This window comes from Cyprinodon tularosa, unplaced genomic scaffold, assembly GCF_016077235.1.
Source record: "Cyprinodon tularosa strain WSP-4 unplaced genomic scaffold, ASM1607723v1 ctg548, whole genome shotgun sequence".
In the NCBI taxonomy this organism is placed as follows: Eukaryota; Metazoa; Chordata; class Actinopteri; order Cyprinodontiformes; family Cyprinodontidae; genus Cyprinodon; species Cyprinodon tularosa.
The window spans coordinates 414,291-558,469 of NW_024039283.1; the positions used below are offsets into that span (position 1 = coordinate 414,291).

The 144,179-nt window shown below is 42.3% G+C and overlaps 1 protein-coding gene across 2 annotated transcripts; it reads right to left on the reverse strand.

The window, feature by feature from the left end:
• Nucleotides 1-7,478: 7,478 nt before the first annotated feature.
• On the reverse strand, nt 7,479-81,560 carry LOC119796414 (interphotoreceptor matrix proteoglycan 2-like). Of its 2 annotated transcripts, XM_038304932.1 has the most exons (17): nt 81,409-81,560; nt 81,117-81,315; nt 70,499-70,705; nt 65,349-65,515; nt 65,228-65,265; nt 50,923-50,966; nt 50,505-50,635; nt 34,261-34,410; nt 32,561-32,619; nt 26,859-27,052; nt 20,853-20,911; nt 17,275-20,707; nt 16,536-17,098; nt 12,876-13,095; nt 10,516-10,723; nt 8,474-8,554; nt 7,479-8,303 (listed from the first exon to the last, which is right to left on the reverse strand). In XM_038304932.1, exons 2-16 carry the CDS (start codon nt 81,202-81,204, stop codon nt 8,515-8,517), a joined length of 5,601 nt encoding a protein of 1,866 aa, XP_038160860.1. In that variant the 5' UTR covers nt 81,205-81,315; nt 81,409-81,560; the 3' UTR covers nt 7,479-8,303; nt 8,474-8,514. The 2 variants fall into 2 exon arrangements, with proteins under 2 accessions (XP_038160860.1, XP_038160861.1); XM_038304933.1 differs by lacking the exon at nt 81,409-81,560 and having other exon boundaries at nt 81,117-81,335.
• Nucleotides 81,561-144,179: the final 62,619 nt, after the last annotated feature.

Consider the following 144,179-nt stretch of genomic DNA (forward strand, 5'->3'; position numbering starts at 1 on the left):
ATGTGAGAGTTTTAGCTTTAGTCGCAGTATTGATCAAAATGTACTGCGTGATGAAGCTCTGCTCCCCAAGTGCTTTTTTAGTAAAACAATGTCCGTTTCTCAGTACGGACTCGTGTCCTCGCCAAGTACGTTCTTGAGAAGAACACAGGAAAGTCTGGACTTTCTAGTCCTAGGCTAGTGGTCTAGCCTAGGACTAGCCACTAGTCTAGGCTAGTGGGCACCCTGGACGGAATGAGATGTAAAGCTGTTTGGACTTTCCCTGATTTGGAAAGGAAGTGTACTCTGACTGACTGCCTGACCAACGAGGTAAGATTTGGAGAAACGACCAAAAAAACTGAGACAAAGGTGGAGAAACCGACCTACACCGAGGAGAAGCTGATGGAGTGTAGAGGAGCTGCAGGTGAACTGGTTCAGTATCAGAAATTTATGAGCCGATTCCCTCCCCTGTCTAAAGGCTGAATCAACCAATCAGCATTCAGTTTCCACTTCATTCATTTAAAATCCTCCTTATTCCTCCAAACAATTGCTCCCTTTAGCAGCTCTGAGGAGCTTTAAGAATAACTTTCATCTACTGAGAATCTGATGATTCTTTGAGAAAAAGGGCCCTGATCATTGGCATCTCGGTGAATAAGAACATTTGATTTTCATTTATTTTCTACTTCTGACCATAATTTCATATTTTTCCACAGAATAATAGTTTACTACATGTTCTGATGTCTTTGAAAGTTAAGTCAACAAAGAAAAAAGTCATTTTTTTTGCAGCAGATCCCCATTAAAGGTACCAGTACCTGCTGTAGTCACCATGGTAACACCAGAAGGCAGACAGACCCAAACCCTGCAAACTGCGCTATTGTCAGGCAGAAGATGAAAAACCAGAACCAACGATGCCCGTGAAGATTCTCAGTCATCCAGGTCCGAGTCATTCCCAAAAACCTAAAAAAAAAAAATCAATCCACTGGACTTTGTTTCCAAGTTTGAAGACGTTTCTCTTCTCATCCAGAAAGCTTTTTCAATTCAAAATGTCAGAAATGGCGTTTACTTTGAAATTCTAAAAAAAACCTCGAACTCAACGCAAAATCCAGTGGATTGTTTTTTTTTAACCGATGCAGCAGATGAGCTAAAGGAACTGGTGCTTCCATTGAACCTCTGCAGACCTGCAGAGGTTCAGATGTGGTCCTGATTGGATGTTGAACAGAACCCGTCTACCTGGATATTTTATAATATTGTTCTGACCAGCGGCGGCTGGTGGAGTTTTCTCCAGGTAGGGCTTTGAACACAAAATAGACTCCAATCAAACAAAAAACATTATAAAAACAAAACATAACTTCATCTACAGGTTTACTTTTTGCACATAAATCTTGCCTTTTTGAGGCTTTGTAAAGGTAAATGGTCCAATATTATGTCACAAACCTAAAAAAAATAATGTAGCAGTTCAGTAATGGAGAAGCTGTTAGCCGGCTTTAGGTTTTTTAATATAGAAAAACTATTTTCTGAGAATGTGTTTCAGAATCAAGTTTATTGCCAAGTAGGTTTGCACTTACAAGGAATTTGACTTGATGTTGTTGGTGCAGACAAAAACAAAATAACAACAAAACAAAATAACACTATACAAATTAACAAACATCTAAAAAAAGTAGACGTTTCTTGGCCATTTCTCTCACTGGCACCTCTTACTCCTGCGACTCGACCTGTCAATCACTCACAAAACGTCTGCGTTGTGGCGGGAGGCGGGAGAAAATTCACTTCCTGTCACCTCAGGTCGCACCAGCGCTGCGCCCAGAGCTCTGCTATACTTCTGTGTTGCAGACATGCTGCTGCGCATGTTCAACTTTTAACGAGCTTTTAACTTTTAATGGGCAAAGATTTTTGTTCCCTAGGGTGGAAATATGTTAACCTGACTCTGCCAGATGGATTTGCTCCGCATATCCATCTGGAAACCTTCCGTAGAAGTAATTTTGGGAAGGGGCGAAAATACTGGTTAGCTGATTGGCCTATGTTGGTGATAGACGGGCCAAATAAACCAATCAGATCAACGAAACATATGACGTACTAACAGAGCGACGACGAAGAGGAGCCAATTGATGGATCAAACTCTTGCCGAAACCAGTCGGGAGAAGAGCAAAAACATCTTTTCCTCTGAGAAAAGCCTCCAGAGCAGTGTTTTGCTCTTCTTTCAGTGAAGAAATACTCTGTAATTCCCATAAAACTTGCTCGATAGCCACGCTAACGCTAGTTTCATCGGCTGAAGCCGCCATGTTCTTTAGACTGAACTGTCGCGCTTCTCGTTGCGTCACACCTCAACCCGCCTCAAAGCCAACGCTGATTGGACGTTCGTTTGGTGAACAGCTCCGAATTGTCTTCAACGGAGAGTCTCCAGACTGATTAGCGAGTGAAAACTTGAAAACTCACGAGATCAGGATGGTCTCACGAGGCTAGAAATATGTCACCAATCTGACGAAAAATGGAATGACGCTTTACTCTTCATTAAAGATTAAATATGTATCCTGCAAATCTAAAAAATACATATTAATATATTTCAAAATATTTGAAATTGTCATTAGGTGGGTGGGGCAGCGCCCTCTATTGGCCAGCCGCCACTGGTTCTAACCAAAACCTTTAAAGAAACAAACGATGAAATCAACCAGACGTGTTATGATTTTTATTCATATCCATAATTTAAATACATCAGGAACTTTATCATTTGGTCCAGTTGGCTGTCCAGACGCTCCGGCGCCATCATCGGGTCAAAGTGTCATTGTAGAACACGAATGTTGGAACATCCAGATTTCAGCTTTATATCTCGGATCAAACTAAAGACTTCCAGTCATGGAACCGTCGGCCTTCCTCTACGGTCACCTGATGATGTCACTAAGAACAGGTCGGTCCGGTGGGATGGAACGTCAGGCTGAACTCTGAACTCCATTTCTGTTTCATCAGAGACCAACTGAATGGCTTTTATTTTGAAAAGCTGGGAGTTCCTTGAGGTTGTTGGTTCCCGCCCTGGTTGGGACTCAAAGTTCTGTAGAAAACATGTTGAAATATCCAGGATGCTCCAGATTCACATGGAGAAGTGAGCTCTTCTTAAACTAAGGTTTTACACGTTGAACATGATCTGGTCTCCATCAGGTCTTCAGCTGAGCTTAGTCTAAACACGCTGCATCAGGGGGAACCTGTTAGCAGATGGCCGTTAGCGCATCGACAAGAAGGAAAGACATCAGCCTGGGTGGGGGGGGTAATGCCGATATTTGGCCGGTTGAAATGAAACCAATGTTGTTTTTAAACAATTATAACTTTATTTTTAACATTATAATAAACAATTGTTAAACTAAAGATTGATAATTTTTTTCCACCAGTCTGATTACCTACCTGTAATCAGACCTATGAGAGCCATAATGTTCTGCTAATCTGTTAGTTGCAGCATTCACATGATTGGCAGAAATAGAGGGCCCCCAAAATCAAACGAGGGCCCCATGGATGCTTGGCTGGCCCTGGAGGTCACACAGTGACATCATCCCTGCTGTGTAACTAACAGCAGGAGGCCTGAAAGCGACATTTATAGGTTTCTGGTTACGAGGCGTTTTTTTTTTCTGCAAAAACCTGCAGCTCAATATTTGAAAAATAAAGGTTAGTTTAAAGCGTGCTGTTAATTTGATCAGAAAATAAAAACTATAAAGCTGCCAATATGGGAGAATTATCCTGCCATAATGCAAGAGCACATAATTTCAATTTGAGAAAAGAATTTCATCTTCTTGCACTCAAAACTTCTAATGCTCACAGTCGAAACATGCGCTCTCTCTCAAATATTTTCTCTTCTCTCTCAAATCTTTGTTTCTTCTCTCAGATTTAATGCTTCTTGCACAGATATTTTCTCCTCTCGCTTGCCAGAGATGGCAAAAGTACTCACTTTCCGTACTTGAGTAAAAGTACAGATACTTGTGTTAAAAAATACTCTGGTAAAAGTGGAAGTACTGATTAAACTTCTTTACTCAAGTAAAAGTAACAAAGTACAGGCTTGTAAATTTACTTAAAGTATAAAAGTAAAAGTAGAAACCACTTTTTTCATGCCGTTGCCTACATTTTAAATGGATGTCTGCCAATAGGACTAGATCTCCGTTGTGTTCATTTTCAATCATCTCGTCGTCCATGCTACTATGCTAACGCCACCGCCACCAAGCTGCAATGATTTGCCGCCAATGAATACCGCCGAATCTGTCGATTCATCTTGTAGTGGTGCGTCAAATGCAACGTAGAGTCCCATCCAATTAGATTGAATTTGGTATTGATGACGTGAAAAATAATAACGGTAACTCCATTGAAATGATTCAAAACTAAAGTAACAAGCCAATTTTTTAAAATGTAAGGAGTAGAAAGTACAGATATTTGTGTAAAAATGTAAGGAGTAGAAGTAAAAAGTCGCCATAAAAATAAGTAGTAAAGTAAAAATATCAGAAAAATTCTACTTGAGTACAGTAACAAAGTATTTGTACTTCGTTACTTCCCATCTCTGTCGCTTGCCTCCTTCTCTTCTCTGCTCGAGTCTCAGATACGCTCGCAAACCTGTAGGCTCTGCTTGCGTATTTTTTTTTTGCTCTCTCTCGGATTGCAGTCGGATCGTTGCCTAGCAACCTTTCCAGTCAATAGAATGACAGCTTCGGAAAGGGTGCGCTTGTTTAACTCTACTGAGTGTGCCTGTGCTACTATGCGTCAGCTGAAACTGCTATTTACAGTAGTTTTGTGGCTCATTTATAGGCAAAATTGATTTATGAACCATTTTAGTCTTGGGTAAAGTAGGCTACTTACTTAAAAGTCTTGCAGTCAATCAATTTTCAGACGTGACGTGATGTGAACAGAAAACTCCCGCCTCAAAGTTGCTCGTCAGGAAAAAAAAAAAAAAAGTTTGCTAGTCAGGGCAGATGCTAATTCTGCCTCCAGCAGAAATTAAGTGACTTTTTATTGGTGATTCTTGAATCCTTCCTTTTTTTATTTTCCTGATTGTTGTTTTTCAGCTTCTTATTATAATAGCTTTTAAATTAAAAAGCCATTTTATTGTTGGTAAGGTTTATCACAGCCACACTCAGTAGGGTTAAACAAGCGCACCCTTTCCGAGGCTGTCGTTCTATTGGCTGGAAAGGTTGCTAGGCGACGATCCGATCCAACTGCAATCCGAGATAGAGCAAAAAAAAAATCCGCAAGCAGAGCCTACGGGTTTGTGAGCGTATCTGAGACTCGAGCAGAGTGCGGTTTGTGCGCGAAGAGAAGGAGGCAAGCGAGAGCAGAAAATATCTGTGCAAGAAGCATTAAATCTGAGAGAAGAAACAAAGATTTGAGAGAGAGCGCATGTTTTGAGTGTGAGCATTAGAAGTTTTGAGTGCAAGAAGATGAAATTCTTTTCTCAAGTTGAAATGATGTGCTCTGGCATTATGGCAGGATAATTCTCCCATATGCCAAACTCTCCTAATTACGCTGAGATATGACTCCCATCAGTTAGTCAAGCTTCTTATTTTGTATAGGAATAACTTTATAACGTTATTGATCACACAGAAACATTTAGCCTCTAATCAATGTTGGTAAAACCTCAGTTGGATGGAAAATATTAGTTTCAGAAACATTTGGATCTAAATGCTGAGGATAAATAATTGGATCAGCAGATTATCCTAATTGGTCGCCTGTAATGATCCCTGATCCGTCCCGCGTGAACTGATATACATCCGGGTGTCTATAAATAATCTAATTATGATTCTAAAATTATTTATATTTACCCTCAACTTACTAAAGAATGCTAATATACATCTTTAACAATGTTTTATGACTTTTGTGAGACAATTTTGATGCTTTTTACTAGGGATGCACGATATTGGGATTTTGGCCGATATCCGATATGCCGATATTTTAAAACTCATGTAGCCGATAACCGATATCGATACCGATGTTAAAGCTGGACAAAAATAAGTAGTCATTGAAAATAGCAGTTTTGTTATCCATTTCTGACACTTTGAAAAATAATATACTCAAATATATTTTCATATGCTGATATCAAATTGATTTTTAAAAACGCGGTATGGATCTATTTTACTTTCAAAATCTCGTGAAATTTCATCGTTCTGTTACAAACTCTCGTGATATTTTACAAATTCTTGTGAGATTTTGTTAGTAAAATAGATCGATACCGCGTCAATATATCAACATATAAAAATATGGCAACATTTGGTGAATTTTCGGGGGATTTCGTAGCATAACGATGACATATAGCAATATTTCATTAGTAAAAGAGATTGATATGGTGTTTTTAAATGGCAATATATCAGCATATGAAGATATTGGGATATTTTAATGGATCAATATTTTTTCCTTCGTCTTTAGAAGTTTTTAAGTCTGTAAAAAAGAAGTTTTTGAGGAAGAAGAAGAAGTAGTATTTTTTTTTTTAGACTTTAGAAACTCAGAAGCTGATCAAATATCGGGTTAAATATCGGTGGGGTGGCTGATGTCCGATATTCAGTTTTAAGGCCGATACCGATAGGGGGCCGATTATATCGTGCATTCCTACTTTTTACATTTCCTTCGTTAAACTGCTCCTCTGACGTCATCATGGGACAGCAGTCCGGCAGAATAAGATTAAACCATGTTTATCTGCATTTTAGTTGCTTCTTTCTTTAGATTACGAACTATATACCATAATGTTAATTTGAAAGAAAGGCATAAAACTCAAAAAGAGCCGAAAAAGTTAGCTTCCGGAAGTAGCATAGGATCCCATTTCCTGTGCAGATCAGGCAGAGATGAGAGATAAAACAGGATTTTAAGGCATTTATTTTCCCAGGAAATACATTATTAACCTTTAACACATTATAGTTTAGTACGCTTACTATTTTTGGGGAGGGAAAAACTTTATTTACATTTATTATTTTTTTTAAACTAAATGAAATCAAGGGCCAGATGTATATTTGGATGCGCGAATGAGCTGATGGCGCATGAGCAGGACGGATCGGGCTTCCAGGACGGATCAGGCTTCCAGGACGGATCGAGCTTCCAGGACGGATCGAGCTTCCAGGACGGATCGAGCTTCCAGGACGGATCGAGCTTCCAGGACGGATCAGGCTTCCAGGACGGATCGAGCTTCCAGGACGGATCGTGCTTCCAGGACGGATCAGGCTTCCAGGACGGATCAGGCTTCCAGGACGGATCGAGCTTCCAGGACGGATCGTGCTTCCAGGACGGATCAGGCTTCCAGGACGGATCGAGCTTCCAGGACGGATCGTGCTTCCAGGACGGATCAGGCTTCCAGGACGGATCGAGCTTCCAGGACGGATCGTGCTTCCAGGACGGATCAGGCTTCCAGGACGGATCAGGCTTCCAGGACGGATCAGGCTTCCAGGACGGATCGTGCTTCCAGGACGGATCGGGCTTCCAGGACGGATCGTGCTTCCAGGACGGATCGGGCTTCCAGGACGGATCGTGCTTCCAGGACGGATCGGGCTTCCAGGACGGATCGGGCTTCCAGGACGGATCGTGCTTCCAGGACGGATCGTGCTTCCAGGACGGATCGTGCTTCCAGGACGGATCGGGTAGCGACAATCCTTCAGACAGACCAGAGGAAGGCGGTTCTCTGAGGACTGGTCATTCCTCAGCCATCCCAGCAACCAGGGCTGAACAAGGACCAGAACCGGGTTCCTCTGATCCGCTGCATTTTATCAGCGGTACCGAAGGGATGGAGCTGGATCAGATCAGATCAGATCCTCCTCTGAATCCGTTTGCTTCAGTTTTCAGGCCTCGGCTACCAGATCAAAGCTCATGATCAAATGATCAAAGCAGGAGGAAAACGTTTGTCCTTCTGGGCTTTTTTCTGATGTCTTTCCTCTTTGTGTTTTTTGTTGAAAAGAAGAACCTGTTGGCCATTAGAACCCTGAGACCAAAGGAGACACTGGGCCAGAGGAACCAGCAAAGGTTAGAATGGATGAACAGGAGGAGAATGAAGGTGATGCAGCGGTCTAGTCCAAGTCCAGAGCTGAGCTTCACCTCCAGGAATCTGAACCGAAGCGACGGCGCAGAGAGGAACCCTTAAAATCCGCGATCTGGAAGGCTTGATGCAGAGCAGATGAGTCTCAGCTCCTCCTATAGCTACATAGAAATCAAACTAATGGGAGAGTTCTGGTCAGATGGTTTCCTGGGATCGCATCGACCCGTCGGGTCGGTCCTGATCAGCTGGAGGGTCATCAGCTGAGCTCCTCTCTGCCAGCGGAGATCTTCCTCTCATGTGAAGCGGTGAAGAGTCACCAGTGAGGTTCTGCTGCTGAGTCGTGTCTCTGAGTCTGCAGGAAGATTAAAACCCGTTAGTTAAAACCTGCAGAGTTGATTCTGACTCTTCCGCTTCATTTGCAGTTAGAACTAGAACCATCAGATGCTCCGTTTGCTCTGATGATCAAAAACAAATTTAGCTGCATAGAGGAGGAAGGAGGAGCAGCTGAGCTCTCCTCAGTACCTTTAATCACGTTCCCTGGCGCCGTCCGATCCAATGTCTTCCTAACTGCTCGGGTCTCGCCGCAGAGATCCGCCTTTTCGTCTGAAGAAAAACGAAAGTGGAACCAGGTGAGAAATTCAAGCTGCAGAACCTTAAAAACAGGAAATCTATCTGAGATTATAACCCCATTTCCTCTACCCGCTGAAAACCGATCCGTGCCGAGTTCGGACCGACCTCCTTACGGCCATTTACGCACCAGGCTAGCATGGTTCCTCGCCTCCTAGTGACCATCTGCGGTACTACTTCTCTCTGCTAGGAAAACTTTGTGATCATGTTTTGTTCCATCCAGCAGCCCCTGGTTAGCATCCTCCACCCAAATAGCAATAAGAGGCTCGGTCTCGGTGTCATCGCAGGTCACAGCACGCTCTTTTGAAGCCATTCTTAAAAATGCACAATAAAAGCTATTAAAAATGTCTCCGCTTTCCTTGATGGGTCCTTGACTGGTCCCCTACAATTCCTTCATTCCCATCAATCTTTGTATTAAAATGTTCTTTCTATCATGATTTTAGGACATTAGGATCTAAAGAGCAGCTCCATCTCCTGGCCACACCCTGTAATTCACGCCCAGGAGATGACCAGCGGCTGGAAGTTGGAGGGGATTTTGCTGGGAGTCGTAGGGGAGTGGGCTGCCATTCGGGGGGAGTTTTACTGGGAAGCGCCATTTTGAATGGCTGCTACTGCAGTGTTAAAATTTCGATTGTTGTTTACGGTTCTTCTTCTTCTTCTGTTTTGTGGCCGTTGTGCATCACGGCTAACTACTGGAAGCTAACTGCTCTTCTATCTGAGAACTGAACCGCTCTGAGCCCTACTGATGAACTAGTACCAGTTTAGCGCGGTTCGGTTGTGTCTGGCGTGATTCGGTTAAGCTGTGCGTGCCATTTATGCTCAACAGTTATCTCGGTTACCGTGCTCGGACCGATCTCGGCACGGTTTGAAAACGGGAAATGTAAAACGGGCTAATGAGAAGAAAAGCCATAGAACAGCCCCATTCTCCAGATAGAGAAATGTTAATAGAATAGACATCCATTATCTGTTCTAGGATGTGTCCCTCTCTTCTTCTACCCCTACAAGATAGAGGAGAGCAGGAGGCGGGGTTACCAATCTACTCGCTCTGGAGAGCAGAGTTCGCTGCTTTTAGATGTTGTCTCCAAAGTCTCCAGTAGCAGAAAAAAGCCTCTAGATTTGGCGCTAGGAGCTTTTTAGAAATCAAAGTGCTAGAGGGGTCTGAAAAGTGGCTAAATATAGCGACTAAAGCGCTAAGTTGGCAACACTGCTCTTTGCATGGTTTGTTTTCAAATGGTTTGCTGCTGTCTGTTTGGACCTTTCTGAACATGTGCAGCAAATGGACTGATCCAATATGGTGGACACTGAAGGGGGGGGGGCTGAGACACACTTAATATTATCAGCGTTCTGATGGCATTTTAGCAAAAAACATAATGTGCAGAAATAAGGAATAGTTGTATTAACCATACATGGAAACAGAGTTTTATGGGGCCCCCAGGAACTCGGGGCCCTAAGCAGCTGCCTGGTATTGCCTAATGGTAAATCCCCCCCGATGATGAGAAGCGCAGAAACGTCTCTTTAATATGAGGAATAACTCATCAGAGCTTCAGGTCCTGATCTTTCCCTCCCTGCATTCAAACCTGCATCAGATCAATAATGAATTAGATCATATTTTCCATTCTTCACCCGTAGCTGCGGAGTTAATGAAGCAGATAAATCTACCTCAGTCATTTCTTTAGACTCGGTAACGGGTGGTTTGCACACAAACTGAAGCAGCAACTGCTCAGACATCTGCTCCAAGAGCTCCGCCTCCTTCCTTCATTATTCCAGAAGGAGCAGCAGGTCTGCAGCTCAAAGGTGGACGTTTAAAAGCTGACGTCCATAAATTAGTCTGGGTTCCATAGTTGGTTTAATCGTCTTTCCTCTGGTGAAGTTCTGCCTGATAATCAGGGAACCTCGCTGCAGTAACGACTGTTTCTATCTGCTGGTTGTTCCATTACCTGCACTCGGCTCCTCGTCCCGGAACGATGTGACATTCTCCGTCCGGACAATAATCTGGCTGCAGGACACAAACGCTCCGACAGGGCTGGTTGTCCTCGGACAGGAAGCCCGGCTCACACAAACACCGGGCCTCCTTAGTCCAGCTGTTCACCACACAGCTGGAAAAGTCTCCACAGGCCAAGAACCTGCAGGGATCCGCCTGATCAGCTGCAGAGAGAAGGAGCAGAGAATCAGGATCAGAACCCCAACAGCAGCTGCTCTGGTCAGATCCGTATCGCTGAGGAATCATTTACGGAGCTCCTCCCTCAGAGATACGGATAAAAAAACATCAGTTTCTAAAGTCCAGATTAGCCAGAGAGGAAGTCAGACACAGAAAGGTAGAACGGTTCCACGACGGATGAAGAGAGAGATGCAGAGGCTGAGCTGCAGCAGCTAAACGTCTGTAAAGTCGCTCAGAACATCATCCAGCTTCTGTTCCTGAGATCCGGATTTCCTAAAGCTGGATTCACGCCCAGAATGTTCTGTATGCGCCGATTTGAAATGAGCCAACAACCTAGAACAGGGTCTAGATTAAACCAGAACAGGGTCTAGATTAAACCAGAACAGGGTCTAGATTAAACCAGAACAGGGTCTAGATTAAACCAGAACATGGTCTAGATTAAACCAGAACAAGTTATAGCTTAAACTGGAACAGGTTCTAGATTAAACCAGAACAAGTTATAGTTTAAACTGGAACAGGTTCTAGATTATTTCACAACTTGTTCCAGATTTAAATCAGCACAGGTTCTAGATTGGATCAGAACAGGTTCTAGATTAGACTGTAACAGGTTCTAGATAAAACCAGAACAGGTTCTAGATTAGACCAGAACAGGTTCTAGATTAATCCAGAACAAGTTCCAGATTAAACCAGCACAGGTTCTAGATTGGACTGTAACAGGTTCTAGATTAAACCAGAACAGGTTCTAGATTAGACTGTAACAGGTTCTAGATTAAACCAGCACAGGTTCTAGATTAGATCAGAACAGGTTCTAGATTAAACCAGCACAGGTTCTAGATTAGATCAGAACAGGTTCTAGATTAAACCAGAACAAGTTCTAGATTAAACCAGCACATGTTCTAGATTAGACTGTAACAGGTTCTAGATTAAACCAGCAAAGGTTCTAGATTAGACTGTAACAGGTTCTAGATTAAACCAGCACAGGTTCTAGATTAGACTGTAACAGGTTCTAGATTAAACCAGAACAGGTTCTAGATTAAACCAGAACAGGTTTTAGATTAGACCGGAACATGTTCTAGATTAAACCAGAACAGGTTCTAGATTAGACCGGAACATGTTCTAGATGAAACCAGAACAGGTTCTAGATTAGACCAGCACAGGTTCCAGATTAAACCAGAACAGGTTTTAGATTAGACCGGAACAGGTTCTAGATTAAACCAGAACAGGTTCTAGATTAAACCAGAACAGGTTCCAGATTAGACCAGAACCGGTTCAAGCATAGACTAGAACAGTATCTATTGCTAATAGAGAGAAACGGCCTGGCTGATGAAGGAAAGGCTGCATCTCCACTCTGGTTCTGGACCTTCGGTCTTGGATCATTCAGGCGGATCAGAACTCCTGAATCCAATAGAAGAGCAAAGGTTCTGCTGACACAGAACCAATGACCCATTTGAACTGATTTCCTGCTTCTTTGCTCAGTATTTTTGAGGAAGACATGATGGCAGATTTTATTTGAACTGAAAAGTTGGAAGCTTCGCCTCAATAAAGTAGAAACTAGCAGAACTTACAGCTTCAACTTGACCCAGATCTGAAATGTTATAGATCCTGAAAGCTAGAAGATCATTTCATCAGAATCAACAGGTTGGTTCCTGAAACTGGTTTTGACATCAGAGTGGACCGGTCCTCCAGAACTGAGCCTCCATGATGATGTTGCTGATTTGCTGTTTTATTTTGGGTTCTATATATGAGCCTCCATCATTCCCAGTTCACCTCCCCGTTATTCCAGCCATGTTTAATGGAGGGTTGGAGGAAGTGACTGATGGAGCCAATTACGGCGGCCGTCTGAACGTGTCCATGATGGACGCTCAGCGCCTCGTCGGCAGGGATCATTACAGCACCGAGCAGAACCGGCGATACAACACCGCCTCTTATTATCGCAGGACTGTGAGTCTAATCTGCTGCACACCGAGAATGAGACGCATCATAAAACACGACTGCAGCTGCTGCAGAGAGAGGCTTTCATCCCCCACCTCAGGAAATTAAAAACCCCTCATTTTCTCCTGATTCAAGCAGAAACTTCAGAGACGACCTGAGCAGGAGGACCATCTCTGATGACCCGACAAGCTTGGAGGAAATGAGCACCTGGTTCCACGTCCAGCGAGCGGCGGTCGATCTGCATGTCCAGCTTCCTGGCAGCTGAGGAGCAGAACTCCTCCAGGATGCAGCGGACGGCCTCGGTGATGTTGTAAGGGACGGTCCTGGCGAACTTCATCTTGCTGTTGACCACGACGCTGCCCTTCCTGAAGTTGAGGATCTCCAGGTTCCTGAAGCCGGTCAGGTTGGCCTGCAGGTACGGCAGGAGCTGCAGCAGGAGCAGAGGAGCAGCTGTTAGAGGAAACCTCCACATAACAGGCTCAGAATCGGAGCTGTCAGACGTAATAAAACTACAGATACCTGGAAAAAAAAGCTTAAATTAATAAAGAAACTATTTAAAACACAGAAAATAATAAAATATCGCTGCTGTTCTCAGCATGTTTATTAGGAGGGGAACAGAAAAGATCCAAAGTTTGTTTGTTTTTGTTCTAAATTCAAATTTCAGACAGGCTAATATAGACTGAGCTGAACAAACGTCCCGGTTAAGCTGTTGAATCCTTTTAGAGCTCTGGGAATCACAGCATTAAACTGCAAATAATATTAAAATTGAAATGGAGCTGAAACATAATCAACATGTAAATTTAAAACGCAATAAAGATGGAACGGACTGGGGAGGTCTTATGTCCCAGATTTGGATTTCCCAGCCCCCTGTCTTCATCTGTGGGGTTCAATAACTGCCTCATTGTCTTCCTGTAACATCAGAAGTTTCATCTTTGACGACAAAAGTTTAGAAGTTATGAATAAAGATGAGAAAGTCGCAACTTTGCAACAATACAAGTAAATCACAACTTCTAAAAATAGAAATCTACAGCCCCTGATAAAGCCTGAAAGAAACTGCCTCTTTAAATTCTCTGCAGATGCGTTTCCATTAAAGATCTGCACAAAACATGTCTATATTACGCTAAATTCGAAAATGCTAAGTTTCCCAATTGCTTTATTTCCATTAAATAACAAATACAATCAAAATTGTACGTGTTTATTGACGTGATAACTCTGAAAACAACATGGCAGCGTTGATGTAAACACATGAGGTGTATCCGATTTCAGCTACGGCTCTAGGGGGCTAGCCTGACTCCGCCAGATGGATTTGCTCCGCATATCCATCTGGAAACCTTCCGTTGAAGTAATTTTGGGAAGGGGCGAAAATACTGGTTAGCTGATTGGCCTATGTTGGTGATAGACGGGCCAAATAAACCAATCAGATCAACGAAGCATATGACGTACTAACCGAGCGACGATGAAAACACAACCACAAGCCAGGCTACTTTTGCGGAAACCAGTCGGGAGAAGAGCAAAAACATCCTTTCCTCTGAGAAAAGCCTCCAGAGCAGTGTTTTGCTCTTCTTTCAGTGAAGAAATACTCTGTAATTCCGATAAAACTTGCTTGATAGCCACGCTAACGCTAGTTTCATCGGCTGAAGCCGCCATGTTCTTTAGGCTGAACTGTCGCGCTTCTCGTTGCGTCACACCTCAACCCGCCTCAAAGCCAACGCTGATTGGACGTTCGTTTGGTGAACGGCTCCAAATTTTCTTTAACGGAGAGTCTCCAGACTGATCTGCGAGTGAAACCTTGAAAGCTCGCGAGATCAGGATGGTCTCACGAGGCTAACTAGGGGGCGCCATTATCCTCCAACTACTTCCAGTCTTCTTCTCGTTTTTTTAAGAGGCACTAAGGTCTTAAAACAAACTCATCAAAACGTAAAAACGTTTTATTTGAAAACATGAGGTCTTAAAGTTCACGAGTTGAGACTTGCAAACTTTTTAGAACTAAAATTTGCACAGTGTGATGGTGAATGGAAACGCGCCTCATGATCCGATCACAGAACAAAACAGGCTTAAAGTCAGATGCAAACCAAAGAGCCATCCGTCATTCTCCTGGTTGTTAAAATCTTTTTTTTTTATGGCTAAAATTTTAGGCCTTTTGATGATTTGCTGATCTTACTTCTTTGAAACTAATTTCAGGACGAATTCCAGAAGCCTGGAAGCTAAAACATCAACCCCCCTTAGAAAAGACTAAAACAACTCAGGAGAAAGACAGGTGGGTCTTAGATTTGCATCTGACTTGAAAAGAGGTTAGGAGGATGGACCTCCATGTTGCTTCAATTCAATTTAATTCAGTTTATTTTTATAGCGCCAATTCGCCACACAAGTCATCTCAAGGCACTTTAAAGTTCAACCAGATCATCCAGTCAAATTGATTCAAAATCGTCAATCATCAGAGCCACGACTCCACAAAAACCTTTGTGTTAAAAGCTTTTTTCGTTTTTAACACAAAGGGGCTGGGGATTAGGCTTAAGACTAAGGGTTGAATCAGGGTTAGGTGAGGTATGAATCGGTAAAGCTTGATGCTTCACGCGTCCGTAGGCCTGTCACGATAACAAATTTTGCTGAATGTCTCAAAAATTGTTGTGATAAACGATAATATTGTTTGTTTACACTGATTTAATGGAAATGACGTAAAAATCGATGCAATTTTCAACAGAACACTTAACACTGGAACTGGTTAACAAAATAAAACGAGAAATAAAAATCAAATGGACTCTCAGTCTCTGTTAACTAAAAATACACTTGAATAAAAACTAAACACCAGATAAAACCACAGTGGAAATAAAAACGTTGTATGTAGACGTGTCACGTTTGTAATAAGTATGTTTTCCTGGGGAGTTTATGCCGTCTATCAAATGTCTGCAACATTTTTCGAAATGCCGGCTTTTCGAGCAATTAAATGAACTACGCTGTCTGTGAGCGCACGCCACTTTGCGTCGTCCTTTTTGTACGCTGCCTGTGGATGAATTGCTTCAGTGATGGTGGACTGTCGCGAACTTGAACACGCAGACGGACCACTGCTTGTACTTTTTGTCCGCAGCTGGAGAAACTTTGCTGGGTGGTTGTGCTTTAGGTGCATGGGTAGGTTGGTTGTATTGCTGCTCTTAGTTGCTACTGTTTTATGACAAATGCGACATACTGGCTCGCATAGGTCCAGCGGTTTGCCTCGGTCGTTTGGTTTGAATCCGAAATACTTCTACACTGCGGCTTTTGCGCTCGGCTTTGAAACCAGTTCCATGTCAAGCTTTTCCCCCAACGTAAGATATGTTTTTTTTTACCTCGCTAACCCCTCACGGGGCTCTAAAGCTGCAGAAGTACAAAATGATGCTCGCTGACTACCTGATGCGATAATCCACTCTTCGTCCCTCTTCAAAAATGAGGAAGGGGAGGGGTCAGTGGATAGCACCGGAGTTTCATCCAGCGTCATCAATAGAAAGAGGAAAAACACAGCCAGAGACGATATAGCCGATAAATGAAATGATGTGGATAGTTTTTATTTATCGTGCGATTAATTGAGTTATTGATTATTGCGACAGGCCTACGCGTCCGCAAGGTCCTCAAAATTAATGTCATTTTGGGCTTCCACGCCCCTCATTGTATGTAACTATGCGGAACCGTGCGGAAAATACGGTAAGCGAGCAACAGCTTTTGCTGGTGCAGTTTCACAAACGTCTAGAGACATACTGAAGGACGGTAACAGACGCCTCATTTTCTGCCCGGACTGTCCGTGCATCAAGAACAAGGAGCCATTAACAGTTAGGTTAGACTTTCAGAAATGCTGCGCTTAAAAGTTTGTGAAACAGGAATATTTATTCTACTCACCACGTCTAAAAGGGTATGCTCCAAAGATCTGTACTCTGGAGAGGTCTTGTTGAAGAGGTCTTCTGAGAAGTCCATGTTGGTAAGACGAAGGCTGAAGAACACTATGAGCTCCTGTCCGTGGCTGGCTGTGGTCATGGTGGGTGTGGTCACGTATCTCACAGGAGGCAAAACAGTAATACCAGCAGACAAGATATCACCGCCTGGCTTATTACGTTGGACGTTGATTTGGTCCAGTTCCTCAGAAACCTCCTTAACATCTGGAGAGGTGAGTGGGCCTCCAGTGTCTCCCCTCTCTGCCTCTTTCAAGATGGCGTCAACAGAAGGTTCGCTCAGCCCGGGTTCTGATCTGTCCTCTGCTAAATCAGTGAGTCCAGAGTCGACAGTCGGACCAGCTGAGGTGACCTCAACCAAATCGACGGCAGATGGCGGTGTAGGGAAAGCATCTGAAAATGGTCGAGCAGTCATAAACGTTTCCTGTTCCTGACTTTCCTTTGAAGAGTCGTCTGTGACTCTACTGTCCTTCGGTGGGACCTGCTCCTCCGCCGCCGTCACAGTTACGAAATCTAAAAAAAAACAGGAAACGAAAACTCTGCCAAATGTTTGTTCTACCATGTTCTACCTTTCTACCATATTTCTTTCACAACCAACACAAACTCACCTATTTGAGGCTTTTAATGACAAGAAATCTAAAAGTTTATCATGAATCTTAATAGACAAAGAAAACCTGATGTTTTGTTACCTGAGACAGATGGTGCTTCAGTGTTTAGGTCACTCTCTATAGGCTCTGGACGTCTGGAAGCAACTGCGTCTTTCTCCTCAAAGTAAAAGGCTTCTGTGATTGGATGGATGAGCTCAGGTGTGCTCAGGTCCTCCCCCGGGGTCTGGACGAGTCCTGGTACGATGGGTAAATTACCTTCTAGGGATGGACTGTGATGATCAAGATCAATGGGAGGACTATGTTTATCTTCTTCCACTACCTGAAGACCTTCCTCCTTATGGAAGACGTCGTCCAGCCTGTCTAAGGTGTGAAGGATTTTTATGGACTCTGCAGGGGGTTCTGTGATTTCCCTCCTAAGTTCTGACTCTGCTGTTTCAACAACCCCCTCCCCAGGAAGTATTTCTGAAATGATTGCACCTTCTTCTGGTTCCAACTCTGAACCTTTAGGCTGTTCTCTCTCTGTTGTGAGAAGGTCAGATTTATCTTTTTCTGATACCATCTGTTGTTCTGGAGGTTTAGATTCATCTTTAATCTTCTCTTCGGTTTGTGGAGGGGGTTCTAGTTCTGTAACGTCCATTGGCCTCTCCTCATGTATGGGAACTCCAACCTTTTCAGCCTCTGGTTTAATGACATCAGCTTCTTCTGCTTTTTTACCTTCAGGTAGCTTCTGCTCTGTAGGAGGCTTCGCATCACTATCTACCAATTCATCAGATGCGGACACCTCGGGAACTGGTTCCACTTCGGGAACTGGTTCCACTTCAGGAACAGGTTCCACTTCAGGAACAGGTTCCACTTCAGGAACAGGTTCCACCTCAGGAACTGGTTTCACCTCAGGAACTGGTACCACTTCAGGAACTGGTTCCACCTCAGGAACAGGTTCCACCTCAGGAACTGGTTCAAGTTCAGGAGTTGGTTCAACCCCAGGAACTGGTTCCACTTCAGGAACAGGTTCCTCCTCAGGAACTTGTTGCACTCCAGGAACTGGTTCCACCTCAGGAACTGGTTCCACTTCAGGAACAGGTTCCTCCTGAGGAACTGGTTCCACCGCAGAAACTGGTTCAACCCCAGGAACTTGTTCCACCTCAGGAACTTGTTGCACTCCAGGAACTGGTTCCACTTCAGGAACTTGTTGCACTCCAGGAACTGGTTCCACTTCAGGAACTTGTTGTACTCCAGAAACTGGTTCCACCTCAGGATCTGGTTTCACTTCAGGAACTGGTTCCACCCCAGAAACTGGTTCCACCTCAGGAACTTGTTGAACCCCAGGAACTTGTTCCACCTCAGGAACCGGTTTCTCCTGTTCAAAAACCTCATCCTTAACTCCATGCAGGTTGATGCCTTCATCTGTAACTTTGGACACTGTCTCCTTAGAGGCTTTGGAAAACTCATCCTCGATGACATGAGGAACACTATCTTCTGTGACTTTGGGAACCATATCTTCTGTGACTTTGGGAACCTTATCTTCTATGGCTTCAGGGACTCTTTCCTCTGTGGCTTTCGGACCTGCTTCCTCTGTCCGGTCAAGAACAATTTCTTTCAGATCCTTTGGAACCAATTCTTCCTCGCCGACTTCAAAACCTTCAAGTTCTTTTTGTTCCTCTGGGATTTCAGGAACTCCATCTTCTATGACTTCAGAAACCCCTTCTGTGATGTGAGTGATTTCTTGTCTGACTTCGGGAACCCTGTCTACTGTGGCTTCAGTAGCCAGCTCTTCTATAAGTTCAGGAACGTTTTCTACCACGTTTTTGGGAATCGTTCCTTCCTGAGTGACTTCAAAACCTGGTTCCATTGTAACCTCTGCAACTCTGTCCTCTATAACCTCAGAACCTGGCTCCTCTGTGACTATGGGAACCATTTCCTCAGTGATACCATGAACTCTTTCCTTGGTATCTCCAGGCTCTCTGTCGACCATAACTGTGGTTACCCTTTCTTCTGTTAAATCGGGAAACCTATCTTCAGGGACATCAGGTAATATTTGATTCTCAGGTGGCGTTTTTGTCGTCACGTCTGAAACATCGGCTGCCATTTCTTTTGAGATGTCATGAAAAGGCCCTTCTACAACTTTTTCATCTGTGGAGCCAACGAGCTCCACCTCTTCCTCTTTTTCTGAGACGTCCATCAAATGTTCCTCAGGTTGAGGAACTAAAAGAGACACCTGAATCATTTCCTCTCTCTTGTCTTCCTTTTGTTCTGTAGTTTCAACTATTGCCTCGTCTGGGTGGAAAATGTCACCTTGCTCTTTGACTTGATTTACGGAAACCTCTGGTGTGGTCTCCTCCTTGTTTGTCTCTGATAGGGATTCTTCTATTTGTACTGTTTCAACTGTTTCCACATTAAATATAACCTTTGCCTCATCCTTACTTCTTGACTCTGGCTCTGTAGCTTTAGTCGGTTCTTTTTCTTGCGTAGAATCATCTACTCCTGCTTTGTCTGCTTCTAGGTCTTGCTCTTGCACCTCACCAGCTTCTGTTCCTGAAGTGTCGACCGCTGTATCCAGATCGGAAACTCGACCTGCCTCTTCAGTTGACTCTTGAAGGCTCTCCACTTCTAAGTCTGGCACTGAGATTTCAACTGTTGCTTCGCCATTTGGCTCCGACATTTCTAACACTACTTCACCTGGTTCGGAGGCTTCGACTGGCTCGAGACTTGGCCTAATGGCCTCAAGCCCATCATCAGGTCGAACGTCCACAGCTTTGCCTGGCTCTAGCGGGACAACTTCAGTTTGCAAACCCTCAATATCCTGGGATCCTTTGTCCAGAATGTGACCTTGTTTGGGTTTGGAAATAGCCGAATCTACCAGCTCCTCATCTGGAAGAGTATTAATGTCTTCATCCTCTTGAAGGATTGGTCCCGGCGCTGTCGGTGGCAGGTCTGTGATGGCGGCAGGCTTGATGCTTGGAGTTGTAATTTCAGACAGCTCCTTATCACTAACAGCACCACTGAATAATATCTGAGCTGTTGGGGTAAAATGAACAACTTTCAAATGAGGAGTTTCTCCCTCCTTATTAACAGGAGTCAGGTCTTCCTCTGATATCAGGTTAGGAGACGGCGTGATGAATGCAGCCTCCGTCTCCCCCTGATTAAGCAGAGGCGGGGTTGGGATGAAGACACGCACAAGTTCCCCGGTTTCATCCTGATGAATGGTTTCAATCTCATGGGTAATGATGAGCAATTCCTCCTCCTCTTGTTCGTGGCTTGATGGCTCTGGTTCAATCACGTAAATTGCTTCTGATTCATCAATAACGTCCTGTGAAGCCGGGGAACGATCACTGATCACCATCATCCCATCAGTCACTGTGACCGTCTCGCCAGGTGAGACAGCGGTGGAATCCAGCAGGGTCACAAGGTCGTTTTCCTTCTCCTTGGGGGTGAGAGGAGCCACAGGCTGATGTTTATCGATCTCTGGCTCAGGGATGGAGACGTTAAAATCGTTATGCGACTCTGGTTCACTGGACTGTGGAAACATGGGGGCGCCGTATGACACACACATTTCAGATTTCTTTTCAACTACAGTTCCTGCTTACTAAACAATTTTTTAAAATTTAGATTGGTAATTTTTTGGTAATTTTTAGGGCTAGATGACCAGTTGGAGTTCTTACCTCATGCAGTACTTCAGCTGTAGGTGCTAACGTTGATTTTGGCAAGATGATTACTTCTCCTAGGAAAAAAACACAACATATTTTTTATGAATGTCATCCAGGAGTACTGCGCAAAAAATGAAATATAAGCATATTTCTTTGGAAATTGGTGCCTTCTATCTTAATTTGAGCAGCTAAGTTAGGCAATTTGCCTATAGAAGATGGCTGATGAGTGAAATAAGAATTGATGGATTGACTGACTTTATTAATACCACATTTTGCCAATTGAACAAGACAATTTACATATAAAATAAGAAAAAGCAACTGCATTGTCGTATTACAAGTGCATATTATCAAATTATCTTATTTTAAGAGTAAAAACACTAATTCCATTGGCAAATCATCCCATTAACCTACTAAAATTAAGGATAAATAATCCTAATTTAAGAGATTTTAACTACTTTTTTACGTCTTTTTTGCAGTGCATAACATCTTAGCATATTTTAATTAAAAACTTATTCCACTTGCAGATGATCTTTTATCAAATAAGGACAAATACAGTTATAAAAATTGACCTATGACCAAGACATCTGTGCAGATTTAGATATGTTGAAAACTGAACGACCTCGATGAAAACATTTAAACCTGAATATAATCATATTTTCACCAAGGCAGAGAAAACAGAGACATAAACCACATAGATGATACCAATTCAGGTTAAATGTTGAGCAGCAGGTATCAGTGTCATCATTACTCAGACAGACTTGGAGGCTGCAGCAGGTGTAGAAAGGTTACACTGGAAAAAATCAAAATCTAGATAAGTAATTTTTTCTTAAAATAAGTGCATTTCTTCTTAAATTGAGGAGATTAAAGAGATATTTTGCCAATGGAACAAGACAATTTAGATTTAAAATAAGAAAACACAATTGCGTTGTCTTATTCCAAGTGCATTTTATCTAATTATCTTATTTTATGGGTAAAAATACAAATTCCATTGGCAAATTATCAAATTTACCTATTCAAATCAAAGGTAAATACACTTAATTTAAGATATTTTTACTTATTTCTAGATCATTTTTGCAGTGTAACATCACAAAGATCTGACATTTCTGTCCAAGAACTGAAATCAACTCTGGCCTGTTTTTTATTTTTCTACAGTGCGACTTTCTAGCTGGAAAGTTTCACTATTTTTATATTTGTAGGCTTTCTTTTCACAAAATAATTTTTTATGGTTTTGGAATAAAAAAAAAATCAGCTTTATTTTAAAGAAACACGAGAAGAACAAAGTAAATGACCAAAGACTTTACAGATAGTTATTCAGTATAATCTCAACAACAAGCAGCTAAACCCATAAATGCTGGCATTTTAAAAAATTATTTCTGCTTATTCCGGGTGGTGGTGTCAGTGGCTCCTGCTTTTTAGAGTATTTTGGGTTTTTCATTAAATTTGATCGTATTCTGTGAACCCGTGTTTTAAAACTTCCTGAAATCATAGAGCCAACATGTAGATACCGGTATATTATTATGGTCTGTTCCTTTTAAACAATGAAGCAGCTACTAGCCGCAGCTAGCTGAGTTAAATCAGCAGTCAGGCCTTTGTTATTCTCATATTATATATATATATATATATATATATATATATATATATATATATATATATATATATATATATATATATATATATATATATATATATATATATATATCTATATATATATATATCAATGATTCAACTAACGTTGTTCAGAGTTAAATATGATAATGTACGCAGATGATGCTGTCCTGTTAGTTCAGGGGAAGGACGTTACACTGGAAATAATTGAAATCTCAAGTCATTCTTTTTTTTAATAAGTGCATTTTTTCTTGAATTGAGGTAAGCGTGAAACTTTGCCAATGGAACAAGACAAGAAAAAACTAATGCATTGTCTCATTTCAAGTGCATATTATCTAATTATCTGTTAAAATGAGGAAGTTATGACCCCTACACTGGAAAAACGCTCCGCAAATAACTAACAAATAACTAATTTTCTTAAATTAAGTGTATTCACCCTTAATTTGAGTAGGTAAATGAGATAGTTTGCCAATGGAATGAGTATTTTCACTCTTAAAATAATATAGTTAGATAATATGCACTTGAAATAAGACAATGCAATTGTGTTTTCTTATTTTAAGTATAAATTGTCTTGTTCTATTGGCAAAATGTGTCTTTTACCTCATCAATCCAAGCACAAATGCACTTATTTGAAGAAAAAATGACTTTTCTAGATGTCCATTTTGCGCCTCGGGGGCTTCCTCACGGTTCTTTTCCTGGGAGCAACTTATTTACTACTCTTAACTCAAACTGGGTAAAACCATATAAAAAGGACTATAAAACTGGAGTAAAAAGTAACAGAGTTTATTCCAGATCAGGTCGTTACAGGACAGAGAAAATGCTTGGAGCTTGCACAGCTGTGGGCTCAAAAATCACGTCCGCGAGCGTCCGACAAAGATTGAGCCACGAACAAGGTCATCTCCTGCTTCTTATAGCTCATGAGTCTATGTGTTGGATCATGTGGATGTTTAGCTGTCCGTATCAGAAACTGACACGTCATCCATGTCTTGAACTCCATGCAGCATGTTTCTACACTGGAAAAAACTGAAATCTAGATGAGTCATTTTTTCTTAAAATAAGCGCTTTTGTTGTTGGATTAAGGAGGTAAAACAGACATTTTGCCAATGGAACGAGACAATTTACACTTAAAATAAGAAAACACAATTGAATTGTCTTATTTCAAGTGCATGTTATCTAATTATCTTATTTTAAGAGTAGAAATACTAATTCCATTGGCAAACTATCTCATTTACCGACTCAAATGAAGGGTGCACTTAATTTTAGACATTATTACTGATTTCTTGATAGTTTTTCCAGTGTATGCTTCAGAGTTACAGATAGCTCTCTTCTATCAGTCCGGCTCCAAGATGTTCCCATATCCTGTGTATTCTTAAAGATACGAAGGCTGTCCTGATTAAATGACCTCCGTACACACAGTGACATCCACAATGAGAAGGAAGGCCTTCTACTCTGTCTAATCTGGCTAACAGAGTAACAACAGACATGATGTATAAATAATAAACCTAACATATCTTATTTTAAGAGTAAAATTAAGTGTTTTTATTCCTTATTTTTCTACTCAATTAGGAATAAAAACACTTAATTTAAGAAATGTTGACTTATTTTCTAGGTGGTTTTTGCAGTGTAGAGCTGTTGCTGCCAAGCTAATGCTACGTTCATGGTAACCATGCTTCTCTGTCCTCTAACTGTCCTCTAACCTTCACTCGCTGTGTTACCTGCATTGCTGGAAGCAATAAAACAATAGCCTAACTGTATGTAAATTGCAAACAGCTTTATCACCCCCGCTGCCCCTGGGGGCCTCACATCATTTCCTGGTTCAGCTCCAGCCTGTATATATGAACCACTTGTACAGAAAACCAGCAGCGTGCAAACACAGAGGAATGATCTGATGAAGCCCTGAGGGGCATTTTCTGCTCCACTGTGTGGGATGAACTCCACTGTCTTCACAGGGAGGACATTAATGTAATGACAGACTGCATCACAGACTAAAACAGCTCTATGTGAGGAAAACGCTGTGTCCTTCCTGACAGTACGGCGTTTCTCCATCAACAAACAACAGATCAATAACTATATTAGCAATATACATAAAACAATCACTATATGCAACACGTCGCTGTTATAACCATTAATCTGGGAGGCAAGTTATTAATTAACAAATTCATTTAAAGTTAATTGTTCTTAGCGATCCAGAGTTTTTCTCTTGGGGTAAATATTTCTTTACATTATGCAGAATTTAAAAAGTACATAATTATATTTTAACTTTCTATTGAGCCAACTGTATTAAATACTTACTGATTAACCCCCCCCCCCCAAAAAAAAAACGGGTATTAACAGTGGCAGTTCTAGACAAAAATGTACCAGGGGGCCAGGAGGGCCCCTGCCTGTTTCCATGGGGGCCCAGAAAAGCATGAAATAAAAAACAGAGCAAGTGATTCAAATATATTAAGAGAGCTGAAATGAAATTTCTATTCAATTAGGTTTAATTAAAATTCTATCTTATGTCAATATACATTCATAATTTTGGAATTGTACATATTTTTGGCTTAATTTAAGTTAGAATTACAGCTATAAAATCTGAATTAGAACTCAAGAAAAACTGATAAATTCAGCTGTAAAAATTTTTATTTTTTTTTTTATTTGAAAAAAACATCCTACCTCAATTCCACTGCAGCTATCACCTTATTGTTTTTAGATAATTAAACAGAATTTGTAAAGAAAAAAAATGAAATGGATCCAAAGGACCAATCAGTAACCATGTCTGTTGCAGCGCATCATCATTAGAATTTCTTTGAGTATTTTGTCTTCAGTAAAGGGGACATGATCTACAGGGGCACTGGCCCCCTTTGGCCCCCGTCTAGAACCGCCCATGGGTATTAAAGTAGACATATTTATATTAAAGATTAACAACAGGAAGCTATGAGTTTACTGAATAAATGAGATCTTTAAAAGATGTGAAGGATATATATATATATATATATATATATATATATATATATATATATATATATATATATATATATATATATATGTATATAAATTAATTAATTTAAATTGCCACTGAAGTTTAAATGTTGTATGTTTGTATTTACTGTTTCAGCGTTAAAATATATTCAGAACACATTTTTGACCTAAAAAGAAGTTCATTGTCATTATTTCTACACAGATGAAATTTCATTTATTTTCTCTTCAAGCTAAAAATTCACATTACTATTTCAAAGTGATTACATTTTCAATATTTATTTTTCTGTTTAATTTTTCAGTGTTAAAAAAAATCTGCATATAAAAAAATTCAACCTTTTAAAATTCAAACTCAATATTTTCAGCCTCCTGAGATTCAACTGGCTCTATTTCACCGTCTTAAATTCGGCGTCTAAATTGAGTGTAAAAAGGGAAGGGTTACTTCAGGTCACAGACATTAGCAATGGATTGTGGCGTCTAACACCCAGCCAATCCCGTTACGGTTTCTTAGTCACGTGATGTGACGCTGGTGGCGCTCATACTAAAGGAAAACCAGCATGACTACATGGGCTACAGCAGCAGAAGACCACACCGGGTGCCACTCCTTTCAGCTAAGAACAGGAAACTGAGGCTACAATTTGCACAAGCTCATCGAAATTGGACAATAGAAGATTGGAAAAACGTTGCCTGGTCTGATGAGTCTCGATTTCTGCTGCGACATTCGGATGGTAGGGTCAGAATTTGGCGTCTACAACATGAAAGCATGGATCCATCCTGCCTTGTATCAACGGTTCAGGCTGGTGGTGGTGGTGTCATGGTGTGGGGAATATTTTCTTGGCACTCTTTGGGCCCCTTGGTACCAATTGAGCATCGTTGCAACGCCACAGCCTACCTGAGTATTGATGCTGACCATGTCCATCCCTTTATGACCACAATGTACCCAACTTCTGATGGCTACTTTCAGCAGGATAATGCGCCATGTCATAAAGCTGGAATCATCTCAGACTGGTTTCTTGAACATGACAATGAGTTCACTGTACTCAAATGGCCTCCACAGTCACCAGATCTCAATCCAATAGAGCATCTTTGGGATGTGGTGGAACGGGAGATTCGCATCATGGATGTGCAGCCGACAAATCTGCAGCAACTGTGTGATGCCATCATGTCAATATGGACCAAACTCCCTGAGGAATGCTTCCAGCACCTTGTTGAATCTATGCCACCAAGAATTGAGGCAGTTCTGAAGGCAAAAGGGGGTCCAACCCGTTACTAGCATGGGGTACCTAATAAATTGGCCGGTGAGTGTATGTATATAATATAATGTGAACCCTCCTTCCTTCACCTCAGTTATAGGGATTTATTGTCTGTGTATAAATGAAATTTTGCTACAGCGACCTTTAAGGAACTCCCTAAACTCCATGAACTGTGCACCAACCTGCAGGGACCTTCGATCCGTACCTGGTTGGAAGTTCAGTGAGTCCAGGTCGACCGGCAGAGACGCTTTCTCCTGCAAAGCCTTGGTCACCATTCCTCTGAGACCAGCGTCCGCTGAGCTCCCCGGTTCTCTAGTTGCTGTGTCCGACTTCTCTGAGGTCGCTTGATGGACGTTGTTCTCAAAGACGATGGCGTAGTGGACGGAGATCCCTTCAGCCCTGAAATAACAAACAGGTTTCCTCAGACTGAGAGTGGAAGGTTCAGGTCCCGTCGTGATTCTGAGGGATCATATCACCTAAATGTTTTTTTTTTTCATTGATCAAATATAAACCAAACTGTGTTACTGCAAAAAACTCTGAATCATGTAAACATTGAACACTCTCCTCACTATTTGAGCAGCTGTTTCCACCTTATTAATATTCTACGGCGTCGGTGTCGCTGAGGATGATGGATCTGATTAGAAAGGTGACTTCGTCTGACTTAGTGGGAGCTGCTGTTTGCTCTTCAGGCTGCAGAGATGGATCTGCACTAAAAACCTAATTCTGCATTCAGGCTCAGTGTCGTCTGCTGCTGCCGTGTCCATGGATGTATTATCAGCAGACACCTAATCTAAGCATCTGGATGTTAACATCGGAGGAAACTTTAGCTGTTCTCAATTAGAGAAAAAAAGAGGCTGTAGAGAGACATAAATACTTAAATATTCTAGTTATTCTCCATCCTGATTATTTTCAGTAATTGTTGAGGTTTTCTGAAGGTCTGTTAGTTTCTATTTGGATGTTGTTTGCTGGAGTAATATTTTTGTTTTCACCCAGATCTAAAGACGAGGGTTTCAGAGGTGGCGAGACGTAGAATAAAAAATAATCCACCTAAACCTCCATCTTTCTGCTCTTTTACATCCTATTGAAAAGAAAGGAAAACCACTGCATCCCTACCCACAGAAAAGGTCGGGCTACAGCGCTCTCTCAAAGAAACCAAAGCAAATGCTAGTAAGACAAACAAGCTGTAGTTTTAGCTGCTAGCTAATTTAACTCTAATACCCCTTTCCAAAATGGCCGAAAAAACCCGTTTAAACCCGGGAACAATGGGTTTATAGTGGCAGAGGGAACAAACGACTCAGCATTCGACCCGTTAAAATCCCCTCGGCTCTGATCGGCATGGTACGGAAACACCAGGTTGACCGTCTAAATTACGTGATACCATTGAACGCAACGTACGGACGTCATCACGCCGCGTCAGTCGCTTCTGATCTAGCAAGCAGAATCAAGTCTGTTTCCATTGGACAAACATGGAGCAGCTCCTCTGAGAGATTTAGATAATAGAGAGAAACCGACTACGCCCTGGCTTCCTTCCTCGTTGCTCTCCATTGTTTACTTTCCTGATTTCTGTCGCACTGGTGACATCATCGACACTAACCCAGCGTGATGATGTCAGCAGACATAACCCATTTGTTTTGGCATTGCGCTTTTGTCTAAAATCTCTGGTCTGACATTTGTAAGTTTATTGCAGAAAAAATTGAGGAAAAATTTGATTTTGGAAGGATGTCCTTTTTGGACTTTATGACCTCAACAGTACTAAGACTAAACCAAATGGAACTTTCTTTATTAAACAGATTATTCTCTGGGCAAAATTCTACATTCATAAATGTAAGTTTACACATTCCGAAATATCTTTAATTGCTTTTAACAATGAGGTCAAGCAATATGTCAACACTGTGTCAAATGTGTTTAAACAATTTAATATCTTTTTATACATTTGTACGTTCCCTGGCAAAATGTGAAGATGTAAATTTTCATTTTTGTTTTATGTTAAAACACCAGCAATGTTGGATACTGCACAGTGTCTTATTTTCACAATGGAGAAGAATGTTCATGTATTTATGTAAACTGACATGCAGCTTTGAGTTGCCAGCGAGGGGTTTGACCAGCTTTTTATGGCAGTGGGGAGGGAGCCAAATGCCGATTGTTAGCAGGTCGACCCACGTTTGAAAAACACGTGTTAACTAGGGATGCACGATATTGGGATTTTGGCTGTAATCCTATATGCCGATATTTTAAAACTCATGTAGCCGATAACCGATATCGATACCGATGTTAAAGCTGGACAAAAATAAGTAGTCATTGAAAATAGCAGTTTTGTTATCCATTTCTGACACTTTGAAAAATAATAAACTCAAATATATTTTCATATGCTGATATCAAATAGATTTTTAAAAACGCGGTATCGATCTATTTTACTTTCAAAATCTCGTGAAATTTCATCGTTCTGTTACAAACTCTCGTGATATTTTGCAAATTCTTGTGAGATTTTGTTAGTAAAATAGATCGATACCGCGTCAATATATCAACATATAAAAATATGGCAACATTTGGTGAATTTTCGGGGGATTTCGTAGCATAACGATGACATATAGCAATATTTCATTAGTAAAAGAGATTGATATGGTGTTTTTAAATGGCAATATATCAGCATATGAAGATATTGGGATATTTTAATGGATCAATATTTTTTCCCTCATCTTTAGAAGTTTTTAAGTCTGTAAAAAAAAAAGTTTTTGAGGAATTAGCCTTAAAAGTCTCACATTACCCCTCTGTTCAATGAACTTCACTCGATTCACGTTAACCCCGCCCCCTAACTTTGATGGGTGAGTTTGACAGATTCTTTTAATGGTTTCGATGCACTGGACTATGAAATAATTAAATGCACACTGAAATAATTCGATATATTTTTTAATAAAATGAAGACGTATTTTATTAAATTAATGACACATCTATATATTTAATTCCTTACTTATTTAATGAATTCCAAATTTAATTAATTGTTTATCGCTGTATTTATTTATTTAATTGTGGCACTTTATATTAGTGACGTGGTTTTAATTAATGAATGACACGTTTATTTATTTAATTCCACATTTAATTAATTATTGACACATTTAATTATTTATTTAATGCTGTATTTATTTATTTAATTTTGGCACTTTTTATCCTCCATACCCGTCTAGTTGAACTCTCCTTAATGGAAGAGCAGAAGGTGATTAAAACAAGAGAGCTGGTCTCTAAAACAGACATGGCTACGGCTTGATGCTAACATGTTTGTTAGCCGTCAGAAAAAAATCAGAGTTCTGACTTTTTTTTCCATATTAAACTGAAATAATATTTAAAAATCATTTAACTTTTTTATTTCTTCGGTCAAAGTTAACCCTGATCTACTGATTGAAGCCCAAACGAGCTGATTGCTTCTAGATTCTAACACAAATATATCTTTTTTTCACATTAAAGGGACTTTAGAGTGTGCACAGAATGAATGTTTGCATTCAGCTTTTCTAGAGTTTTCTCCAACACCTATAAAAGTCTGAACAGTCGATGGTGATTTAAGAAATTACATCATTTCCTTTAGACTGAAATAAGCTGAGGGTTCCAGTTGGGCCTTGCTTCACAGCTGCTCCCCTCTGAGGTTAAGGTCAACCTCTCTGCGATTCTCCAGAAGATAAACACCTCAAGGATTATTGGCTAAATGAGTAAACTCTAAGAAGGACGCAGAATGTTCCTCTGACACCATTTTCTGCTGCGATTAGTCTTGCAGAGAAAAGCAGAGGAACTTGTGAATCCTTCTGACGTTAGAGGACGAGCTCCTGCTGAGTCCTCCACTCTGTCCTATTGGCCCTGAGAGCCGCAGACACCGTGGGCGGGACGGGATGGGGAGGGTAATTAGATGACGGAGCCTAAAACAACACAGTGTCATGTCTTTTGCTGAACTGTAACAAGAAGAGAGGATGTCGTCTTTGGATAAAGAGACACACAGGGAACAGGAGCAAACACAAAAGAAGCGCCACCTACGGGGGACATGGCACGTACCTGTCAGTGTCCAGGGTCTCGCTTGCATTATGAGTAGGAGAAGCAGAGCGTTAGAGTTGGGAGAGTCCCTTTGATATGAGACAGGGTTAGATATGATGTCAGAAGCTGATGTGAAAGCAGATTACTCCTCCAGTCCCTTCTGGGATCGTCTGTTTCAATATTGTATGCTAGCTGTCTGTGCTGCTGCAGATAAGTACTGACCCTCAACCATCCATTCATTTCACACATCCAGATCACAGCCCTGCTTCTGCTGCGTAATAACAGTCCTCTGCAGTCATACGATGCATCACAAGCTTACTCTGCTTGATTGAAAAATATCGTTTTATTTTCTCTGGGGGGGAAAAAAAATCAATATTCAGGAAGGAGTTCTTTCATTTAGCACAATAAAGCATGCTAGCAGAAATCAGCTGCATGTTTTTCACTGAGCATTTTAGAACTTTCTCATGGAAAATGTTATTTTGTAACATCTTTGTTAGAACATATATCTATAAATATGTCTATTTGGAAATGGCTTATTAGAACATACAGGGGTTGGACAAGGTGTAGGGCCTCCTTTTGCGGCCAATACAGCGTCAATTCATCTTGGGAATGACATATTCAAGTCCTGCACGGGTCAGAGGGATTTTAAGCCGTTCTTCTTGCAGGATAGTGGCAGGGTCACGACGTGATGCTGGTGGAGGAAAATGTTTCCTGACTCGCTCCTCCAAAACACCCCAAAGTGGCTCAATAATATTTAGATCTGGTGACTGTGCATCAAACCAATCGTTCACCAGTCTTGCTGTGTGTATTGATGCATTGTCATCCTGATATACAGCACCTCCTTCAGGATACAATGTAAACCATTGGATGTACATGGTCCTCCAGAATGGTTCGGCAGTCCTTGGCAGAGACGCGCCCATCTAGCACAAGTATGGGGTCATCACTGATCCACCCCCATGCTTCACTCTGGGCATGCAACAGTCTGGGTGCTACGCTTCTTTGGGGCTTCACACCGTAACTCTCCCAGATGTGGGGAAAACAGTAAAGGTGGACTCATCTGAGAACAATACATGATGATGGGGTATGTTGGTATGATGGGGTATGTTGGTCTGATGGGGTATGCTGGTCTGATGGGGTATGTTGGTATGATGGGGTATGTTGGTATGATGGGGTATGTTGGTCTGATGGGGTATGTTGGTATGATGGGGTATGTTGGTCTGATGGGGTATGCTGGTCTGATGGGGTATGCTGGTCTGATGGGGTATGCTGGTCTGATGGGGTATGCTGGTCTGATGGGGTATGCTGGTCTGATGGGGTATGTTGGTATGATGGGGTATGTTGGTCTGATGGGGTATGTTGGTCTGATGGGGTATGCTGGTCTGATGGGGTATGCTGGTCTGATGGGGTATGCTGGTCTGATGGGGTATGCTGGTATGATGGGGTATGTTGGTATGATGGGGTATGTTGGTCTGATGGGGTATGCTGGTCTGATAAGGTATGTTGGTCTGATGGGGTATTCTGGTCTGACAGAACACCGGACGGACGGGTCCGCCCTTCAGGAATGCGTGTCGTTTGGGTTCTGCGTTAGAATCTTTTAAACTTTTTTGGAATAACTTTGACCTGGATGACTGAGAATCTTCACCAACATAAATGGCTGAATATACTTCAGTAAAGTTTGTTAACCAATCAGGTTGGTTTCTAAAGCTCTGAAGCCTCCACTGGCCGTTTCCCATCAGTTCAAACAGCTTCTCATTCCAAACGATGTTAAAGTTTAATGTCTCTATTAAGCCTCAGTGGAAAAACTGGCTGTAGACACATCCGCTGCCTGATTAGCCTGTTGTTCTAGACCAACCTCCTCAATAAGTTTCGCCACACATCACCGTTCAGGCTTACCGGATTCCCACAACGCTGATGGCTTTGAATCCTGGAAGTTGGTCAAAAACGTGCTGCATCTGCAAAGGAAAACAGTTGAGTCAGTCAGGACGTCCATCTCTATTAGTCCTGACGGTGATTAGCTGTCAATGAGTCAGCCTTAGAAAAACCTGCATGAATGGGATTCCTCATTGACATCTATCTTTGGCAGTTAAGTACCATTATGACATAATGGTACAGGGCATGGAGCCTCTACAGCTGCTCGTTAGGGAGGAACTAACACGGAGGGATTTAATTTGCCGACGTGCCTTTCATTGAGGAAAAAAAAGGGAACTCCGTGCAGCGGGAGCAAAGCATCGGTAATCTTCTCCTTCTCTCTGGCCCTGACCTTTAACCCCTGCAGAGTAAGCTCCTTTTCTAGCAGCCTGGAGGCTGTTTTTAGATGCAGGGCTAAAATAAAGAAAACCGGATCACAGGAGATTATTTACCAGGAAAAAAAAAAACAAACTGACTCTGATTCAAAATAAAAAATCATCCAAATTATGCTCATTCTCCCGGGAAATAAAGACGACCCATGTGTTAACTCTCCTGTTCAACCAACTACCAGTTTACTTTTAAGGCTAGGCTTAAAACTTTCCTTTTTGATAAAGCTTCTAGTTAGAGTGGCTCAGGTTATCCTGAGCTATCTCTATAGTTCTGCTGCTATAGGCTTAGACTGCTGGAGGACATAGGGACCCCTTTTTCATCATTCTGCTTCATTCTATCTCTATTATCCCACTCTGCAGAATCTGTTAGTTCAATCTCTAACGTTCTTTTCTTTCACAGGGGAACAAAGTACCTCCGACTGACGACGACTGACCTTCAAAATCATAGATAGATTTCAGATATTACAGGCTAACGATGGAACCAAACGACACACTCGTCAGCTTCAATTTGCATGTTTCCAAGCCTTGTCTATATAAAGCCTCAAACTCAATGCGAATCCAGACATTTTGAATTGAGAAAGCTTCCTGGAGGGGAAGCGAAACGTCTTCAAACCTTGGAAACCAAGTCCAGTGGATTGTTTTCTAAACTTTTACGGAATGACCATGACCTGGACGACTTAGAATCTTCACCTGCATGTTCTTTTCTTTCTGCCATCAACACCTTTGTTTCTAGATGTTGGAGCTTGGCCTGTTTTCCAGTGTAGTCCTGTTTCTCTGACTGTGACTAACTGGATGTGCTCTCTTCATCCTCTGACATGGGAGCTGGCTCGGAGCTCGTCTGCCTGGCTGTGTGTTTCCTGGACGGGGCCGCCTGTGGAGCTGGTTGACAGTTGCCTTTTGTATCTATGCTTCTTTTTCTATGTCTGCTTCTGTCTCCTTGAACCCCAGTGGGCCTCAGCAGATGGCCGCTCATACTGAGCCTGGTTCTGCTGTTAAAAGGGACTTTTTTCTCTCCACTGTCGCTACAAGCATGCTTAGTGGGAGGGATTGCTGAAGAGTCAATGAGTCGATGCAATCAGCTGGTTTTCCTTAGATAGAAAACTTTGAATCAATCTGGCTAGATGATCTGGTGAACTGGAAAGTGACCTGAGATGACATGATGTGAATTGGAGCTATAGAAATAAACTGAATAGAATTGAATTAACTAAGTAACAGGTTATTTATCTGAATGTTTGTAGCTGAAGTCTCTCAGATCTTAGCACATGTGTGACCCAGGCGGGGGGTCTGAAGTCCCACCTGATCCTGCAGGTGCTTGGCCAGGTCGACGTACTGCGGTGAGTCCGGGAAGCCCAGCAGCTCCCTGTAGCCTGGATCCACCAGGTCGATGCTGAACTCCAGGGTCTGGACCATCAGACTCTCAGGGACGGCGTTGGGCAGCTCCGTTTCCTGGAGGCGAAACAGACAACGGTGGATTTAAATGCTGTGATCAGCTCAGGGAGGTCAAAGCTCCCGGCTGCTGCTGCCGGCGGCTCATAAAGCTTTATTTAAACAGTTCCTTAACAGCACGGTTTAAAGGTGTAAATCCACACAAACAGAGTTCACCTGAAGATCAAAGAGTCAAATCTGGGTAAATAGGTTTTTAAACCGCAGCATCCTGGAGGTGGACTTCTTAGAAACCTGTCTTCACAAGGTAAGACCGTGCTATGATGACTTTTTAAATAAAAAAACAGCGACGTGGGAATCTGAATCATTCTACAATAATTAACCACGTCTGTCACAATCCTGCTCTTTGTGGACTTATTGAGTTTTCATTTAAAGTTTAATTCTGTTTTCTTGGTAATTATTTATTCGATTCATTGTGTTTTTTTTCTAGTTATATTTAAGCAGTGTTTTTTGTGTTGCCCCCATGTGCCTTTCTCTATCCCCCCCGTTTTCTAGTCACTTCCATCCACACCTGCTCCATATCAGCTGATCAGCCCAGTCTTTGTTCTGTTTCCCATATATTGACTCCGAATTGAATTGAACTTTTAGGCTCCATGACACTCAGATGAGGTATATAAATACAGTGATGAGCAGTAGCGCTGCTACATGTAGCGAAGCTATTAGTTTAACTACATGTTCCAGTAGCTTGACCGTAGCGTCGCTGCTTTATTTATCAAGTAACTTTCCAGTAGTGACGTTATTGCTTTGATCAAGTAGCGACGTAGCGTCCACAAACGCTACAAAATCCAGGGCATAACTAAGTAATGAAAGCAGGTTTTCTATTTTGAAACAACAATCAGCCACAAAACTACTGTAAATAGCAGTTTCAGCTGACGCTCTTATAAGTAGGGGTGCACGGATTGCAGTTTTCTGGCCGATTTCCGATCTTTAAAAAGTCTGACCTGCCGATTCCGATTTTTTGGTTAATACCGATTTTATTATTTTTTTGCTATAACAAACACTGTGTTATGAGATCGCAATTCACTTTCAATGTTACAATCTTTTCTTGAAAAACATGCCCTTGGACATTAGCCTTGAACCATTATAAACTTGTTTTAACTGCCCATGAGGTAGAGCCTTGACATAGACATGAATTAAATAATAAATATTAATTAAATAAAACAAACTTAAGACTACAACATTGGTCTTTTGATTTTTTTTTACATTTCAAATAAAACTTCAACAAAAGATCAGAAAAAATATGGAATAGAAACTGATTTTAAGACACTCGCGGAGGTAAATAGATCGGTGGTTAAGATCGGTTTCATATGTAAATATCAGCCGATCACCAATCGCCCTAAATTAAGGAAATCGGGGCCGATCGATCGGCCGGCCGATTTATCGGTGCACCCCTACTTATAAGTGGTGTAGTAGCACAGGCACACTCAGTAGGGTTAAACAAGCGCACCCTTTCCCAGGCTGTCGTTCTATTGGCTGGAATAGTTGCTAGGCGACGATCCGACTGCAATCCGAGAGAGAGCAAAAAAAATCCACAAGCAGAGCCTACGGGTTTGTGAGCGTATCTGAGACTCGAGCAGAGAAGAGAAGGAGGCAAGCGAAGGGAGAAAATATCTGTGCAAGAAAGATTAAATCTGGGAGATGAAACAAAGATTTGAGAGAGAAGAGAAAATATTTGAGAGAGAGCGCATGTTTTGAGTGCAAGAAAATGAAATTCTTTTCTCAAATTGAAATGATGTGCTCTTGCTTTATGGCAGAATAATTCTCCCATATCTATGTGCCACTAAGATACTCTAATTATAGAGCAGTAGTGAAACTTCCATATTGTATTTTCATGGCCTAGTTTACCGGACAGGATGTTTACATAAATCTGTTTTTAGGCTTTGCACAGATAAGATTTTTAGGTATGGAGGAACAGCTCTACCGTATATAAAATAAATGCATAAATCAATAAATGCTCAATAAATAAAGTATTCAATTAATTGCCTCCAAAAATACAATGAATAAATATGTAGGTAGAAATTAAATTATACAGTGAGACATAAATATATGTATCACTTAATTAGCTTCTTTATTTTTTTCACCTTTTTTGTAAACAGTTTCATTTGTTACTTGAATCGACTGTTTAATTGAGGTCTGAAGAAGTTTTCTCTAAGGGAGACCCTAAAGAAATAAGATGCCTTTTGTAGGGTTTTGTTTCATAGCCATGTCTCCATGTGTAGAACACTACACCGTACCTTTAATTTTGTTCTAATAACAGCAGATTGTTTATTTTTTGTCTACTAGTAAATACTTCAGTTTCTATTTTAATATGCTGATCATATAATTTTTACACTGTGTTATGTCATTGGCTGATCTTTAATAAATATTTTAACCAGTGTATCAGACTCATTTTGAATTGATATTAGGTTGGTACAACGTTAAGTAGCTTCTGATGTAATTAAGCTACTGTTAACACATTAATGTAACTTAGCTTGCTATAATTCTTTAGGCGGTAGCTTTGGTGTAGTGAAGCTTAATTTATTGTTGAGTAACTGATAGCTTAGCTCACTACACTGGACAAGTAGCATGCCCAACACTGTATAAATATTATTAATTATATATTATTAGAAGTATATTGAGGCTCCCAACCTTAATGTAGATTCAGTGAATCACTTCTGATTATCCTAAGCAGCATAACACTGATTTATTTCAGTTAAACAGTTTTCAGAGCAGTAATCTTATAAATCTTATAAATAATCTTTTATTGGGTAAACCTGCTGCTGAAAATGTCTGCCAACAGGTGAGAGTTTGGCCTGCAGAAGATGTTCTCCTGGGAAACAATCAGGCCTATATTTTTGCGTAGCCATGTTCTTAAAAATGATGATGTTGTTCTCAGGTTTCTGTAATGAGGTTGGATTCATCCTCGGAGACGGGAGCAGGGCAGGATTTTTAGCTTTCTGGGGTTTAATTGTGTATTTTCCTCCTTCAGCCTGATTCTGTCTAACGCTTAACAAAGCAAAGCATCTCCTCTCTATATCTGGATTAACTCTTGCAGCAGCAGACCAACAGAATTACATTTGATTAACCAACGACCATCGCTGACTGATGTCATAGTGACATATTTTCTGTTTCTCCTTTTTCTGCCACACAATGACGACGTTCGCAGAGTCTTTCCTATGAATACCTTCTATAGAGCTGGCAGTGCGCAGAGCAGGCCGTGTTTTAACACCTCAAAAGCTATTTTTTTTCCAGCACAGCGTGTTCAAAGGAAGCCAGATTTAATGGAGTCTGTTGGAGCGTTTCTGTCTGCCTTCTTATATACTGTTAAAGACTCAAACATCTTCTTTGGACGAGTGGTAAGTTCCTGTGTGTCCAAACTAGAGAAAAGTTTGTCTTTTGCACTTATTGGAGTAAATACAACAAGGTGGGAGACATTTAGAGGCATAACCAGGGGCGGATGTGGGGAATTTGAGGCCCTCTGAATGGAGAAGCCATAAAACAACCCCATTCTCCAGATAGAGAAATGTTAATAGAATAGACATCCATTATCTGTTCTAGGTTGTGTCCCTCTCTTCTTGTCCCTTTTCTTCTTGTTTTCCTCTCTATGTTTTGTACTCATCTGACGTTAAAGGAATGAAAGATATTTTCCAAGCACTAAGCTCACTTAGTGCAAAAATAAGGAATAGTTGCATTAACCATAAACAGAGTTTTGTGGGGCCCCCAGGTACTTGGGGCCATAGGCAGCTCCCTAGAGGCGTAAGTATGGCCTTTTTAGTTACCGCCATGATGGTGGTTGTCTTATTGCTGCAACTTTGATTCCTTCCTGAGGAAGAAAAACCTTTAGAATAAAAAATAAAAGTTGAATACAATGGCTGACGGTGAGTTGGTGGAAACCTCTAACTGAAAAATGAGGAAAGGAAACTAATTGATTAACTAATGTTCTTTCTGGCTTATGAAACATAACGATATTCTACCCAGTGTTGGGAAAGTTCTCTTTCTACGTGAACTAGTTCAAAGTTCAGTTCACACATTTTAAAATGAACTAGTTCAGTTCATAGTTCATAATTCAAAATTTTGAACTAAGTTCACAGTTCCAAAAAATGAACTAGTTCAGTTCTTTTTTTTTTCATATATTGCTCAATTACACCATAGCCTACTGTAGAACCACAGACAACAATTATTTTATCAGTTGTAACTCTGAAACTGTGCGTCAGATTTCATCTTCATATCCAGTTTTGAATCCTTATCCAACCAGGGTTTACATTAGCATTGAGGGGACAGCATTTCCCCATTGTTGCTTTAACGCTTTGTTGCTGTCCATTCACTTCACACTAGTAGCAGCTGCAGCTTTCACTCCTACAGTATATTCTCAGAAACATCAGGAAAAATGTGCTGCTTGAATGGTCTTTTTTATGAGGAATTATTAAAAGAAAAACAGGAAAGTAGTCTTTAAGGTGCAAATGTTTTTTTTTTTTTTTTATTAATTTTTCCATTTGAAATTCCATTTCAGTACATACTAAAAAGGAATACTGGAATCCTGGAAAATTATACCAGGCAGGTTTAAGTGCGGATTTCTTTCCTGAAAGCCGGCGGGCAAAGTTTGCAGAGAAATGTCAGATTGTTGCCATCATCCTCACCGACCACCTGGTCATAAACCTGTTTTAAGTGATCATACTGCTGCTTTGTCGCCTCCACGGTCGCCTCCATGCTGCTGCGGCTTCCACGCTGCATTTTGTTTTGATGACGCACGCGGCTGTAGGCTACGACGCTGGTAGCTGGTGTTGCCAGATTGGGTGTTTTCCCCGCTACATATTAAGGCCTGTTTACGGTGTGATTTAGCCGGGGTTTCGCCTGGAGGGCTCTATAGAAATCTGGCAACCTATTAAACAGAGTTGAACTGAGAGAGCGTGCCGTTCACAGACACCAGAATGAACGAGTTCACAATAACGTTCATCAGGCAGTAATGCAGTACGTTCAGTTCACGTTCGCCCAAAATATGAACCTTAAAGCTGGATGAATGAGTTTTTGCCCTTTCGGGCCAAATTATTATGTTTTATTTATTTTTTTCTTTTTTTTTAGAATTCAACTTTATTGTCATTACATTGTTACAAGTAGCAACGTAGTTAACTCTCTGCATTTATCCCATCCCTCAGAGCCTCTGGGATCCAGGTGCAGTGCCTTAACTACTAGACCACCACTTCTCACAGATCTCCAGTCATGAGAGAATTTTTTTGGTATCTGGCCGAATTTTCAGTCCAAGGCGGGGCCCCGAGCAGATCTGGTTCCTTACTGCCTTGTTTTGTTTGTATGACCGCCATGGTGGAAAACGACTGGTGAAAGCGAGAACGCTGGGGCCCTTTTTCCACCTGAATCCCCGCTCTTTTTGGCCCTCATGTCCCTCCGTTGTCACACAAAGTTGCCACTTCCACCTCGGCCGTATCTAGACCCACACCTAGTTCCTGATTGGCCCTCTGGCGTTGTGGCGTGGAATAACATAGCGCAGACCACGCTTCAATATTGGGCATAAATCAAAAATGGAGCCTTGGAGGAAGTCATTCCCTTCCTATATCCGCCTGCTACACATCCAATCAGCTTTGAACCATACCTCCATGAAAGCCAATCAGCATCCAGCTCATCAAGGCCTCTGATTCCGCTCGTTGTACTTCATTCAGGTGACACCGTTTCCACCCCCCTCCAGCCCCTCCTCCACCATCGTAGCTAAAGCTTCATCAGAGCGTCATTCCTCCAGGACTCTTACTGCGATCCCTGTATCATCTTAATCGGTCCGAAAGAAGACCGCCATGCTGAGCCTGGTTCTGCCAGACGTTTCTTCCTAAAGGGGAGTTTTTCCTCTCCACTGTCGCTTCATGCTTGCTCATCATGGACAGGTTCTCTCAACCTGTGTTATCCAACTGGACTTCCATCTTCCAGGTCCCTGAATGAAGCTCTAATAACAGCTCATGCAGTCCACCAGCAGTCTACAGACTGACCAACTTCATCTATCTCCACTCCACCACCAGTTTCTTTACTCCTGTTCATGCATATGTATTAAAATTAAGCGCTATGTTTCCTGCCGAGGTCTGAGCGCCAAAGACAAAGTAATTGTATCCATGAATTTCTCCTAATTGTCTTTTCTCTTCGTGTGAGTTTTTCAGATTGAAATATCTGCGACAAGCTAACTGCGACACATTGCTGCTGGAGGATAACCAGCCTTTACTCTGAGAGCAGGAACCCTATCTAAAAGTCTTTCCCAGCACTAAAAAGAAATGAATACATCAATAAATAAATAAATGCTGGATTCCACTAAAACCAGAGCTAGATCGCCGTTAGCGTCCAGTTCATCAAAACCAAGTGGCAAAGAATCTGACGGTATGTCAGAGCGACACACTCTGTAAGTAACAGTTCTACAGTCAAAATAAGACGTTTTTATTCAGTAACCTAATAGGTTCTTGTTTTATTATATCTTACAAATAAGTTTAATAATGTGTAAGAAAACATTTTTATGTTTTGAGTCAGTATTGATTATAACAGGGAGAATAAACTGTTAAAATATAATATCTTAATTAAATTCTGCTTCTATTCTTTAAATATTGTAAAAAAGGAAATAAAAATAAAATAGATACTGTTTCATATTACAGAAAGATCCTCTTGATACAAGAGAAAACTCAGGTTTTTAAGAAAATGGCCGCTTATAGATGAATCCAGCATCAATCAACTTTAGACTAATTAGTTAATCAATAAACTTCTTCTCTACTTCAGAAGCATTTTTATTTTGATGTCTGCAGATATGAAGTCATCTTGATTTATGCTCTGGATAATCGACATCTTGTGATTTCCAAAATAGAATAAATCTCCATAACTGAGGCATGAATTATCTCTCAATAAACCCTCGAACTTCTGCTGACAGGAAAATGTTCTCGGAGAGACGCATTTATTATCTCACAGTCACTTTGTCTGGCATTTAACACCTCGGCTTGCTGAAGTTTCTTATCTCTTTTGCTCAATGTGTGTTTCTAGTTGCTTCACTGGATTCTGGGAAACGTTTTTTTCATTTTCTCTGCACTACCATTGTAAGCACAGCTAAAGACTATAAAGCTAGATTTAATTTGACATGGCTTCATTCCAGGTTCTTTCTCTCAGCAAAGGTTACATTTCTTACCCACGCTTTCTTAGTACTAGGGCGAGAAAACAAGCTGATATTTTATTTTTCCAGCATTTTATTGCCATTTCACTTTCACAAGGACAGAGCAACAATGAACTCTCTGCAATTAACCCACCCCCTTGAGGAGCAGTTGACTGCCATTGTGCGTTGCACAGGGAGCAGTGTGCTCAGGGAGCCAGAGTGGCAGGCCATGGGAGTGGGGCTCGAACTCAGAACCTCAGGATTCCAAGCGAAATGCCCTACCCACTAGGCCAACTCCCCAAAGCAGGCATTAGCGTGAAGGGTCTTGCCTAAGGACCAACACTGGCAGCTCATTCCCCCCAACTGGGATACGAACCCAGGCCTCCTGTTTGCAGGAAGGGCTGACTTACCACTAGCCAGCCGCTGAGGTAGCCAGCCGCTTAGCTAGCCAGGTGCTGATATAGCCAGCAGCTGAGCTAGCCAGCAGCTGAGCTAGCCAGCAGCTGAGCTAGCCAGCAGCTTAGGTAGCCAGCAGCTGAGCTAGCCAGCCGCTGAGCTAGCCAGCCGCTGAGCTAGCCAGCCGCTGAGGTAGCCAGCCGCTGAGCTAGCCAGCAGCTTAGGTAGCCAGCCGCTGAGCTAGCCAGCCACTGAGCTAGCCAGCCGCTTAGCTAGCCAGCCGCTGAGGTAGCCAGCAGCTGAGCTAGCTACCGCTGAGGTAGCCAGCCGCTGAGCTAGCCAGCCGCTGAGGTAGCCAGCAGCTGAGCTAGCCAGCCACTGAGCTAGCCAGCCGCTTAGTTAGCCAGCCGCTGAGGTAGCCAGCAGCTGAGCTAGCTACCGCTGAGGTAGCCAGCCGCTGAGCTAGCCAGCCGCTGAGCTAGCCAGCCTCTGGACATCACAGATTTTCTGAGGAGCAACCTTTTCCCAATGTTTTAAAGGTAATACCAAACTCCTGCCCTCTGTGCTGAGACAATGCGGTTTCTGTTGTCAGGTGAGTCCACCCCACCTCAACAGAATGAGTTTATCTGAACAGAACCCTCCTACTTGTAAATTGGGCAGTTTTGTGCAGCACTGTGATAAACTGGTTCACCTCTTCTATTGACGACCTTAAAGAAACATCTGACAGACAGAACTTCGGCTGTAATTACCTCAAACATACAGAACAATGTATCATAAGCCACGTGCAAACATTATGAATTTTCCGGCTTGGTCGCCTGTTGTTGGTCACTGGACATTTCCGCTCCCGGCTTGCTTCATGATGCTCTAAAGGAAGATTACCTCTTACCAGTTTTAAATAATATTCTGTTCCCAATGGGTTACAGAATACAGGGATTAAAGTATTCCGGCCCCAGGCCAGATTTCCGGCTCATAGCGATTGCCAGTGTGAAAAAAATCACTTGAAAATAAATTTACAGTAAATTAATTTTAAAAAGACAATGGAAATCCCTCTTGCGTGTTTCAGCCATTGGTAGCAAAGGAGTTCTATGAAATTAACAGTATTAGCCAATCAGAAGAAGAAGGGGGCGGGTCTTAGGAAAGCGTGTACCTCCTCCTCTCGTTTCTCGCTCAAGTCGCCAGATAGATTGTGGTTCAGTGCTGAAGTTCTACACGGAAGGTCACCTTGCGCCGCTTACGGCTCCATTCAACGGAGAGACGTGTAAAAAGTCAAAGAATAAATAAATTAAACTTTGTGTTTGGAGAGAAGGACGATAGAGAGAACGGAATGGCATGGAGTGGGCACCATGCAGTTCATGAACTACGGCGAAGATGTCATGACCATAGATAAAAGTCTCTGAGCGGAGGTCGAGAAGCAGCACTTGATAATTGGTGCTAGCGGTACCCTCCCTCTAGCCTCGTGAGACCATCCTGATCTCGCAAGCTTTCAAGGTTTCACTCGCTAATCAGTCTGGAGACTCTCGTTATAGAAAATTTGGAGCCGTTCACCAAACGAACGTCCAATCAGCGTTGGCTTTGAGGCGGGTTGAGGTGTGACACAACGAGAAGCGCGACAGTTCAGTCTAAAGAACATGGCGGCTTCAGCCGATGAGACTAGCGTTAGCGTGGCTATCGAGCAAGTTTTATCGGAATTACAGAGTATTTCTTCACTGAAAGAAGAGCAAAACACTGCTATGGAGGCTTTTCTCAGAGGAAAAGATGTTTTTGCTCTTCTCCCGACTGGTTTCGGCAAGAGTAGCCTGGCTTGTGGTTGTGTTTTCGTCGTTGCTCTGTTAGTACGTCATATGCTTCGTTGATCTGATTGGTTTATTTGGCCCGTCTATCACCAACATAGGCCAATCAGCTAACCAGTATTTTCGCCCCTTCCCAAAATTACTTCAACGGAAGGTTTCCAGATGGATATGCGGAGCAAATCCATCTGATGGAGTCAGGTTACCCTCCCTCTGCCCAGGACCCAGAATTAGGAGGTGCTGTGCCATTTCAGAGGTAATGGATCAGCTGAAAAACGACTATTAATCCTTCCCGAGGGTCTGTATCCTGCACTGTTTAGATACTCCCCCAGTCCAACCAATGGGATCTAATGACTACCTGCTCTGTTGAAGTCAACTTCAAATGACCTCATTGTTTGACTGGTCTGGACTCTGCCATCCCTGGTTCAGTCGTTCTTGAACTCGCCTTTACATACAGATAAGATGGAAATCACTCTGTCCAGTTGATATATTCATCAACTATGTAAAGTACCTTTAGTCCTTGAGGAGTATGAACCAAAATCAGTGGTGGCTGATAGAGGGCAAAGCCACACTCACCCAATGAAGACATAATAAAAACTAAGAAAAACAAATAATAGTGTAAATTTCGTTCAGCGTCGGATTGGTGACGTTTTTCCGCCCATAGACTCTGGTTCGAAGTTCCTCTTCAATGCTAAGATGGGAGCATCCTGGGGAGCGTCTCTCCTGCACTCAGAGTTGAAAGCAGCTTTATTTGCACACCACCTCCCTCTACCGCGCTGACGTCAGTCGCCTTATAGAAAGTGTGGCTGATTGACAGGTTTGTAGAAATATTTAGCTCCAAGGCTTGGCTAACTGCATGCAGCAAGGCTAATGCTTTATCCAGCATGGATCAAGACAGCTAGGACTGATTTAAAGCACTCTTTAGAACATTTCAGAATGTTTTTTTGTTTGTTGTAGGCATTTATGTAAATATACTGATGTGATATTTTAGTTTTGGTCTTAGTTTTACCTCTGATTTAAAGTTATAGCCCCCTCCTGACCAAAATAAAAACAAAAGTTGCACCACTTTAAAACACTGCAAACTGACCTTTTTATCTAAAGTAATTTTCTGTCCTTTATCATCTGAAACGTGTAACTTTTAGATGTAAATTGACTTTTTTCTCTTTTGTGGTCCAAATGCTGCTAATTAGTCTGTCAGAACAAGGAGTTCTCGCCTCTTGATTTAATTGGAGCAACATTTAAAGTTAACTTTACTCATTTTTTCTTTCTATTTGTTTATCATTCCTAAAGTGAAAACAATTTTAATCATTTCAGAGCAAACGAGAGCATTTTCACCCGAGATGCACCTGGAACATCTTTATAAAACGTGTCATCTGAATGAACTCCTTCACTCCATCATTAGTGTGGGAGAGCAGAAAGCAGCCATTATCTGCACGAAGCGCTGCTGCACAGCCGCCAAACACAAACACACCGATGAACTCTGCAGCGGGAGCAGAAGCTGCTGAGAGAGCGGTAAATAAGTGCAGCGGGTCAAACGTCTGTCGATGTTAGAAAGCCGTTTGTGAGGCAGAGGATAAACCAGAACATTTCTTCCAGGTTTCTGCACAGCCTGATTCCGGAGCTGCTTCCAGATACACTCCGATGGTTTCAAATGAATTCAGAGCAGCGCAGAAAATCCTTTCATGTCTAAAAGGTCAAAGAAATTGGATTATTTTCTCCGGAGGAATAGCTCTGATCTTGTGTGATAATGTAGAGTTGGGTCGGTGAGATTCAGTCAAGATAAGTCGTCTTTTTTCTTTCTTTTAGTAGTAAAATCTGTCTTTGTAGTTTCAGTGTAATTCATTCAGGAAATGAAAGAAAAATCAATATATAAATCACACAACCCCCCCTGCAGCATCTAGAGGTCATGACTCCAGTTTTGAAGACCTATGAGCTAGAATGTTTTGCTTATCTCATACAAACGATGATCACTGTCACTGTGCTGATTGGATGGTATGATGGTTTCTGTGCTTAAGGGACAGGGGACATTTTTTTGAGGACCAGAATGTTAACATTTTGGACAAAGAAAACAGGTGGTTTGAGAGGGGTGTTAAGGACGCCATTGATATTAAAAATCAAATTTAAATGTCAAATCATTCTGGCTTAAACATGTATATAAATGTACTCTTAAATAGACCATGTCGTCCCAAAATTTTGAAAATTTCTAATTTAAAAAAAAATCCTGTCTTAAAATCAGTTTTTTTTTTCCGTTATCTTCTGCAGGCCAGTTAGTTCTACGTTAGCCTGAACACCTAAATTCTGCCAATCATATATCAACGGTCATCTGTCAATCAAATGTCTTCGGTCATAGCATCTTGATTCATATGTCGCAGCTAATATACGCAACGGTTGAAACCAGAATCCTTTCCTTTCCCATTGAGTTGCGTCCCAGTGTTCACGGGGATGGACGTCTGTGTCTTCGGCAGGCGTAGAGCTAACAGAACTGGCAGCGTTGCGAGGCAAGGGCTCAAACATGTACGGCTGGAAGCCTTCTACACCAAACCAAGCTGCTGCCGCCCTGGCGTCCTCTTCCACAACATCTTCGTCCCCGCTTTCCTCCTCTAAATAAAAAATGGATGACGGAGGAGACTCATCCACGACCTCCGACACTAAACTCTCCTCCTCTTGCATGTTTCCGCTGTCCATAGCGTTCCTTGACAGCGTCGTTTCTAAGTCACCAACTTAGTGCTACTTGGTCCCAATGGAATTTCCCGTTGGGAACCTGCTAGCACTAAGTTGCTAACTGGTTAGCAAGATGCTTCCCGCAAACCGGCCACAACCAAACTTGCTTGGGAATCTGCCGCCAAAACAATCCCGCCCCCTTGATAAACGACCAATCACATTCACTTTATTCACTCGTGTAAAGTCGGGCACCACTCGGGAGAATTCGGGAGAAATGGTTGGAACGGCCGCTTCCCTACGACTTTAAACAGAGGGAGTGGAATCAGATTTGAGCTTTCAAAAACCTTGCCTGTTAAGCCTTTCAGAGACATAGACAGGTATGGAGCATTGCAGGCTAACAAAGAAGCCAAACGACCCCCATTCCAAAGGGGGGGACCCGTTCATCCGTTTCTATTTGCATGTTTTCTAAACAAAAACCAGGCTTTGTTGGGCTGCTGGATAAAACCTGGAACTAAACGCTATTTCTGACATTTTGAATTGAAAAATCTTCCTGGATGGAAGAGAAACGTCTTCAAGTCCAGTGGATTGTTTTTGTGGAAAGACAGAAAAGGCTTTAAATTTATACCTCTTAGCTGCAGCCCCCTCGGCATGTTAGCTAAGCCCCGCTGCTTGTTGCTGCTGAGAAATGCTGACATGAAGCAGCAGCTCGGTCCACTCGTCTTTTTATCGTCTCTGAATGACAATCCTTCATACTCTGCACGAGTCTGGGTTTAAAACAACACTTCAGTCGGTAAACATGAACGTTTCCCTGGAATCTGCAGAGGAGCCGCATTTTCTGACAGCTTCCATCCTTTAGGTGAACGCTTCATTTTAGGCCTAACATCAGCAGAATAAATGTATCCAGGATTAAGATTTAGATTTTTTAACAAAATACTTTCCTATTTGCTTTATTAGCAGCCTGTTGTAAATAACCAGTAAAATAATAATAATAAAAAAAAACACTTTAAAACCACTAAAGCTTATAGTTAGAGTGGCTCAGCTTACCCCGAGCTATCCCTAAAGGTATGCTGCTATAGGTTTAGACTGCTGGACGACCCTTTTTCATCATTCTGCTTCATTCTATCTCTATTCTCCCACTCTGCAGAATCTGTTAGTTCAATCTCTAACGTTCTGCTCTCTCTGCTTTTTCTCATAGTAGCTTCATCTGGTCTGTTCCTGTTTGGCTGTGACTCCATCCTGGAGAGAAATATCAGCTGTGCTGCTGCCATCAACACCTTTGTTTCTAGATGTTGGAGCTTGGCCTGTTTTCCAGTGTAGTCCTGTTTCTCTGACTGTGACTAACTGGATGTGCTCTCTTCATCCTCTGACATGGGAGCTGGCTCGGAGCTCGTCTGCCTGGCTGTGTGTTTCCTGGACGGGGCCGCCTGTGGAGCTGGTTGACAGTTGCCTTTTGTATCTATGCTTCTTTTTCTATGTCTGCTTCTGTCTCCTTGAACCCCAGTGGGCCTCAGCAGATGGCCGCTCACACTGAGCCTGGTTCTGCTGGAGGTTTCTTCCTGTTCAAAGGGAGTTTTTCCTCTCCACTGTCGCTACAAGCATGCTTAGTGTGAGGGATTGCTGAAGAGTCAATGAGTCGATGCAATCAGCTGGTTTTCCTTTGATAGAAAACTTTGAATCAATCTGACTGGATGATCTGGTGAACTGGAAAGTGACCTGAGATGACATGATGTGAATTGGAGCTATAGAAATAAACTGAATAGAGTTGAACCAGCCGTAGCTGATTTTAAATGAGCAGCTCTCCTCATCTATTAACACCTTCGGAGTAAAAATCAGCTTAGTAATGACACGAATCAGCCCTAGAAGGACCTCAGTCTCCTCCACAGGCTCCTCTTAACTGCAGACCGTGGGAATGTATTTAAGCACAGTGTGGAGGATGGAAAGCCAGCAGTTCAAGAAGGACAAGATGCCTGCAGGGGAACCAGTCAGGACAAAAACATCCTTCCATAAAAAGGTATTAAAACCTGCAGAGAGGAGGAACTTAATGCCTGAGCTGCCCTGTAGCATAAACAACTTTCTGAGTGAAACATCTTGTTCCTGATGTTTCCACAGCAGCTGAATCTGAGAAACTCTGCTCTGTGATTGGCTGAGAGCTGAAAGCTTTCATACCTTCATTTGCTTTTGGTTGTTGGACGTGAACCAAGCTTTCAGAGAGCGCACAGCCTCCTGCTGAGGTGACACAGATCCACAACCAGCATTTTACTTTCATGTCTGCAGACATCTCTGCCTCTCTGATAAAGAAACCAACTGGTTTTTTTAATTACAGAATAATGACAATAATAAATAGTGCAGGTTTTAGCTATTTTCGATATTTTGCTCAGAATTTGTAAAACCAAATGACACTAAAGGTATCAGCAATGTTTTTCTTCAATTTATTTCTATTGGAAAAGCCTGGAGCTTGTGAAAGAGTAGCGTTTACCTGGATGAATTCACGTTCCCAGGGTTTAGATCAGACATGGGCAATGTGGAGTCAACAAGTCATCTCCATGTCATGTATTTAATCTACCCAGCCAATTAACCAGGTGAGTCCAATCTGCACAGGTTAATTCACAGTGAAGATTGGACTCACCTGCTTCAGTGGCTGGGTAGAACAAATACATGACATGGAGATGACTTGTTGACTCCACATTGCCCATGTCTGGTTTAGATTCTACTACCGACCCGGTGCTGTCTGAGTTTTCAGGTTGTCGGGTTTTCTGCAGCTTCTGCAGAGGAACCCCAAGGCGCTCCCAGGCCAGCCAAGAAACATAGTCCCTCCAGCGTGTCCTGGGTCTCCCCCTGTGCCTCCTCTCGGTGGGACGTGCCCAGAACACCTCACCAGGGAGGCATCCAGGAGGCATCCTAACCAGATGCCGGAGCCACCTCAACTGGCTCCTCTCGATGTGGAGGAGCAGCGGCTCTACTCTGAGTCCCTCCCAGATGACCAAGCTTCTCACCCTATCTCTAAGGGAGAGCCCAGCCACCCTACGGAGGAAACCCATTTCGGCCGCTTGTATCCGCGATCTCGTTCTTTCGGTCATGACCATAGATGAGGGTAGGAACGTAGATCGACCGGTAAATCGAGAGCTTCGCTTTTTGACTCAGCTCTCTCTTCACCACGACGGACCGGTACAGTGCCCGCTTCACGGCAGACGCTGCGCCAATCCGCCTGTCGATCCCCCGCTCCCTTCTTCCCTCGTTCGTGAACAAGATCCCAAGATACTTAAACTCCTCCACTTGGGGCAGGACACCCCCCCTGACCCGGAGAAGGTACTCTACCCTTTTCCGGCTCAAGACCATGGCCTCGGATTTGGAGGCACTGATCCCCATCCCGGCCGCTTCACACTCGGTTGCGAACCGATCCAGCGAGAGCTGCAGATCACGACCTGTTGAAGCCAACAGGACCACATCATCTGCAAAAAGCAGAGACGCAATCCTAAGGCCACCAAAACGGATCCCCTCAACACCTTGGCTGCGCCTAGAAATTCTGTCCATGAAGGTAATGAACAGAATCGGTGACAAAGGGCAGCCCTGGCGGAGTCCAACTCTCACTGGAAACGAGCCCGACTTACTGCCGGCAATGCGGACCAGACGATGTGCAGACCATGGGAATGTATTTCCCATCCTCTTATGAAGAGATTTTCCCGAAGTATAATGCTGCCACTCCATCCAGTGCTCCGGTAGAGATTCTGTTTAGCCTGGGGAAACTGGTCTTACACCAAAAAGGATCAGACTCTCTGACATCAAGTTTGAGAAGCTGCTTCTCTTGCGATACAACCACTGGTTTAAGGGCTAAAATGTTGACATGACTGGAGAGAGGATTTAATTTAGTTGGATTTAACAAACCCACGAACAATTCCAGTTCAGTTTGCACTCTGTAATTTACTTTCTTTAAGAAAAAAAGCTGGAGCACTTTACTTCTGTTGTGTACTAGTTTTGTTAAGTTAGAGTTGCATGAAGGGAAAATTGGCGCAGTTGACTGTCTTTGCTGTTGGTGAGACAGCTAAGTTGGATGGGTGGCAGTCTAGTCTAGACGAAGTGGAGTAAATGAAGTGGACCGATCATCTGTGAGGTGAAAATGCCTTCTAGCTAAATCAGAGAAAGCTGGATGGTACCTCCTGGTCGGGTTCAGCAGGCTGACTGTGGTCCACAGCAGGACTGAGTGAGGAGGAGACGGGACTGAGCGGGACACCAGGGGTGACGGTGATGATCTGTGGAGACGATGTGCTGGGCTGAGCTTCAGGACCTGGAGACATCAGAACCAACTGTGAACATCACTGATGCAAGCTTGAGCGTTTGAGCTACAGAATAACAGTAGGAGAGACTTTGGACCTCAGCTATCAACTGAACTATAAAAAAAAACAAATCAGAAGCTTCTTCAGATCAGCTGTAAAGTAGGAGATTGCTTTAGGAGATTCATAACCACCGTTGGGTCCCTAGCTCACAAGATGTTAGTTCATTTCCAAGACATCAGAACAGAAACCTAATAATATAATCATGCCAGATAATAATAAATGGTTTAAATGTTGGTACCTGTGAGCTCAGGGATGGTGTGAGTCGGTGCAGGAGTCACAATCCTGAAAAACAACATCAGAAGGGAAATTAGGTCATTTTATCCGAGGTCTGTACCTTCAACATGACTGGATCAGGGCTACCACATGCATGCTATTCCATTGGTGTGTGCTTAGTTGGACCATCATTTATTTTTCAACAGGACAATGACCTCAAACACACCTCCAGGCTAGGTAAGGGCTGTTTGACTGAGGAGAGTGATAGGATGCTGCACCAGGTGACCTGGCCTCCACAATCACTGGACCAGAACCCAATAGAGATGGTTTGGAGTGAGCTGGAGCGCAGAATGAAGGAAAATGGGCCAACAAGCATCTCTGAGAACTTTAGGTGACTACCTCTGGAAGCTCATCAAGAGAATGCAAGAGTGTGTAAAGCAGTAATCAAAGCAGAAGGTGGCTACTTCGAAGAACCTAGAATATAAGACATATTTTCAGTTGTTTAACACTTTTTTAACTATATAATTCCACATGTTAATTTATAGTTTTGATGCCTTTAATGTGAATCTACCATTTTCATTATCATTAAAATAAAGAAACTCTTTGAATGAGAAGGTTTGTCCAAACTTTTGGTCTGTACTGTACTCCAGAGGAAGATGGGGCTATAGAGGACGAAGATGTGGCCACAGAGCTTTGGCTATAGAGGAGGAGGCTGTGGCTATAGAGGAGGAGGCTGTGGCTATAGAGGAGGAGGCTGTGGCTATAGAGGAGGAGGCTGTGGCTATAGAGGAGGAGGCTGTGGCTATAGAGGAGGAGGTTTTGGCTATAGAGGAGTTGGCTGCAGCTGTAAAGGAGTTGGGTGCGGCTTTTGAGGAGGAGGCTGCGGCTATAGAAGAGGAGCTTCTGGCTATAGAGGAGGAGGCTGTGGCTATAGAGGAGGTGGCTGCGGCTATAGAGGATGAGGCTGCGGCTATAGAGGAGGAGGCTGTGGCTATAGAGGAGGAGGCTGTGGCTATAGAGGAGGAGGTTTTGGCTATAGAGGAGTTGGCTGTGCCTATAGAGGAGGAGGCTGCGGCTATAGAGGAGGAGGCTGTGGCTATAGAGGAGGAGGCTGCGGCTATAGAGGAGGAGGCTGCGGCTATAGAGGAGGAGGCTGTGGCTATAGAGGAGGAGGCTGTGGCTATAGAGGAGGAGGCTGTGCCTATAGAGGAGGAGGCTGCGGCTATAGAGGAGGAGGCTGTGGCTATAGAGGAGGAGGCTGCGGCTATAGAGGAGGTGGCTGCGGCTATAGAGGACGAGGCTGCGGCTATAGAGGAGGAGGCTGCGGCTATAGAGGAGGAGGCTGCGGCTATAGAGGAGGAGGCTGCGGCTATAGAGGAGTTGGCTGTGGCTATAGAGGAGGAGGCTGCGGCTATAGAAGAGGAGCTTCTGGCTATAGAGGAGCTGGCTGTGGCTATAGAGGAGGTGGCTGCGGCTATAGAGGACGAGGCTGCGGCTATAGAGGAGGTGGCTGCGGCTATAGAGGAGGAGGCTGTGGCTATAGAGGAGGAGGCTGTGGCTATAGAGGAGGAGGCTGTGCCTATAGAGGAGGAGGCTGCGGCTATAGAGGAGGAGGCTGCGGCTATAGAGGAGGAGGCTGTGGCTATAGAGGAGGAGGCTGCGGCTATAGAGGAGGAGGCTGTGGCTATAGAGGAGGAGGCTGCGGCTATAGAAGAGGAGGCTGTGGCTATAGAGGAGGAGGCTGTGGCTATAGAGGAGGAAGCTGTGGCTATAGAGGAGGAGGCTGTGGCTATAGAAGAGGAGGCTGTGGCTATAGAGGAGGAGGCTGTGGCTATAGAGGAGGAGGCTGTGGCTATAGAGGAGGAGGCTGTGGCTATAGAGGAGGAGGTTTTGGCTATAGAGGAGGAGGCTGTGGCTATAGAGGAGGAGGCTGTGGCTATAGAGGAGGAGGTTTTGGCTATAGAGGAGGAGGCTGTGGCTATAGAGGAGTTGGCTGCAGCTGTAAAGGAGTTGGGTGCAGCTATTGAGGAGGAGGCTGCGGCTATAGAAGAGGAGCTTCTGGCTATAGAGGAGCTGGCTGTGGCTATAGAGGAGGTGGCTGCGGCTATAGAGGACGAGGCTGCGGCTATAGAGGAGGAGGCTGCGGCTATAGAGGACGAGGCTGCGGCTATAGAGGAGGAGGCTGCGGCTATAGAGGAGGAGGCTGTGGCTATAGAGGAGGAGGCTGTGCCTATAGAGGAGGAGGCTGTGGCTATAGAGGAGGAGGCTGTGCCTATAGAGGAGGAGGCTGTGGCTATAGAGGAGTTGGCTGCAGCTGTAAAGGAGTTGGGTGCGGCTATTGAGGAGGAGGCTGCGGCTATAGAGGAGGGGATTCTGGCTATAGAGGAGCTGGCTGTGGCTATAGAGGAGGTGGCTGCGGCTATAGAGGACGAGGCTGCGGCTATAGAGGAGGAGGCTGCGGCTATAGAGGACGAGGCTGCGGCTATAGAGGAGGAGGCTGTGGCTATAGAGGAGGAGGCTGTGGCTATAGAGGAGGAGGCTGTGCCTATAGAGGAGGAGGCTGTGGCTATAGAGGAGGAGGCTGTGGCTATAGAGGAGGAGGCTGCGGCTATAGAGGAGGAGGCTGTGGCTATAGAGGAGGTGGCTGTGCCTATAGAGGAGGAGGCTGTGCCTATAGAGGAGGAGGCTGTGGCTATAGAGGAGGAGGCTGTGCCTATAGAGGAGGAGGCTGTGGCTATAGAGGAGGAGGCTGTGGCTATAGAGGAGGAGGTTGTGGCTATAGAGGAGGAGGCTGCGGCTATAGAGGAGGAGGCTGTGGCTATAGAGGAGGTGGCTGTGCCTATAGAGGAGGAGGCTGTGCCTATAGAGGAGGAGGCTGTGGCTATAGAGGAGGAGGCTGTGCCTATAGAGGAGGAGGCTGTGGCTATAGAGGAGGAGGTTGTGGCTATAGAGGAGGAGGCTGCGGCTATAGAGGAGGAGGCTGTGGCTATAGAGGAGGAGGCTGTGCCTATAGAGGAGGTGGCTGTGCCTATAGAGGAGGAGGCTGTGCCTATAGAGGAGGAGGCTGCGGCTATAGAGGAGGTGGCTGTGCCTATAGAGGAGGAGGCTGTGCCTATAGAGGAGGAGGCTGCGGCTATAGAGGAGGAGGCTGCGGCTATAAAGGAGGAGGCTGTGCCTATAGAGGAGGAGGCTGTGGCTATAGAGGAGTTGGCTGTGGCTATAGAGGAGGAGGTTGTGGCTATAGAGGAGGAGGCTGTGGCTATAGAGGAGGAGGCTGCGGCTATAGAGGACGAGGCTGCGGCTATAGAGGAGGAGGCTGTGGCTATAGAGGAGGAGGCTGTGCCTATAGAGGAGGAGGCTGTGGCTATAGAGGAGTTGGCTGTGGCTATAGAGGAGGAGGCTGTGCCTATAGAGGAGGAGGCTGTGGCTATAGAGGAGGAGGCTGTGCCTATAGAGGAGGAGGCTGTGGCTATAGAGGAGGAGGCTGTGGCTATAGAGGAGGAGGCTGTGGCTATAGAGGAGGAGGCTGTGGCTATAGAGGAGGAGGCTGTGCCTATAGAGGAGGAGGCTGTGGCTATAGAGGAGGAGGCTGTGGCTATAGAGGAGGAGGCTGTGCCTATAGAGGAGGAGGCTGTGGCTATAGAGGAGTTGGCTGTGGCTATAGAGGAGGAGGTTGTGGCTATAGAGGAGGAGGCTGTGCGAATAGAGGAGGAGGCTGTGGCTATAGAGGAGGAGGCCGTGGCTATAGAGGAGGAGGCCGTGGCTATAGAGGAGGAGGCTGTGGCTATAGAGGAGGAGGCTGTGGCTATAGAGGAGGAGGCTGTGGCTATAGAGGAGGAGGCTGTGGCTATAGAGGAGTTGGCTGTGGCTATAGAGGAGGTGGCTGTGGCTATAGAGGAGGAGGCTGTGGCTATAGAGGAGTTGGCTGTGGCTATAGAGGAGTTGGCTGTGGCTATAGAGGAGGAGGCTGTGGCTATAGAGGAGGTGGCTGTGCCTATAGAGGAGGAGGCTGTGGTTATAGAGGAGGAGGCTGTGCCTATTGAGGAGGAGGCTGTGGCTATAAAGGAGGAGGCTGTGGCTATAGAGGAGGAAGCTGTGGCTATAGAGGAGGAGGCTGTGCCTATAGAGGAGGAGGCTGTGGCTATAAAGGAGGAGGCTGTGGCTATAGAGGAGGAGGCTGTGGCTATAGAGGAGGAGGCTGTGGCTATAGAGGAGGAGGCTGTGGCTATAGAGGAGGTGGCTGTGCCTATAGAGGAGGAGGATGTGGCTATAGAGGAGGAGGCTGTGGCTATAGAGGAGGAGGCTGTGGCTATAGAGGAGGAGGCTGTGGCTATAGAGGAGGTGGCTGTGGCTATAGAGGAGGAGGCTGTGGCTATAGAGGAGGAGGCTGTGGCTATAGAGGAGGAGGCTGTGCCTATAGAGGAGGAGGCTGCGGCTATAGAGGAGGAGGCTGCGGCTATAGAGGAGGAGGCTGTGGCTATAGAGGAGGTGGCCGTGCCTATAGAGGAGGAGGCTGTGCCTATAGAGGAGGAGGCTGTGGCTATAGAGGAGGAGGCTGTGGCTATAGAGGAGGAGGCTGTGGCTATAGAGGAGTTGGCTGTGGCTATAGAGGAGGAGGCTGTGGCTATAGAGGAGGAGGTTGTGGCTATAGAGGAGGAGGCTGTGCCTATAGAGGAGGAGGCTGTGGCTATAGAGGAGTTGGCTGTGGCTATAGAGGAGTTGGCTGTGGCTATAGAGGAGGAGGCTGTGGCTATAGAGGAGGTGGCTGTGCCTATAGAGGAGGAGGCTGTGGCTATAGAGGAGGAGGCTGTGGCTATAGAGGAGTTGGCTGTGGCTATAGAGGAGGAGGTTGTGGCTATAGAGGAGGAGGCTGTGGCTATAGAGGAGTTGGCTGTGGCTATAGAGGAGGAGGCTGTGGCTGTAGAGGAGGAGGCTGTGGCTATAGAGGAGGAGGCTGTGGCTATAGAGGAGGAGGCTGTGCCTATAGAGGAGGAGGCTGTGGCTATAGAGGAGTTGGCTGTGGCTATAGAGGAGGAGGCTGTGGCTATAGAGGAGGAGGTTGTGGCTATAGAGGAGGAGGCTGTGGCTATAGAGGAGTTGGCTGTGGCTATAGAGGAGTTGGCTGTGGCTATAGAGGAGGAGGCTGTGGCTATAGAGGAGGAGGCTGTGGCTATAGAGGAGGAGGCTGTGGCTATAGAGGAGTTGGCTGTGGCTATAGAGGAGGAGGCTGTGGCTATAGAGGAGTTGGCTGTGGCTATAGAGGAGTTGGCTGTGGCTATAGAGGAGGAGGCTGTGGCTATAGAGGAGGTGGCTGTACCTATAGAGGAGGAGGCTGTGGCTATAGAGGAGGTGGCTGTACCTATAGAGGAGGAGGCTGTGGCTATAGAGGAGGAGGCTGTGCCTATAGAGGAGGAGGCTGTGCCTATAGAGGAGGAGGCTGTGGCTATAAAGGAGGAGGCTGTGGCTATAGAGGAGGAGGCGCTATAGAGGAGGAGGCTGTGGCTATAGAGGAGGAGGCTGTGGCTATAGAGGAGGAGGCTGTGCCTATAGAGGAGGAGGCTGTGGCCATAGAGGAGGAGGCTGTGCCTATAGAGGAGGAGGCTGTGGCTATAGAGGAGGAGGCTGTGCCTATAGAGGAGGAGGCTCTGGCTATAGAGGAGGAGGCTGTGCCTATAGAGGAGGAGGCTGTGGCTATAGAGGAGGAGGCTGTGGCTATAGAGGAGGAGGCTGTGCCTATAGAGGAGGAGGCTGTGGCTATAGAGGAGTTTGCTGGGGCTATAGAGGAGGAGGCTGTGGCTATAGAGGAGGAGGCTGTGGCTATAGAGGAGGAGGCTGTGGCTATAGAGGAGGAGGCTGTGGCTATAGAGGAGGAGGCTGTGGCTATAGAGGAGTTGGCTGTGGCTATAGAGGAGTTGGCTGTGGCTATAGAGGAGGAGGCTGTGGCTATAGAGGAGGAGGCTGTGGCTATAGAGGAGTTGGCTGTGGCTATAGAGGAGTTGGCTGTGGCTATAGAGGAGGAGGCTGTGGCTATAGAGGAGTTGGCTGTGGCTATAGAGGAGTTGGCTGTGGCTATAGAGGAGGAGGCTGTGGCTATAGAGGAGGAGGCTGTGGCTATAGAGGAGGAGGCTGTGGCTATAGAGGAGGAGGCTGTGGCTATAGAGGAGGAGGCTGTGGCTATAGAGGAGGAGGCTGTGGCTATAGAGGAGGAGGCTGTGCCTATAGAGGAGGAGGCTGTGGCTATAGAGGAGGAGGCTGTGGCTATAGAGGAGGTGGCTGTGGCTATAGAGGAGGAGGCTGTGGCTATAGAGGAGGAGGCTGTGGCTATAGAGGAGGTGGCTGTGGCTATAAAGGAGGAGGCTGTGGCTATAGAGGAGGAGGCTGTGGCTATAAAGGAGGAGGCTATGGCTATAAAGGAGGAGGCTGTGGCTATAAAGGAGTTGGCTGTGGCTATAGAGGAGTTGGCTGTGGCTATAGAGGAGGAGGCTGTGGCTATAGAGGAGGAGGCTGTGGCTATAGAGGAGGAGGCTGTGGCTATAAAGGAGGAGGCTGTGGCTATAAAGGAGGAGGCTGTGGCTATAGAGGAGTTGACTGTGGCTATAGAGGAGGCTGTGGCTATAAAGGAGGAGGCTGTGGCTATAAAGGAGGAGGCTGTGGCTATAAAGGAGGAGGCTGTGGCTATAAAGGAGGAGGCTGTGGCTATAGAGGAGTTGGCTGTGGCTATAGAGGAGGAGGCTGTGCCTATTGAGGAGGAGGCTGTGGCTATAAAGGAGGAGGCTGTGGCTATAGAGGAGGAGGCTGTGGCTATAGAGGAGGAGGCTGTGCCTATAGAGGAGGAGGCTGTGGCTATAAAGGAGGAGGCTGTGGCTATAGAGGAGGAGGCTGTGGCTATAGAGGAGGAGGCTGTGGCTATAGAGGAGGAGGCTGTGGCTATAGAGGAGGTGGCTGTGCCTATAGAGGAGGAGGATGTGGCTATAGAGGAGGAGGCTGTGGCTATAGAGGAGGAGGCTGTGGCTATAGAGGAGGAGGCTGTGGCTATAGAGGAGGTGGCTGTGGCTATAGAGGAGGAGGCTGTGGCTATAGAGGAGGAGGCTGTGGCTATAGAGGAGGAGGCTGTGCCTATAGAGGAGGAGGCTGCGGCTATAGAGGAGGAGGCTGCGGCTATAGAGGAGGAGGCTGTGGCTATAGAGGAGGTGGCTGTGCCTATAGAGGAGGAGGCTGTGCCTATAGAGGAGGAGGCTGTGGCTATAGAGGAGGAGGCTGTGGCTATAGAGGAGGAGGCTGTGGCTATAGAGGAGGTGGCTGTGGCTATAGAGGAGGAGGCTGTGGCTATAGAGGAGGAGGCTGTGGCTATAGAGGAGGAGGCTGTGCCTATAGAGGAGGAGGCTGCGGCTATAGAGGAGGAGGCTGCGGCTATAGAGGAGGAGGCTGTGGCTATAGAGGAGGTGGCTGTGCCTATAGAGGAGGAGGCTGTGCCTATAGAGGAGGAGGCTGTGGCTATAGAGGAGGAGGCTGTGGCTATAGAGGAGGAGGCTGTGGCTATAGAGGAGGAGGCTGTGGCTATAGAGGAGGAGGTTGTGGCTATAGAGGAGGAGGCTGTGCCTATAGAGGAGGAGGCTGTGGCTATAGAGGAGTTGGCTGTGGCTATAGAGGAGTTGGCTGTGGCTTTAGAGGAGGAGGCTGTGGCTATAGAGGAGGTGGCTGTGCCTATAGAGGAGGAGGCTGTGGCTATAGAGGAGGAGGCTGTGGCTATAGAGGAGTTGGCTGTGGCTATAGAGGAGGAGGTTGTGGCTATAGAGGAGGAGGCTGTGGCTATAGAGGAGTTGGCTGTGGCTATAGAGGAGGAGGCTGTGGCTATAGAGGAGGAGGCTGTGGCTATAGAGGAGGAGGGCTGTGGCTATAGAGGAGGAGGCTGTGCCTATAGAGGAGGAGGCTGTGGCTATAGAGGAGTTGGCTGTGGCTATAGAGGAGGAGGCTGTGGCTATAGAGGAGGAGGTTGTGGCTATAGAGGAGGAGGCTGTGGCTATAGAGGAGTTGGCTGTGGCTATAGAGGAGTTGGCTGTGGCTATAGAGGAGGAGGCTGTGGCTATAGAGGAGGAGGCTGTGGCTATAGAGGAGGAGGCTGTGGCTATAGAGGAGTTGGCTGTGGCTATAGAGGAGGAGGCTGTGGCTATAGAGGAGTTGGCTGTGGCTATAGAGGAGTTGGCTGTGGCTATAGAGGAGGAGGCTGTGGCTATAGAGGAGGTGGCTGTACCTATAGAGGAGGAGGCTGTGGCTATAGAGGAGGAGGCTGTGCCTATAGAGGAGGAGGCTGTGCCTATAGAGGAGGAGGCTGTGGCTATAAAGGAGGAGGCTGTGGCTATAGAGGAGGAGGCGCTATAGAGGAGGAGGCTGTGGCTATAGAGGAGGAGGCTGTGGCTATAGAGGAGGAGGCTGTGCCTATAGAGGAGGAGGCTGTGGCCATAGAGGAGGAGGCTGTGCCTATAGAGGAGGAGGCTGTGGCTATAGAGGAGGAGGCTGTGCCTATAGAGGAGGAGGCTCTGGCTATAGAGGAGGAGGCTGTGCCTATAGAGGAGGAGGCTGTGGCTATAGAGGAGGAGGCTGTGGCTATAGAGGAGGAGGCTGTGCCTATAGAGGAGGAGGCTGTGGCTATAGAGGAGTTTGCTGTGGCTATAGAGGAGTTTGCTGTGACTATAGAGGAGGAGGCTGTGGCTATAGAGGAGGAGGCTGTGGCTATAGAGGAGGAGGCTGTGGCTATAGAGGAGGAGGCTGTGGCTATAGAGGAGGAGGCTGTGGCTATAGAGGAGTTGGCTGTGGCTATAGAGGAGTTGGCTGTGGCTATAGAGGAGGAGGCTGTGGCTATAGAGGAGTTGGCTGTGGCTATAGAGGAGTTGGCTGTGGCTATAGAGGAGTTGGCTGTGGCTATAGAGGAGGAGGCTGTGGCTATAGAGGAGTTGGCTGTGGCTATAGAGGAGTTGGCTGTGGCTATAGAGGAGGAGGCTGTGGCTATAGAGGAGGAGGCTGTGGCTATAGAGGAGGAGGCTGTGGCTATAGAGGAGGAGGCTGTGGCTATAGAGGAGGAGGCTGTGGCTATAGAGGAGGAGGCTGTGGCTATAGAGGAGGAGGCTGTGCCTATAGAGGAGGAGGCTGTGGCTATAGAGGAGGAGGCTGTGGCTATAGAGGAGGTGGCTGTGGCTATAGAGGAGGAGGCTGTGGCTATAGAGGAGGAGGCTGTGGCTATAGAGGAGGTGGCTGTGGCTATAAAGGAGGAGGCTGTGGCTATAGAGGAGGAGGCTGTGGCTATAAAGGAGGAGGCTGTGGCTATAAAGGAGGAGGCTGTGGCTATAAAGGAGTTGGCTGTGGCTATAGAGGAGTTGGCTGTGGCTATAGAGGAGGAGGCTGTGGCTATAGAGGAGGAGGCTGTGGCTATAGAGGAGGAGGCTGTGGCTATAGAGGAGGAGGCTGTGGCTATAGAGGAGGAGGCTGTGGCTATAAAGGAGGAGGCTGTGGCTATAAAAGAGGAGGCTGGGGCTATAGAGGAGTTGACTGTGGCTATAGAGGAGGCTGTGGCTATAAAGGAGGAGGCTGTGGCTATAAAGGAGGAGGCTGTGGCTATAAAGGAGGAGGCTGTGGCTATAGAGGAGTTGGCTGTGGCTATAGAGGAGGAGGCTGTGGCTATAGAGGAGTTGGCTGTGGCTATAGAGGAGGTGGCTGTGGCTATAGAGGAGTTGGGTGTGGCTATAGAGGAGGAGGCTGTGGCTATAGAGGAGGAGGCTGTGGCTATAGAGGAGGAGGCTGCGGCTATAGAGGAGGTGGCTGTGGCTATAGAGGAGGAGGCTGTGGCTATAGAGGAGGAGGCTGCAGCTATAGAGGAGGTGGCTGTGGCTATAGAGGAGTTGGCTGTGGCTATAGAGGAGGAGGCTGTGGCTATAGAGGAGGAGGCTGCGGCTATAGAGGAGGTGGCTGTGGCTATAGAGGAGGAGGCTGTGGCTATAGAGGAGGAGGCTGTGGCTATAGAGGAGGAGGCTGCGGCTATAGAGGAGGTGGCTGTGGCTATAGAGGAGTTGGCTGTGGCTATAGAAGAGGAGGCTGTGGCTATAGAGGAGGAGGCTGCGGCTATAGAGGAGGTGGCTGTGGCTATAGAGGAGGAGGCTGTGGCTATAGAGGAGGAGGCTGTGGCTATAGAGGAGGAGGCTGCGGCTATAAAGGAGGAGGCTGCGGCTATAAAGGAGGAGGCTGTGGCTATAAAGGAGGAGGCTGTGGCTATAGAGGAGGAGGCTGTGGCTATAGAGGAGTTGACTGTGGCTATAAAGGAGGAGGCTGCGGCTATAAAGGAGGAGGCTGTGGCTATAGAGGAGGAGGCTGTGGCTATAGAGGAGTTGACTGTGGCTATAAAGGAGGAGGCTGCGGCTATAAAGGAGGAGGCTGTGGCTATAGAGGAGGAGGCTGTGGCTATAGAGGAGTTGACTGTGGCTATAGAGGAGTTGGCTGTGGCTATAGAGGAGGAGGCTGTGGCTATAGAGGAGGAGGCTGCGGCTATAGAGGAGGTGGCTGTGGCTATAAAGGAGGAGGCTGTGGCTATAGAGGAGGAGGCTGTGGCTATAGAGGAGTTGGCTGTGGCTATAAAGGAGGAGGCTGCGGCTATAAAGGAGGAGGCTGTGGCTATAGAGGAGTTGACTGTGGCTATAGAGGAGGAGGCTGTGGCTGTACAGTGTGCCTCATTTGTTTCTTCAGCTGCTGCTAGCATAGCCCTTTGAATGACGCAGATGGTGTAAAAGAGACTGATCCTGGTGAGACTCCAGTTGATGCAGCAGCTTCAGTCAACATTTTAAACTTGTCTGCATGTTGCTTCTCTTTCCTTCCCAGCAGTCCGATCGGTCTACCATCAGACATCTTGTTCATCATAGAACAATAGTGCTGTCCAACACACAGCCTCTTGTCTAGTAAGTGCAATGCACATCCGTTTTCAAGATCTACTTAGCACTCAGTCAAGTCTGGCTTCAAACACCGCCTACAGCCCACATCTCAACACGCTGTAAAACACTAATGGTTTTAAAAGCTGCAGCCTCTTCAGAAATACCTGGAAAAGGAGAGTAAAACCGGCAGGAAAAAAAAAATACTATTCATCAAATCAATGCCTTCAGATATTAGCTGCCGCTACACACTAATGTAACTTAGTTGTAAATATGATTGTGATTCTGTATTATTTAAAAAACAAGCCAACCGCAACCTTAATAATAACATGATTATTACATGACGAGAAACCTCCAACATTGATGGTCTGTCATCAATGTTTTGTGTTCTGTGCACAGCAGTGGGATCCAGGCGGCCCGGTCTCTGGTTCTGGTCTTTCTGCTGCTCTTTAAGATGTTCTAATCTGTCTCCTCACCTCAGTGATTATTCATCTGCAGCAAAGACATCTTTTAATCACTGACATGCTGAATGGTAAACAGCCATTTTAGTAACTCTGGGAGACATTTTTTATATTAACTGTTGGATCTTTTACATTGCACTCTATGTAACATAATAGCAATAATAAAATAAACTTCACACGTTTTAAGATGAAGATAGAATAAGATAAGATAGATGCAGCCATCTATCTTCCTCTACAGGTATACTTGTGTAGAAGGTTCTCATATGTAGAGATGTATTCATTTTTTTAAACATTCGAGGTCTTTTCTGTGCAGAAATATCTCATCATCTAAGGTTGTAATTTATTGAACAGCAAAGCATTTCAAAAAGCCTTGAGTTGACCAGGGGTCTACTATATGACCTGTAGAAAAACCCAACATTATCGTGTTTTTTTAATATCTTCTTTTCCTCGCATGTTTGACACATACGTCTTTAACAGAGTCATCACCAGGAAATCAGACGTATTCATGTTAAAACGTGTGTGTTGGTGTTGGGCTCCAGTTAAAGCCTGTTGCACAATCTGGAGTGTGAAAGTGGCTTTTTTTTATGTGAGCTTGTTTTTCAAGCAAGAAAAGCCTACAAGAGTGTGCTCTGCACAGAATGATATTTTTCCTGCTTGATGAAGGTCAATCCTTGAGGAATGCTAGTTTATTTATTTATTTAAAAGGGACTTATTAATGAACATCTTAATGTAAATATGCCAGAACTAGCAGAAAAGGCTACTTTACGTCTGTAGTCCTTGGCAAGTCGATAAGAAACTGCAAGAAGATACCGAACAGTCACACACAAGACAGAAGACAAAAATGAGTCCCTGTCAGGGTCGCGTTGGGGCCGGTGCCTACCTCCGGCAGTACATGGGAGAGAGGCGGGGTCACCCTGGACAGGTCGCCAGTCTGTCGCAGGGCAACACAGAGACAAACAACCATGCACACACACTCACACCTAAGGACAATCTAGAAAGCCAACAGTCATGTTTTGGACTGTGGGAGGAAGCCGGAGTATCTGGAGAGAACCCACACATACACGGGGAGAACATGCAAACTCCAACAGAGAGACCCCAGGCCAGGAATCAAACCTAGAACCTTTCTGCAAGGCAGCAGTGCTACCCACTTTACAACCATGCAGCCCTGATGTCAATCAACTAATCTTCATTTGATTGATTGAGTGATTGGTTGATCAATTAGTGTTGGCACAGGATAGTACACCAGGGGGCATATTGCTAACCTGACTCCTCCAGATGGATTTGCTCCGCATATCCATCTGGAAACCTTCCATTTAAGTAATTTTGGGAAGGGGCGAAAATACTGGTTAGCTGATTGGCCTATGTTGGTGATAGACGGGCCAAATAAACCAATCAGATCAACGAAGCATATGACGTACTAACAGAGCGACAACCAAGAGGAGCCAATTGATAGATCAAACTCTTGCTGAAACCAGTCGGGAGAAGAGCAAAAACATCTTTTCCTCTCAGAAAAGCCTCCAGAGCAGTGTTTTGCTCTTCTTTCAGTGAAGAAATACAAAACTTGCTCGATAGCCACGCTAACGCTAGTTTCATCGGCTGAAGCCGCCATGTTCTTTAGACTGAACTGTCGCGCTTCTCGTTGCGTCACACCTCAACCCGCCTCAAAGCCAACTCTGATTGGACGTTCGTTTGGTGACGTTCGTTTCTTCAACGGAGAGTCTCCAGACTGATTAGCGAGTGAAATCTTGAAAGCTCGCGAGATCAGGATGGTCTCACCAGGCTAGCGTATTTCATTTTGAGTTCTAATTGTCTGATGGGGGATGGGGCAATTTAAGCCCAACCATGATTCTGTTCAGGTGTTTTTAACGAGTGTAAAGCAGTAAAACGACGGACAGTGTTCTGATAATAAATGACTTTATTATAAGTCAAACTAAAGATCGGTATAATTTTAATTGAGTGCATGAAACACCAACACCTTTCAGGAAGAGCAACCAGTAGCCTAAAATATAGGATTTTAGCCGCTGCACAAGAGAAAAGAAATAATTAAATCAGTCAATGAAAGGCATCAATTAATCTCTGTAGCAACTTACAGTGTTTCTGACCAAACCACATTCAGACATTTGCAGAACTTTAGAAAAGACCAAATCTTTTTACCTCATCCAAAATAACAGGACGAGTTTTTTTTATTATTACGATTAACCATTCTGAGGTAATCCTTTCTTATACAGTACATCAATAACCATGTAATAACATGGTAATAATACAGTAAGTCACACTATAGTACCTGGTAACAAGAAAAGCCTTTTTTTTGGGTAATAATCCAAAGATTAAGGTATATAATTTCAAAAATAATAACCGTCATGTAATTAATACAACCGTATGTGACTAACATTGGAGACTTTTGTTGGGTTATTACCATTAGCTTAACACATGACAGTTTCTATTATTGGCCACCACCTACTAATGGCTTACAAAGTATATTGGAACTTATTATCGGGTAAATAAAGCATTATAACTGAACTTAAGTTACATGCAAACAAGAGTTTAGTGAAGAAGATTGTCTTGCTGTATTCTAGGTTTGATTTTCTGTTATATACCAAGTAAGAAACTGCATTTTACCAGATAATAACCATTCATTTATTGCCGTCTTCTTAATTAATATAAGTTACCGAGTAATAATGGTTTGAAATCTAAGAAATCAGACTTTACCTTGTCTGCCTAAAATTTGAAGCACAGCATCGAACCAATTCTTTTTTTGTTACCTTGTAACATGGTGTAACTTTCTATGTTATTAACATGCTATTACATAGTTATTGATGTACTGTCAACGAAAGCGTTACCCATTCCGATTTCGACTTCATTTCTGCTGAGCTGTAGGACATCTAACCTAAACCAAGATCTGTGGCCATCTAAAGTCACCCAGCCTGGTTCTGTACTGTGAAAATTCTGCAGCCCTTACCGGGACGGAGGCCTTCTGTCTCTCAGGCGGCTCATTCTCTGAAACAGACCAAACCACTCAGTCAGTCACGGATCGTCACCAAACCGACTCTGGTTTGGTGTAAACGTTTGTGCTTCTTTACCCTGTTGATCATGCTGATGTGCTCCTCAGAGCTGCTGAAGTTCTTGGCGATGTCCGAGATGCAGAGGGACTCCTGCTGACAGGCGTGGACCCATGTCTGGTACTCTGAGGTCCCAGGGATTCTGTCCAGAAAGATCCGGAAGGCCTCCCACACCGCCTCCTGGCAAACTGACAAACAACAGCTGATATGAATGGAAAAATATTCCATAGTTTGTTCCAGAGACAAACAATCAGACCTAGATGTGTAGCTGCTGCAAGAAACTGAAATTTGAAATCTAAAACAAAAATTTGGACGGATTTCTAAAACTGATAGTTTCATAAAATGATAATTTTTTTTGACATGGATAAAACTTTAATCATGTAGAAAATGTATTGGTCTTGGGGCCCGACACAGGCAGGACCAACATAAACATCTTTGAGAAATAATTATCTCAGGAAAAGATTCTGATAATGATGACAGATCGATGGCTTCAAAGACTTCCAGACCTTCGATGCAGGCCCTATGAAGATTCGATGGAGTACCAATGGAGGCCCCATGAAGACTCAATGGAGGCCCCATGGAGAATGAGTGGAGGCCCCATGGAGACTCAATAGAGGCCCCATTAAGAACCAATGGAGGCCCCATGGAGACCCAATGCAGGCCCCATGGAGGCTCAATGCAGGCCCCATGGGGACCCAATGCAGGGCCCATGGAGACCCAATGCAGGCCCCATGGAAACCCAATGGAGGCTCCATGGAGACTCAATGGAGGCCCCATGGAGAATGAGTGGAGGCCCCATGGAGACTCAATGGAGGCCCCATTAAGAACCAATGGAGGCCCCATGGAGACCCAATGCAGGCCCCATGGAGGCTCAATGCAGGCCCCATGGGGACCCAATGCAGGACCCATGGAGACCCAATGCAGGCCCCATGGAAACCCAATGGAGGCCCCATGGAGGCTCAATGGAGGCCCCATGGAGAATGAGTGGAGGCCCCATTAAGAACCAATGGAAGCCCCATGGAGACCCAATGCAGGCCCCATGGAGACCCAATGGAGGCCCCATGGAGACCCGATGTAGGCCCCATGGAGACCCAATATAGGCCCCATGGAGGCTCAATGCAGGCCCCATGGATACCCAATGGAGGCCCCATGGAGACCTGATGTAGGCCCCATGGAGACCCGATGTAGGCCCCATGGGGACCCGATGCAGGCCCCATGGAGGCTCAATGCAGGCCCCATGGGGACCCGATGGAGGCCCCATGGAGGCTCAATGGAGGCCCCATGGAGAATGAGTGGAGGCCCCATTAAGAACCAATGGAAGCCCCATGGAGACCCAATGCAGGCCCCATGGAGACCCAATGGAGGCCCCATGGAGACCCGATGTAGGCCCCATGGAGACCCAATATAGGCCCCATGGAGGCTCAATGCAGGCCCCATGGATACCCAATGGAGGCCCCATGGAGACCTGATGTAGGCCCCATGGAGACCCGATGTAGGCCCCATGGGGACCCGATGCAGGCCCCATGGAGGCTCAATGCAGGCCCCATGGGGACCCAATGCAGGCCCCATGGGGACCCAATGCAGGCCCCATGGAGACTCAATGGAGGCCCCATGGAGACTCAATGGAGGCCCCATGGAGACCCGATGTAGGCCCCATGGAGACCCAATGCAGGCCCCATGGGGACCCAATGCAGGCCCCATGGAGGCTCAATGCAGGCCCCATGGGGACTCAATGCAGGCCCCATGGAGACACAATGGAGGCCCCATGGAGACACAATGGAGGCCCCATGGAGACCCGATGTAGGCCCCATGGAGACCCAATGCAGGCCCCATGGAGACCCAATGCAGGCTCCATGGAGACCCAATGGAGGCCCCATTAAGACCCAATGCAGGCCCCATGGAGACCCAATGCAGGCCCCATGGAGACCCAATGCAGGCCCCATGGAGACCCAATGCAGGCCCAACTGAGACTCAATAGAGGCCCCATGGAGGCTTCTGTGCTCAGTTTGCACCCTCCCACAGACTGAAGTTCAGTCAAAATAAAGTGCGGTGTGAATTATTTTTAAATGCACCTGTGCAGTAAGAGGGCTTCAGTGATTGCAAAGATTTTCCACAGATTAATTACACATAAAAAACAACTTAAAAGCTTTATGTCTAAATCAGTTTTTCAATGAACTATAACAATTAGCATGAATTAAACCAGCAGGCAACAAGCTGCTGGCTAACCCAGGCAATTAAAAATCAAGTTACATAAATGTTTTATGCTCCAGGCTGATATGACAAACAGATGAATCATTGGCGAAAAAAGTCTGCAGCGCGTCTCCTACTCCTGGTTCACCTCTGAAAGGAGATAAAAAAAGAGCTTTAATGTTGCAGAAGCTTCCATCCTGAAGGTAAAATCCTTCAGTGCAACGTGACTCCATCCTCAAATGGTGAGGAACATCAGAGCCCCCTGCCCTCCCTAAGACATCCAGACCTTCACAGAAAAAAAAGGAAAAGCATGACCCTGAAATGTATGAGTTCTGCTATTAGAAGTGAAAAGGCCTGATTGAATCATTTCACAGCAGCAGTTCGGGCATGTGTCAAACAGGATTATCTCAGATAGAGTTCAGGCTCCGGTGCTTCCCGGCTGAAGAATGATCTGGATCAATGTGATGCAGGGCGGCACCGCTGATGAGCTCAGAGATGAAGAACAAAGGCCTGCAGGGCAGAGGAGACGACTGATGGCAGCAAAACTCTGTCAGCTGATGTGATGAAGGACAAAAAGGAGGAAGGAGAGGTAAACCCAGACGGACGTCATGGGCAGGATTAATTTGCTCTCTAAGGGCATGCCACAGGGCACTGCATAAAGCCCCTTTATTTAGTAGTAATTTGAATTTATTTGCTCCATTGAACACATTTCATTATTAATTCACAAGCACAGTCTTACTAAACTAAAAAGAGAGAAAATGGAGCAAGAAAAACTTTAGAAACAATCTAGAAATAATAAAAAAAAATTCTATTAAGTGTATTTACCCTTAAAATTCTCCATGGTGTCTCCATTGGGCCTCTACTGGGCCTCAATGGTGTCTCTATTGGGCCTTCATTGGGTCTCTATGGTGTCTCTATTGGGCCTTCATTGGGTCTCTATGGTGTCTCTATTGGGTCTTCATTGGGCCTCAATGGTGTCTCTATTGGGTCTTCATTGGGTCTCTATGGTGTCTCTATTGGGTCTTCATTGGGTCTCTATGGTGTCTCTATTGGGCTTTCATTGGGCCTCAATGGTGTCTCTATTGGGCTTTCATTGGGTCTCTATGGTGTCTCTATTGGGCTTTCATTGGGCCTCAATGGTGTCTCTATTGGGCTTTCATTGGGTCTCTATGGTGTCTCTATTGGGTCTTCATTGGGCCTCAATGGTGTCTCTATTGGGCTTTCATTGGGTCTCTATGGTGTCTCTATTGGGTCTTCATTGGGTCTCTATGGTGTCTCCATTGGGTCTTCATTGGGTCTCTATGGTGTCTCCATTGGGTCTCCATGGGGCCTCCATGGTGTCTCCATTGGGTCTCCATGGGGCCTCTATGGTGTCTCTATTGGGCTTTCATTGGGTCTCTATGGTGTCTCTATTGGGCCTTCATTGGGTCTCTATGGTGTCTCTATTGGGTCTTCAATGGGTCTCTATGGTGTCTCTATTGGGTCTTCATTGGGTCTCTATGGTGTCTCCATTGGGTCTCCATGGGGCCTCTATGGCGTCTCTATCGGGCCTTCATTGGGTCTCTATGGTGTCTCTATTGGGTCTTCATTGGGTCTCTATGGTGTCTCCATTGGGTCTCCATGGGGCCTCCATGGTGTCTCCATTGGGTCTCCATGGGGCCTCTATGGTGTCTCTATTGGGCTTTCATTGGGTCTCTATGGTGTCTCTATTGGGCCTTCATTGGGTCTCTATGGTGTCTCTATTGGGTCTTCAATGGGTCTCTATGGTGTCTCTATTGGGTCTTCATTGGGTCTCTATGGTGTCTCCATTGGGTCTCCATGGGGCCTCTATGGCGTCTCTATCGGGCCTTCATTGGGTCTCTATGGTGTCTCTATTGGGCCTTCATTGGGTCTCCATGGTGTCTTTATTGGGTCTCCACTGGGCCTCCATTGTGTCTCCATGGTTACTCCACTGGGTCTCCACGGTGTCTCCACTGGGTCTCCATGGGGCCTCAATTGTGTCTCCATGGTGTCTCCATTGGGCCTTCATTGGCCTTCATTGGGTCTCCACTGGGTCTCCACTGGGTCTCCATGGGGCCTCAATTGTGTCTCCATGGTGTCTCCATTGGGCCTTCATTGGGTCTCCACTGGGTCTCCATGGTGTCTCCATTGGGCCTTCATTGGGTCTCCACTGGGTCTCCATGGTGTCTCCACTGGGTCTCCATGGTGTCTCCATTGGGCCTTCATTGGGTCTCCGCTGGGTCTCCATGGTGTCTCCATTGGGCCTTCATTGGGTCTCCACTGGGTCTCCATGGTGTCTCCACTGGGTCTCCATGGTGTCTCCATTGGGCCTTCATTGGGTCTCCACTGGGTCTCCATGGTGTCTCCATTGGGTCTCCATGGTGTCTCCATTGGGCCTTCATTGGGTCTCCACGGTGATCCAGCTGTGTTCCTGCAGCATGTTCAACACTGTTCGGCAGATGGGCGGCTGACCTAACAGGAAGTAGCTGCGCAGCTGTGTGATTACAGCCCGTTGATGCAGCTTAAACGTTTGAGCGACGACACGCTATTTTTTATTTAGTCTCGTTGAGTAAAACTCAAACCGATCACTCGTCATGTTTTATTAATCAAAGATCCATGTTTAGCTCATCAGTTTTCGTTATCGTCATGAAAAAAAGGAGCGTCAACAAAATAATTGCGTCAAAGTTGACTAAACCAACATTGCTTCCACGTGCAAACCATCCAGTTATCTCAACTGAAGGACAAAAATCTCCATTCCATTATTTCATTTATTAAAGACAAGCTAACTTTATGGAGCCTTTACACGTTTTTCGATCATTTTTGCAGTTTAAGGAGAGATCGGAGGGATGGAGACCAGCTGACCAACTGTTCATCTAATAATAGAATTGCAAACAACCTCAGGACAAATGTTGTTACCTGTTGTTAGCAGATTCACCAACATATCAAATCAGAACTCAATCATGGTATTTTAATGAATGTACCTCTGAGTTGGTAGTAGGCCTGGTGGCTGGCGAGGACGTCCTCAAAGCTCTCTTGGGAGCAGATTCTCACCCCGGGCTGTAAAAACACCGACCTCTTGGATCGACGTCTGCTGAGCTCCCAGCCTGAAGACGTTTTCAGCAGATCAGCCAGACGCGGCGGGGCCGCAGACTCTGCGTTCAGCTCCGAGCCGAGTCTGACGCTGCCATCTGAGGAGAAGAGGCGGTCAGTCGGCGTGGAAACACGAAGGAAGCAAACTGATGATGATCAGATTCATCCAACACCACGGCCGCGGGAAGTGGGGATGCTAGGGGTGCCACAGCACGCCCTAGTGGCGAGAGGGAGACTTTAAAAAAATTATTAAAATAGTTTCCACAGTTTATACACTTCTTATAAATATTTTAGGAAATAATTTTGACTTTTCTTTATTTTAATATTACATGTGTTCAGATTTTTATTTATTTATTTTGAGGCTTAATCATCACAAGTTCACTGAAGTTACGTTATCATGGCCAGGGGCAGATTTACCATTAGTCAAAAATAGGCACTCACCTGGGGCCCCAAGTTCTTTGGGGCCCCACAAAACTTTTTCTACATGTATGGTTAATACAGCTAGTCCTTATTTGTGCACATTAATTATGTTTTTGATAAAAGTCCTTTGATTTTAAAAAAGCTCCTAGCGCCAAATCTAGAGACTTTTTTCTGCTACTGGAGACTTTGGAGACAACATCTAAAAGCAGCGAACTCTGCTCTCCAGAGCGAGTAGATTGGTAACCCCGCCTCCTGCTCTCCTCTATCTTGTCTGCTGTCATGATTCATGCAGCTATTATTTCATCCAAATGAAAAATGGAGAACAGATAAGCAGATCATGGCTTGTCTACAGTGAAAAGAAGGACTGGGTTATTTACTTTGGCCTTTTTGGAAACACAGGAAGGAGCAATCAGCTAAGTGAGCTTAGTGCTTGGAAAAAATCTTTCATTCCTTTAGAGACAGCATGAAAAGTCAGCTGAGTACAAAACATAGAGAGGAAAACAAGAAGAAAAGGGACAAGAAGAGAGGGACACAACCTAGAACAGATAATGGATGTCTATTCTATTAACATTTCTCTATTTGGAGAATAAGTTTGTTTTTTGTGTTGTCTTCTTAATTCAGAGGGGCCTCTGCCTGTCTTTGCCTAGGGCCCCACATTTCCTAAACCCGCCTCTGGTCATGGCAACAGCAAGCTAGTTGTCGCTGAAGAGGTGTCCCGTTCGTGGCAGCAGAATAGTAAATGTACCAAGTCCAATAACAGAAACGAGGATGCAATACGCACAGAAACGTATTTCGGATTCGTCCGGTCATCAGAGACTTTATCTCCATGACCTCAGAGACCACCTGAACATTTTATACACCTGTAACCCGCAAGAGCCCCCTGTCTGTAGCTCACAGTAAGAGCATGGTGCCGCCACACACTTTCATATCTATTCATGCATTTTAATGTAACCATAGTAAGTTTTATTTTGCTTGGGTTCTTTGTCTAATGGAGAACTGTTCAATAACGTTTAAATAGTATAATAATGTAATTATTTTCTTTGTGGTTTTTGTAATAGAGTTAAGTCTGAAATGGAGCCTTTTGAATGTCGAGCAGAGATCTGCACACCACTCTGGAAAAACGATCTAGAAATAAGTAAAACTTTCCTAAATTAAGTATATTTATCATTAATTTGAGTAGGCCAATTAGATAGTTTGCCAGTAGAATGAGTATTTTTTACTTAAAATAAGATAATTAGATAAAATGCATTTGAAATTAGACAATGCAATTGTGTTTTCTTATTTTAAGTGTAAATTGTCTTGTTCCATTGGCAAAATGTCTCTTTTACCTCCTCAATCGAAGCACAAATGCACTTATTTTAAGAAAAAAAATACTTATCTAGATATCAATTTTTTTCCAGTGCACAGAAGACTTCTGATGAAATGAAAGTAACTTATTTTGATTTTATGCCCCATCGTATGACCTAACAAGGCCATAGAAAAAGCAGATCACTGCTCCACACTCAACAAAAAGATCTAGATAAATGATTTTTTCTTAAAAGAAGTGCAATTGTTCTTGGATTGAGGAGATAAAATAGACATTTTGCCAACGGAACAAGACAATTTACACTTAAAATAAGAAAACACAATTGCATTGTCTTATTTTGAGTGCATATTATCTAATTATCTTATTTTAAGCGTAAAAATATTAATTCCATTGGCAAACTATCTTATTTACCTGCTCAAATTAAGAGTAAATACACTTAATTTGGGACATTTTTAATTATTTCTAGATTGTTTTTCCAGTGCTTGCTCCATTTCTGACATGACTCAGTTCAAACAATGTAAACGAGAAACTATCAGTTTACACTGCAAAAAATTAAAATCTAAGTATGTTTATTTTTCTTAAAATAAGAGAATTTTTTCTTGAATTGAGCAGTTAAGTGATACACATTGCAAATGGAATAAGGCAACTTACATTTAAAATAAGAAAAAAACAACAACTGTAGTCTCTTCTTTTAAGTGCATAATATCTAATTATCTTTTATACTTTTAAGATTATAAAATGTTCTTTCCATTGGCAGGTCATCTTATTTACATCCTCAAATTAAAGGTAAATATACTTATTTTAAGAAAAAAAAAAAAAAAAAAAAAGAATAATAATGAATAATAAAAAAAAATAATAAAATAAAAATAAATAAATAAATAAAATAAAAAAAATAAAAATAAATTAAAAAAACACATATTTTTTTTTTTTTTTTTTTTTTTACAAATTTTTAAATGTTTTTGCAGTGCGCAACTGGACTTTGCCATTTAATTAAAAAAGATACCGAGATAAGTTAATTCTTCTTAAAATAAGTGCATTTGTTCTTGGATTGAAGAGGTAAAATAATAATCTTATTTAAGAGTAAAAATGCTCATTCCATTGGCAAACTATCTCATTTACCTACTGAAATTAAGGGTAAATACACTTAATTTAAGAAATGTTTTCTTATTTCTAGATCATTTTTCCAGTGTATAGATAATGAATAAATGCAGATGAAAAATATCAGCTGGATCAGACAACTAGAAGTTTGTCAGGTGCATTATTTATCCAACGCCCCTCATTAGTACAGAAACTAAGTATTTAAACCTGTTTATTGATGCTGTTGCTGTTCGGTAAATGACCTCACAGCACTACATTTACACTGGAAAAAATCTAAATCTGGATAAGTTTGAATTCTGAATATCCACTGCAAAAAATGTAAATTAAAGTAAGTCAATTTTTCTTAAACTAAGTAAATTTTTCTTAAATTGAGCCGATAAGGGAGTCACTTTGTCAATGAAACAAGATAATTTACATTTAAAATAAGAAAAAAACAACTGCTGTCTTTTCTTTCAAGTGCATAAAAACTATTTATCTTATTTTAATGGTAAAAATGCTCATTCTATTAGCATGTAATTTTATTTTCCTACTCAAATTAACGGTAAATACACTTATTTTAAGAAATTTTTGCTCATTTTCAGAACATTTTTGCAGTGTGACTGGACTTCTCCTTTAAAGGAAAACCCAGCTTCTTGGAAGGAAAATCTGGTTTCTATAATAGACCAAGTTATGGAGCCCCCTAGGGGACATGGGGGATTTGTTTTTCTTTTGCGTTCCCTCGCAAAAGTATTGCGTTACCTCACAAAATTTTGCGCAACCTCGCAAAACCTTACTTCGGTAAAGTTAGAAAGATATTCACAGATTCGGACTTCCGGGATCAATATCTCTCGTTGTTGAAACACAAATGGCGCATCTTTCATGTCCTGATAGCACAGACTACGTGTTACAAGAAAAGCGTTATTTTCGAGAAAAACGAGCCGTTCTCCAAGCTGGATGTATTACATTGATCGAGAGTTATTGATCCCGGAAGTCCGAATCTGTGAATATCTTTCTAACTTTACCGAAGTAAGGTTTTGCGAGGGAATGCAAAAGAAAAAAAAAATTCCCCATGTCCTCTAGGGGGCTCCGTACCAAGTCCAAACATGGGCTGATACAAGTTTTTTAAAGCCTATACCAATACAGATTACCGTATTTTCTTGATTATAAGCCACTACTTTTTTCGCAAACTTTGAACCATGCGGCATAAACTGTAAAAAATATAAATCTAAATAAGTTATTTTTTCTTAAAGTAAGTCTATTTCTTCTTGGATTGAGGAAGAGACATTTTGTCAATGAAACAAGACAATTTACGTTTAAAATAAGAAAAAAACAGTCTCTTGTTTCAAGTGTATAAAAACTATCTTATTTTAATGGTAAAAATGCTCATTCTATTAGCATGTAATCTTATTTTCCTACTCAAATTAACGGTAAATACACTTATTTTAAGAAATTTTTGCTCATTTTCAGAACATTTTTGCAGTGTGACCGGACTTCTCCTTTAAAGGAAGACCCAGCTTCTTGGAAGGAAAATCTGGTTTCTATAATAGACCAAGTTATGGAGCCCCCTAGGGGACATGGGGAATTTGTTTTTCTTTTGCCTTCCCTCGAAAAAGTATTGCGTTACCTCGCAAAATTTTGAGTAACCTCGCAAAACCTTTTGCGTTACCTCGCAAAACCTTACTTCGGTAAAGTTAGAAAGATATTCACAGATTCGGACTTCCGGGATCAATAACTCTCATTGTTGAAACACAAATGGCGCATCTTTCATGTCCTGATAACACAGATTACGTGTTACAAGAAAAGCGTTATTTTCGAGAAAAACGAGCCGTTCTCCAAGCTGGATGTATTACATTGATCGAGAGTTATTGATCCCGGAAGTCCGAATCTGTGAATATCTTTCTAACTTTACCGAAGTAAGGTTTTGTGTTCTCACGCAAAATTTTGCGAGGGAACGCAAAAGAAAAAAAAATTCCCCATGTCCTCTAGGGGGCTCCGTACCAAGTCCAAACATGGGCTGATACAAGTTTTTTAAAGCCTATACCAATACAGATTACCGTATTTTCTGGATTATAAGCCACTACTTTTTTCGCAGACCTTGAACCATGCGGCATAAACTGTAAAAATGTAACTCTAAATAAGTCATTTTTTCTTAAAGTACTGTAAGTCTATTTGTTCTTGGATTGAGGAAGTAAAAGAGACATTTTGTCAATGAAACAAGACAATTTACGCTTAAAATAAGAAAAAAACAGTCTCTTCTTTCAAGTGTATAAAAACTAATTATCTTATTTTAATGGTAAAAATGCTCATTCTATTAGCATATAATCTTATTTTACCTACTCAAATTAACGGTAAATACACTTATTTTAAGAAATTTTTGCTCATTTTCAGAAAGTTTTTGCAGTGTGACCGGACTTCTCCTTTAAAGGAAGACGCAGCTTCTTGGAGGGAAAATCTGGTTTCTATAATAGACAAAGTTACGGAGCCCCCTAGGGGACATGGGGAATTTGTTTTTCTTTTGCGTTCCCTCGCAAAAGTATTGCGTTACCTCACAAAATTTTGCACAACCTCGCAAAACCTTACTTCGGTAAAGTTAGAAAGATATTCACAGATTCGGACTTCCGGGATCAATAACTCTCGTTGTTGAAACACAAATGGCGCATCTTTCATGTCCTGATAGCACAGACTACGTGTTACAAGAAAAGCATTATTTTCGAGAAAAACGAGCCGTTCTCCAAGCTGGATGTATTACATTGATCGAGAGTTATTGATCCCGGAAGTCCGAATCTGTGAATATCTTTCTAACTTTACCGAAGTAAGGTTTTGTGTTCTCACGCAAAAGGTTTTGCGAGGTAACGCAAAATTTTGCGAGGGAACGCAAAAGAAAAAAAAAATTCCCCATGTCCCCTAGGGGGCTCCGTACCAAGTCCAAACATGGGCTGATACAAGTTTTTTAAAGCCTATACCAATACAGATTACCGTATTTTCTGGATTATAAGCCACTACTTTTTTCACAGACTTTGAACCATGCGGCATAAACTGTAAAAAATGTAAATCTAAATCAGTAATTTTTTCTTAAAATAAGTACATTTGTTCCAAGAGACATTTTGCCAATGGAACAAGACAATTTACATTTAAAATAAGAAAACACAATTGAATTGTCTTATTTCAAGTCCATATTATGTAATCATCTTATTTTAAGTGTAAAAATACTCATTTCATCTCATTTACCTGCTGAAATTAAGGATAAATGCACTTAATTATGACATTTTTACTTATTTGTAGATCATTTTTCCAATTTTTTAAAATGTAAGGAGTAGAAAGTACAGATATTTGTGTAAAAATGTAAGGAGTAGAAGTAAAAAGTCACCATAAAAATAAGTAGTAAAGTAAAGTAAAAATATCAGAAAAATCTACTTGAGTACAGTAACGAAGTATTTGTACTTCGTTACTTCCCATCTCTGCCTATGCACTAGAGGAGTCAGCGTTCACCTGAACTTCATAGATAATAAACATATTTCTATTGTTTATTTTCATTTTTAACTTGCTTTTAGATATTCTCATTATGAAATCCATATAAATCCTTTAATGTTCTAATATATTGATATGATAAAATGCTTCATAAATCCTTCAAAATAAGAGCTTCAGTAAAAAATAACATTTCAGATTTAGTCCGCTTACTGCAAAAAATCTGAATCTAGATAAATCATTTTTTCTTAAAATAAGTGCATTTGTTCTTGAATTGAGGAGGTAAAAGAGACATTTTGCCAATGGAACAAGACAATTTACATTTAAAATAAGAAAACACAATTGCATTGTCTTATTTCAAGTGCATATTATCTAATTATCTTATTTTAAGAGTAAAAATACTCATTCCATTGGCAAATTATCTCATTTACCTGCTCAAATTAAGGGTAAATACACTCAATTTAAGACATTTTTACTTATTTCTAGATCATTTTTCCAGTGTAAACATAAGGAAGTAAATTCCATACAATTTTAAGCAGGTAAGACAATTTTCCAGAGGATTCACATTTGTAATGAGAAATAAATAAGATTATCCAATTACAGGTAACTTATATCTTATTATCTTATTTTAAAGGCAAAAAGTCTGCTTCCTTTTGATCTTATTTGGCTTCTCACTTTAAAGTTAAACACATTTATGTGAAGAAATGTGTTCCTATTTTTAGATGCCTTATTGCAGAGATGGAGGTAATTCACTCATCGTCACACTGACTCTCCTTCTACCGTTTGACATGTTTCACATATTCTTCTCCTTTTAGATTGGAAGCAATAAAGCTCCCAGAAGAAGATGTTCCTTGGAATCAGAAATGATGTTCCCCCTAAAATCTAAGCGGATCAGAGCCACAAACCGCGGCACGCTCAATTGGATAGAAGTTCACCTTTTATCTCAGATGGGATTAGTTTGGCTCTCCGGCGGCGGGCAGCTTGCACAGCTCAATGCGAGATGCTGGAAACCCTGCAGATTGATGATAATCATGGCGCTGATGATGATATCAGGAGTGATATATTAGCCGCCGTTCTTCTCTCCTCCAAACGGCCCGTTAGGATGAATGCTGCTCCGACCGTTACTGTGATATTTTAGAGATTTATTGTGCGTCCTTGGTTAAAAGCAGCTTTCAGATCGTTGCAAGAATAAAAGGTAAAGTCGTGGATGTGAGCCTCAGGCTGCACCAAGTGTTATTATTCTCTAAATGTTTCTCTAAAGAGAAAATGCAATTTTATTCCTTTTTCTACTGCATGGAGTTAAAATCAGAGGCGTTTTATAAGGGGGGGCCAGGTAATAACCAACCTGCACTGAGGGGGGGGCTGAAAGCGGAAAGACGCCAGAACCTCAGGCTCAATCTAAACCGACAACATATTTTCTAAATAAAGACAAACTCTACTTTCCTTCAGCCTTTGCTAACGAGTAGACGCAGACATTTAAACATCCGTCTAGATCAGGGGTCACCAACTTTTTTAAGGCTGAGGGCTACTTTATGGCTACTGAGTCATAGGACGGGCTACCGAAACACTGGAAAAAAATCAAAATCTAGACGAAAAAATAAAATAAGTGCATTTGCCTTTGGATTAAGGTAGTAAAAGAGACATCTTGCCAATGGAACAAGGCAATTTACACTTAGAATAAGAAAACAGAATAGCATTGTCTTATTTCAAGTGCATATTATCTATTTATCTTATTTATCAGAGTAAAAATACTCATTCCATTGGCAAACTATCTCATTTACCTACTCAAATTAAGAGGAAATACACTTAATTTAAGACATTTTTACTTATTTCTAGATCGTTTTTCCAGTGTACTGACCTATGACCAGAGATGGCAAAAGTACCCACTTTCCATACTTGAGTAAAAGTACAGATACTTGTGTTAAAAAATACTCTGGTAAAAGTGGAAGTACTGATTAAACTTCTTTACTCAAGTAAAAGTAACAAAGTACATGCTTGTAAATGTACTTAAAGTATAAAAGTAAAAGTAGAAACCACTTTTTTCATGCCGTTGCCTACATTTTAAATGGATGTCTGCCAATAGGACTAGATCTCCGTTGTGTTCATTTTCAATCATCTCGTCGTCCATGCTACTATGCTAACGCCACCGCCACCAAGCTGCAATGATTTGCCGCCAATGAATACCGCCGAATCTGTCGATTCATCTTGTAGTGGTGCGTCAAATGCAACGTAGATTCCCATCCAATTAGATTGAATTTGGTATTGATGACGTGAAAAATAATAACGGTAACTCCATTGAAATGATTCAAAACTAAAGTAACGAGCCAATTTTTTAAAATGTAAGGAGTAGAAAGTACAGATATTTGTGTAAAAATGTAAGGAGTAGAAGTAAAAAGTCGCCATAAAAATAAGTAGTAAAGTAAAGTAAAAATATCAGAAAAATCTACTTGAGTACAGTAATGAAGTATTTGTACTTCGTTACTTCCCATCTCTGCCTATGCACTAGAGGAGTCAGCGTTCACCTGAACTTCATAGATAATAAACATATTTCTATTGTTTATTTTCATTTTTAACTTGCTTTTATATATTCTCATTATGAAATCCATATAAATCCTCAAATGTTCTAATTTATTGATATGATAAAATGTTTCATAAATGCTTCAAAATAAGAGCTTCAGTAAAAAATAACATTTCAGATTTAGTCCACTGGTGAATTGTTCTGTTTTCAAAAGATGCTGAGGGCACCCCATGTTGTCCTTGAGGGCCCCTTGGTGCCCACGGGCCCCACGTTGGTGACCCCTGGTCTAGATAAAAGGTACAGCGAACATCTTCTCCATCGTCACACTGGAAAAACAATCTAGAAATAAGTCAAAATTTTATAAATTACATGTATTTACCCTTAATTTGAGTAGGTAAGTGAGATAGTTTGCCAATGGAAGTAATGCTTTTACTCTTAAAATAAGATTTTTAGATAATATGCACTTGGAATAAGACAATTGTGTCTTTCTTATTTTAAATGTAATTTGTCTTGTTCCATTGGCAAAGTGGATCTTTTTCCTCCTCAATCCAAGAACAAATGCACTTATTTTAAGAAATAATGACTTATCTAGATTTATATTTTTTCCAGTGCATTACTTACCTAGTTGTATTAATTACTAATAATTATGCATAAAATATCAACTTTATGCAGAGACACATATTTTTCTCTTAACTCCATTTAACACAAAATCTAGTTCTGAAAAGATCATAAATTATGTACACTGCAAAAACGATCTAGAAATAAGTAAAAATTCTTAAATTAAGTGTATTTACCCTTAATTTGAGTAGGTAAATATGAGGATTTGCCAATGCAATTAGTATCTTTACTTCTAAAATAAGATAATTAGATAATATGAACTTGAAATAATATAATGCAATTGTTTTTTCTTATTTTAAATGTAAATTGACTTGTTTCATTGGCAAAGTGTCTCACTTTCGCCCTCAATTGGAGAAGAAATGCACTTACTTTAAGAAAAAATGACTTACTTAGATTTCCATTTTCTGCAGTGTACTTTTCATCCTTAAAGTTAGTATATTGATGTGCAAAATTGTTAATATATGAAACCTGCACCTGGTTAAAAGCATATCTCTGACAAGTTTCTCTCCATCTGCTCTATTTGAGCAGTAATACAAAAAAGAAAGAGAGAAAGTGTGGCCTGAAATGAAGCAGTGTGGTGTTTTAGTGTGAGCGTACGATCCGTTTCCATGAGTGGAGTGCACTGAGTGTTGTTCTGCATCATAGCTGCCTGAAAGGGTTCGGGTCTGACTCCTTGTTTCCACTCCAGCTAAAAATAAAAAGCACTGGTTTCATTTCAAGGGTGCTTGGAGCAAAAAAAAATCTGTTAAACAAGAAGCGTCGGCTTATGCAACCGCAGAGTCCTGCAGAAACCCACCAGCAGGTAAAGACCCAGGCCAGAGGGGGGGTCCAGATTCAGATCTCTGGTTTACAGCTGATAATCAGAGCAGAAATGAGTGAAGTCACTCAGCTTTGCTCTGGATTCGTTTCCCTTCAGCCCTGATTTGGAGGAAGACGAGTTTCTTCCTTTAGACTCCTGCTGTGAAGCTGTTTCCCATCAGCATCCTTATGTAACCCTAAGAGGCTTTTCTTCCCATTCTGACCAACTTTAGTCCACCTTCCTCCTCATCTAACTAGTTTTTTAACGATCAGATGATCGCTGCTCTGCAGAGGAAATGAGGCTTACCTTTGATTCCAGCTGCCTGTGAAACGGCGACCAGCAGCAGAAAAAGTCTAAAAGCCTGAAACATGGCGCAGGCCGGTCCCCGGACCATGGCGGTGGCGAATAAGTCCGATCGTCTCGGTCAGATGCAGTTCAGGGGAGCATGTCCACCTCTCGCGGACATGGATGGAGGACGAGCTGCAGATGAATCTGAAGGAGGGAGCTGGAGGTGTGGCAGGAGTGACGAGGTTAAAAAAGTGGGCACTGTTTCTGGAATAATCTGTTTATCTACTGCTCAGACATAATCCTGCTTTACCCTGTGGCCTCGCGGCGCAGACGTCATCCTGTTAGTAGCTTTCTGGGGGCATCTGTCACACCGACACACCCAGCCATCATGACCCTCTGTTAGTCTCCTCTATGGAAGGTCCTTACTGGTCTGACTGGTTTCTCCAATCCCTTTCCAGCAGGTAGAAACACTCAGCCTAGGCGGCTTTGGTTTCAATTATATTTTGCCTCAGATGGCGGCTCCGCCGTCAGGCTCAGCAGCAAAGAATGAAAACTTAAACCCTCGCTTCAGCGCACCTTCATGCTTTGGCAATAAATCCAATAAGTCCAAAAGCTGAAGCCACTTGAGCTTAAAGTGTGACAGAAGAACCGGAGACAAATCAAATGTTTGTTTCCAGATTAAACAACAATCTGTGTCTGACAGCAAACAAAGAACTAACAGAAATGTTTAGTTATTCATGGACTTTGCTGCTTGTAGAAACACAAAGCAGAGTTTAACTTTAGGATAGACCACTTTTCCTGTGATGTTAGTTCAGTTATATATGAGTTATTTTTGCTTTTGGGGCTTAGTTTGAACATAGGTTGGAGGGAAAACCGCAAAATGAATCAAATGTGCAGCTTTGACCTGGAATAATGTGCTAATTCTCAACTATCTCTACAGTAATGCTGCTTTAGGTTTAGGCTGCTGGAGTGCATGGGGACCACTTTTCCTTTCTTTAACTTATTCCATTGCTCTTTTCCACTATATAGTATTTGTTCGTATAACTTCCAACTTTATGTTCTCTCTTTTTTGAGCTGCTGCCATCAACACCTTTGATTATAGATGATAGAGTTGGGCATGTTTTTCAGTGTTTAGTCCAGTTTAATGCCTAGGCATAGCTATAGGCTCAGACAGAGTTGACTGTGTTATCGTCCAACAATGGGGAAATTCACTCTCTGCATTTGACCCCTCCCCTGTTAAAAGAAAGGTTGTCCTTTAGAAAGTCACTGCCTGCTTAATGATGGAATTTGGCACTAGAGAAAAAATTTAATTTAATTCATTATTTTAAAAGGACTTATTTTTTAGTTTAGGATCGATCAGAGTTGGCCTTTCTGTCTCTTTCACAGTTACAGGCCAATTGCATATTCCTGTAAAAACCGGACCTGAAGGTTTGATTTAACCCGTCATGATTTTAGTGCCGATTCCTGCTTGATTGCTCATTTCGAGAGATGGGAAGTAACGAAGTACAAATACTTAGCTCCTCAATTCAAGAACAAATGCACTTATTTTAAGAAAAAATGACTTATCTAGATTTAGATTTTTTGCAGTGAGTGGACTAAGTCTGAAATGTTATTTTTTACTGAAGCTCTTATTTTGAAGGATTTATGAAGCATTTTATCATATCAATAAATTAGAACATTAGAGGATTTATATGGATTTCATAATGAGAATATCTAAAAGCAAGTTAAAAATGAAAATAAACAATAGAAATATGTTTATTATCTATGAAGTTCAGGTGAACGCCGACTCCTCTAGTGCATAGGCAGAGATGGGAAGTAACGAAGTACAAATACTTCGTTACTATACTCAAGTAGATTTTTCTGATATTTTTACTTTACTACTTATTTTTATGGCGACTTTTTACTTCTACTCCTTACATTTTTACACAAATATCTGTACTTTATACTCCTTACATTTTAAAAAATTGGCTCGTTACTTTAGTTTTGAATCATTTCAATGGAGTTACCGTTATTATTTTTCCCGTCATCGATACCAAATTCAATCTAATTGGATGGGAATCTACGTTGCATTTGACGCACCACTACAAGATGAATCGACAGATTCGGCGGTATTCATTGGCGGCAAATCATTGCAGCTTGGTGGCGGTGGCGTTAGCATAGTAGCATGGACGACGAGATGATTGAAAATGAACACAACGGAGATCTAGTCCTATTGGCAGACATCCATTTAAAATGTAGGCAACGGCATGAAAAAAGTGGTTTCTACTTTTACTTTTATACTTTAAGTAAATTTACAAGCCTGTACTTTGTTACTTTTACTTGAGTAAAGAAGTTTAATCAGTACTTCCACTTTTACCAGAGTATTTTTTAACACAAGTATCTGTACTTTTACTCAAGTACGGAAAGTGAGTACTTTTGCCATCTCTGCTCATTTCTTTCACCCGTCTAGCTCTGGCCTGTTATTCATCAGATGCACCTGTTCTGGTTTTCCTATTTAATCTCCCTGTTTCTCAGATTTCTGTATTTGTTAAACTGATGCCAAAGTATCACATGATGCTCGATATTCCTCATTTTAGGGAAGAAAGTGATCTTGTAAGAGTTGCCACAAAATACAACTTTATTCTCGTAATTTTATTACTTTATTCTCCTAATATTACAATTGTATTCTCTAAAAAAATAAACAAATCTGTAGCCTGGCCCTAATACTCCATTGTACAACATAAAACATTTGTCTAAATCATTTAAAATAATCCATACGCATCAACTCTTTAGGTCCCAAAGTCAGCGGTGTGCCGCAGATTTTTGACAGAGTAACTTTTACTTGTATTTGAATAAGATTTAACCATCAGTATAAATACTTATACTCAAGTAATACGGTAAAGTACTCGGTCCATTACTATTTAAATGTGATGTCATGATGATATCAGTGAAAACACAATCTTTAAAGTCATGTTGAAGTTTAAACTCTTATTGTTAATCTGTACTAAGATGTACTTTATGGTGTCTGTATCTGTCTGTGTTCAGTTCGTGTTTTAAATGTCTTATCTGAATGCGACTTAAACCTGCTATTCACATTGTCTAATGTTCATTATTATGCATTTCCCTCTATTTTTTTATTCTAAATAATTAAATGAAATAAAGTTTGTCATGACTTAATGACTAAACACTTAAATCATGTTAGCAGCTGGTTAAAGGAAAAGTCCGGTCAGCAAGGAATAATCAATGGATCCTTATTTATGCCTAAAACTAATAATAAAAAACAATAATTTTCGTTGCGATCACCGAGTCTGGGAGCGGCCATTTTTCCCCAAATATAGTAACCCCTCCCTCCTGCCATCTTCCAGCAGTGACGTCACGGTGCGGTAAGCCTAGCGCCATTCTCCCCGCTTTACAAGCTAAATCAATGGGAACTACTAGACACATCTGCAATCAACAACAATTATTGAAGATTTCCAGAGGACTTCACCATTGAAATTCACCAGAGCTATAGTGAAACTGACAATGCCCACGTGCATGGCAGCTGGATGCTGGAATACATCGGGTAAAAGTGAAAAAAAGAGTTATTCCACCTTTCTGATTCCTGATCCTCCACGGACGGGTTGGTCGTTGGATCGCCAACTTGAAGAGGGAGGATTTGCCATCGAACTTCTGGCCAGAGAAAAAACCCGTAATATGTAGCCAACATTTGGAAGAAGAATGTTTTCAAGATGACTTGGATAATAGCGCGTTGTGACAAACACCAGATACAGCACTGGGACTTGATCAACAGCCGATACCGCACCGTGACGTCACTAACCAGTAGGTGGCAGTAGTGTTCTTTGACAAACATGGATGCCTCCAGTAAAGCACATTCAAATGAAAATGACTCTGAATTAAAAACACTGATCATTTATTGAACAGGATGGAATCATTTCAGATTTAAAGAACTTTCAGAAGTTTGAATTCTGAATATGAGCAGACTTTTCCTTTAACTAGCATTAGGTTAGCATGTGGTCGGCATTATCTTTTGCTGTTTAGATTTCAAATCACAGAAAATACGTCAAATTCAATTAAATAATTGAAAATAAAAAAATAGTTCACTTTCCTCATCACTGCCAGACCTTGGACCTCTATTAACTCTAATTTTGAAGCTTCCAGTAGTGCTTCGAGCTGCTGGTGACTCGACAGCCTTGCTTTTAGGCCAGCTGCGTCCTTGAGGCCTCATGGTTGATCTGATCTGTGGCTCCGAATCAAGAAAAATTGCAGAAAGCTTTTGTTCTGAAATTGGAGCAGAGTTTGAAGAATGTGGTCGTTCTGCTGCAGGGAAACCTTTCAGGTGGTTCCTTCCAAATGTGGCTCTGATCCACGGGAAAAGAGATGGAAACGTGGGAATACAGGGGAGGGGGTCTGAATACAGCAGTGGGTCTAGATCAGGGGTTGTTAACCTAAACTGCTCAAAGAACCATATTGGACCAAAAAAACTAAAAATAAATCTGTCTGGAGCCGCAAAAATTGACATTTTTTCTATCAGCCTCGTATAGCAACATGAGCTCTAAGTGTATCAGCCCACTATAACACTGGAATACCTGGGCTTAAATATCTTACAACAGAGTATTAGGGCTGGGCTTTCTTCTATACGAGAATAAAATCATAACATTACGAGAAAGTAGTCATAAAATTGCGAGAGAAAAATTGTAAAATTTTGAGAATAACTTTGTAAAATTCTGAGAATATAAAGTCGTAAAATTCCCAGAATAAAGTCGTAACATTATGAGAATAAAGTCGTAAAATTATGAGAATAAAGTCATAAAATTATTGAAATAAAGTCTTAAAATTCCTAGAATAACGTCGTAAAATTATGAGAATAAAGTCCTAAAATTAAGAGAATAAATTAATTAAATTATGAGAATAAAGTCGTAAAATTATGGAAATAAAGTCTTAAAATTCCCAGAATAACGTCGTAAAATTAAGAGAATAAATTTGTAAAATTATGAGAATAAAGTCGTAAAATTAAGAGAATAAAGTTGTAAAATTAAGAGAACAAATTCGTAAAATTATGAGAATAAAGTCGTAACATTTTTAGAAATTCATAACATTACGAGAATGTGGTCATAAAATCACGAGAGAAAAATTGTAAAATTTTGAGAATAACTTTGTAAAATTCTGAAAATAAAGTCGTAAAATTCCCAGAATAAAGTCGTAACATTATGAGAATAAAGTCGTAAAATTATGAGAATAAAGTCATAAAATTATTGAAATAAAGTCTTAAAATTCCCAGAATAACGTCGTAAAATTATGAGAATAAAGTCCTAAAATTAAGAGAATAAATTCATGAAATTATGAGAATAAAGTCGTAAAATTAAGAGAATAAATTCATGAAATTATGAGAATAAAGTCGTAAAATTCCCAGAATAATGTCAGAGGATGAAGAGCGCACATCCAGTTAGTCACAGTCAGAGAAACAGGACTACACTGGAAAACAGGCCAAGCTCCAACATCTAGAAACAAAGGTTTTGATGGCAGTAGCACAGCGGATATTTCTCTCCAGGATGGAGTCACAGCCAAACAGGAACAGACTAGATGAAGCTACTATGAGAAAAAGCAGAGAGAGCAGAAGGTTAGAGATTGAACTAACAGATTCTGCAGAGTGGGAGAATAGAGATAGAATGAAGCAGAATGATGAAAAAGGGGTCCCTATGTCCTCCAGCAGTCTAAGCCTATAGCAGCAGAACTATAGAGATAGCTCAGGATAACCTGAGCCACCCTAACTATAAGCTTTATCAAAAAGGAAAGTTTTAAGCCTAGCCTTGAAAGTAGACAGGGTGTCTGCCTCACGGACTAAAACTGGTAGTTGGTTCCACAGGAGAGGAGCCTGAGAACTAAAAGATCTGCCTCCCATTCTACTTTTAGAAACTCTAGAACATGCAAACAGAAAGCAGTGGAAATCAAACCCAGGACCATTTGGCTGCAAGGCAACAATGACTTGATCTTTGTATCTTGCAATTTTTGTACTAAAATATTCTTTCTGTCATGATTTGTGGAAATTAGGATCTAAAGAGAAGCGCCATCTACTGAAAGGTTGAAATCAGGGTAAAAAAAAAACTGAGAATAAGGGGGTCACTCCAGTGGCTGGAAGTTGGAGGGGATTTCGCTGGGAGTTGCAGGGAAGTTTGACTGCGAAAGGCCATTTTGAATGGCTGTTAGTGGTCAGTTTTTGAAGCTAAAGGGTCTGAAAAATGTTATGGACCCAGAACTTTAAGCAGGATTGTCTTTGTGTGAACTTCCTGCTTGAAGTCTTTTCTGAGAAGAAACAAAAGAGTTTTTTTTTTCTTCCCTTTTCTACTAAACGTCGTCCTCTTTACCGTGAGGTCAAAGCGAAAGCAGGAAGACTGCTTATGAAGGATCAGTCGTTTGTCCTCCAAACGTTTTCCATTGTGTTCGCTTTGTTCTCCATCTCCATTCTTCCTCCTTTATTTTCCAGTTTTTGATGCTAAACATTTATTCCATGAAATCCAAACAGACATTTTCCTCCATATTCCCCAAAAATCTCAGTGAGAAAAGTAAACAGACGTGGCTGCGGGGTTGGATCTGACATTATCATCTTAAAGCTCCCAACATCAAACCATCAGGAAGAGTGAGATGACCCCCACAGAGGTTTACCTTTTATCCCCCAAACCTTCAAACCAAACAGAGCGGATCTGTGATGTGACTGAGGGAGCGAACAGAGCCTCCTCCTCAGGTGTTTTTCAGCTGGCGTGCAGAAGTGGGGGAAAGTTAAAACCTGACTGCAGGTCGGCTCAGACTCAGACGTCCTAAAGTTTGACCATTTCAGAGGAGCTGTGCAAAAGCAGATTAGAAAACTCTTTAATCCTCTCTCTGTTTAACTGTCCAACTCTCCCCCTGCTGCCGGGAGGAGCGGCTGCTTTGTAGTAGTAGTAAGATTAGTAGTAGCTCCTGGGATTACTGTCTGTAGTAACTGTGGAAATAGAAGCGCTCTCAACTATCGCATGCAACAGAGCAAACGGGCAGATTCCTGAGAAGTTTTCAGGTTCTGGAGCTGGAGATGTTTCTGCAGAGCGGCTCGTCTCCTGGTGTTCCTGCTCCATGTGGTTTAAACATTAGGGAAAAGTTCTAATCACCAACAAACTGGAAGCAGATTTATAGGTTTCAGATTAGGATGAAACCAGTTAAACCTTTAATTAAATAGGATTAAACAGCAGCCAAAGCGACACAAACCACCATCAGAGGCTGGAATAACAGCCTTCCGTCTCCAATTAGATGAATGTCCACCTGAGGCTTTCCCAGTTCGACCCACCGGACGGCTGTTCCCTCGCAGATCCAATCCAGTTAATGTGCTCTGTCTAGAAACCTCTGTTTAACCCTTAACTGCTAAAATAATCCCTGCAGCCGTCTGTTCAAAACAAACAACAACAACAACAAGACATGTCTCTGGATCCATCTGCTCCCGGGCTCCTCCTGACGGGAATGTTGTTATTCCAACTCTGCCCTCTTGGTTCCTTTAATGTATTACAAGAATCCTGCAGGTTAATAAAGCAAGTTTGGAAAAAGTACCAAGTAGTGATGTTTCTACTGAAAGGATCTGGATTCCTGCAGCAGGAATGTCATCGATGAAGGACCGTACCAAGGATCTGCAGCAATTTACAGTAGCAGCCATTCAAAATGGTTCTTTCCAGTCAAACGCCAGCAGAATGGCGGCCCAGTTCCAGCCGCTGGAGCCCTTCCTCTCCCAGGTGAGTTTTATTTTTTTTACTCTGACTCCACACTGAATTACAGGGTCTGACCAGAAGACACTTATCTTTAGATCTTAATGTCCACAAATTATGACAGAAAGAACATTTTAGTACAAAAGCTGATGTTTAAAAAAGAATTATAGGGGACCAGCCAAGGACCAGCCAAGGATCAGCCAAGGACCAGCCAAGGACCAGCCAAGGACAAACCAAGGCCCAGCCAAGGACCAGCCAAGGACCAGCCAAGGACCAGCCAAGGATCAGCCAAGGACAAACCAAGGACCAGCCAAGGACCAGCCAAGGACCAACCAAGGACCAGCCAAGGACCAGCCAAGGCCCAGCCAAGGACCAGCCAAGGACCAGCCAAGGACCAGCCAAGGATCAGCCAAGGACAAACCAAGGACCAGCCAAGGACCAGCCAAGGACCAGCCAAGGACCAGCCAAGGCCCAGCCAAGGACCAGCCAAGGACCAGCCAAGGACAAACCAAGGACCAGCCAAGGATCAGCCAAGGACAAACCAAGGACCAGCCAAGGACCAGCCAAGGACCAACCAAGGACCAGCCAAGGACAAACCAAGGCCCAGCCAAGGACCAGCCAAGGCCCAGCCAAGGACAAACCAAGGACCAGCCAAGGATCAGCCAAGGACAAACCAAGGACCAGCCAAGGACCAGCCAAGGACAAACCAAGGACCAGCCAAGGACCAGCCAAGGACCAACCAAGGACCAGCCAAGGACCAGCCAAGGACAAACCAAGGCCCAGCCAAGGACCAGCCAAGGACCAGCCAAGGACCAGCCAAGGATCAGCCAAGGACCAGCCAAGGACAAACCAAGGACCAGCCAAGGATCAGCCAAGGACAAACCAAGGCCCAGCCAAGGACCAGCCAAGGACAAACCAAGGCCCAGCCAAGGACCAGCCAAGGACCAGCCAAGGACCAACCAAGGACCAACCAAGGACCAGCCAAGGACCAGCCAAGGGCCACAAGGACCAGCCAAGGACCAACCAAGGACCAGCCAATGACCAGCCAAGGACCAGCCAAGGACAAACCAAGGCCCAGCCAAGGACCAGCCAAGGACCAGCCAAGGACCAACCAAGGACCAGCCAAGGACCAGCCAAGGGCCAGCCAAGGACCAGCCAAGGGCCAACCAAGGACCAGCCACGGACCAGCCAAGGACCAGCCAAGGACCAACCAAGGACCAGCCAAGGGCCAACCAAGGACCAACCAAGAACCAGCCAAGGCCCAGCCAAGGACAAACCAAGGACCAGCCAAGGACCAACCAAGGACCAGCCAAGGACCAGCCAAGGACAAACCAAGGACCAGCCAAGGGCCACAAGGACCAGCCAAGGACCAACCAAGGACCAACCAAGGACCAGCCAAGGACCAGCCAAGGGCCACAAGGACCAGCCAAGGACCAACCAAGGACCAGCCAATGACCAGCCAAGGACCAGCCAAGGACAAACCAAGGCCCAGCCAAGGACCAGCCAAGGACCAGCCAAGGACCAACCAAGGACCAGCCAAGGACCAGCCAAGGGCCAGCCAAGGACCAGCCAAGGGCCAACCAAGGACCAGCCACGGACCAGCCAAGGACCAGCCAAGGACCAACCAAGGACCAGCCAAGGGCCAACCAAGGACCAACCAAGAACCAGCCAAGGCCCAGCCAAGGACAAACCAAGGACCAGCCAAGGACCAACCAAGGACCAGCCAAGGACCAGCCAAGGACAAACCAAGGACCAGCCAAGGGCCACAAGGACCAGCCAAGGACCAACCAAAGACCAACCAAGGGCCAACCAAGGACCAGCCAAGGACCAGCCAAGGACCAGCCAAGGACCAGCCAAGGACCAGCCAAGGACCAGCCAAGGACCAACCAAGGACCAGCCAAGGACCAGCCAAGGGCCAGCCAAGGACCAGCCAAGGACCAGCCAAGGACCAGCCAAGGGCCACAAGGACCAGCCAAGGACCAGCCAAGGACCAACCAAGGACCAGCCAAGGGCCACAAGGACCAGCCAAGGGCCAGCCAAGGACCAGCCAAGGGCCACAAGGACCAGCCAAGGGCCAGCCAAGGACCAGCCAAGGACCAGCCAAGGGCCACAAGGACCAGCCAAGGGCCAGCCAAGGACCAGCCAAGGACCAACCAAGGACCAGCCAAGGACCAGCCAAGGACCAGCCAAGGACCAACCAAGGACCAACCAAGGACCAGCCAAGGGCCACAAGGACCAGCCAAGGACCAACCAAGGACCAACCAAGGACCAGCCAAGGGCCACAAGGACCAGCCAAGGACCAACCAAGGACCAGCCAAGGGCCAACCAAGGACCAGCCAAGGACCAGCCAAGGACCAGCCAAGGACCAACCAAGGACCAACCAAGGACCAGCCAAGGACCAGCCAAGGACCAGCCAAGGACCAGCCAAGGACCAACCAAGGACCAGCCAAGGGCCAACCAAGGACCAGCCAAGGACCAGCCAAGGACCAGCCAAGGACCAACCAAGGGCCAACCAAGGACCAGCCAAGGACCAGCCAAGGACCAGCCAAGGGCCAACCAAGGACCAGCCAAGGGCCAACCAAGGACCAACCAAGGACCAGCCAAGGACCAGCCAAGGACCAGCCAAGGGCCAACCAAGGACCAGCCAAGGACCAACCAAGGACCAGCCAAGGACCAGCCAAGGACCAGCCAAGGACCCATCATGAAAACAGGGTACATTTTTAATGGCTACTACTGTAGATATTCTACTTATTCAATATTTAACATAAAGCTGAGGAATTTCTTTGTTTCCAGTCCCTGACTCTGACAGGAATCATCCTGTAAGAATCATCCAGGTTGTTCTAAATCAGAGGCCAAAGATGGCGGTGTTTGACCGAGTCATGTTAACGGGTCCCAAACGGCCGCTGACGCCCGCCTCAATTAGAAGAAATATCTGCAAAGACCCAGAAGACAAAGGTTCACAGCAGCCAGTGTCTGCAGTGGAAACGGTTATTAATGTGATAAATATGATAATTAGAGCAAAGGGCTTCCTTTGTTGATTCAAGTCGAGAAAAGCAGAGAATTCACAATGAGACCATTTTTCACAGCGTGGTCAAAGTGTTGGTCTGCATTAATATTCAGCGCCGCTTCCACTGTCAGCGCCTCAGATGGAGGCCTGAATTATTTCACGCCGAATCTTTCTATCTTGGTGCTTTTTTTTTTCGTCTGACAAATTTTTTTTCATGTCTAAACAAGTGCAGCATGCAGATCTCAGCTCTATCTTTAGGACGGAGCTGCAGAGGTGTCCTCCTTTTTGTTCTAAAGCAGTCAGACAGATACAACATGATTCTCCCCGGAGTTTTACATCCCCTGGGAACCGCTTCACGGCCACTTTTACTCCGTGAGCCAGAACTTTAAACCATCAGGTCTGGTATTTATTTCTCTCATAACCTGCACTGGTTTACTTAGACCAAGTCTAAGTCTCACAATGATTGAAAGCATCTTTTACTTAGACTTAGACAAACTTCTTTGTCATCTTGTATACACTGAATGTGTACAAAAACATGTCAATGCATGCTTAGCAGCTTAGCAGTGAAACGAACATTTCCATTTTTAAAGTGCAGCAGTGATCAAATGGAAACAGTGTAGAAGAGACATGGTGCAAAAGGCATTGATGTGGGAGGTTCAGAGCTGTGCAAAATAAATAAATATGGTGTAAAATGTTGTAAAAACACTGAGTTTATGTCTTTTTAAAGGGATGTGAAAATTCGCCATGTAGTGCAAGTATGATGTTTTGCAAGTGTGATGCAGAGACCTGATTTCAGGTACATCCCGATGCAGCCTGCGGGAAGGCGGGGCTTGACATCAAGCGACGAAAGGTTAATCAGCCTTTTTGCCAGCTCCATTAACACAACCTGTTCCTCTTCAATGTCTAGCAACCCTAGATCCATCTCTGTGATCTTGCAGATGTTGTCCATTGTTGTTTTGGAAGATAAAAACTCCCGCCGGTGCTGACGAAGTTCTTGTGACCATCCGCCGAAGTTCTGGTGAGTTCTGGAATAGGCTCCCCCTTGCGCTTTGGCAGGAAACTGCTGTGCGTACCTAGAAAATCCAGACAAACGGTGCAGAAGGGTACCAGCAAAACTGGTTCGCAATAAGACCAAAGCGCCATTTAATGTTTGCGGTTGCAGAAGTATAATCTTCCCTTAAGGCGATTAGGTATTAGCAATTTACTGCTACTTGGTCCCAATGTAATTTCCCATTGGGAACCTACTAGCACTAAGTTGCTAACTGGTGTTAAGGAAGAAAATATTCTAAAATAGTTAACTTTGGAAAAAGTTTGGCTCTCTCTCTTCCTCTGGATCCCAGGCCCTCCCGGCGAGCCGCGTGTGGCCACAAGGAAACCAACAATGCGTGTGGACGTCACAGAATCACAGAATTTAATCCAACAAGAAAAAGCTTATGAATTAACAACAAAACTGCAGAACAACAGAAACATACATTCAATTACCTGAGGTAAAGAAAATAGAAAAGAAAGGCAAAGACGCGTCTTTGGAGAGAGCTGGTGCAAAAAAAAAGCAAAATAGTGGCAGCTATCTGAATTATTACTCGTGTGTACGAACTTTTATAATGTAGGTGTGTCTTTCCTTTTAGTATATTCAGTGAAGGCGTCCCTCCGCTGGACCAATTGGAAGCTACCTTGGACACTCAGAAAAACTTAGAACTTCCCCTAATTTACGGCAAAAATCAAAGGCCATTTGCTCCTTTGTTTAACAAAAAGAGCGGAGAGTTTGTCCTGGCCTCCAGAATTCTAAGGTCATCTGGCTAAGGAAAACATAAGATAAGATTTCACAGATAGCTGTGGAATCCGGAGCCTCTCCTTACATAAATTCTCAGGAACAAACTTAAATTCAGTAATTTGGTTCAAGGAAAGGTTATCTTCACAAACCCAGTTTTGCTCTTCTGCACAAGATTGAATCCTGCCTTAAACCAAAAATAACACATAGAATCAACAGAACATGAGGTACAATTCCTTTTTCTAACCTATGAAACATAATATTCAATCCTAAGTATACAAGCTAACACATTTTCCAAAACCCCATTTAGCATAGATCCTGAGCAATTTTCTAATACTAAACAAAACATTTTCATTCAAACAATTTCCATTTGATTCTGATATTGTCACAGACAGTACAATTTTCAAATACGTTCATCATCTACTAAACTAGTTCATTCTAAAATTAGATAATACAATTTTCATTTAAAAAACATGCTATTAGTACTTAGAAAAATGTCTTAAAAACTAAATGTTAGTGTTTTAACATTCTACGTTGTATTCAGTTTCACACCATCCCGGATGTTATTTCTGGAAGACTTTTGATCTTCTGTGAACCAAGCAGACCTCTCTCCTCGAGGCTCAAATGATGCTGCCCCCCCAGGAGATACTCATTTTATGGCCTCCTGTCCTCTCTTATAAACAACAGGAGCCTCATTGCGAGATCCCCTTTGATCTACATTTTCCTTCCTGTACTTTGAATACTTACCCATCAATCGTTTAGTTTTAAATCATTAACACAAACTTGTTCAAAATTAAGAAATATGTTCAAAATGAGAGTGTTCAACATACCTTTTACACATGCCATAAGATTAACTGTATTAAAAACTAAAAATAATCATTTTTCCTTAACACTGGTTAGCAAGGTTCTTCCGACAAATTGGCCACAACCAAACATTATTGCGAACCTTCCGCCACAACAATCCCGCCCCCTTGATAAACAACCAATCACGTTCACTTTATTCACTGGTGTAAAGTCGGGCACTCTGGAGAATTCAGCAATGCAACCATTGGAACGGCCGCTTCCCTACGACTTTAAGACAGATCCAACATTTCATGCTGCTATCTTCCATTTGGATCATCACTAAGGTGTCCATGGAGTTTCTCTTGGAGGACGTGTTGGTCTCATAGCAGAGATCTTGGACAGACCGGTCCAGTCCCTTGAAAGGAGAAGGAACCCCAAGCTTGGACCTGATCAGAAAACCTCTCTGTTGAAAGCACACTGGACCGAGTTCAACTTTGTCCATCTCTGTTCTTCTTGCAGGACGTCCAGCCCTCATTCACAGTTTTCTTGAATCAAGGTCTTCCCTGCTCTTTAGGTGCTTCCTGGGTGGAAGAAGCTCTGCCCCGGCGGCGCCTTGAAACTCTCGGATATCCCTAAGCTTCCTTTCTGCAGCTGAAATAGTTCTTTCCTTATTTCTGGATAAAACTATTAATTTAATTAATGTTATTTAGGTTCAGAGAAAAAGAAATCAGAAATAAAACAAACAGAATAATAATAACTCATCATTTTTACATAACAACTAATTAATTTCATATAATGGCTCCTTCTTTTAAGCTGAGTCACATCAGAACAAAATTCTTAAGGGGATTAAATCCTCCAGGTCTGAGTTTCTCTATGGATAAATTGTGTCTTATTGTAAATTATTCCTACAGAGCTCAGGTTCAGCTGTAAATATGCATTAGACTGCAAAGCGAATTAAAAGAAAACATCAGCAGGAATTAAAGCTGTGCTTTCAGATGATAATGACTCTGCTGACAGTGACTGATTAATATGCAGCTGGAGCTGATGATGGCTGCAATTATCTCCTCTCTATTTGTGCCTTTCTTAGAAGAAATGCCGCATTTTAATGGACTTTAATCTGTTAAAAGTCCGGAGATGTTGTTTTGCTTGAGTGGGAAAAATGTAATAAGTTAAAGCTTGCAGGCTGCACAGGTTTACCCCAAAACTCTGTTTTTTTAGGGTTGCATCCACAGAGGTAGGGTTCGCTGCAAACAACGACTAAATTACAGACAAGTTCTAAAACATAACAATAAAAAATAAACGATTAGGTCCATAGTTAAAGAGAAACATCTACAGAGGGTCTCGAACAGCAGGAATAATCCTTTTAATGACATAAACTTTATTAGATATTAGCTTCATGCTAATCTTTAACCTTCAGCCAACAGGTTGATTGATTGATTGACTATATTGATCTCACAGAGGGGAAATTTAAGCCGGACAAACACTGTATGATTTTTTTCAATTATTGCAGGCAGTTACAGCTCATACCGTAGGATGACACCGCAGGGTTTAAAAGCAGCTCAGTGTATGATCTCACACTCTGATGCAACATACCTGCTCACACTGTACGTCTAAAAACCACATGGGACTCAGTTCTCAGTCTTTCAGGAAGCCAAACCAGTAGAAACGCGCTGCCTTGGCTATTTGGATATTTTGTGCTGAAAGCCCTAAAAATAAAAGGAGACGACAGATTTGGACAAAGACAAGGCTGAGCTAATGTGGCTACTACAGTCTGTCAGTTTTACAGAAAGAACCAAATTCACTCGCACCCCCGCCATGCTGCTGGGTTTTCATCTGAGAGGAGGAAGAAGAGGAATCCTTGTTTCTTGGGCCGACTGAATTTCAAACATGTTTGAATTTGTTTGTAACAAAATCGGTGAAAGGAAGTGTTCCCTGGATGGAGCCCTGAGGTCCATCGACTATGGATGGATCAGAGCCAAAGGACTTAAAGGTATTGTGGGGGATTTTTGTGAATTTTTTAAAAGACCCGCCCTCTCTACTTTAAAAAAAAATGCACATGCACAACCCTGTACCCGACTCCGAGAAGGACCGCCTATTAAACGCATGTTAGAGCGTGCATAAACCCATTTCCCACATCCGCCCTTACCCCTAAATCCCTGTCAGGGGCCTGGAGGGAGGAAACACAGGTTAGGGACCATGTAAACCTAACGGAGGAAGATTATCAACGTGAGTCACTAACCTGGTTTACAAGTTCAGTCCATCACCAGAGAACGAGGTAGGATCCGGCCGGAGGGCTGCCAACGAGATGTGGTAGGCTCCACCCAGAGTATCCCAGATGCTGCAGCCCCGGGGAACATGCAGGAGTCCGAAGACAGGTCAGGCAAACGGATCAGAACAGGAACAGGCAGGCTCAGAGATCCAGGAGTCCAAAGACAGCTCAGACAAAATGGAGCAAGCAGGCTCAGTGGTTGAGAAGCAGAACAGGTCAGGATCAGCTAATCAGAATCAGTAAGGAAATCTAAAAACCCTCTAGAGAGAACAAGTATAATTTGGCCATGTTGACTGGATGCAAGCATCTTAAATAAAGGCGGGAGCAGGTGAGCAGTGATGAGAAACGGGGCAGAGTTAGACAGGTGAAGGGAATGAGTAATTAAGTCAGTCATTAGCACCAAGATCATGACAAAACTGGCGGCTGATTGGGAAAAGGTAACACAGCCAGTTTTCACTTGAATCAAAGAGTTCGTTATTCAGGCGGGGACGAAGATGTTGTGGAAGAGGACGCCAGGGCGGCAGAAGCTTGGTTTGGTGTAGAAGGCTTCCAGCCGTACATGTTTGAGCCCTTGCCTCGCAACGCTGCCAGTTCTGTTAGCTCTACGCCTGCCGAAGACACAGACGTCCATCCCCGTGAACACTGGGACGCAACTCAATGGGAAAGGAAAGGATTCTGGTTTCAACCGTTGCGTATATTAGCTGCGACACATGAATCAAGATGTTATGACTGAAAAAAAAATGATTAACAGATGAATTTAGGTGTTCAGGCTTTTTAATAGAAATTTTCTTAATTTTGGGACAATATTGTCTGATAAAGTGTACATTTATATACATGATTTCCCTACGACTTTAAGAGAATATTTGTTCATGATGATCTTTCTTCTCCAACAAGCTGAGCTTGACAGGAACCAGGAGGGCCGAAGGAAGGAGGTCAGCATCAGCACAGGTCCTTCCAGCCACCTTGGCCTCCTTGCTTCCCTCCAGGATCTCCACAGAGTCACCGACTGACCTGATTAAAACAATCAGCGGTAACCTGCTGGAGAAGTCTCTGCTCCTGTCCTCTAATCTGAGTTTTCCCTCCAGCAGCTGCATTCCTGATGTTCAGGGACAAACTGAGCCTCCTCCTCCGTCTCCTCCACCCTGACTGTCAAAGAGACGGATTGCAGCTCCTCTGGGGATGAGCGGGAGGTAAATGTTGAGGTAACCTTCGCCGTTGTTCCAGCCCACTTTCCCATCACCCCAAACGACCCGCTGCCGTCGGCAACAGCTGGTTAACTCCTTCCTGCTGCGAGGAACACTGACAGCAGGACTCTCCTCCTGCAGGAGGCGATCCTGGAGAAGCTGAACAGCTCCTCTCCCCCTATGAGTTACGGTTCAGCCCATTGAAACTCCTGCTTCTTTGGTTTTATTTTAAATTTCAATAAATTTATAGAATTACTTTAAAAAGTTAGTTAAATAGTTAAAAAAGAGGAAGATTAACAGCCTTTCTTGACAGAAAGCCCACTTAGTAAGATCCACTGTTGCAGGATTACAACATTTTTTTGTCATCCCCCCAAAAAAAACTTATTTTTAAGTCTTATTGTTTGGTTTCACAATGCTTTTCTTTTCAAACTAAACTTTAAACTAAACTTTAAAATATAAATTGTAATGTGAAAAATCTAAATAAAACTTGGCAGGTTAAAAACTTACACTACTACTACTCACCAATCTAACATGTTTAGCGCTTTAACATTTAAATGCACCTCTCCAATGTCTAAGAGAAAAAAACATTTAATGAACATTTTTTAATGAATGACCTGCATCACTGTACAGAAGACTGCCACATGGTAGAAACATTTACACTGTGCGCATACAATTATTATTATTATTTTCCTAATCCCTGACTGATCATTTTCAAATCTGAAAGGGTTAGAAGTAGCGATGCACGATATTGGGATTTTGGCCGATATCCGATATGCCGATATTTTAAAACTCATGTAGCCGATAACCGATATCGATACCGATGTTAAAGCTGGACAAAAATAAGTAGTCATTGAAAATAGCAGTTTTGTTATCCATTTCTGACACTTTGAAAAATAATATACTCAAATATATTTTCATATGCTGATATCAAATAGATTTTAAAAACGCAGTATCGATCTATTTTACTTTCAAAATCTGGTGAAATTTCATCGTTCTGTTACAAACTCTCGTGATATTTTGCAAATTCTTGTGAGATTTTGTTAGTAAAATAGATCGATACCGCGTCAATATATCAACATATAAAAATATGGCAACATTTGGTGAATTTTCGGGGGATTTCGTAGCATAACGATGACATATAGCAATATTTCATTAGTAAAAGAGATTGATATGGTGTTTTTAAATGGCAATATATCAGCATATGAAGATATTGGGATATTTTAATGGATCAATATTTTTTCCCTCGTCTTTAGAAGTTTTTAAGTCTGTAAAAAATAAGTTTTTGAGGAAGAAGAAGAAGTAGTATTTTTTATTTTTTTTTAGACTTTAGAAACTCAGAAGCTGATCAAATATCGGGTTAAATATCGGTGGGGTGGCCGATGTCCGATATTCAGTTTTAAGGCCGATACCGATAGGGGGCCGATTATATCGTGCATCCCTAATTTGTAGGTGTTTTGCTACTGCATGTGCATTTCCTTCTCCTCAATAATCCTTACTTATGACCTGGTAAGGGTCGGCCTGCAGGGAAGGAGAGAATGCAAACACAGAAACAAACCACTTCATACATGTTTCAGACTTTGTTTGGATTAATGAAAATAAGGAAAAAAAGTCTAAATATGGGCAATAATACAGACAAAGTTGCTGCTACCTCACTGCAAAAAATCTAAATCTAGACTAGTCCGTTTTTTCTTTAAATAAGTGCATTTGTTCTTGAATTGAGGAGTTAAAAGATACATTCTGCCAATGGAACAAGACAATTTACGCTTAAAATAAGAAAACACAATTGCATTGTCTTATTTCAAGTGCATATTATCTAATTATCTTATTTTAAGAGTAAAATTATTCATTCCATTGGCAAAATATCTCATTTACCTTCTCAAATTAAGGGTGAATACACCTAATTTAGGAAATTTTTACTTCTTTCTAGATAGTTTTTGCAGTGCTTTAAGTGGCACATACACTGGAAAAATCTAAATCTAGATAAGTCATTATTTCTTAAAATAAGTGCATTTGTTCTTGAATTTAGAAGGTAAAAGACATATTTTGCCGATGGTACAAGAAGATTTACATTTAAAATAAGGAAACACAATTACATTGTCTTATTTCGAGTGCATTTTATATAAATACCTTATTCTAAGAGTAAAAATACTTATTCAATTGGTGAATCATCTGATTTACCTACTCAAATTAAGGGTAAATTCACTTAATTTGAGAAATTTTAACTTTTTTCTAGATCGTTTTTCCAGTGTAGAAATGAATTAATATGACCACACTGCAAAAAAATTCAATCTAAATAAGTAATTTTTTCTTAAAACAAGTGCATTTTTTCTTGAATTAAGGTGAGACACTTTGCCAATGGAACAAGACAATTTACACTTAAAAAAAGAAAAAACAATTGCATTATTATTGTTGTTCTTATTTCAAGTGCAAATAAATACCTTATTCTAAGAGTAAAAATACTAATTCCATTGGCAAATCATCTCATTTACCTGCTCAAATTAAGGGTAAATACTTTTAATTTAAGGCATTTTTACTCATTTTGAGGTCGTTTTTGCAGTGCAAATTAAAATAATAATGTTCAGTTAAATGTATTCATTTCAATGCTATGATGCCTTAGTATGGGATAAAAATTTTTTGTGCATACAATTTGTTAAAATTATGCTATATAATATCAGAAATGTGGGTGACTGCTGGAAGGTGGGTGAAATGGATGCTAGGTGTTTGGTGGGTGAAATGGGTGGTGGATGTGTTACTGTACTTACATTTTTTTGCCTTGTTGTTGTTTTTTTAGCCTGCCAAGTCAAAAAAAATGTGTCTGATTTGAGCCAATTCCCGGACAAAAATCACGCCATCTAGTGGAAAATTACGCGGCTTTTTCAAATCACGCGACAATGTGTACAAAACAACAAAAAAGGCGCCGGCAGCGCTTCTGGATCGTTTTCAGCGAAAAGTAAATTTGAGTGATAAATAAAATTGTTTTTTGCGATCATTGTACTTGCCCGGCGGGAAAATGCAATGAAATTTGTGCTCTGCTGACAATAAAAACTACTTGGCCTGGACAATCGAGCCCTGTGTAGTTATTGTGGAAAATGTGCCCTACATTTTATCTGGAGCTTGTTTTGTAATTGTTGCAATATTACGACGTTGGGTGGAAGTGGTAGACAAAACAAACCTGTTTTTATGCTGGTGAAGATTCTCAGTCATCCAGGTCAAGTTAAAATCATTCCTCTAGACTTTGTTTCCAAGTTTGAAGACGTTTCTCTTCCATCCAGGAAGCTTTTTCAATTCAAAATGTCAGAAATAGCGTTTAGTTCCAGGTTTTATCCAGCAGCCCAACAAATTCTGGTTTTAGTTTAGAAAACATGCAAATAGAAACGGATGAACGGGTCCCCCCCTTTGGAATGGGGGTCGTTTGGCTTCTTTGTTAGCCTGCAATGCCCCATACCTGCATTATGGATTCATTATAGTGTTTAGTTCTTATACGAGACCCAAATGGATCCGTGACAGTTGCTGACAGAAAAGTGACACCACTTGTCAGTCAGTTTGATTTGTTAGTTTGCGCTTATGTTAACTTAGATCATGATTTTACTACTTTTAATTTAAGTCTTTTCCAGGCTCCTATGTTGCTTGTTTGAGTTTTTTATTTTTGGGACTTTTTTTCTGACAGTCAATTGTGTCCTCTACTTAACTGTCTCTGTCCCTCACAGCAGCCATGAAGACAGAAGGCAAACAAACAGTGAAGATATATGAAACAAGCCGAAGAAGGAAGAGGGAGAAAAGAAAGAATCAGAAATATAGAATGGAGTAGTGGGGTCAGGCTAGAGATATTTTTTTTCTATTACGAGAATAAAGTCATAAAATTCTGAAAATAAAGTCGTAATATTCGTAATATAGCATAAACAGTAGTGTATAGGATTTCCTAAAAGCGCGTTCACGAGTCTACGGAAACCGCGGCAGACCAAACCAGATGAAAGTGCGCATTCAGCGTCTGCTCTGCCGATAATGCAAGCGTAGAAGAAGAAATGTGCTGTTTACCTGTGCAAAGAAAGAAACAACGAAAGAAAAATGTCTGAGGACTTCAGTGTTGAGGAAGAGCATGAGTTCTTTGCCGAGCTGAATGCGCACTTTCATCTGGTTTGGTCTGCCGCGGTTTCCGTAGACTCGTGAACGCGCTTTTAGGAAATCCTATACACTACTGTTTATGCTCTAAAAACATTCTAAATGACTTCGTTTCGAGTAAATTCTGGACGCTACCCACTCAGGACACTTGGAATACATTGGACGAGCAGTATGGAGGAATATTGACACGTTTTTTGTGGACTTTTATGGACCTTTCTGCCTCGGGCGCCATAGACCTCCATTATTTGAATGTCAGCAGACAGCAAGAAGCCTCCCAGATCTCCAGATGCATTTGAGATATCAAAAAAGTACTCCAGAGTGTTGTTCAGCATGGGGGTGAGTAGAAAATGAAGGCTAATCATGTTTTGGGTGTACTATTCCTTTAAACTCTGGTTTTTTTATTTTGTCCTCAGCTTTCTCTGTCTGCTTTCATCTCTGGGTCCATTTCTCTGCTGTCTCACTGCAGTCTGCAAACTTTCTGGATGGTTTCAGCTTCTTCTACGTTTTCTACTGGTTCCTCAGGAATTATTCTGCTGTGGCTAAACTTCCTCTTTTAAAAACAGAAACATATCAAACTTTGCTGAGGCTGACCCAGACAGATGGGAAAGAACCAGGACCAGGTGTGGTTGCTTCCAGCATCTGCTGTGAGATGTTTCACTCTGATGGCTTCGACTAGACCTCAATGATTCTGTTTAAACCATGAACGCATCATGGAGGGTCTCTGTGGACCCCTGCTGCTGCACAGCCTTCTGGTTCTGATTGGACTGGAACCGGTCCCATCAGAAACATCTCAGGGGGTCTGGACAACCAGCGTGATTAAAGCTGTGGTCTGTGTGGGGGGGCTGCAGAGCTGTTAACAGCGGCCCCGGCTCTTCACTTATCTCCTAATGGGATTTATTATGATTTCCAACGCTTGTTTTTCAAGAGGCTGCAACCTCTTAAAAAAAAAAAAAACTGAAAAACAGTTTGATAATTGAATTATAGAAAACAGATTAATCATTTATGTTTATGTCTTCACAGCAGCTTTATTGTTTTTTTACGGAGGAGAGACGGGAAATTAGTGGAGGATGACATACACTGGAAAAAAAAATCGAAATCTAGATAATTTGTTTTTTCTTAAAATAAGTGTATTTGTTCTTGGATTTAGTAGGTAAAAGGCAGATTTTGCCAATGGAACAAGACAATTAACACTTACAATAAGAAAACACAATTGCATTGTCTTATTTCAAGTGCATTTTATCTAATTTTCTTATTTTAAGAGCAGAAATACTGATTCCATTGGCAAACTATCTTATTTACCTACTCAAAATAACGTAAATACACTTAATTTAAGACATTTCTACTTATTTTTAGATATTTTTTCCAGTGTACACTGCATAAAAATGATATCTAAGTGAGTCAATTTTTCTTAAAATAAGCACATTTTTTCTTGAATTAACCAGGTAAGTTGGACTCTTTCCCAGGGAAGAAGGCAATTTACATTTAAACTAAGAAAAAAACAACTACAGCCTCTTATTTCAAGTGCATAATATCTAATTGTCTCATTTTACACTTATTTCAAGAGTAAAAGTGCTCATTCCATTGGCAGATTATCTTATTTACCTGCTCAAATTAAGGCAAAATACACTTAATTTAAGAAATTTTTACTCATTTTTAGATCATTTTTGCAGTGTAAAGGTCAGGGACACACACTGGAAAATCTATCAGAATCTATATAAGTCATTTTTTCTTAAAATAAGTGCATTTGTTCTTGGATTGAGGAGGTAAAAGAGAACAAATGGAACAAGACAATTTACACACTGCAAAAATGATCTAAAAATGAGTAAAAAAGTCTAAAAGTAAGTGTATTTACCCTTAATTTGAGTAGGTAAATAAGATGATTTGCCAATGGAATGAGTATTTTAACTCTTAAAATAAGATAAATAGATATTATACACTTGAAATAAGACAATGCAATAGTGTTTTTCTTATTTTAAATGTAAATTGTCTTGTTCCATTGGCAAAGTGTCTCACTTACCTCCTTAATTTAGGGAAAAATGCACTTAATTTAAGAAAAAATGACTTATTGAGATTTAAATTTTTTGCAGTGCATTTAAACTAAGAAAACATAATTGCATTCACTGCAAAAATTATCTAATAAGTCAAAATTTCTTAAATTAAGTGTATTACCCTTAATTTGAGTAGGTAAATAAGAATTAGTTGCCAATGGGATGAGGATATTTACCCTTAAAGTAAGATAATTAGATAATATGCACTTGAAATAAGACAATACATTTTTTTTTTCTTATTTTAAATGTAAATTGTCTTATTCCATTGGCAAAGTGTCTCACTAACCTCCTAAATGCAAGAAAAAAATGCACTTATTTTAAGAAAAAATGACTTATATAGATTTCAATTTTTTCCAGTGTTGCCTTACTTCAACGGGATATTATTAAATTATCTTATTTTAAGAGTAAAAATGCTCATTCCATTGGCAGATTATCTCATTTACCTGCTCAAATTAAGGCAAAATACACTTAATTTAGGAAATTTTTTACTCATTTTTAGATCATTTTTGCAGTGTAAAGGTCAGGGACACACACTGGAAAAAATCAGAAGCTAAATAAGTCATTTTTTCTTAAAATAAGTGCATTTGTTCTTGGATTGAGGAGGTAAAAGAGACATTTTGCCAATGGAACAAGACAATTTACTCTTTAAATAAGAAAACACAACTACATTGTCTTATTTTAAGTGCATTTTATCTAATAATCTCATTTTAAGAGTAAAAGTACTAATTCCATTGGCAAACTATCTAATTTACCTACTCAAATTAAGGGTAAATACACTTAATTTAAGATATTTTTACTTATTTCTACATCGTTTTTCCAGTGTGATGCTGCTTTAAGCTCAGAATGTTTCATCTGAAGCTGATAAAACCTTGGAGTAAAAGACGTGTGAGGTATTGCTGCTAATCAATAGACCGTTCTGTTCCAGAAACCTGCCTGAGGGGAGGAAATGTACCTGCAACGGATGTTTGTGTTCAGGAGAAAAAGACTGAACTGTGTTAATGAGTGATTGTGGTTCTGAAAGGTTGTAAAAGTTGAGATGAAAGCAGGCAGCGCGTGGATTCATCTGTGCAGTTCATCCCCTTGGCAACCGGCGGTCTGCAGAGCTTTGTGATGCATGCCAACGATGTTTGAGACATGCAGCCTTTTGTTTGCTCACTCTGTGTTAATCTCAGGTCAACTCGCACCAAATATCTAATAGCTTTGATGCGACTGCGGCTCGCAGTAAAGAGGAAAGGGTCGATTCTGATTATTCTGTGGAGAAAAGCGGAAATGGCGGTTTAATCGTTCCTGTTTAAAGGTGTGACTGCGGGGCTGGGGAACGTGGAGGATTTAAATTAGACTCGGATGAGGCTGGACTGCTGAGGTATTTCCACGATGAAAAGCGTAGAAAAAGGGGGAAGTGGTCCAACTTTGATGTGAAGTCTCCTGCATTAGACATGCAGGCTTCAACAGGCAGCTTCACATCGTTTCTCTCTGTCTCCTTCATGCCGTTTTACAGATACGGAAGTAAAAAAAAAACACCTTAGCAGCGGATCAGGCGGGAGACGGGCGGCCAAATAAAGGCGGGTCTGAATAACTTCAGGCCAACAGAAATGTAAAATAGATGTAATATGAATAATAATTGGCTCTTCGCTCCATCTGTGTTTTCTGGGTTAAATAAGACATGAAAGAGTCAAATCTTTGAACTTCAGCATAACTTCTTTAAAGGAAAAAAAATCAGTTTCCCGCCTTTATTTCCTAAGAAGAATCAGATGTTATCGTCATTTAGGGTTCATTCTATAGCCTAAAATGCTAAATGAAATAATAAAAAAAGAAAAAATGTTATAGCAACTAAAAATAAACACTTTGCATTCAAATTTTAAAATGGGTATTTATATAAAGACGTTTAAACCGAACTGCCTGGTAAAGTATCTCCAGAGATTAGCTGCAGCTACAAGAGATCTAGCACATATATAAACAGTTTTAAAACAGGAAATATTTGGTTTTGGACGCCTGCAGGTTGTCTCCATCTTGGTCCATAAGGAAAAGCACTGCAAAAACTATCTAGAAAGAAGTAAAAATTCCTTAAATTAAGTGTATTTACCCAGCTTCTTGGAGGATATTATCAGCGTTCTGATGGCATTTTAGCCAAAGGATTTTTATCAAAAACATAATTAATGTGCACAAATATTTATTTATAATTTATGGGGGGCCCCCAGGAACTTGGGGCCTAGGCACCTCACTGCAAAAACGATCTAAAAATAAGTAAAAATTTCTTAAATTACGTGTATTTACCCTTATTTTGAGTAGGTAAATGAGATAGTTTGCCAATGGAATGAGTATTTTTACTCTTAAAATAAGATAATTAGTTAAAATGCACTTGAAATAAGACAATGTAATTGTGTTTTCTTATTTTAAATATAAATTGTCTTTTGTCCATTGGCAAAATGTTTCTTTTACCTCCGCAATTCAAGAACAAATGCACCTATTTTAAGAAAAAAATGACTTAATCTAGATTTAGATTTTTTTGGAGTGAGTGTGTCGTATTGACAGTTTGTTTATTTTTATCTATTTATTCATTTTATTTATTTATCAAACTTAGAAAGACCTGCAGAACCGACCTGGGCCACTTCAATGTTTATATGCAGACCCAGCTTCTTGGAGGGCAAATATGGTTTTTATATTTGGTCCAAGTCGATACAGGGGCTGATATACACTTAATAATATCAGCGTTCTGATGGCATTTTAGCCAAAAATTTTTTATAAAACATAATTAATGTGCACAAATAAAGAATAGTTGTATTAACTATACATGTAAACAGAGTTTCATGGGGCCCCCAGGAACTTGGGGCCCTAGGCACCTCACTGCAAAAACGATCTAGAAATAAGTGAAAATTTCTTTAATTAAGTGTATTCACCCTTATTTTGAGCAGGTAAATGAGATAGTTTGCCAATGGAATGAGTAATTTTACTCTTAAAATAAGATAATTAGATAATTTGTACTTGAAATAAGACAATGCAATTGTGTTTTCGTATTTTAAATATAAATCATCTTGTTCCATTGGCAAAATGTTTCTTTTACCTCCTCAATTCAAGAACAAATGCACCTATTTTAAGAAAAAATGGCTTATCTAGATTTAGATTTTTTGGAGTGTGTCGTATTGACAGTTTGGCTCCCAAATACGACTCAATGCCATGTTTATTTTTATCTATTTATTCATTTTATTTATTTAATCAAACTCAGAAAGACATGCAGAACCGACCTGGGCCACTTCAATGTTTATATGCAGACCCAGCTTCTTGGAGGGCGAATATGGTTTTTATATTTGGTCCAAGTCGATACATGGGCTGATACACACTTAATATTATCAACGTTCTGATGCACTGCAAAAACAATCTAGAAATCAGTAAAAAAAATCTAAAATTAAGTGTATTTACCCTTAATTTCAGTAGGTAAATAAGACAATTTGCCAATGGAATCAGTATATTTACTCCTAAAGTAAGATAATTAGATATTATGCACTTAAAATAAGACACTGGAATAGTTTTTTCTTGTTTTAAATATAAATTATCTTGTTCTATTGGCAAAGTGTCTCACTTAACTGCTCAATTCAAGAAAAAAAAAACTTATTTTAAGCAAAAATTACTTAATTAGATTTCAGTTTTTTGCAGTGTGGCGTTTTAGCAAAAGGATTTTTATCAAAAACATAATTAATGTGCACAAATAAGGAATAGTTGTATTAACCATACATGGAAACAGAGTTTCATGGGGCCCCCAGGAACTTGGGGCCCTAGGCAGCTGCTTAGTATTGCCTAATGATAAATACCCCGCTGTTTGTGATGATTTAAAAACCTCTTTTGTTTTCCGCGCTCCCTAATTTAACTGGCAGTAAAATCTCTAAACGGCTGAAAGTGTGAAGAGATGATCATCATTCATGAGGCCACAGAAGAACGGCGCCTGCAGCTCTGATGGTGCGGTCAGTCCGATGTTCTAACAGCACCGTTCGTCGTCTCCCTGCAGAGACCAGCAGCCCAACCATTCATGCCCACAACTATAATAGACGGATATTAATTATCCTTCCACAGTCGATCCTTCAACGCACTGAACATTAAGGTCTGCTTGATGTGCAATTACCAAACTGATTGCAAATGAAGCCAGAAAATACAGTTAGATTCTGTCATGTGGCTGATTATTTACAGCCTTGCAGATCATTTCAGCTCATTTGGGACTATTTAAATGCACATCACTAAGCCTCCACGCTCTATACAAAGTATTTACATCCTCGTTTGCTTTTTGCTGCCTTCTGACAGTCGCCTTTAATGGCAAAGCTGCTTTACGGCCTTTATTTTCTCTGTAAATCTTTCAGATCTTTTCAAAGTGATCTTTCTTTTCAGCTGTTTGTTGGAGCCCTTAGGTTTTTCCCTGTTTCTTTTTTCTTCTGTCTGTTTTCATAATTTACTGGCATTAATGTGTAGGTTTACCAACTCCCTGAAAAAAAAGGACACCTCCAGTGCGTGCCAGCTGACCCGACGGCCGTCACTCCTGCTGGTGTGGTGATTTTGTTTTTAGCCCCCCTTTGTGTGTAAAATGATTTTTTTTACTATTTGACTCAAATCTGCATTGAATTAGATGCATATTTGTGAGCGACATGAACACATGGATAACAAATCATTATCCAGCAATTCACTTTAATACAAAATAACAAACTTTTCTGAATAAATTAAGTATCTTAAACATAAGCCAGTCCTGCTTAACTTCAAACTGCAAAAATGAATATATAGAAAAAAAAAAACACAATAAAAAGCACTGCTGCCTCGCAGCAAGAAGGTTCTGGGTTCGATTCCCTGTCAGGGGTCTTTCTGCATGGAGCCTGCATGTTCTCCCTGAGAATGCGTGGGTTCTCTCCGGGTACTCCGGCTTCCTCCCACAGTCCATAAACATGACTATTAGGTTAATTGGCTTCTCTTAATTACGGTGGCCCTGAAGTGCAAACTGCAACTACAAATCTAAAAGCGCAACTACATTAAGGAAATCGCAACTACATAAAGCAAAGCGCATCTACATTAAGGAAATCGCAACGACATAAAGCAAAGTGCAACTACATTGAGGAAATCGCAACTACATAAAGCAAAGCGCAACTACATTAAGGAAAACAAAACTACATAAAGCAAAGCGCAACTACATTAAGGAAAACAAAACTACATAAAGCAAAGCGCAACTACATTGAGGAAATCGCAACTACATAAAGCAAAGCGCAACTACATTAAGGAAATCGCAACTACATAAAGCAAAGTGCAACTACATTAAGGAAAACAAAACTACATAAAGCAAAGCGCAACTACATTAAGGAAATCGCAACTACATAAAGCAAGCGTAACTACATTAAGAAAATCGCAACTACATAAAGCAAAGCGCAACTACATTAAGAAAAACAAAACTACATAAAGCAAAGTGCAACTACGTTAAGAAAAACAAAACTACATAAAGCAAAGTGCAACTACGTTAAGGAAAACAAAACTACATAAAGCAAAGCGCAACTACATTAAGGAAATCGCAACTACATAAAGCAAAGCGCAACTACATTAAGAAAAACTACATAAAGCAAAGCGCAACTACATTAAGAAAAACAAAACTACATAAAGCAAAGTGCAACTACGTTAAGGAAAACAAAACTACATAAAGCAAAGCGCAACTACATTAAGGAAATCGCAACTACATAAAGCAAAGTGCAACTACGTTAAGGAAAACAAAACTACATAAAGCAAAGCGCAACTACATTAAGGAAATCACAGCTACATAAAGCAAAGCGCAACTACATTAAGAAAAACTACATAAAGCAAAGCGCAACTACATTAAGAAAAACAAAACTACATAAAGCAAAGTGCAACTACGTTAAGGAAAACAAAACTACATAAAGCAAAGCGCAACTACATTAAGGAAATCGCAACTACATAAAGCAAAGCGCAACTACATTAAGGAAATCGCAACTACATAAAGCAAAGTGCAACTACGTTAAGGAAAACAAAACTACATAAAGCAAAGCGCAACTACATTAAGTAAAACACAATTACATTAACCTACCGGAAAAGGTAGGTACCAGTGGGAAACATGAGACATCGCTGATTGGACGACGGCGCCGTTTGACCCTTGAACCGGAAGGCTCAAGCTTCTTTTAAGTGTGTCTTCAATGTACGCAAACTAACTGAAATTTCGTGATTAGTCTTGAGCATATCCAGTATCACCTCGTACGTATGTCCTGATTCAAAATATTCCTGGATAACGGCAGCTATGTTTGGGGCGCCGACAATATCCATGTTTTCAAAAGCCGCAGCAGGCAGAATGACTTCCGGTTCAAGGGTCAAACGGCGCTGTCGTCCAATCAGTGATGTCTCATGTTTCCCACTGGTACCTACCTTTTCCGGTAGGTTAATGTAATTGTGTTTTCCTTAATGTAGTTGCGCTTTGCTTTATGTAGTTTTGTTTTTCTTAATGTTGTTGCGCTTTGCTTCATGTAGTTGCGATTTCCTTAATGTAGTTGCGCTTTGTTTTATGTAGTTTTGTTTTACTTAATGTAGTTGCGCTTTGCTTTATGTAGTTTTGTTTTTCTTAATGTAGCTGCGCTTTGCTTTATGTAGTATTGTTTTTCTTAATGTAGCTGCGCTTTGCTTTATGTAGTTTTGTTTTACTTAATGTAGTTGCGCTTTGCTTTATGTAGTTTTGTTTTCCTTAATGTAGTTGCGCTTTGCTTTATGTAGTTTTGTTTTACTTAATGTAGTTGCGCTTTGCTTTATGTAGTTTTGTTTTACTTAATGTAGTTGCGCTTTGCTTTATGTAGTTTTGTTTTACTTAATGTAGTTGCGCTTTGCTTTATGTAGTTTTGTTTTACTTAATGTAGTTGCGCTTTGCTTTATGTAGTTTTGTTTTACTTAATGTAGTTGCGCTTTGCTTTATGTAGTTTTGTTTTACTTAATGTAGTTGCGCTTTGCTTTATGTAGTTTTGTTTTTCTTAATGTAGCTGCGCTTTGCTTTATGTAGTTTTGTTTTACTTAATGTAGTTGCGCTTTGCTTTATGTAGTTTTGTTTTACTTAATGTAGTTGCGCTTTGCTTTATGTAGTTTTGTTTTACTTAATGTAGTTGCGCTTTGCTTTATGTAGTTTTGTTTTTCTTAATGTAGCTGCGCTTTGCTTTATGTAGTTTTGTTTTACTTAATGTAGTTGCGCTTTGCTTTATGTAGTTTTGTTTTCCTTAATGTAGTTGCGCTTTGCTTTATGTAGTTTTGTTTTACTTAATGTAGTTGCGCTTTGCTTTATGTAGTTTTGTTTTACTTAATGTAGTTGCACTTTGCTTTATGTAGTTTTGTTTTTCTTAATGTAGTTGCGCTTTGCTTTATGTAGCTGCGATTTCCTTAATGTAGTTGCGCTTTGCTTTATGTAGATGCGATTTCCTAAATGTAGTTGCTCTTTGCTTTATGTAGTTGCGATTTCCTTAATGTAGTTGTGCTTTGCTTTATGTAGTTTTGTTTTTCTTAATGTAGTTGTGCTTTGCTTTATGTAGTTGCGATTTCCTTAATGTAGTTGAGCTTTGCTTTATGTAGTTGCGATTTCCTTAATGTAGTTGTGCTTTGCTTTATGTAGTTTTGTTTTTCTTAATGTAGTTGTGCTTTGCTTTATGTAGTTGCGATTTCCTTAATTTAGTTGCACTTTGCTTTATGTAGTTGCGATTTCCTTAATGTAGTTGCGCTTTGCTTTATGTAGTTGCGATTTCCTTAATGTAGTTGCGCTTTGCTTTATGTAGATGCGATTTCCTTAATGTAGTTGCGCTTTGCTTTATGTAGGTGCGATTTCCTTAATGCAGTTGCGCTTTGCTTTATGTAGTTGCGATTTCCTTAATGTAGTTGCGCTTTGCTTTATGTAGTTGAGATTTCCTTAATGTAGTTGCGCTTTGCTTTATGTAGTTGCGATTTCCTTAATGTAGTTGCGCTTTGCTTTATGTAGTTGCGATTTCCTTAATGTAGTTGCGCTTTGCTTTATGTAGTTTTGTTTTTTAGTTGCGCTTTTAGATTTGTAGTTGCAGTTTGCACTTCAGGGCCACCGTAGTTAATTCTCCTTAGGTGTGTGTGAATGGTTGTTTGTCCTCTGTGTCTCTGTGTTGCCCTGCACTAGACTGGTGACCTGTCCAGCTGAAGATAGACACCAGCACCCCTCGCGACTCCACTTGGGAGTAAGGGTGTTAGAAGATGGATGGATGGATGGATGGATGGATGGATGGATGGATGGATGGATGGATGGATGCAGTGACTATAGGCTACAGTTGTAAAATAGAAAAAACAACAATCATTAGCTCAGTGCCACATAATGTGACGATAGTCGACTTTTTTCCACTTGTATTTCCTCTGAGCAGCAGTAAGGAGCTGTTTGTCTTTGAGTGCTGCAGAGTAAAACTCTAAGTAAGATAATTGAGGCTGACAATGAGCTCAGCTTTAATTAATTCAGTGGAACATTTTGTTCCACACATCAGTCCATTTGTTCTTCATTAAGGAGAAAATCTTCCACAAACCCAGTGGAAGATGGGATGCTGAGGACAAAGGACAGCAGCTTAGATGTTGGGAAGGTGAGCTGCCTGAAGAACCTCCATCCACCTCTCTGCTGCTCCTTTGGACTGACAGGATTCCTTTTCCTTTAAATTCCTCAGTTCGTCCCCCATGCTGCTCTGTTATCTCCCGCCATCTTCTCCATGTGCAACACGCGACCAATGGGAGGAGAGGATTCTGGATGGTTACATATATGTTGTCAGCTCATTGGTCACAGCGGAGGACAACGGAACAAGTTTACCGTAAGTTCTGTATCTAACGTGCCCTTGTTCTTCATTTTCCATTAGCTTTTTACCAGGCACGTGCAGAGGGGGGGGCTAAGGGGGCTTGAGCACCTGCCCCTTTTGCTCCATGATCCCAATGTGCCCTTTTGGTCCCTTTTTTTTTTTTTTTTTTTTTTATTTGACACATGTACTGAAATTATTATTATTAGCTTTTTTTTCCGCAAGAAAAACAATACAATAAGCCCTCCGGTCACATTGTTACCTTTGACCTTTTGCCGGTGACGACGCACTTGCCTCTCGCACAGTCAGATAAGGCGGCTAACTGCGGAGCTAAAGGTAGCGAACATTCCACATTACACTGTGGCCGCTGCTCATTTGGCCCTAAGCAAGATCAACCATGATCGGACGGATGGCTATGTCTTCAGTCTGCACCGCCTCTCCAATGTCAACCTGAATAGACATGTAAGTGAAACCAAATGAGCCCCATGGATGATGCAGTATTGTTTGATCTAAAACACTGTTTGCTCTGTATTTTTAGTCTTTTACATTGAAAATTATGTTTTTTAATTCACAAAAAAACTGTTCTGTAATCATTACAGAACAGTTTTTTTGTGAATTAAAAACATAATTTTTGGTGAAAATACTGGAGTAGGCTTCCTACTTGTCAGACAACGGAAAACTTTGAACGTTGTATAATTTCTCTACTTTAGCAAAGAGTAGCGGTATAAACGGAGGAAAGTATAGGACGCGGCGCGCCTTTCTCTGAAGAACTACTGAGCGGGAGGAGACAGCCAGGTGAGGAAAAGCTGTTATCTATCAATTCAGTATTTTTATCATACAGACATTAGGCTGTTGTTCTTGTGCTATGAGCTAGCTGCTAGTTAATGACTTTGCTAGCAAAGCAAGATAACTAAAAAGCCTCCCTGTGTCGTTAATGATAGTAGGACATTCTTCAGTATTACTTATGCAATAGGGGCACATCGCCCGTCAAAAACCTATCATCTCCATTAAGGATATATGTCTGATTTTCTCATTTCCTTTGCTGCATGATGTACATTGCATTTATTCTAGCGTTAGGTAAATGTATCTTGAAGGAGAACTCATCCAGAACTACCATGATAGATATATGATAGATATAATGTATGAAGCTGGTGAAAACAAAACTGCGCAGCTTATGCAAGGAGGATCGGTTGTTAGACCTTCTTTTGTTGGCAATCGAGAAGAATGTGCCAATCATTCACAGTGAGGTTATTAACATTTTTAAAGACATGGCTAACAGAAAACTGCTGCTGTGAACAAAAGAGAACAAAAATAGCAAAAATGCTTAAAAGATGGAAATTTGTTTTTAAACAGTTAAATCACCATGACGGAAAATAAGTTTTTGCATCATAATCTTGGATTTAGTTTGGGGGAAAAAGAAAGGCAAGAGACTGAAATAAATAAGACATTGACCTTCACTCAACACAGAAAAGATGAGACAATGAGGAAAAAAAGAAAAGAGAAACTGACAAGAAAAAACGAAGAGGAAAGATTGAAGAAAATGTATATAGGTACTTACAAAATACACTAAGACACAAACAGAGTAGGCTTTTCTCATGGTGACATTCATTAATAAAATGTTTGCTTTTGTTCTTTTTTTTCTGCAGTTCCACGTTAAAGTTTGATGCAGCAGCTCTGCTTTTCTGAATGGACCGTCTCCATCTCCACTGTCAGTACAGCAAACCAGGCAGACATTCTTTTTTATAGATTACAGTACACTAAAAGGTTGCATTGTGCCCTTGTATGCATTTTTAACAGTTTAATTCTGTAAAGACAAAATATGTCTGGTGGTCCAGCTCTGATTTACATATTTGGCTAAATTGCAGGTTTGAATATTGTAATACTTTCCTATAACAAAATAGACCTGCAGAAAGAAATTACAAATAAAATATTTTACATATGCATAGTTCTATGTTCTATGTAGAGATTTCCCTTAGCTTTGATTGTATGTCTCACAATTTTGTAATTTATCATTGTTCATTAAACTCTGAAAGCTATGTGACTTTGTTAATATTCTGTCCTAAAATGCGATGTGCCCTTTTTTTTTTTGAGCACCTGCCCCTTTAGTGGTCTCTGCACGGCCCTGCTTTTTACTGACTATTTCTTTACTCTCACAGTAAAACGGGACAAAGTGCGTTCCTTTTCCACTAAATACGGGACAGGTCTATTTCTAAATACGCAACGATTCCCTTATTCAAGGGACGGTTGGCAACCCTATTAATGTGTTCATCATCGATTAATCTGTTTATTAATTCATTCACAGAGAGGTTTATTGTTTTTTCAATTAACTGATTAATAATCGGATAGCAAAAGGTTCCTAAAAGTAAACTTTTTAAAGTTATAAATCAGGTGAAACTGAAACGTTTCTGATGAACGAAAACGTGTTTTTATCTTAAATTCAAAATATTTAAATCTAAATTTTTTCTATAATTTTGTGTAATTACTACTCTAAGTGGGTCGCTCCGTCAGCTGAAGGCATGTTTTAGAATCTCTATAATCCAGTTAACGATTAAACAATTACTAAATTAGTTTACGATTATTTAAATAATCCATTAATTAATATGATTAATTGTTTCAGCCCCAATAGAAGTGATAAAAAATATTACAAAAGTCTCAATTCAAACATAGAAAAAAAGAACATTTATTAGCAAATTAGATAAAATATTATTAGTACTTAGAGCACTTCGCTCTCAATCTGCAGGTTTACTAGTGGTTCCTAGAATTTCTAAAAGTAGAATGGGAGGCAGATCTTTTAGTTATCAGGCGTCATGGTTTTTTGTACTATTCAAGTTTTATCTCAGATTTTTTTATTGGTCTTATTTCCATTTTGTGTTCTAGTTATTTTTTATTGTATTTGAGTTCTTAGGTGTTTCTTGTTTGCCCCCTGTTCGCTTGTCTCCTTTTCCCTTAGCTCCCATCTTGCCTCCTCTCTTCACACCTGCTCCCAATCTGCTGATTAGTCTTTGTTTGTCTCTCCCAGACACTCTCCTCCTGTATAGTCTCTCTTTTCTGGTTTGTTGTCATTTTTTCCCTTCTTGTGAGTATTCCTGGTTCTCAGTTTTTGTGTATTTTGTGGATTAATGTTTTGGAGTTTTGCTTCTGTTTTGGTTAATTAAATCTTTGAAAAAACACCTCAGCTTCAGTCTGCATTTGGGTCCTGTCAAACCTCCACTTGACATCAGGCTCCTCTCCTGTGGAAAAAAAATACCAGTTTTAGTCCGTGAGGCATTCACCCTGTCTACTTTTAAGGCTAGGCTTAAAACGTTCCTTTTTGATAAAGCTTCTAGTTAGAGTGGCTCAGGTTATCCTGAGCTATCTCTATAGTTCTGCTGCTATAGGCTTAGACTGCTGGAGGACATAGGGACCACAAGTTCAAACAATTGATTCTGGCCATAGATTTTTTCCCCTGTTGAATAACACTGATAATATGATATAATAATCCTAATATGACAGAATAGTCCTGCAAATATAGCTGAGCGTTTTAAAATTTAGACAGAATTACCTCAACCTTTATAACACCTGCCTGTAATAGAAAATCAGGTCTGCTTTTTTTTTCACTCCGAGGAGAAATTAGCTTTAGCTTCAACACAATCTTTGCTGCTCTGTATTTTCTCTTTGATTCAAAGTCTTCTCTGAGGGCCAAAGAAGAGATTATTACACAAATCAGACATACTGCAGTGGGAATTACAGCTAAAATGCATGAAATTACTGCCAACACTCTGACTGGAAGAAAACTACAGATTTGAACAAGAAGCTTTAAAGAAACCAATTAACATCTGTACAACCCAGAAAACCAAAGCAGGGAGACATGGGATTTCACTGCAACATAAAGTTAATTTAATCTGTTCTATTTTTGCATAGTGTTGGTCAGCCTCTGTGTCCAGATCACCAGAGCATCACAGGATCAGGACTAACCAGACTGGGTTAACCAACCATTTGACTGTGGAGGAAAGCCTGAAGTGTTTTCCTTCAGTTTGAATCACCCAGTTCACAGTTAGCTATTTAAGAACTTTAACTGCGTTTTCTGCTCCTTTACTCTTTGAAAAGGCAACAAGCTTAACTTAAGTTATATGAACTCTGCTAATCCTAGACCTTTGATTTTAGTTTTTTTCCCCTAAAAGCTAAAATATGTAATACGTATCAGACACACTTTTCAGGCTTTTCCTTTTAGAAGTTTTTGCAGTTAAGCAGTTAGTCGGTTTCAATGAAAGCAAGTAAAAAAAAAAAGCCTTGATCAGTTAGCCATGCAGAACTTTGTTCCTTATGACCGTTTACACATCATGCTAGCACTGTTCCTCGCCTCCTGGTGACAATTTACGGTACTACTGCTCTCTAGGATACTCTAGACACTTGAAGTCGGTTTATTTTAATTTCTTGTATCATATTCAGCTGATTTTGTTGGTGGCGTTGGATTAGAAACATTGAACTTTAGCTGCTGGATGCGTCACATTAACCAATCAGAGAAGCTGATCTGGGAGCTGGCAGGGAGTCGGACACAGCACTGCTGATGCAGAGTGTTGAGATCACTCCTCTGAAACAGTTTATTAATGCCTAAATTAACTTAAAATGTAGAAACCTGTGGGCAGAATATGTTCACTTTTATTATTCTGCTGCCTGCAGTTTGGATTATACAACGTATTAGGGCCAGGCTAGAGATTTTCCCCCCTCTGTTTTGAGAATAAAGTCGCAAAATTACGAGAATAAATTCATAACATTACGAGAATAAAGTTGTAAAGCTACAGATGCTAATAGCTGAAGTCACTAGCTTGTACAGAGGCTAATATCTACAGATGCTAATGGCTAAAATCACTAGCTTGTACAGAGGCTAATATCTACAGATGCTAATGGCTAAAATCACTAGCTTGTACAGAGGCTAATATCTACAGATGCTAATAGCTGAAGTCACTAGCTTATACAGAGGCTAATATCTACAGATGCTAATGGCTAAATTCACTAGCTTGTACAGAGGCTAATATCTACAGATGCTAATGGCTAAAATCACTAGCTTGTACAGAGGCTAATATCTACAGATGCTAATGGCTAAAATCACTAGCTTGTACAGAGGCTAATATCTACAGATGCTAATGGCTAAAATCACTAGCTTGTACAGAGGCTAATACCTACAGATGTGAATGGCTAAAATAACTAGCTTGTACAGAGGCTAATATCTACAGATGCTAATGGCTAAAATCACTAGCTTGTACAGAGGCTAATATCTACAGATGCTAATGGCTAAAATCACTAGCTTGTACAGAGGCCAATATCTACAGATGCTAATGGTGGATGATTATAGCGTTTTTTCTTACTGTTTTTCTTTCTTAGGTGTGTTTTTCTTTTATCCTGTGTAACTCAACGTTTTAAACAATGTTTTTTCAGTAACATTTTGTGTTGTGTGTCTCTTCTTTTAATTTTCAGACCCAAATGTTCCACTGTGGAACAATAAACATAGTACTAGCTGCTGCTTCTTATCATTATCAGCAGATTTAGTAACCATGAGACGAGATGGTCTGGCTAGGATGGTGAATGAAGCCAGAATAAGATTCTGAGCCTCGAGGCAAAAAGCAACAAGCAGCAGTAGATATTTTGTGAGAGGTTTGCATAAATAACCTGCTGCCTGGCATTTAACTGCTCTATATTAGAGTGAGAATTTTCAAATCTGAAAAAAGTTTGATGCAAGAGTCTGTATTCCTGAAATAATCATAACAGACAACTTAGGGCCTGGGAATTCAAATCAGAACTAAATTGCTGGGAAAAAACTCCCTGCATTATGTAATACCAATGCATTATGTTGTAATATAATGAATTTAAACTTTAAGATATAATAAGAGATGACTGTAACCAGATTGGTAATATTTGCCTTAAACCAACAATGAGTTACTTTTCCTGCTTCATAAAATATTGACTTAACTTTAGTGATTTGCATCGACTTCCATCTAGAATGACATCAGCAGTAAGATACTTTAAGGAAGGTGGCAGTAACTCATCCATCCATCCATCCATCCATCCGTCATCCATCCACCCATCCTTCCATCCTTCATCATCCATCCATCCATCCATCCATCCATCCATCCTTCATCATCCACCCACCCATCCGTCCATCCATCCATCCATCCATCATCCATCCATCCTTCATCATCCGACCATCCATCCGTCATCCATCCACCCATCCATCCATCCTTCATCATCCATCCATCCATCCTTTATCATCCATCCATCCATCCATCCATCCATCCTTCATCCATCCATCCATCCATCCATCTATCCTTCATCATCCATCCAGCCATCCGTCCATCCATCCATCCATCCATCCATCCATCATCCATCTATCCTTCATCATCCATCCATCCATCCATCCTTCATCATCCATCCATCCATCCATCCATCCATCCATCCATCCACCCATCCATCCATCCTTCATCATCCATCCATCCATCCTTTATCATCCATCCATCCATCCATCCATCCTTCATCCATCCATCCATCCATCTATCCTTCATCATCCATCCAGCCATCCATCCATCCATCCATCCATCCATCCATCATCCATCTATCCTTCATCATCCATCCATCCATCCTTCATCATCCATCCATCCTTCATCATCCATCCATCCATCCATCCTTCATCATCCATCCATCCATCCATCCATCCATCCATCCATCCATCCATCCATCCATCCATCCTTCATCATCCATCCATCCATCCATCCATCCATCCATCCTTTATCATCCATCCATCCATCCATCCTTCATCATCTATCCATCCAGCCATCCGTCTATCCATCCATCCATTGTCCGACCATCCATCCGTCATCCATCCACCCATCCATCCATCCTTCATCACCCATCCATTCTTCATCATCCATCCATCCTCCATCCATCCTTCATCATCCAGCCATCCGTCCATCCATCCATCCATCATCTTCCATCCGCCATCCATCCATCCATCCATCCATCATCTTCCATCCATCCATCCATCCATCCATCCATCCATCCATCCATCATCCATCCATCCATCATCTTCCATCCATCCATCCATCCATCCATCCATCCATCCATCCTTTATCATCCATCCATCCATCCATCCATCCATCCATCCTCCATCCATCCTTCATCATCCATCCATCCATCCATTATCCATCTATCCTTCATCATCCATCCATCCATCCGTCATCCACCCATCCATCCATCCTTCATCATCCATCCATCCATCCTTCATCATCCATCCATCCATCCATCCGTCATCATCCATCCATCCATCCATTGTCTGACCATCCATCCTTCATCATACATCCAGCCATCCGTCATCCATCCATCCATCCATCCATCCATCCATCCATCCATCCATCCATCCATCCATCCATCGATCCATCCATCCATCCATCCATCCATCCATCCATCCATCCATCCATCCATTTTTCATACATGTAAATGTGAGGTTTATACTCTTATATCTTCTGTTCTTACTCATACATTTGTGTACATCTAATTATATTGATGTTTTTTCTAGGTTTCATTCTACCTAAAACTCCAGCCAATTCTAGCCTGGTACCAAATGCAAAATAATTATTTAAAGCCGCCATTAATTGTCATCGCTGGTTCGTCTAATTAGCCGGAGGGCAGCCTGGCTGGACCTTAAAAACTCCAAAGGACGATGCAGGAAGCATTGTTTAAACTCCGCTCCTTCCTTTTATGAGCAGAACCCTCTAACCCCAGAAGGACAACATCAGGGCAACATCTCCATCCTTACTTCTGTCTTCAAACATGAGTGGAGGCGAGATTCTGTGTTTCCATTTAGCTCTCAGCTCGGCTGTAATCACACGCTTCATGTCGCGGGAGCAGCAGCCGCCGTTTTTTCTTCAGACTAATGATGTTTACACGACCCTCACGCACGTTTAAATTGTCTTTTTAATAAATTTCAAACCGGCCTGTTTATAATATTTAACAGTTTAGGAATCCTATTATGCTTTTTCGCCGTCTTGCAGCACTGCGGAGGGAATCGGCGCTCAGAGCAATCTCTTTCAAATAACAAAGGTTAGCTCTGCTGTTATTAAAGCAGCTGTCTGTCTACCATCAGCGTGAGATCCTGCTCATATGTTTTAGCTTGTGCATCTGTCAATCACAGCACAGGGTCGTTCATCAGGTATTCTGAGCAGATCTCCACTGTTGGACACTGCAGTCAGCTTCTTCCTTATCCTCGTTACACATCGAACGTTATCAGCTGATGTTATTAATCCCAGACCAACAGCAGATGTAACATCCAGACGTTTAGCTCTGCAGAACAGCTAGTCTAATCTGATGGCAGGCAGGTCATAATTAACCCTTCAAGAGTCTTTTAACTAATCAATACCAGAACTATTTGATGCTAAAAGGTCAGCTATGAACAGTTTCTCCAGTTCTTTATCTTAAAAGTCAAACCAACATGCGTTTGTTCAGAAAATATTAAAATCAGATAAAATGATGTCTCACTGTGAGGCGTGACGAGGCTCTGGAGCTCTTAAGCCTGAACTTAATCATTCGTGCTTTGAATAAACCCTGTAGTTTGTCTGCTGCAGACAAATGGTGAGATGCTTTAAAGTCGTACGGAAGTCATATTTACATTTCAAATCACTCTGGCTTAAACGTGTATATGAATTTACTCTTTATCAGATGATATTGTACCAAACGTTAGAAAATTTCTATTTTTAAATTAAAATATATATATATATTTTTAGATAGAAATTTTCTACATTTTAGTTATATGTCTATCTTACGTTAGATATGTTTCTTGCCCTACTCACTCAATGGTTAAGCTGCTTTCCATGCAGAGCTCTGCTTTTGAAGCAGACAGGCATATTAAAGTTGCAGGACAACAGCCTTCGAGGTGTGTAGGTCGAGACTAACGTTTAAACACAAATCCTATTAAGCTTTGAAGCTGAAAATGGATAAAAATGTTTTCTGTTGGTGGTTTGTGGTTTATTACTTTTTTTAAGCATACGTAGTCTAATTAATAGTCTACGGTATTAACTTGAAGCAATATGCATGGTCTGGTTACATGTGTTGTGGGAAAAAGTATTAAACTCTTTACCCACTGACGCCCTGTATAAAAAGGGCCAGAGCCGCCTCCACCTCCTGAGGAGGCTGAGGGCCTTTGGAGTCAGCAGGCCCCTCCTTAAAACCTTCTCTGACTCTGTGGTGGCCTCAGCCCTCCTCTACGCTGTCGTCTGCTGGGCCCCTGGCAGCTCAGAGCGGGACAGAAAGAGACTGAATAAGCTGGTTAGGAAGGCCACTTCTGTCCTGGGCTGCCCTCTGGACTCAGTGGAGGAAGTGGCTGAGAGGAGGGTGCTGTCCAAAACTCACATCCATCATGGACAACACCTCTCACCCCATGCACCAGACTGTAGAGGAGCTGAGCAGCTCCTTTAGTCAGAGACTTAGACACCCTGTCTGTAAGAAGGAGCGCTACCGCAGGTCATTCATCCCTGCTGCCACCAGACTCTATTATACTGCACTATATCCATAATAACTCCTGTAAAATCCACTGTGCAGCTATATTATAGTTTTTTATTTATTGACTGCGCAATATTCTGTGCAATATGCTGAATGTGCAATATATGTGAATAGAATAGTCATACCACTACCTCACCGTTGCTCCTTACCTACTACACTTTAACGTAAAAGTAAATCCACCTGTTTATAAGCCATCCGGATTGTACAAATGTCACCTCAAATCTCTGTGCTACTACCTTGTATTTTTTTATCTTTTAATTTTTTATTTCCTATTTTTATTTTATTTTGTTTTTCATTTGTTTTTTCATTGTGTGCGATACACCTTAACCCTTATTTATCTTGATATACTGTATATATATATATATATATAGTTTATTCTTCTTAATGCACCTTTTTCCTCCTTGTTTGCACCTTCTTTAATTACTATGCCAATATGTGACGAGTGAATTTCTCCGCTGTGAGATCAATAAAGCTCATCTAATCTAATCTAATCTACCCCAGTTAAATAAAAGGAGATCGATGGATTTTACTCAGTCGGCACTTTATTTTCATATCTTTGCAAAGAGAGAACAGTTCATCATACGGCCTTTATGGCACAGTAATCTGCCCTTGTCAGGATTTGGTGTTGGTTTGAGGACCCAAATGCAGACGCAAGTAGGCAGAGGTGAATTTAAGTGGGTTTAATAAGGTTCACAGGAACTGAGGCAGGAATCAAAAAATCCAACAAAAATAACAAACGAACCAGAGCCAAGGAGACATCAGGGGAAAACCCAACTCTAGGAACTAGGGAGAGACGAGGAAAGCAGACAGACGTTAGACGAGGATCCAGCAAACGGGAACTGAAGAGGGAGGCTTTTAAAGGGGACAGAGACAAAGAGAGGGCTAATGAGGGGATTGAAAACAGGTGAGGGCAGAGCAGAAAACAGAGCTAGGGAAAGAGGACACAAGAGGGCAGCAGAGGACAACAAATGGAAAACCAAGACTGTGACAGCCCTGTTCTGACTAGACAGAGTTTGTTACTTATGTTGATGAAAAAACTGAAGGTTGTGTCAGAGTAGAAACAAATTACTCAGAATTTGGCTTGTCGTGGGAATAAGTATGTTTTGTCTACAACCACCCCTCACTCAGACCTTTTTTCGGCCTTGCAGGTGAAACAAACTGAGTAAGAACATTTTTAACTGGATAAATAGCATAACTAGATATATAAAACAAGAGAAATCTAAATTTTCCAACCACACGTGTCAGGTACGCCGATCATCGACCTTGACCAATGCACCCTACGGTAGAACTGCAGTCAGTCCCTGAACTGGCATGGCTATCACTGCCCTTACATAGTTAGGGACAAATGCAGAGGATAAATTTCCCACTGGGATCAGCTTCATAGTCAAATGGCCACTTCTTTGATTTATTTTGCTCAGGCTGCTCGTGAGCCCACAGCCCACCAAATGTTAAAAGGACAATATTATGGCCATTACTGTTAACATATAGTAGAAATTTTACACATTAAGTAATAAAATGTCACAGGGGATGGTGTGGGGGATGGTCATATATGAAGAGGGATGATTTATCAGATTTTTTTAAGCTCAAGTACTGCTGTTACTAAACCTAAATTAACTACCTCTGGTCTTGACCTTAAGGTGTCCACCATTAAAAGGAGAGGGTGGTTACGTAGATTACGTGGTTGAGTTGAGGAGGCACTGGAGGACCATTAGGACATGTTGTCTGACCTCTTCTAAGAGAAGATTAGGATGTTCTCCACGTAGATTAGAACCAAAAAAAAAAATGAAATCCCTTAAAACTGCTTTAAAAGACTCTAAAAGACTGCAGAGGCATTAGCAAGCCAAAAGGGCATAACTAAATACTTTAAGAACCTCTCCTTAATCCAGACTAGGTGATGACCATTGCGATGTTCAATTATCAAGAAAATGGTTGTTCCATGTATTGATTTGAAAGCTGAGTTTTTCTTCCCCCTGTTCTCTGGTTTAGGCTCTGCTAATCAATGCAGGGTCTCAGGGTTTTATCCTTCTCCTCAACAACGGATGACCTTGCACCAACTGGAGTAAAATATAGCAGAAAAATGCCTGATTTTAGGGGATCATTCTTTATACTTCATGGGATTGCACTCAGAACTCAACAGAGATGTCTAAAAGGGAGCAGGGCTGCAGAGAGGAGGTTAGTTGCACAGTGAAAGGCAATGTTGCCTCGGCGATAAAGCTAGACTTTTACGGAGCTTAATTTGTCTAATAAAGGCTTGTAAAGTGTACAACAAGTGTTATAAATCTCCTATACCATTATTGTGCAATTAAATGCTGTTGTACACATATTATCTAAATATAAAACTTTGGGTCAGTCAACTATTAGGACAACAAATAGAAGTTTGATTTGAGCTTAAATTATGTTCAAACTGTTAACTCTGAAACAGTTCACAATAACTTCCATTCATAATATAAGAATTAAATAACAAAAACCATCTCATTTAAAGTAAAAACAACTTGTCGAAATGCTGCTGAAAAAAATCAACTGAACTGAGCCACTAAAACAAATCAATAAAATAATGCAATGATATCACAGTTCATCCTGGATTTTATGTTTGAGAACCAAAGTTTATATTGAAGGGTTTGGAATTATTTAAAATTGGCTTTACCCTCATTTAGAGCATTTGAAATGTCACCAAACCATTTTGTAATGAAGAAGTAAGCATAATAATATGTGTTAAAATAGGAGTGTCATTATTTGGTCTCGTGGTTCTGGATCCCAGTCTGGGACCTCAGAGTTACTTCTATATAGAAAATGTTTAAGGCAATCTGTTTTGGAACAAGGTGGTTTTGAAATAGCCAATAGTTCCACTTAACTTTTGAGTGTCTGACAATGTTCAGAGTTCACATCAATATTTATTGATGCTCCTTATAAGAACACAGAACCAGTTCTTCAGAGGTTGTTTAGGTATTATTTTAATTAACATGACAACAACACTCTTTAGTGGGGAAGTTGTTACTGGTACCCCCTTTCCCACTGATAGAAAAACCTGTTTAGACCTGGGAACAATGGGCTTTTAGTGGCAGTGGGAACTCTTACTGACGCGTGTCTACCCGGGTAGACTCTGCACTGATCGGCATGATGTGGGAACACTAGAGCCAGGTTGACCTGCTAATTTACCTGATACCATTGAACACAACATACAGACATCACACTGCGCCGGTAGCTTCTGATCTAACAAGCTGAAATAAGTCTGTTTACATTCGATAAACATGGAGCAGCTCTGGTGAGAGAGATTCAGACGGATAATAGAGCGAAACATTAAAGCACACTGATTACGCCCTGGCTCCCTTACATGTTGCTCTCCATTGTTCACTTTCCTGATTTCTGGTGCCCTTGTAAAATCATCAATGCTAACCCAGCATGATGGCGTCACCAGACACGCAGCTGCCAGTGAGGTTTTAGATCAGATTTTTATGCCAAATACTGATTAAGAGTCAGTCGACCCATGTTTGAAAAACATCTTAACCTGCTAATTTCAATGGGAAAGAGGCTAAAGAAGACTCAAAGGTGGTTATTTTGGTGTCCTTAAGGTGTGTTCAGGGAGATAAGAAGTGTCTGGAGAATGAAAACTATTTTTCTGAATGCACATAGACAATAGGGAGGGGCTCATGTTCTTTAGACTGAATTGTCGCGGTTCTCGTTGCGTCACACCTCAACCCGCCTCAAAGCCAACGCTGATTGGACGTTTGTTTGGTGAACGGCTCCAAATTTTCTTTAACGGAGAGTCTCCAGACTGATCTGCGAGTGAAACCTTGAAAGCTCGCGAGATCAGGATGGTCTCACCAGGCTAATTATACAGTAGCTGGAAGTTAGGCTGAGTAATGCTCAGAAAACCAGGTCATCTGCGTAAGTGTTGCAATTATTGCAGTTATACCCCTCCCCCCCTTCCGCAGACAATCTCCAAAATTGTAGGTGACCACAGACAGTGCCGCAGACAGGAGGCGTCTGATTGGTCAAATCTACATCCGTTGTACACTATGTTTATTTCCTGTTTGGTTCCTTACCGGAGTGTTTTGTTTGTATGACCGCCATTGTGGAAAACAACTGGTGAATATGGACCCGCTAGAAGAACGAGGTGCGCGAGAACGCTGGGACCCTTTTTCCACTCGGATCTCCGCTCTTTTTTGGCCCTCATGTCTCACAAAGTTACCCCTTGCGTTTTCCACTTCCTCACCACCTCCTCCATATCTAGACCCACAGATAGTTCTTGATTGACCCACTTGCGTTGTGTGGAGTAAAAAATGTAGAGGTATGTCTGTTCTTAGCCTCACAGGCTCCAAACGAAGGTCATGAGAGATAAGAATGAGTCACAGGGCTTCCTTTATGGCATGAAGGGGAGGACTGCTGTGAGAAGATCCATCCAGCCAGTGAAAGATGTATTAACCTGACAGGGAACGGCCTTGATGAATTCAAGTTATTTTGCTTCAATGTTATAGTGTAAGAAAGTTCTTTATGCAGGGGGTGGGTTGGTTCCCCTGGGGAGTGTGTGTGTGTGTGTGTGTGTGTGTGTGTGTTGGGATTTTTGCAAGGTATAAATCTATGTACTAAGCTTTGCCTAGACAGAGCTAAATCTCTCTGCAGGATAATAAAAGCGAACATATTCTGCCGGCAGATTTCTGCATTTTAAGTTAATTTATGCGTCAATAAACTGTTTCAGAGGAGTGATCACAGCGCTCTGTATCATCAGTGATGTGTCTGTCTCTCTGCCAGCTTCTCTGATTGGTTGATTGGTTGAAAGTTCAACTTTTCCATCTCGAGCAGCAGCGCGTTTGCGGCGCGTCACGCACGTCAGATGCTTAAACGCGCCCGACGCGCTGCTTCAGCTGCTCAAAACGCGATGTGGGACCTTTAGCTGCGCCTTGACGCGCATCAACCATTGACTCTGCATGTAACTCGCTGCTTCTGCCGCGCCTGCTGCGTCCGATGTGAACGTAGCATTACTTATCTGACATATTCCAGCGTGTTTGCCAGATTTTCCGTACGTTAGACATACGCTGGTCTAGATCATCAAGGTGTGACAGGGGCCTGAGTTCAGGAAGTAATTCTGTTTCTGTTCCGCCTTCCTGCCAGTAACCCTCCAAAGGGTCCTTAGATGTTCCCAAGCTGCCAAATGTTATCATAGAGGGATGGTTATTTCATTCTCTGATTGCTGCTGTTTGATGCACAGTCATGCTGAAGGTTCGACCACTTCTTCAATCATTTGAATCTGTGCGGTCGTCCACCTCCAGCTCTGTCAGATGGAACTCATTTTCAGGACGTCTGCGGCGTCCGGTTTGAACCTCTCCCTCTGATCTCCACACCTGAGAGACGTTTTGCAAACCCACTGTGTGCATCTCACTGCTACTTTTACTCCAATGTTTGCCATATTTTCCTGATTATTTATGGTCATTTCTGTCTCTCACACAAAACAAACTCATTTTTGTCATCTGAAAATGTGGGGAGAGAAGAAATAGTGGCATATTGCCTTCTCTCCTGAGCCATCACTCCTGAAATCATGCATTTTTTACAGCTTCAGAGAGCAATTTCCTCAGCTGTTTGAGGGGCAGATATCTCTCTGCAGTGATTCAGCTCAGCTCCACAAAGAGCAGCCGTCCGCTCCTTCACAGCTCTTAGCTGAGGATAAAGACCTGCTCAGGCGGAGCTGCGGCGCCTACTTATCAGCATGGCTCCCGCAGCATGATTGCAGCGCGCCTGAGATTCTGGACAGTAAATGTCAAGATACTGCAGGAAGCCTGTCTGGGGACATGCCTTGATGGGGTAACTTTTATCTCAGCGCTGAGTTATTTGATGTCCTAAATGGGTGTCCATGTTGAGCAGAGGACAAACAGATAAAGACGCAAAGCAGGGAGGAGAGGGAAAACATGGCAGCCAGGTAAACACTCCCGATTTTCATTAGCTTGGATCGCAAACATCAAATATTTATCTGAAACGTGAACTGAGATGTGGGATCACAGGAAATACGGCTGCAGAGGCAGGAAGCAGGTGGAGCATCTTCCGTGGGACAAACATGCAGAAGTTTATGACCAGCTGGAATAAGACGGCTGTTTTATTCAGATCAGCAGAGAGAGGCTGGAAAGGCTCCGAGCTGGCGGCCCACACGACGCCTCATTTAGAGCAGCAGGAGGGAAGCAGTTTATATTGAAGCTGCTGAACACAAATAGGCTCAATTGTAGGTTTCGGATAATCTTATTAAAAAATAAATGATGTATTATTCTTTTCTGGAAAGTAATAATTGTGTTGTCAGGATGATGAAAGACAGGCAGTAATTCAGCTGTCAGTCTGAGGGAGGCTAAAGCTGAGTGACTCAACACCCTTCAGGTTTTTACAGCAGGAGGCTTTAACCCAATGCAGCCTTTTCATCTCCAAACCCACTGCAATGGCAGCTAAGATCAGCCGATCCGGTCGGTTCAGGTTAGTCGAACCGCAACATTTGAGCTGAGGACAAAAGGGCCGATCAGTCATTCAGTAAGTTTTTAATGAATTATTACAAACATCACATTCAAAAGCTGGACCTTGGTCCTGGTCCTTGGCTGATCCTTGGCTGGCCCTCGGCTGGTCCTTGGCTGGACCTTGGTTGTTCCTTGGCTGGACCTTGGTTGTTCCTTGGCTGGACCTTGGTTGTTCCTTGGCTGGACCTTGGTTGTTCCTTGGCTGGACCTTGGTTGTTCCTTGGCTGGACCTTGGTTGTTCCTTGGCTGGACCTTGGTTGGCCCTCTGCTGGTCCTTGGTTGCCCTTGGCTGGCCCTCAGCTGGTCCTTGGCTTGTCCTTGGTTGGTCCTTGGTTGGCCTTTGGCTGCCCCTTGCCTGGTCCCTGGCTGGTCCTCGGCTGGTCCTTGGTTGGCCCTCAGCTGGCCTCGGCTGGTCCTTGGTTGGCCCTTGGCTGGTCCTTGGTTGGACCTTAGTTGGTCTTCTTTGGTCTTTGGTTGGCCCTCGGCTGGTCTTTGGTTGGCCCTCGGCTGGTCCTTGGTTGGCCCTCGGCTGGTCCTTAGTTGGTCCTTGGTTGGGCCTCGGCTGGTCCTTGGTTGGCCCTCGGCTGGTCCTTAGTTGGTCCTTGGTTGGGCCTCGGCTGGTCCTTGGTTGGCCCTCGGCTGGTCCTTGGTTGGCCCTTGGCTGGTCCTTAGTTGGTCCTTGGTTGGCCCTCGGCTGGTCCGTGGTTGGTCGCTGGTTGGTCCTCGGCTGGTCCTTGGCTGGACGTTGGTTGGTCCTCGGCTTGTCATTGGTTGGCCCTTGGCTGGTCCTTGGTTGGTCCTTAGTTGGTCTTCTTTGGTCTTTGGTTGGCCCTTGGCTGGTCTTTGGTTGGCCCTCGGCTGGTCTTTGGTTGGCCCTCGGCTGGTCCTTGGTTGGCCCTCGGCTGGTCCTTAGTTGGTCCTTGGTTGGCCCTCGGCTGGTCCGTGGTTGGTCCCTGGTTGGTCCTCGGCTGGTCCTTGGCTGGACGTTGGTTGGTCCTCGGCTTGTCATTGGTTGGCCCTTGGCTGGTCCTTGGTTGGTCCTTAGTTGGTCTTCTTTGGTCTTTGGTTGGCCCTCGGCTGGTCTTTGGTTGGCCCTCGGCTGGTCCTTGGTTGGCCCTCGGCTGGTCCTTGGTTGGCCCTCGGCTGGTCCTTGGTTGGCCCTCGGCTGGTCCGTGGTTGGTCCCTGGTTGGTCCTCGGCTGGTCCTTGGCTGGACGTTGGTTGGTCCTCGGCTGGTCCTTGGCTGGACGTTGGTTGGTCCTCGGCTTGTCATTGGTTGGCCCTTGGCTGGTCCTTGGTTGGTCTTCGATGGTCTTTGGTTGGCCCTTGGCTGGTCCTTGTTTGGTCCTCGGCTGGTTACTGCCTCTTCCTTGATTGGTCCTCGGCTGGTCCTTGGCTGGTCCTCTGTCCTAACCCTAATTTGAGCAGATAAATGAGATAGTTTGCCAATGGAATGAGTATTTTTACTCTTAAAATAAGATAATCAGATAATATGCACTTGAAATAAGACAATTCAATTGTGTTTTCTTATTTTAAATGTAAATTGTCTTCTTCCTTTGGCAAAATGTCTCTTTTACCTCCTTAATCCAAGAACTAATGCACTTATTTTAAGGAAAATTATTTTTTCCCAGTGCAGTTCAGATGTGCAGAGGAAGAGACGTCTGTATTTTCCTCTCCCTCCTCCTCCTGTTGCTGTTTGCAGAGACGGAGCTTCCAGGGGGCGTTTCCATCTGACAGCCGCTGACAGGAAGTCAAAGATCCTTTAGAGGGTTCCCACAGAGCGCCGTAACGGTTAATGATGACCTTTCAGAGGTGAATGAGTCCCTTACCCAGAGGGAGACAAAGCTCCTCAGATCATTACAAACCCTCTGATAAATATTTACCCTGATCCTGTTCTGCTCTTTAACGTGTGAGGATGGATTTCTGCCGGCTAGAATCGGAACCAAACATCCCATTAGATTAATGGAGGGACATTTCAGAGCCTAATTACTGGCTGGACATGATCCTCTCTTTTCTGCTCCCCTTTTTACTATCGTTGTAGTCGCCGGTGGAGATTCTCATTCATCCAGGTCAGAGTCATTCCAAGAAAACAGTTAAAAACAATCCACTGGACTTTGTTTCCAAGTTTAAAGACGTTTCTCTTCCATCCAGGAAGCCTTTTAAATAAAAAATGTCAGAAATAGTGTTGAGTTCCAGGCTTTATAGAGTGGACCAAACAAAGTGTGGTAGTAGGATTGAGTCTTCAGCTCGTTAATAATATGAATGAAGTTTAAAGAGCATTTATGTTCTTATAATTTAACTAGTCCATATTCTCCAGATTTTTTATATATTCAACCAATTATATAAACAATAGTTCATCTTTATAATAAAAATATAATAACATTTTCAGAAAACTGTAGAACTATAAAAAAAAGATTCTGTCCTCCAATTTTACAATCATAATTAATCACATTTTAAACTGATATTAGCAGTTAGCATGGCTAGCTCAGCTAGCATGATTAGCTCAGTTAGGATGGATAGCTTACTTAGAATTGTTAGCTCAGCGAGCATGGTTAGCTCAGCTAGCATGGATAGCTCAGTTAGGATTAATAGCTGACTTAGCATGGTTAACTCCATTAGCATGGTTAGCTCAGCTAGCTTGTAAGCTTCATTAGCATAGTTAGCTCAGCTAGCATGTTAGCTCTGTTAGGAATGGTAGCTCAATAAGCATGGTTAGTTCAGTTAGGATTTTAGTTCACTTGGTATGGTTAGCTCACTTAGCATGGTTAGCTCAGTTAGGATGGTTAGCTTATTTATCATGGTTAGCTCAGCCAGCAAGGTTAGCTCAGCTAACATGTTTAGCTCAGTTAGGATTAATAGCTGACTTAGAATGGTTAGCTCCATTAGCATGGTTAGCTCAGCTAGCATGTAAGCTCCATTGGCATGGTTAGCTCAGTTAGCATTGTTAGCTCCATTAGCATGTTTAGCTCAGTTAGGATAGTTTATTCAGTAAGCATAGTTAGCTCAGTTAACATGGTTAGCTCCATTAGCATGATTAGCTCGGCTAGCACGGTTACCTCAGCTAACATGGTTAGCTCCATTAGTATGGTTAGCTCCGCTAGCATGGTTAGCTCGGCTAGCATGGTTACCTCAGCTAACATGGTTAGCTCTGCTAGCCTTTTTAGCTCAGCTAGCACAGTTACCTCAGCTAACATGGTTAGCTCCATTAGCATGATTAGCTCGGCTAGCATGGTTAGCTCAGCTAGCATGGTTAGCTCCATTAGCATGTTTAGCTCAGTTAGAATAGTTTATTCAGTTAGTACAGTTAGCTCAGCTAACATGGTTAGCTCTATTAGCATGGTTAGCTTCATTAGCATGTTTAGCTCAGTTAGGATGGTTTATTTAATTAACCCAGTTAGGTCCGCTAACATGGTTATATCCATTAGCATGTTTAGCTCAGCTAGGATGGTTTATTTAGTTAGTGCGGTTATTCAGTTAACATGGTTAGCTCCATTAGCATGATTAGCTCGGCTAGCACGGTTACCTCAGCTAACATGGTTAGCTCGATTAGTATGGTTAGCTCCGCTAGCATGGTTAGCTCGGCTAGCATGGTTAGCTCAGCTAGCATGGTTAGTACTATCACCCACAGCTGGTGAATGTTTTCCTCAGTCAGATATCTGCTGTGAATAACTGGATCGGCTCCACAGCCACTCGGTTCCAGCAAGTCTTACTTTGGACCTGGTCTTGGTAAATGAGATGTGTCCAGGTCCAAGGAGGACGCCTCTAAACTAGTGGTTCTGTTCAGAGCGTGTTCTTCAGTAAGAAGGTCGACTAATGGTTCCATAAGAGCTTTACGAGCCTTGGAAACATCCTCCTCATCATCGGTGATCAGAAAGATCTGAAACTGAGGCTCTCTGCTGAACCCAGACAGAAGCTCCTACTTTCAGTTGGTGATTATGTGTGGAGGATCTGGAAGCTTATCTCGTCTTCGTCTCAGAAGACCTTTCATCCAGAGGACGCACCTTTCAATGCCTGTCCATCAGCTGAACAGAAAAAGCACAGTGAGCGATCGATGAGAGCTTTATTGACACAAAGTGATGAGAAGAGACAGCAAGTCGATAATTCCTCATCAGCTCAAAGTAACAAAGATCCTGTTCATCCAAACTGTTTCCTTTCAATTACAAATGAGCCGACGTTGGAAAAAGGCCGAGCAATAATAAAGCCTGCAATAAACTTTACCGTTAATTTCTTAGTCCGGAGGTCGCCTAAAGACTCATAAAACATCTCAGCCCAACATCAACAGAATCTAAACTGCACCAACCTGTCAACAACCCAGGGGGATTTACCGTTAGGCAACAATAGGCTAATTTTTTGTATTTGTTTAATAATTTTGTCTTTTGCAGGTTTTTAATAAGTGTTTTTTTATTTCTATTTTTCAGTTTGAGATTTGCGAATTGCAGAGGTCACTTTCTCTTCAAGCCCAAAACAAACGCGCTCTGTTAACGTGAACTTTGACCTCTAGAATGTCTGTTCTGACCAATGGGAATCCATCTTCCCTCCTCACTCCTGTTGTCCAATTTTACCAGCAGATTATAAATACATTATTAATTAACTAGAACTGGAAGAAAAACCTTTAATGGATGTTTTTCTTTGTCCGATCTACTGATTCGATCATCAATGCAGGATGTAGAGTCCAACTGGGACACAGAACTCAGGTATGTGCCTTCAATACAGAACCAGAGCACAGGATAACCCACTGACTCCCCAGGAACCGGAGGAACTGCCAATAACATGACAGTTTGGGGTTTTTCATTCTACTTCAGTTTTAATGAATTTGGTCGTCTATATTGGATCACGTTATTTTAGGAATGCTTTGTCTTAGTTTAGTTTTCCTCTTTTCTAATACTAGTTTTAGGTGTTTTCATACATTCTTACCCTTTAGAGGTTAAATAGTGAGATCTAAAGGGACAAGATTTATATCCAGCCATTCAGCAGCTACATGGCCAAGAATGATTTATAAGCTACTGTAAAATAAGTTGGAAAAAAGTTTCAGAGCGAAGTAAAAAAAGTAAAAAAACTTTTGTCTGTATTAAAGCTCTAAGGTTATGTTGTAACAAAAAAAGTGTTTCTTTCATTCTGTGTTTTTCATAGATTGTTTTATTTTATAAATAGATTTATATTGTTTTATATATATCTTATCTTTCGGCCTCAGCAGATGGCCGCTCACACTGAGCCTGGTTCTGCTGGAGGTTTCTTCCTGTTTAAAGGGAGTTTTTCCTCTCCACTGTCGCTACAAGCATGCTTAGTGTGAGGGATTGCTGAAGAGTCAATGAGTCGATGCAATCAGCTGGTTTTCCTTAGATAGAAAACTTCAATCAATCTTTGAATGTTACAAAACTAATAAGGTTTTGCCGTCAAATAAAACTTTTTATTTTTATTTTCAAAGTATTTCAATTAGTGGCTTATAAAGGGTTAACAGATATGTGATCATAAAATGTAAGAAATACACAAACAAACATTTATTCTTCTCTAAACTTTTAGGTCAATTTGTCCTGTGGAAAAAAAGAAAAACAATTTTCAGATCAGTTTTGCAAAATGAAGAGTATTTATATTAATATTAAGTTTTACTATATAATATAGATTTTTTTCCCTTTTTAATTACAGTTCTTCTTTATTTCAGTATATACATTTTTCCTACATTTCAGTTTTGTTTTATTGTTAATTTTATTGAGCTATAATAACCTGAGCTGGATCAAAACCTCCTGATCCCTCATGGCTGAACCGGCTTTCTGGGATGCAGGAAATCGAACATTTTAGCATCATTATTCTCGACACACGACCTCCTGCTCCATAAAGTTTGTACAACCTGGATTTTCGCTAAATATTTGAGGATCACATGATGCTCTGACCGGAATGGGAAACATTTCCCACAGGCATGTTCTAAATGATGCAAACTCTGAAATCATTCATTTTAATTCCAGGTTTTGAGGCAGAACATGGGAAAGATGTAAAGGAGATGGAAACTTTTCAGGCTCCTGATGCTGACGTCATGCTGTTCTGTTGGGGAATCAATCCTCCAGGTATGGGAGCGACACGTCCAGCTGATCCTCAGATATCTGCAGGGTCTTTGCCCCATCGACGGGTCGGTTCTGAAGGATAAACCTGCAGGGAGATCCGCCTCCTTCGGTCAGAGCTCTGCAAGAATTAGACCTTTGAACTTTAAAAACATTTGATGCCCTTTGAAATTAGATGATATTCTGGGCTTTTTCAATTAAATTCTTATTTTTATAAAGGTTGTATGGAAGCTCATTGGTAGAATTCCCTTATGACAGAAAGAAGGCCACGATTCACACCATTTTATCATCCGGAGGGGGGAAACATTTAAATACAAAACCGAATTCATACAGCTGTCTTAAACACTTCATACATCCAGCAACGCATCGTCACATTTCAGTTATTATTCCCCCACCTTCAGTCCATTCTAGGCGGCGTTTATAGTTTCCACATCGCACTGTGTGGATGCACGCGAACGACTGGACGCTCTTCCTGGAAATCTCTTAGCTCATGACCTGATTGCGTGCGAGTCAGCCAGTAAGAACCCTGTTTTTGCCAAGATTCGTACGTGACTTCCAGTATGTAGACACCCTGTCTACATGCTGCATTCTCTGTGTTGCTAAGTGAGTATTAGGTCAGAAACGGGATTAAATAACGCAGAACAACTGCTTCTATGTTTGGCAAGCCAGCCAGATATTTACATTCTACACTTGTTAGTTCTTATTTGTTTTTTTTAGATTTTACGGCACTAGTGGCTCGTTCTTTGGACAGTAGGCTGACAGGGGGAGGGGGTAAGATAGAGGGGGAGAGATATGAGACAAAGGACCAGAGGCCGGAATCGAACCCGGGTCGCCGCGTCGAGGACTAAAGGACTGAATAAGGCTGATTTATACTCAGAAACCACATGGTCTGCGTTTATGTCTACAGACCCTCTGGTGCACCTTGTTCCTACGCGATCCGTCCTGGAAGCACGATTCGTCCTTCGCATCCAGATATACATCCGGGTCGCCATCAATTTAATTTAGTTAAAAGGACCTAAATTACGTATTTCCCTCCTCAAAAATAGTAAACGTACTAAAATATAATGTGTTAAAGGTTAATTATGTTTTTCCTGAGAAAATAAAAGCCTTAATATCCTTTTTGTTTTATCACTCCTCTCTGTCCGCACTAGAAAAACAATGTAGAAATAAGAAAAAATGTCTTAAATTAAGTGTATTTATCCTTAATTTGAGTAGGTTAAGGAGATAGTTTGATATTTCATTTGTAAACTATCTGTTATTGTAAGAGTTTCACTCTTAAACTGAAAGTCCTTAGGAAAAGCAAGGAGACGTCTCAGATTGTATTTATCAACATATTTGCTGTAAAAGCAGCACGTTAGAAGTAAAGTAGCTGAAGCTGTTTGGTCCAGAAATAGTTGATCCTGGTTGCAGATGGAGCTGATTTCACGGCTGGACTTCTTCTGCCTTTGATCATAATATTTATGTTTTATACCACTGATCGTGTTCGGAGCAGTTCGTAAAGGTAACTGTGCATAAAGCTGCAGTAAGAACAACTACTGTAATAACCACTGTTGTATACTTACGAAGTCAGGGCTCGATGTTAACCATTACCCGGTCTCCTGGGGCAAGTAGTTTTTATTGTCGGGAGAGTACAAATTCACAAAAAAAATAAATAATTATCACTCAAAATGACTTTAAAATCACAGACATTCGATGAAAACGACCCAGAAGTGTTGCCGGCGCCATTTTTGTTGTTTTGTACACATTGTCGCGTGATTTTTCCGCCAGATGGCGCGATTTTTGTCCACCTAGCGGTAATTTTGATGCAGTTACCAAAACGACAAACGGCTGCATTTATTTTGTCAGAGAAAACTAATCCTGAGTCCGTTAAAAGTCAGGGAATTCTGAAATGATGTCAGACTGTGGAAACCCTGAATAAAATAACTATGTATTATGATTCTCTAGAAAAATCACATTATATTAATAGTATTATCTTCTATAAACATACTGTGACTTTAAAATAAAAGTTATTCATTGACCTCTGTCTTGTGATTTATCTTAAGTTTTTAACTTTTTAGATTTTTAACATTACAATTTATATTTTTCCAAGCACACAACAGTTTAAAGCAAAGTTTAGTTTGAAAAGAATGTGCAGGAAGGATTGAAAAGCATGTTAACACGGTAATGTAGGCTGGAGTTCATTATCTGACGCATGCAGATACACACCAGGAACCTGGAAACTTAGAAAATACTGAATTACAAAAAACATTTAAAAAACAAACATGTTTCATTGATATATATACAAAAATGAATATTAGGAACTATATTTATCAAACATTATACTGGGCAAGTAAAAATTGTTTCTGGGCAAATGAAATGTGAAAGTCGGGCAAGTGGTAAAAATCCTTAACGTCAACCCCTGGAAGTAGAAATACTTTATTCCAAAATGAGTTTGACTTGCGTTGAGTTTCAGGCTTTATACTAGGGGTCACCAATGCGGTGCCCACGGGCACCAAGGGGCCCTCAAGGACCCCATGGGGGGCCCTCAGAGTCTTCTAAATAAAGAACAACCCACCAGTGGGCTAAGTTTTAAATTTTATTTTATTCTGTTGCTCTTCTTTTTAATCATTTATAGAGATTTCAAAAATGACAATGTCTAAATAAACTCAGAAATTAACAGAAACAATGAAAATATGTTGATAATGGACAAAGTTTAGGCTAACGTTAACCCCTGCAGCTCATGGGTCAGTAATGGTCGCCCTTCCTACGTCTCGGTACCCTTGAAGTGGCCCTCAGCCTTAAAAAGGTTGGTGACCCCTGATTTATACAGTAGCCCAACAAAGCCTTTAGCTGCAAAATAAATATTTTGTTTTTTAAATAAATATTTAGCTCCAAAATAAAATATTTAGTTTGCAAAATAAAATATTTAGTTTGTTAAATAAATATTTAACTCCAAATAAAATATTTATTTAACAAACTAATTATTTAGCAAGCTAAATATTAAGCGAATATGCAAATTCACTTGGGTGTGAATATTATTTTTAGTGAATTTGACCTTTAAAGTTTACCAAAATATTAAAAATATCTTTCAAATTGCATTTGCCTTGTTTTACTTTTTTTTATATACTTTTCATCACATTACTTGAGTACAGCTACTTTTACAGTAATTTTTATACTTAACTTTTAGACTTTAGACATATTTTATTTGTCATTTTGTTTACATAAGTGTCAAACAAAAAGAAATTTCGTTTAGAAACAGCTCACTGGACAATTTCATCTTTTAAAAGTGCAGCCTTGAAAAAGACATTTCAGATACTTTCAGACTTTAGTAACATTTCAGTGACCTGGACTTTTACCAAAGTCATATTGTGGAGAGAAATCTATACTTTTACTTGACTCTGAGATTTCAGTACTTTATACAACACTGTTAATAACCTTGTCATAGAAATTACCACAACTGACAACATCCAAAAAAGTTGTTTGACACGTTGGAAACGTATACTGCTACTTTGCAAGGTTTGCTGGATGTGAGCTGCAACGTTTTTATTGTTCAACGGACGAGGATTCAGTTTATAAAACTCAAACTGAAAGACAGAAATTGTTGGGATCTGGAGGCTTGCCCACCAGAGGGCGCCGAGGATCCCTTCCTGAGGGCTCGTGCTCACCTGTGCTCACCTGCAACACCTGTCTTCCATCTGCTCATCAAGAGGACTCCTACTTAAGAAGGAGGAGACTGATACTCCGGCGCCAGAGTGTTAGCCAGTAATGGTACAGCTAGACCTAAACCTGCCTGATCATATCTCTGTATTTTTCTTGTGAACCTGTCTGACCCAGTTTTTCTCCCTGTCTCTCAGAACCTGACTTGCCTGGAAACCTGTAACACTGAAGAGAGAGACCTCAACTTGGAATCTGCCTGCCAGCCCTCAGTCTCAGCCTCAGACCTAAGTCCTCTGCCAGTCAACCAGCCTCTGGACTCACAAGGTTCCCCCTCTGCAGATCTGAATCCCTTCTCTCAGCCAGAGACCTGCCAGCCTGCACTCAGCCTCAGCCCTCTCCCTGCCGACAAGCCTCTGGACTTACAAGGTTCCCTTCCCCCCTGCAGATCTGAATCCCTTCTCTCAGCCTGAAACCTGCCTGCCTGCACTCAGTCTCCATCTCCGTCTCAGCCTAGCCCTCAGTCCTCAGCCCTCTGCCTGCCGTTTAGCCTCTGGACTCACAAGGTTCCCCCCTGCATATCTGAATCCCTTCTCTCAGCCTGAAACCTGCCTGCCTGCACTCAGTCTCCGTCTCAACCTAGCCCTCAGCCCTCAGCGCTCTGCCTGCCGTTTAGCCTCTGGACTCACAAGGTTCCCCCCTGCAGATCTGAATCCCTTCTCTCAGCCTGAAACCTGCCTGCCTGCACTCAGTCTCCGTCTCAACCTAGCCCTCAGCCCTCTGCCTGCCGTTTAGCCTCTGGACTCACAAGGTTCCCCCCTGCAGATCTGAATCCCTTCTCTCAGCCTGAAACCTGCCTGCCTGCACACAGTCTCCGTCTCAACCTAGCCCTCAGCGCTCTGCCTGCCGTTTAGCCTCTGGACTCACAAGGTTCCCCCCTGCAGATCTGAATCCCTTCTCTCAGCCTGAAACCTGCCTGCCTGCACTCAGTCTCCGTCTCAACCTAGCCCTCAGCGCTCTGCCTGCCTTTTAGCCTCTGGACTCACAAGGTTCCCCCCTGCAGATCTGAATCCCTTCTCTCAGCCTGAAACCTGCCTGCCTGCACTCAGTCTCCGTCTCAACCTAGCCCTCAGCCCTCAGCCCTCTGCCTGCCGTTTAGCCTCTGGACTCACAGGTTTCCCCCCAAGATCCAGCCGTGACCAGTCTGACCACCCCAGTTCCCGTTCACATTTTATTTACACTAATTTCAATAAACCTTCTGAACTTTCTCCATTCCTCCGTGTGTTTCTGCATATGGGTTAGACATCTTTATCCCATCATGACAGAAATGCGGAAACCTGAAAATATAAAAACCAGTAAAAGAAAATAATGAAAGAATAAAGTTTGAAAACCATTTCTGATTAAGATGTTTTCAAATTTTCCTTCCTGAATTACATTTTTTTTTTACATTACATTTAAACATATATTTTGTTTAAGCCAATAATGGAACAGAATTCACTCCATATGTATTTAATTACTTAAAGAAGCCACATGTGTGGAGATCTAACGAGGAAAACCTATAACCTGACTGCTGTATTTTTCTACCTGTCCCAAACCTGATATTGTCTCTTGCTGCCTGCATCATTCATCAGCCGCTCGGAGCTCCAGGCTGCTGCTGAACAACAACCTCAGCTTTGCTCGCTGGAGGACTGACACGTTTTCCTGAGAGGAGGGTATCAGTACACCCACGCGGCACCCTCTCTGTGAACAGGAGGTTCCGGAGAGCCAGAAATGATCCGGTCACCTCCTCCTCCTCCTCCATCCAGGCTGAGTGGTGTTATACAAACAGGTCTGCTCCTGGTTGTCACTGAATCATCTGCGGCTGAAGCGATGAGATCCACGGCATAGATCACTGTGGAGGAACCTCAGCAGCAGAGTGGAGCTGAGGTTAGATCGATGCACGGATAAGGCATCACTCTGGGGTTTATCTACCTGTGGTCTTCAGCTCATTAGTTAGGATGACGCTGCTGTTTTTTAACATCCTAAAATGTTCTTCATGTTGAAGCAGAGAAGATAAAGAGTCAAACAAGAGAACAGCTCAGTACTTCGCTTTGGAAAAATAACTATTGCAGACGAAGAAATGAGCTAAAATGCGCTTGATCCTGAGATACTTTTTAAGCATGGATGGATGGATGGATGGATGGATGGATGGATGGATGGATGGATGGATGATGGATGGGTGGAAAATGGATGGATAGAAGGATGGATGGATGGATGGATGGATGGATGATGGTTGGATGGATGGATGGAAAATGGATGGATGATGGTTGGATGGATGGAAAATGGATGGATGATGGTTGGATGGATGGATGGAAGATGGATGGATGGTTGTATGGATGGATGGATGGATGGATGGATGGATGGAGGATGGATGGATGGATGGAAAATGGATGGATGGAAAATGGATGGATAGAAGGATGGATGGATGGGAGGAAAATGGATGGATGGATGGAAAATGGATGGATGGATGGATGGATGGAAAATGGATGGATGGATGGATGGATGGATGGAAAATGGATGGATGGATGGATGGATGGATGGAAAATGGATGGATGGATGGATGAATGGATGGATGGAAAATGGATGGATGGATGGATGGATGGATGGAAAAGAAAATGGATGGATGGATGGATGGATGGATGGATGGATGGATGGATGGAAAATGGATGGATGGATGGATGGAAAATGGATGGATGGATGGAAAATGGATGGATGGATGGATGGAAAATGGATGGATGGATGGATGGATGGATGGATGGAAAATGGATGGATAGAAGGATGGATGGATGGATGGAAAATGGATGGATGGATGGATGGATGAATGGAAGATGGATGGATGGATGGATGGATGGATGGAAGATGGATGGATGGATGGATGGATGGATGGAAGATGGATGGATGGATGGATGGATGGATGGATGGATGGATGGAAGATGGATGGATGGATGGATGGATGGAAAATGGATGGATGGATGGATGGATGGATGGATGGATGATGGATGGATGGATGGATGATCTACCGTTGGGTAGATATCCCTCCAGGCCGTGTTTCTTGGCCCTGTGGTGTCCCCACTGTGGGGTGGGGTGAACATCTGGATTCTCCTCTTATGTGACCGGCGGCTGGTGGAGCCCATGAGCTCTCTGCCTCGGCCCCGTGGGACCAAGGCACTGAGGTCACCGTAGTTGGGCCCCTCAGGGACTGGGCCCCTTTTAGTGTTTGACCTCTTGGGGGTCAGACTCCGTCCATCCCTTTGAATGCCCTCCTTGTGTCCCAGTGATGTGAGGTTCCTTTGGATCACTTCTTTATCAGCCTTGGGCCCTGTCGGGTGAGTCTGGGGCCGCCCACTCCATCTACTGAGCATATTTTCTTTTTAAAGAGGCTTTATGAATCCTTTAGACACGAGCATGCTAATACATTAGCCCCCAGATGTTCACAGATACACACTGATACTTATCTGTAGCTACAGATCTATACAGCCCTGAATATTACTATAATCACCATAGGTTCTGACTCTGCTGCTTTTCAAGTTCTGTTTAAATCCCAAAAAATGTATGATTGACAAAAAAAATAAATAAATAAAACACAAGTTAAAGGGACTTTAAACTTTATCCAAAGCCTTCAGGGAAGAATTTTTAATCTTTGCAGAGTCATGAAAGCCAAACATGGCAAAACTGGAAAGTACTGGGAGCGTATGTCCAGATGGCCTCGATCCAGCTAAGGTTTCTGCACCAGCTGGAGCTGCGATGAGACGCCATTTATAAGTGATGCTGGCATGGAGACCCAAGACAACAGAAGGGCCCCAAATGTTTGGATTATAGCGTGTCAAAAATACCAAAACACAGAAAAAAGAAAAGAAAAAAAGTGGGGTGTTTGTTAGTAGAATGCATAATCACATATATATAAACGAAACGAATAAAGTGAGAAAGCTGTTTGTTTGTTTAGATAAAGCTGTACTAATGAAGCCTTTGTGCTAAACAGCACTGAGGACCCAGAGATATAGAAACACAGAAGCAGGTGTAAAAAGAAAATAGATTTATTGATTAGCAAACTGGTTAAAGGTTCTGGAACCAGATTAATTCTGCTCCACTGGGACAAATAACGACATTTTGTAACGTACAGGGACTGGAGCCGGAATTACAACCAGCACAGGTCAGTGACGTTTGAAACGAGCTTTATTAAAAACACACAAGAGGCGAAGGGTTCGGGGGCGCTGCTCGCTGCTAAGCAGGAAACCTCCTGATACAGAGGCTGGGATCCGACTAGATGTCGGGAGCTGATCCGGTACTGGGATCCCACTAGGTTCGGCTTTGGGGGAAAACTGTTGCTGCGGCTAAAGGGCAGGCAGGCACTCCTTTCAGGGTTATCCAGGGGCGTTATCCAGAGGGGTTCAAACACAGAGAGGCAGATATCCAACAGCAGTACAGGTAGGGTGATCCAAGAGAGGAGGGCCGGTGAGGATCTGCTAACAGGCAGGCTCAGAGATTTCACGAGGGTTAGGGTCGAATCCGGTACTCACAGGCAGCTTAAAGGAATAGTACACCCAAAACATAATTAGCCTTCATTTTCTACTCACCCCCATGCTGAACAACACTCTGGAGTACTTTTTTGATATCTCAAATGCATCTGGAGATCTGGGAGGCTTCTTGCTGTCTGCTGACATTCAAATAATGGAGGTCTATGGCGCCTGAGGCAGAAAGGTCCATAAAAGTCCACAAAAAACGTGTCAATATTCCTCCATACTGGTCGTCCAATGTATTCCAAGTGTCCTGAGTGGGTAGCGTCCAGAATTTACTCGAAACGAAGTCATTTAGAATGTTTTTAGAGCATAAACAGTAGTGTATAGGATTTCCTGAAAGCGCGTTCACGAGTCTACGGAAACCGCGGCAGACCAACCCAGATGAAAGTGCGCATTCAGCTCGGCAAAGAACTCATGCTCTTCCTCAACACTGAAGTCCTCAGACATTTTTCTTTCGTTGTTTCTTTCTTTGCACAGGTAAACAGCACATTTCTTCTTCTACGCTTGCATTATCGGCAGAGCAGACGCTGAATGCTCACTTTCATCTGGTTTGGTCTGCCGCGGTTTCCGTAGACTCGTGAACGCGCTTTCAGGAAATCCTATACACTACTGTTTATGCTCTAAAAACATTCTAAATGACTTCGTTTCGAGTAAATTCTGGACGCTACCCACTCAGGACACTTGGAATACATTGGACGAGCAGTATGGAGGAATATTGACACGTTTTTTGTGGACTTTTATGGACCTTTCTGCCTCAGGCGCCATAGACCTCCATTATTTGAATGTCAGCAGACAGCAAGAAGCCTCCCAGATCTCCAGATGCTTTTGAGATATCAAAAAAGTACTCCAGACTGTTGTTCAGCATGGGGGTGAGTAGAAAATGAAGGCTAATCATGTTTTGGGTGTACTATTCCTTTAATGGGAAGGCAACAGTGGGTCAGGCTGGTAGGCAGGACCAAGGACAGAACCAGGTCAGGCAACGGACTGGCAATCAGGATCAGAAGTGCTGGAATGCTCGTACTGGTGGCTTGAGACAATCTGGCACTGGCAGCTGATCTGCACGGGGTTAATATATGAGGTGAAAACAGGTGGAACCAATAAGAGCTGATTGCAGTAGAACAGGTGTGTTGAATGGTTGATCAGACCAGCAA

Coding starts and splice junctions, on each gene's coding strand:
- LOC119796414 (XM_038304932.1), bottom strand. CDS start 81,204: ATGGTCCGGGGACCGGCCTGCGCCATGTTTCAGGCTTTTAGACTTTTT. Junction 65,266..65,348: donor ACATCAGCATGATCAACAGG/GTAAAGAAGCAC, acceptor GGTCTGTTTCAG/AGAATGAGCCGCCTGAGAGA. Junction 32,620..34,260: donor CCAAGCACCTGCAGGATCAG/GTGGGACTTCAG, acceptor TTTCCTTTGCAG/ATGCAGCACGTTTTTGACCA.